General features: G+C 38.8%; 3 protein-coding genes across 11 annotated transcripts; 2 read left to right on the forward strand and 1 right to left on the reverse strand.

Moving 5' to 3' along the window:
* Window positions 1-5,171: 5,171 nt before the first annotated feature.
* mcts1 (MCTS1 re-initiation and release factor) lies at window positions 5,172-17,475 on the forward strand. The gene is made up of 6 exons (XM_052021059.1): window positions 5,172-5,317; window positions 6,446-6,598; window positions 8,511-8,608; window positions 10,632-10,765; window positions 13,067-13,134; window positions 16,685-17,475. The coding sequence occupies exons 1-6, from the start codon at window positions 5,307-5,309 to the stop codon at window positions 16,764-16,766; spliced, it is 546 nt and encodes a 181-aa protein (XP_051877019.1). The 5' UTR covers window positions 5,172-5,306; the 3' UTR covers window positions 16,767-17,475.
* Window positions 17,476-29,902: 12,427 nt separating this feature from the next.
* c1galt1c1 (C1GALT1-specific chaperone 1) lies at window positions 29,903-31,877 on the reverse strand. Of its 2 annotated transcripts, none has more exons than XM_052022401.1 (2): window positions 31,757-31,877; window positions 29,903-31,539 (listed from the first exon to the last, which is right to left on the reverse strand). In XM_052022401.1, the coding sequence occupies exons 1-2, from the start codon at window positions 31,859-31,861 to the stop codon at window positions 30,514-30,516; spliced, it is 1,131 nt and encodes a 376-aa protein (XP_051878361.1). In that variant the 5' UTR covers window positions 31,862-31,877; the 3' UTR covers window positions 29,903-30,513. The 2 variants fall into 2 exon arrangements, with proteins under 2 accessions (XP_051878361.1, XP_051878362.1); XM_052022402.1 differs by having other exon boundaries at window positions 29,903-31,535; window positions 31,757-31,819.
* Window positions 31,867-106,802, forward strand: LOC127573860 (non-POU domain-containing octamer-binding protein-like). 8 transcript variants are annotated; one of them, XR_007956819.1, is made up of 13 exons: window positions 40,781-41,243; window positions 41,454-41,808; window positions 50,125-50,426; window positions 54,118-54,213; window positions 55,875-56,071; window positions 58,991-59,075; window positions 60,905-61,013; window positions 64,838-64,892; window positions 66,082-66,168; window positions 69,232-69,270; window positions 69,563-69,690; window positions 105,377-105,492; window positions 106,105-106,735. XR_007956819.1 is itself a non-coding variant. In XM_052022396.1 (12 exons), exons 2-12 carry the CDS (start codon window positions 41,458-41,460, stop codon window positions 76,167-76,169), a joined length of 1,587 nt encoding a protein of 528 aa, XP_051878356.1. In that variant the 5' UTR covers window positions 31,867-31,944; window positions 41,454-41,457; the 3' UTR covers window positions 76,170-78,787. The 8 variants fall into 8 exon arrangements, 6 of the variants coding, with proteins under 6 accessions (XP_051878356.1, XP_051878360.1, XP_051878358.1 ...); XM_052022396.1 differs by lacking the exons at window positions 40,781-41,243; window positions 105,377-105,492; window positions 106,105-106,735 and adding exons at window positions 31,867-31,944; window positions 76,032-78,787; XR_007956820.1 differs by lacking the exon at window positions 66,082-66,168 and having other exon boundaries at window positions 40,789-41,243; window positions 106,105-106,802.
* Window positions 106,803-122,499: the final 15,697 nt, after the last annotated feature.

Genomic DNA, 122,499 nt, shown 5'->3' on the forward strand with positions numbered 1-122,499 from the left:
GATGTCTAGAACTGGGGTGACAACTTCCAAATAAGGGGTAGACCATTTCAGGACAGAAATGCAAAGATACTTCATCAGCCAGTGATAGTGAACCTTTGGAATTCACCATGTTCCTTATTTAACTGGACATAAATGGTTACATTTCATGGAAAAACATTGGAACTCTCGATGTCAACACAAATGAATTAATAGTATAAAAACATTTTTAAAATTCTTTATGGGCTCTTACTTTCTGAAAAATGACCATTTTGTTGTTTACGTAACAGCAATATTCTACACTTTAAAACAGTTAGCATTTGTGAGAAAATACAAAGGTATTCTTGTCAGAGCATTGCTTTCACTATGGCTGGAATGCCTAGAACCAAGGATCACAGTCACAGAAAGAGTAGTTAGTCATTCAGGATGGAGATTTCTTCACCTGAAGGTTAATAAATCTTTGAAATTGTTTGTTCAGGAATGCTGTGAGGCACAGATACTGAGCATATGCAAGGGAGTGATTAATAACTTTTTAGATATTATGTGAATCAACAGATATAGAGTTAGTGCAATTAGGTGGCAGTGATGTAATATAATCAGCCATGATCTTACTGAATGTTGGGGCAGGCAAGTGGGGACAAATGGCCTACTATTTCTATTTTATATCTTCTTATGTTTTTTCCTGCTCATACTCCTGCTGTAATCAATGCTCTAACAAACCACAATTGGGAATTCCTATAAGATTAAGAATTCCAGGTAGCAAGAGTACACACATGTAGCATTTACCTTATATTATGTCCTCCCACAGCACCATCATTGTAATTAAGTACAAGCCCTTGTAGCCAAGATTCATTGGGTCATTATTGCACAGAATCAGAGAGCAAGACAACTTAGAAGGAGCAAATTTGGCCCATCATGCCTATGCCAGCTCTTTGAAAAGCTGTCCAATTAGTTTAGCCTTTGTTCTTTCCTCTTAAGCCTGAAAAATGTTCCCATTCAAATGAAAGTTGTTGAATATATTTCCACTGCTCTTTCCAGCAGTGTAAATTGGTCAGTCTCTTTGGTTATTTTGTAAATTAATTCAGTGTTCTCTGGCTATTAACTCTTTCCACACTGTAAACTGTTTGTCCCCATTTACTCTGTCAAAATCCTTCAAAATGTTGAAAGGACCACAACTTCTTTACTTTCTTCACATAATGAACTCTCTCTTTATTGGTACTACTCTAGTAAATCTACTGCACCCTCTTCAGTGCCTTAAATTGTTTCCAAAGTGTGATGCCCAGTGCTGAACATAACTAAATACATAAAAGTTTAAGGATACCTTCCTTACATTTGCTTGATTGTCCTGTTTAAAGAACTAGGATTCCCTAACTTATTTGTATTATCCTTCTTAATTTGTTGTACCACCAGCAAACATTTTTGAATTGAATTGAATAGGTTTATTATTGTCACTTGTACTGAGGTACAGTGAAAAACTTGTCTTGCATAAGACTATAAGACACAGGAGCAGAATGAGGCCATTTGGCTCTTCAAGTATCTTCGCCATTCGATCATAGCTGATTTATTTTTCCCTCTCAAACCTGTTTTCCCGCCTTCTCCCCATAACCTTTGATGCCCTTACTAATCAAGAACATATCAACCTCCGCTTTAAATATACCCAATGACTTGGCCTCCACAGCCATCTGTGGCAATGTTCATACCGTTCAAACAGATCAATTCATTACATAGTGCATTGAGTAGTACAAGGTAAAACAATACAGAATGCAAAGCAGTGTCACAGCTACCGAGAAAGTGCACTGCAGGTAGACAATAAGGAGCAAGATCATAATGAGGTAGGCTTTGAGGTCAAGAGTCCATCTTATCGTACTAGGGAACTGTTCAATAGTCTTATAACAGTGGGATAGAAGCTGTCCTTGAGCCTGGTGGTACATGCTTTCAGGTTTTTGTATCTTCTGCCTGATGGGAGAGGGGAGAAGAGAGAATGTCTGGGGTGGGTGGGGTCTCTGATTATGTTGGCTGCTTCACTGAGGCAGAGTCCATGGAGGGGAGGCTGGTTTCCGTGATGCGCTGGGCTGTGTCCACAACTCTCCGCAGTTTCTTACGTCTCTGGGCAGAGCAGTTGCCGTACCAAGCTGTGTACATCCAGATAGGATGCTTTCTATAGTGCATCGATAAAAATTGGTGAGTGTCAAAGGGAACATGGCAAATTTCTTTCATGGAGATGAAAAACACTATCGTGCTGGAAGAACTCAGCAGGCCAGGAAGCTCCATGGATGCTTCCTGGCCTGCTGAGTTCCTTCAGCATCATAGTGTTTTTCATGTAGATTCCAGCATCTGCAGTCCTTTGTCTCTCCCAATTTTCTTTAGCCTCCTGAGGAAGTAGAGACGCAGGTGAGCTTTCTCTCTGTTCCTTCTTAATCTTTAAAATTGTATTATTTATTGTTTATTTTAGCAAGTGGAATGTTATGTCACATTTCTTCTGGTTAGAGTTCTAGAGTCATACATCACGGAAACAGGCCCTTTGGCCTAACTGGCCTATGCCAACCAAGAAGCCCCATCCAAGCTAGTCCCATTTGTCAGAATTTGGCCCATAACATTTGAAACCTTTTCAATCCATGTACCTGTCCAACTGTCTTTTAAAAGTTGTTATTGTACCTGCCTCAACCATTTCCTCTGGCAGCTCATTCCACATGGATACCACCCCTTGTGTAAAAAAGTTGCCCTTGTTCTCTTCAACCTTTCTTCTTAAGTCTTTCCCCTCTCACAAACCTTTTTTTATATCTCTTTATTAGTCACAGGTACAATGTACACAGTGAAATGCATCTTTTTTGCAAAGAGTGTTCTGGGGGCAGCCTGCAAGTGTCGCCACACTTCCGGCACCAACATAGCATGCCCATAACTTCCTAACCTGTACGTCTTTGGAATGTGGAAGGAAACCAGAGCACCTGGAGGGAACCCATGCAGAAACAGGGAGAATGTACAAACTCCTTACAGACAGTGGCCGGAATTGAACCTGGGTCACTGGCGCTGTAAAGCATTACGCTAACTGCTACACGACCGTGCCTGCTCTGCCCTCTAGTTCTTGATACCCTAACTCTGGGAAAAAGAGTGCATTAACCCTATCTATGCCCCTCTTGATTTTATACATCTCTATGAGATCACCTCTCAGTCTCGTAAGCTCTAAGAAATAAAGTCGTAGCCTGTCTAACCTCTTTCTATAACTCACTCCCTCAAGTCCTGCCAGCATCCTTGTAAATCTTTTCTGCACTCTTTCCAGTTTAATAACATCTTTCCTATTAGCAGGGCGACCAAAACTGAACACAATACTCCAAGTGCGGCCTCACCAGCGTCCTGTACAACCGCACCATGACCTCACAACTTTTATACTAAACGCCCTGACTTATGAAGGCCAGTGTGCCAAAAGCACTATCCTATCTGTGATTCCACTTTCAGTGAACCATGTACTGTACTTCAAGGTCCCCCTGTTCTACAACAATCCCCAGGGCCCTGCCGTTCACTGTGAAGGTCCTACCTGGATTTGACTTTCCAAAATGCAACACCTCATACTTATCCGAATTAAATTCCATTTCCTCAGCCCACTTACTCAGCTGATCAAGATCCCCCTGTAATTTTTGATAACCTTCGTCATTGTCCACTATACATCTATTTTAGTGTCATCTGCAAACTTACTCACTGTGCCTTGTACATTCTTATCCAAATCACTTATATAGATGACAAACAACAATGTAATGCACTGATCCCTGAGGCATACCACTAGTCACAGGCCTCCAGTCCAAGAAACAACCTTCTACCATCACCCTCAGTCAGGTTCATAAGACATGATCTCCCATGCACAAAGCTATGCTGACTACCCCTAATCAATCCCTGTCCTTTCAGATTGTCATTATCAAAATTCATCATTTCCCACTTAAATTTCATGAACCATGCTTCCACCGATTTTACTAGTATGTGTAGGCCCATTTTGTCAGGGTTAGTGTCAAATGCAAACTGAAATTTTGCATTTGACACGAATTTGACACTAATTTTAACTATACAGTTATAAAAAAAAGCAGCGGCCCTAACACCAAGCCCTAGGAACTCCACTCCAAACTTCCCTCAGTCATAATATCAACTATTCACCACTACTCTACAATCCTGGTCAAATTCATGTCACTCAAACATTTTTCATTGAATCCCATGCCCCCAAATTCGTTATCAAGTCTATTTTGAGGTACTTGGTCAAACACCTGTTAAAAGTTCAAATACACAACATCAACCATCCTCTCCATTACATTTTCAAAGATTTTTAGGACTGATTTACCTAGAACAAATTCATGATGGATTTTATATGACCTGAAATCTCCAACTAAACATTAGGAAGACAGAAACCATTGATTTTGGACCTTGTCCCAAATTCCATAAGGCACATATATCATTCCCTCTTCCTAACAACTATCTGAAACTGAACTAGACTCTTCTCAACCTGGTGTCATAATTAACCCCGAGTTGAGTTTTGGATTTACAACTGCTCGCTCAGACCAATGCCAAAACATCATCTACTCCACTTCTGCCTCAGCTTATCTATGACCAAAATCCTCATCTATTGTTTCTTGTGTAGCCTTCCACATTCAACTCTGTAAACTTGAGGTCATTCAAGAACTTACTGCACGGGAAAGGTAATGTGGGAATGGAAGTGGGTGCCAATGGAGGTGGAAGGGTGAACTCCACGACAATGCTGACTCACATTTCCGAAGACCTGGGTTCAGGAAGAACTACATTACTTCCTATGAAGGGAGTGGTCTCCTCTACTGCTATGTAGTTTTCTCCTTCAGTTTATGTTGATATAAGTGGAAACATTAGTTTACAAAAAAACGACGTCATTTGGTGGATACCCGCAAATAGGGAAATGTCAGAAGCATTAATGTAAAAAACACAAGATATGTCAGGTGCGACTTCACCCAGCAAAGATCTCCAGCGCGATCTTCCCTGATTTGTTGAACTTCGTAAAGCACAGCGCTCAAAACTAAATGGATGTTATGCAATTTAATCTCTAGACTTTTATAATCTCAAAAAGGGTGAGCAGTGAGTTAGCTCCGTCACAATAGTTTCCATCACTATACTTCGTTGTGATTACCCACCGGTTCTTCTGGAAAGAACGTACTTTGCAGGCGGTTGTGCTCTGCTCAACACTGCCCTCCAGCTCCATTCAACATACACAGGCGAATCCGTTTTACCGCAGCCGCTGCGATTTGTTATGTAGTTGCGACCTGCCGTAACACATTATATTTCCCGTTGGGCCTCGTGGAGTTGGCAGTTCCATCAGCTGCATAATGTTCAAGAAGTGAGTTTTCCCCCATTTCACCTCTTTTCTTCTGTTTTTGATCTGGGAAGTCATCCATTTTATCATGTCCGAGTTCCTAATGCTTGGGTTTTCGAACCTTTCCGTGTTTGAATAGAATTTGACAACATGGTAAATGTGACAGCATTCGCGATAAATGGGTTCGTTTCCTAAATGCAGAGAATTTGAATTAAAGTTTAGTATTTTCGGGCATCCTTCGCTCTCTTCTGACAGGTTGTGCAGGTTGTTATTTGCGATATTTTATACGCTCCACCTCCTTTTTTGGCGCGTTGCAACCGTATTTTCGTCTCGAATTCAAGAACGCTGAATTAATGACAAAGCTCTTCACGGGCTGTTGCCATCTCCATGTCGTATACTGAATAGCTAACTATCATCGGGAGTATTAGATTCATCTCTGTCAGTTTTCCATAGTTCTTTGGAAAAACAAGTCGTTGAGTTGACCGAGTGCGTTTGTTTGGGGGTGTACCTGAGTCGTAGAGATCTTGACCAGTTCCATCCCCGGTTGGCGGCGAGTGGCTAATCCCATTGGCATTGAGGGATATTATAATCTGTTGTTCAAGGGGAGTGGGGAGCACAGTGCAGTAGAATTGACAAGAGTTTTGCAGGTGGCACCTGACTGACCATAAGACATTGGAGCAGAATTAGGCCATTTGGCCCATCGAGTCTGCTCCGCCATTCCATCGTGGGTGAGTTTTTCCCTCTCAACCCCGTTCTCCTGTCTTCTCCCCATAACCTTTGACGCCTTTACTAATCAAGAACCTATCAACCTCCACTTTAAATATACCCAATGACTTGGCCTCCACGTTCTTGCTGCTTAGTTTTGTCTTGTGACCCAGCTGACCTGATGTATGTGGACAATGGATGAATACAGTATTGGGCTTGAGTTTGATGTCCTCAAAAGTTCCTCAATGTCTGGCTGATGCAACCGTTTAAGTGAAGCATTGGTGATTATGGAACATGAGAAAAGCTTAGCATCCAGGAAGGAGGATTAACTTTAAAATGTGGATGTCGTCTCCAAACAAGTGCATTTGCTTGGAGAAATGGATTATATCCATTATCTTTTATAAACACCAGAAGTGAGAATGATTCATTTGTTTTCTACCTTGACAGATTTGATGAAAAGGAAAATGTTTCAAACTGCATCCAGCTGAAAACATCTGTTATTAAAGGCATTAAGAATCAATTGGTGGATCAGTTCCCAACGATTGAGCCATGGTTGAACCAAATCATGCCAAAGAAGGACCCTGTAAAAATAGTAAAATGGTACAGTTTAGCTTTTTCGGATTCTAAATGTAAAGCAAAATTGTTTTGTTTTAATTATCATTCTCTCTGTGCCTTTTCTGCTTGAGTTGTTTGTGCACTTTATATTTACAGTCATTTAAGTGTATTGTTTTCTATTTTGCTTACAACATAGAAGATTACTTGATTCATTGAGTGTGCTGGCTCTTGGAGCAATCCTATTCTCCACCCTTTTCCCTGTAACCTATTCTCCCTCATGTGTCCATCCACTGCCCCCTGATTCTTGCAACATCCACTTGCACTAGGGGTGATATATAATAGCCAATTAATCTATCAGCCACCTGCCTTTGGGATGTGGGAGGAAACCTGAGTCCCAGGCGTTCACGGAGAGAACTGATAGCACCAGAGATCAGGATCAAACCTGGATCGCTGAAGCTTGAAGGCAGCAACACTAACTGCTGTGACATTGTACTAGCCCCTTTTCGTTGGAAATATTGGAAACATCTTGCAACGCCTACTGATGGCATCTGTTCTTGGTGCTCCTTTAGTAGTGCATTATTTGTGTGCCTCTATCTCCAGTTGCAACTTGGATTCGGTATTTAATGGAAGGATGCCCAAGAAGCTAAATTTGCTGATTTTTATATTGGAGGTGAAAAATTTTAAGTTTAGGTAAGTGGGTAGGATGTCATCTAGCATAACATTGTGCTGTGTGAAGAAGCTCCCATAATTTGACTCTGGAGTTGAATTGCTCTTGATCAAGGCAGATGTTCTGATGCTACAATCAATATCTATTTCTGGGTAGGAGAAAGGGAAAATCAGTTGATTGGAAAGTGTTCATTTGTAGAATTAGAGTGGAACAGAATTCTGAAGCCTTCTCTGTCCAAACACATTGTTCATGCTCTGTAGGAATATATGATGCTAGTGGAAAATGTTCTATTCCCAATGTGCTTTCACCTGATGAACAAAACATTTGTGAAATGTTAACTTTAAATAAAGCTTAGTAAATGTCACTGGTCTAATGCCTGAAAGCTGTCAATGGCCATGCAGCTATCCCAGTGAGAGGTGGTTCTGTAAGGAGAAGGGAAAAATTCATTCTCTATCATACTAACTTTTTAAAAGTTAAAGACTATGTTGAACATTATTTTTTCTCCACTGAGATGGAAATGAAGTGTTAGGACTAGTTCTGTTTGCAAAAGGGATCATCATCTGTATTTTTGCAGTCCTGTTGCAGGGTTATGACCTGAAATGTCAATGATTCCTTTACCCCCACAGGTGCTGCTTGACCCACTGTGTTCCTTCAGCAGGAGGTTTGTTGCTTATTGTGTATTGACAACGCTGAACTAAATTTTACAAGTAGGGACCTGTGGAAGTTTTTTGGTTGCGTCATGTGGATTTAATATGTAGTACTCTGTTCTGTAGGTCTATGGCTTGAGAATTTCTGTTATTATCTAGGCTGGTATTTTGTAATACAGTGATTTTGGAACATTAAATTTGGAAGATGCGAGATTTTGCAATAGCCTCATCTGGAGTTAGTTAATGATGATATCCATCGATGATCAGAAGGCTGTCCTTGTGCTCTGATCAACATTCTTTCTTCACACCAGTTTTAAAAAAAAGTTTAACTAGCTGTTGTCTCATTGTATTTGGTGTGTTGTTGATGTACATCATTTTGATGTAATTACTTTTTATGAAGTAATTATGTATTTTCTTTGAAGTACTTTCATGCAATGAGGAACCATGCAAATGCATTAAAACAGGAATAGAAGAATTATTTTATATCCTAAGCACCATAATTAGGTACATAAACATTTTTGGCTACTATTTTCCGAAGAAAAAAAAGGACTAAGATTACATTGCACTCCGCAGGACAATGTGAATGACCTAGGGATTTTTAAAAATATCTCGTACTTCATTTTCCCTCTTTCTCTGATTGAAGCCATGAACATATAGAGATCTTGACGGTTAATGGAGAATTACTGTTCTTTAGACAGAGGGAGGGACCATTCTACCCCACCTTGCGATTACTTCACAAATGTAAGTTGATTGTCATTAAGTGTTTTTTGGACTGATAAGATCAAAAATATTCACTGAGTGGATATTTTTCTGTTACTTTTTCTGGGTTATTTTTAAATGCTATATCTCAAGAGATATCATGGTAAATGGATGTCTTGTTATTTGTAGTTTTATTATTAAACCAACCCAGAGGTAAGAAGCTCTGATGTAGTGGATTAGTGAACCATTATTCATTTTTAAGACCCATGTTGTTTCTGATGGAGTCAGGCCATCAGTATGACTTCTGTGTGTAACCCTCGACTCTTTTTTAGAAGTACACAGATTGCTGGATAGTAAAGTGTGAAAGCAATTCATATAGTACACTCCGGGATTCCTAATGTTGCAAAAATTGTATTTTAAATAGCATTTGTTCCATCATTTATTAAAAGGAATTTGCTTGCCCATGTTCTTAAGATATAACGTTAAGGAATTTTAAAACAAATTTTGCTCCTTCAAAGGTTTAAGCCAGCTTTCTGTCCTGGCTACCAACACTGGCTGTTTCTATGTGCACTCTTCTGGAGATACCATCTCACTGCACATAGAGTCTCCAGACAAATGCTTGTTCCCTTACGGCAGCAGTGCATGACTCTTTGCAGGGAGAGCCAGATTTATGTGGATCCAAGGGCCACTCACGAGAAACGTGTTTTATGTTAATTGTTCAACCAGGTACCAGTGATTTTAGTCATGTTCGAAGGACCAAGTTCCATAGTTCTTGCTGCTCCACTCACTGCTCCGTTCACCGTCCCTTGCTGCCTCGCTTGTTACGTCTCTGGTGCGCCTTCCTATCTTATTAGTACTCTGCCCCGTTGTTGATAGATAGATTTTCAGTAAGTAAGGGAGTAATAAACATGCGGGTAGGCAGAAGTTGAGGTTGCAATCAGATTAGTCATCTGAATGGTAGAGCAGGCTAGTGGGGCTGCGTGGTTTACTACAGCTTGTTTATATGCTATATATATATATATGTTTATGGAGACAAACCAGTGCCTAGCAGTAAAGTACATGTGGGTTGAGCTGTAAATGGTCTTCTTTCAAGTCAAGATGATTTTACTAGATCTATGGGGAGAGTCTAACCCAGCAAAATTGGTTTCTTTATTTGAAAATGGGGATCATTTATTCTGATGAAAAGCTCAGTTAATTCTGGTTCGTTGGAAAATTTCTCACACTATGTCAACAACTTCTGCACCCTTTTGCATTATTTTAAGAGGCAGAAAAGATCTGAGTTTTGCATCTCATCTTATGGTTACAACAATTTGCAATTCAACACAACTCTCTGAACCACAGTAGAGGATCAGTCTAGTCTAAGTACTCGGGGTCTGTTTTGAGGTTTGCACACGTAACCTTCTGACCAAAGTTAGAGTTCTACTAACTGAAACAAGTTGCTCCAAGTGAAATAAGCTGTTCTTAACTCTGATTATGACTCCTTCAAAGGCCTAATGCATAAACATAGTACCTTATGTAGCATGGAGTATGGTTCTCACAAGATTTTGGCAAGGTAGCAGTACTAGCTTTTCTCATTCAACCATTTACAATTGTGCAAGTTGAACTGTCAAACAGACGGGAGGGAACGTCTGAAATCATGGAGGGGGAGAAAAGGAAATGGTTCAACAGCCAACCTTACTATGTTAAACATTAACACAGTTTCTGCTACTGGATGCTATCCAGCAAGTACGGATGAACTATACACCTTTAAATACTAAATAGGGACACAATAAGTCTGGACTATGTTGCCATCCTTGTTCCTGTATGACCTTGTGGAACATGGTGAATGTATGAGTCAAAATTATTAGGAGAGGATGGGACAGAATTGGAAAATAGTAATTTTAAGTTGGTTAGGGAAATTTTAATTTTTGCTGATTTCTTTCTGAATGAAGTTACTGAAGAACGTTAGCCTGGATCATTCTTTATGTTATGCACAAATGAGACTTGAAGCATGTACCTTGTGATAAACAGTAATGGGGCTATCATGAAACTGAATTTATTGATGATCTTCATTTCTTCATTATAGATCCTGTTATCTTGCCACATCAACAGGTTGATAAAGGAGCAATCAAGTTTGTGCTCAGTGGAGCCAATATCATGTGTCCTGGTTTAACATCCCCTGGAGCTAAGCTGTACCCAGCTGACACCGACACGATAGTTGTATCCTTCTGGTGACTCTCTAATTTACCAGAAACTAAATACAGATTCTATTTCATAAAATAAAAGAACTATTAGTGAAGTTGTAATATAAGGGAAAATGAGTTGCAAACTGAATTGTTTTGCAGATAATTTTCATAGCAATTTCAATATATTCTGTTTAAGCCCTTAAAGAAATGTGACTTTTAAGGAAGTCCTTGGTATAGAATAAGGTGTAGGAATTGGTAAACAATTGCAGTAGATTACTTTGTACATTATATTTTTTAAAATTCTGAATCAACCCCTACTGTAGTCCTTCTGAGGTCATTGACTTCTATAAGTATAGAGATCTAGGGCACTGGTAGCTCTCTTATATTTGACCTTAATGATATCTCTCAGAAATAAAAATTCTTTGGCCGGGTTGGCGGAATAAATGGTTGCTATGATTCAGGAATTAGGGAACAGAGTCTCTGAATAAGGACAGAGATGAGCAGCAATTCCTTTATTCAAATGGTTGTGAATTTTTGGAATTCTGTACAACTGAGAGCCAGGGATTCTCAGTTGAGTATATTGTGAGACAGTTGACAAAAATGGTATATAGTTGATAATGTAGGGAAATGTGACATTGTAACTAAGGGGCATAATCCACAGATGATTGAGTTTAAGGAGAGTTTCTTCTGAAGAGTTTTGAATTTTTGGAATTCTTTATCTCAGAAAACTTTGGACGTGAGTCATGAAATGTATTGAAAGCTGAGATGCATGTTTGGAAATTGGGAAATCAAAGGTTATGGGACTAGGCCAGGAAATTGTAGCTGTCAAAGATCAGCAGCCAAGGGCTGTATGGCTTAATGCTATTTTTATCTGATTCATGTGTCATCCTTGTTGGTGCATGTTGATCAGCTGTTCAACCTGAGTGACAGAATTGCTAGATTCTGACCTCACTTGATATTGATTCAAGTATTTTGCAGTGGTTCACTTTCATTTGAAGGGCCTCGACCTGAAATGTCGACCGTCCATTTCCCTCTATAGATGCTGCCTGACTCACTGAATTCCTCCATCAGGAGGAGGATAGGCACAGGCTACAGGATGATATTGAGGAGTTGGTAAGATGGGCAGAGCAATGGCAAATGAAATTTAATCCTGATACGTGAGAGGTGATGCACTGGGAGAACTAATAAGGGTGGAAGATGCACAATAAATGTAGGGCCCTAGTGAATATTGAGGAACAGAGGGATCTTGGTGTACAAGTCCAAGGATCCCTGAAGGTGGTGACACTGGTTGATAAAGTGATGAAAAAGGCATGCAGGATACTTGCCTTTTTTATCCAGGCCATAGAATATAAGAAGAGAGAGGTTATGGTACAATTTTTATAAAACATTGGTTAGACCACAGTGGTCCTACTATGTACAGTTCTGGTGACCACATGATGGAAAGGATTGGATTGCACTAGCAAGGTGCAGAGAGCATTCACCAGGATATTGCCAGGCTTGGAATGTTTTAATTATGACGAGAGACTGGATAGAGAGGGTTTGTCTTCCCTGGATTGGAAGAAGTTGAGAGTGATCTGATAGAGATGCACAAAATTATGAAGGGCATAGATAGTTGGAAACTTTTCCCGATGGCAGAGGTATCTAAAATCAGAAGGCATAGGATTTGGTTAATGGATGAGAAGTTTTGAGAGGATTTGAGGCAGAATTTTTTTCATCTAGAAGATGGTTAGAATCTGAAATGCACTGCCTGAGTGGGTAGTGGAGACTGGTGCTTCCATAGCATTTAATAAGTCCTGAGTCCTGATGCAGGGTCTCAACCCAAAACATCGACCATCCTGTTGCTTCCAAAGATGCTGCTTGGCCCACTGAGTTTTTCCAGCAGTTAGTTTTTCACTCCAGATTCCGGCATCTGCGGTCTCTCGTGTCTACGTTTATGAAGTATCTAGATGAGTACTTGAATCGCCAAGGCATAGAAGGCTATATAAACTGGTACTGGAAATGAAATTAGTACAAATAAGTACTTGATGGTTGACACGGACATGGTGGCCGAAAGCCCTGCTCTGTGTTGTATGACTTTGACTCTGTTAGATTTCACACAGTTTGAAAATGTATCCATTGGGAGAGTTCTTTCATAACTTTTAGCTCACTGTAGATTTAAATGCTATATAATTTAGGATACCATTACTGGAACGGGGGGAAAATTTTCATTCACAATGTTTTGTTTTTCTGTTTGTAAAAATTACATGTTCAGATCTTGTCTGTGATTATTTGTGGATAAACACCTTTGCTTTACTCTCTTAGTACCTGAACATTTTCTTAACTCAAAATTCTTAAGGCTATTATGGCAGAAGGCAAGCAACATGCCCTTTCTGTGGGAGTCATGAAGATGCCAGCAGATAAAATGTAAGTATACTTCGCTTTGGTGGTGGTTATGGTAAACTAGATAATGCTTTGGGTTATGCAATGACCTTTCATTCCTAGGATCCAGCTAAAGTTGATGAGAGGACAGCAAAATTAGCCTTTGTATTTTTTCATATTTTGTGGTCTGGGCCTTGCTGGCAAGGCCAGCATTTATTGAACATCCCTAATTTCCCTTGAGAAATTGGTGGTGATTCCTTCTTGAAATGTTGTAATCCTTCAAATGAAGGTTCTCATAGAGTGCTGTTGATAGGGAGTTCTAAGATTTAGACCCTGCAAAGATAAAGGATCAGTGTTGTTATTCCAACTCATCAGTCCAGTTGCCTACAATTGTGCTCACATTGACAATAGCACCTTGAGGCTTTAGGATGTCAACTTGGTGCACGGTGTACCCTCCAGTAACATGAATTGAGATGTACATTTGGGGGGTGAAAAAACCGGGTTCCTTTGCTCTGCAACTACACCCATGTGTTCTGCTAAATGCAGTTGTTCTGAAGCTGAAAATACAACATATTATCACAGAATCAAGGTCATTAATCTGTCAGTCCGCCTATGATCGTATGTGGAGGAAGGCACATATAGACAAGCCTTCAGTGGAGACTGGTCTCTTATGACCAGTGCCACATATCATATTTGACCTAAATGCTAGAGAGGCACTGGTCTTACGGCCTCCAGCAATGCAAGTATAACTTTCTTAAAGATTACTGCAAGCAGCAAATAGGCTAACTGCAAGCAAAGGTGAAGCGATACTCATATTTGAAACTAGGTTCAGATATGGGTGCCTGTGGGAGTTGTGAGATGCAGAGAGGCTTTGAGGGCATACAGGCAGGCTTAGTGAATGGATGAGGGCATGGCAGTTGGATATAGTGTGGGAAAAATATGAGATCATCAACTTTGGGGGGGAAAAATGGAAAAGCAGATTATTTTAAAATAGTGACAAATTTGGAAGGGATGTCCTTATTAGCAAATCACTAAGAATTAACACACAGGTATAGTGAACAATTAGAAAGGCAAATGGTATGTTGGCCTTTATTACAAGAGGATTTCAGTACAAAATTCCAGTCAAAATATCTTGATGGCATTGTATAGTTCCCTGGTGAAACTGCATCTGAGGGGAATATTGTGTATGGATCTTGTTTTCCTACCAGAGGAATGTGTTACTTGCGATAGAAGGGTGTTATAAAGGTTCACCAGACTAATTCCTGGGACAGTGAAGTTTGCTCTTTAAAGGAAGGTTAAGCAAATTCTGCCTCTATTCTTCAGAACTGAGAAGAATGAAAGATTATATTATTGAAATATGCACAGTTCTTGTTGGGAAGATGCAGGGGATGATTTTTTGTTTCTGGCAGGGAGTGTCTCGGACTAGGTGGTAGTCACCGAATAAGAAGTGGGCCATTCAGAACAGAGATGAGAAGAAACTTCTTCACATTGAAGGTTGTGAATCCTTGGAATTCTGTCTGAGAGGGTTGTGGAAGTTCTTCTGTCAGTGAATAATATTCAAGTCTGAAGTTGATTTTTGGGTTTTAAGGTAATCGGGAGACACAAAATTCTTCAGGAAAGTAGCAATGGAAAAAGATTAGCCACAATCTAATCGAATAACTGAGCAGGAGCAAGGGGCCAAATGCCCTGCTCATGTTTTTATTTATTTTATTGTAATGATGAGCCAGTGTCAGATTTTTACATTCCTATTTTTTTATATAAAAAAGAGACCTGCCTTTGTAACCTTTAGAAAAATGAGTGCTGTAAAAAGAAAATTGTCAATATTTTGCACTATTTAGGCAAAGAGAATGGCCATTGGTTGACAGCATTCAGTCAGCTGATGTGGCATCAGGCTTGGGTTTGATTTGGAATGTACAATAACAATTAAGAGCTGAAGAAATATGAGCAAGAGCAGCTATTCAGTCCCTCAAGCCTTCTCCAACTCTTTCCAGCATGACCCCCATATACCTCAATGCCCTTGATGTCCAGAAACCTATCGATCTTTGGAATGAAAACAACAACTGAGCCTCCATCACACAGAGACGTAGACAATTCCAAAGGTTTATCATCCTATCTCAGTCTACTTCCTCAGGATGCTAAAGAAATTCAGTTTGTTCCCTTTGACACTCACCAACTTTTATTGATGCACCATAGAAAGCATCCTATCTGGATGCATCATGGCTTGGTACGGCAACTGCTCTGCCCAGGACCGCAAGAAACTACAGAGAGTTGTGGACACAGCCCAGCGCATCACAGACACCAGCCTCCCTTCCTTGGACTCTCGTTGCCTTGGCGAAGCAGCCAACGTAATCAAAGACTCCACCCACCCGGGACATTCTCTCTTCTCTCCTCTTCCATCGGGTAGAAGATACAGGAGCCTGAGGGCACGTACCACCAGACTTAAGGGCAGCTTCTACCCCACTGTGATTAGACTATTAAACGGTTTCCTTATACAATGAGATGGACTATGACCTCACGATCTACCTTGTTGTGACCTTGCACCTTATTGCATTGCACTTTCTCTGTAGCTGTGACATTTTACTCTGTACTGTTATTATTTTTACCTGTACTACGTCAATGGACTCTGTACTAACTCAATGTAACTGCACTGTGTAATGAATTGACCTGTACAATCAGTATGCAAGACAAGTCTTTCACTGTACCTCGGTACAAGTGACAATAATAAACCAATACCAACACCAATATAGCCCACCCCTTATTCTGAAACTGTGGCCCCTGTTCATAGACTCCTCTGCCATGGAAAACATTTTCCCTGCATCCAGCCTGTCAAGCTCCTTTTCTTTGCTTCGATGTGATCTCTATCCATTGTTCTGAACTCCAGAGAACACAGTCCCAATCTACTCAATCTCACCTCATATGGCAAACCCACCAATCCTGGAACAAGTCCAATGAATCCCTGCTGAACTCCCTGTATGGCATGTACATCCTTTCTTCGGTAAGGTGACCAAATCTGCACACAATACTCCAGGTGTGTTCTCATGAAGGCTTTACACAATTGCAAAAAGACTTCTTTACTCCTGTAGTTGATCCAGTTTGTTTCCTTTTTTTGGTACTTTTTTTCTTTGAAGCTTCTCTTTGGCATGGAAAAACAAAGGATACTTGTCATACCTGGCTTGACCATCACCAGTTGACCTGTCTATACCGATTGTAGGGTTTTGGCTTGCCTTGGTTACTGCGCCTTAGGCAGTAGTTCATTGTGTAATGTTTTCAATCATTTTGATGTAAGAAAGTGCTCATGCATGTGGGTGATCTTGAGACACTTTGATATCACAGAGTTACTTCAGAAAACATTTCACTTTAACTTCCTGATTGACTTGGGTAGATGATAAACATATCTTTGAACTTTTTTGATCATAATCATGGTATTGTAATTTTTAATTCCACTAGTTTGTTGAGGTAGTTGAGGCTGTATGAGGTAGATGTGATGATTTTAAAATAGATTGAATAATTAACTTCCATTCATGTATAAATAGACAAATCCCTTTTGCACTTTATATCTATTTTTTATATTTTTACTTTATTTTTTTCTGTACAGTGAACAAGTGAACAAAGGTATTGGAATTGAAAACATGCATTACTTAAATGATGGTCTCTGGCACATGAAGACTTATAAATAACAACGGAATTCAAGATTAATCTCTGAAGGAGAAATGGACCGACAACTTCAAGACATTAAGATATTTTGAATATTGAATTTTAAAGATTGTATCTTTGTTTGTTTTCCATAAACCTGACATTACAGGAAAAAGGAAACAATTTTTGTGTACATCTGTTGGTATTTTCTCCTTGTACAAGTCTGTTCAAAATACAAAAGGAGTAGTAACCATTTCAAAGGATGGTGTAAAGCTATTTCCAACATATAAAATTTGACAACAACTTGACTTCCTTTGTGAAATCAAATCAATGCAGATTCCTTTAGCATGTACAATGGGTTTGTACAAACATGAATGCACAGTTGGAATTTCTGAATGTTTACTAAATTAATACCAAGATGATATGATGAACATTTTTTAAAAAGAAATTTCAGATCTTTGCATGTTGTAATTCCATCTTTGGAAGAGAAAGCTGTTTTTTGATTTCACTTAGGAATTCTCTTACCAATTTCACCCCATTCTAGGAAAAAATGGTGAATTCCTTCATCCATATGATATTTGATAGTATGGCATTACTTGGGAGTTGAAAAATTTGAGCCTTGTTAACATATTGAAGCCAGGTAGATACAAGTCTTCTGGTAATGATCTGGACTGGAGAATAGGTGAAAAGGCTTGGATTAGATTTGTGACATGAACTTTGATGTAGATTTATTAAAATACCAAATGGACAATATTGGCGAATGATCAGCAGCTTTATTTATTTTTATGAACTCTTAACCCTACTTGGATCCAAAAATAACAAACAATGATATAGTTTGCAATTGATAATAAGGCTGGAGATCATTTCATTTTACTCATCCAGCAATCTCCAGTTCCTGTACTAATGATTTCTCCCATATTTCCATTCTGCTTTTTGTTTTAAGAATTTCCCCTTCTCTTTTTTTAACTTCATTTGAGGAATGTGCATCTGAAACATTAATGCTTCTATTTGCTGCTCTGGTCTGTATTCACTTTATTTTTGTTTCATTAAATCTGGATTGCTATATTAACATCTTGTTCAAGTTATTGTGCAGCACCTAGCCCAGATAGCTATTTGTCAGTACTCACTTTGAAGTGACTAGTCATGAGTGTTTAAAAATTGCGACAGAATTCCTTTTTATCTCGCAGTCTGAGAGGAATTTAAATTGGCCTTTGGAGTGAATCAGCTGAAATATGCAAGAGTTGAGAATGAAGCCTGCTGACTCTTGGATTAAACCTGAGAAGGTCAAGCTGCCATTGTAGAACTCGCTGAGGATCTGCAGTTTATTAATTTAAATAAGTTGTCATACTTTTTCCTGAATGAAAGTTTGGATAAAGTTTCGTTTAGTCAGATAACATTTTTGATGTTGATCAGTGTCAATGCACTCTCCACCTGTATTGGAATTGGTTCATTATTGTCACATGTACCAAGATACAGTGAAAAGCTTTGTTTGCACGCCATCTGGGCAGATCATAGTCATACATAAATACATCAAGGTAGTAAAAAGAATGCAGAATATGGTGTTGCAGCTGTGGAGAAAGTGCATTGCAGGTAAACAAATAAAGTGCAAGGGCCACAATGAGGTAGACTGAGGATCAAGAATTCATCTTTAGTGTATGAGAGGTCTGTTCAAGAGTCTGATTGCTGCAGGATAGAAGCTGTCCTTGTATCTGGTGGTACATGCTTTCAAGCTTTTCTATCTTCTGCCCAACAAGAGAGGGGGAAGAGAGAATGACTGAAATGGGAGGGGTCCTTGATTACGTTGGCTGCTTTCCCAAGGCGGCAGGAAGTGTTGGTGGAGTCGATGGAGGGGAGGATGATTTGTGTGATGAACTGGGCTGCATTCACAACTCTCTGCAACTTCTTGTGATCTTAGGCAGATCAATTACCATACCAAGCTGTCATGCATCCAGATAGGATGCTTTCTATGGTGCATCTGTTAAAATTGGTAATATTGAAATTCCTTAGCCTTCTGATAAAGTAGAAGCACTGGTGTGTTTTTTTGGCTTGTACCCTTTCCCATCAGTGTGGCTGTTTATTCTGCAATGATAATGTGGGTCACAGGGAGGTCTGTAATGGAAAACCGCAAACATCAAAACATCAAACCCCGAAACATCAAAAGGATGGAGTGCTAACAATGTGGAGTTGCATATGAGACAGTGTTACAACTGATAGGCAGCTATCCTGTGCACACAGAATTACAGATAGAGGTTGAGTTTCTCAGACATGTCAAAATATTATCTGAGGAGGCTCTGGATATTATAGCCAGTGATATTTTTTTTTACAGCATTGTTTTCTGGATCTAGTGGACGTGCTCCACTAATAACTGAGAAGGTGACCACTTCCATTAACTTCAATGCCCTGAGATGTTTCCACAGCTTTGTGGAGATAGGGTAGGATCTCGGTACCGGACCCTCAAAGAAAGGCCTCAGGCACATGATGGATGCCTTATTTTCAATCACATCAGTTACTTCACAGAAAAGTCAAGACAATATGCAGTTGATCAGGTTTGTGTCAGTGACTGACGTCCAGGTTACAGAAGAATTGAAACAAGTGGTACTTAAGACAGAAGTATTCATTAATGTTCAAATGTTACGTGACAACAAAAATATCTTCAGATGTTTAGAAGATTTCTGAGCAGCTAACATTATTCATCCTTAATCAGTCCATCCTTGCTAATAGTCTTGGGCTACTGCTTAGGGGCAAAGGAAGTTTACTGAGGGCAAAGGAAGTTTACTGAAGACAAAGGCAATGACATTTGCAAGGAAGCAAATGGCCCAGGAGCCCAATAGCCAAGTACAATTGTCCACCTCTAATTTAGATTCATTTATTAATAGTCTGCCAATGGTGTCTCAGCAATTTTGTGGACATGGTTAACTTCTGTCTCCTTACCGCACCTCCAGTGATTTATTTTTGTGTGGAAGGTCCTGTTGTAGCATTAGACCTTGCTGCTGAAGAGCCTCTTAATGTGGAAGTAGAGTAATTGGTAAATTAGTCTGCAACAAACACAAGCAGCTAACCACTAACTGGAAAATCCACTTCATTTGACTGAGCCAAATCCTAAATGCACAGAAGAAAATTTCATGCCTTTTCTCCCTGGTGCAATTGCCACACCCGCTTACCTATGATATTTAGATATAGGTGTAGATATTAGTCCACACCCTTTGTTGTGTGTTAATGTTGTAAATTACCATATTGCTGTTTACAAAGCTGCATAAAGAGTGAGCACTTTAAATGTGAGATTCACAGAACAAAATCCCTCTATATCATCATATCCAAATGCCTTTTAAATGTTATAATTGCATTTGCCTCTATCAACTCCTCTGGTAGCTTGTTCCTGATAACTACCACTCTATGTGGAAAAACTTACCCCTGAAATTCCTTTAAATTTCTCCCCTTTCACCTTAAATCTGTGCCCTCTAGTTCTAGGCTTCCCTGTCCTTGGAAAAAGAGTCTATCTTTCCTATCTATGCCTGTCATAATTTTACAAACTTAATATGGTCACTGCTCAGTTTCCTGTGTTCCAGTGAGAATAAATCCAGCCTATCTAATCTCTCCTTATAACTACAGTCCTCCATTTCAGGCAACATCCTGGTGAATTTCTTCTGCACTCTCTATGCTACCACATCTTTCTAGTAGTGTGCTGATCAGAAATGCACACAATACTCCTCAGTAGTCTCCAACCCGATTGCAGGAAAGTCAATTACTCTAACTTCTGGTAGCCACTCAAATCTGTCCCCTTTTTTCCCCCTTATCCCACTGGCCCCATCACCCCTTTTTCCCCTCTTGATCTGCCCATCACCCACACATTCCTCTGTCCGGTTCCCCTCCTCACCTCCTTCCCTTTATTCCATAGTCCACTGTTCTCTCCTATGAGATTCCAGCTTCTTCAGCCCTTTGTCACTTCCACCTATCACCTCCCAGCTTCTTTCATCATTCCCAGTCTTTCCCTCCCTCAACCGCCTATCATCCTCCTCTCACCTGCATCCACCAGCTCTTGCTCCACCCCTTCCCTCACCCTTTTTATACTGACCATCTACCCTCTTTCTTTGCAATCCTAATGAAGAGTCTCAACCTGAAATGTTGACTGTCCATTTCCCTCTCTAGCGGCTGCCTGACCCACTGAGTTCCTCTAGCATTTTGTGTGTTGCTCCACAATACTCCAAGTACAATCTAACTAATGTTTTGTACAGCTGCAACATGATGTCTCAACTCTTGTACTCAATATCTCGGCTTATGAAGGCAAGTGTACCAAATGCCTTCTTCACTACCCTATTCACCTTTGTCACTATTTTCAGGGAGCTATAGACTTGCACCCCAAGGTCTCCCAGAGGTGAATCAAACTAATTTCCCACATGCTTGTGAATCTTTAGAATTCTCTTCCTCAAAAGGTGGTGGAAGCAGAGTCTGAATATTTTTAAAGCAATGGTTGATAGATATTTGATAAGCAAGGAATTGAATGGTTACCATGGATAGAAGGGAATGCTGAATTGATATTACAGTTAGATCAGATAGTTAGTAAGACCAGAGGGGCAGGCTTGAGGGGCTAAGTGGCCTAATCCTGTTACTAACTTGTACGTATGTATGTTCTTGTATCTCCCTGTCTCAACTTATTCACATATAAGAGGACTTGTAATCATCTCCAAGCATGCAAGGAAAATCTGTTACTGACAGGCATGATTTGAGCACAACATTAAGAATGTTGTTAAATTGAATATTATTCCAATAGTCATTAGTGGGTTTCAACAATAGAATGCATAGTTGATCATTTTGAACATGTCTATTAAATTAATATCCAAGAATATACAGTGTCTTTTTTAAATACTGGATTAGAGTCAGGATTTTGTGAACCAATCGTCAGAAGCTATTTTGCTTTTAGGCTTTCTCTAGATAATTTTTTTATGACATCACCCCACTCCTGACAAACTGGTCCAGTTACTTTACCTGGTAACTAATGAGTAGGAATTTAAATGTATTGTGTTTGTTCAGGTCAGGGGTGTTTTTCCAGTTTTTATGAGTAGTTAGGTATTTTAATTTTAGTTATTAAAAAAAATGAAGTCAAGAGATGCATCAACATTCAGACTCTTTTAGTCTCTATAAGATTGTTGAAGAACTTCTCCAAGCAATACTGCAGCAGGGAATGAATTGCATATGTAGAAAAGTTGTGCATTGATTTTTCATGTTCCTATAGTTTTCATTCATGTAACTAAGATAGTTACATCCATGTATTTTTTGACTTTATTCATGGGAAGTGTTTTTTTTTCATCGTTAAACTGCTCGCAATGCATCACAAGCCATTTTCAAAAACCTCTGGCAAATGTGCTGTAAAGCTGGGATGCATCTGGCAAAGTTAATAGCTCACCAATGGATCCATCAGTTTAATTCACTTTGATCCCCATTGCCTGAACAAATTCAAGACTGACTTCTTCCTCTTGCTTCCTTTTTATTTTAGTTACAGTTTCTATAAGTACCATTTCCACCCACACTTTCACTCCTCCGGCTTTTCTTCTCCATGTGGAAACAAATGAGATTGGTCAGCCTATAGCGGAGTGAAGGGAAGGGCTTTTAAAAGCAGAATATAAATTTGGTATGGTTGTTATTTATTGCAGGCAGAGTATTTTATCATTCCAGCATGAAGCTTTACTGAAAAAAATACTTTTCCATGTAAGCTTACTTAATCATTTTGTTATTGGTTTAAAGCAAAATGCTTAAGTGCTATTGTCCAGTGGTTGAAAAATAGACCCTTCTTCACAAACTGAATCTTACTGGTTACAGCAAGCACTCTAATGATGATGATCTAGACTTTGGAAAGCAGAAGAATATACCTGGAGTAAAGTATGGTTTAGACTATGGAAAGGATTAATTATGATATAGCAATTTTCATCAATTTTTAAAATCAAATTTGTAATTCATGCCCAACTTTGGACAAAATAATATTGAATTACATATAAAGGGAAAATAATTGAGTTTAGTGCCTTTCATCTGAATGATATTTTGTATCTTACCATTGCTTCATCCTGTGGAAGGGTGCTTCTATTTTTTTTGAATGAATAAGGATGAGAAGTATAGATGGTTAATTTCTGTACGAACAAAGATGGTGAAAGTATGTGCTCTCTGCCTTTAGTTAATTAGCAGTCAGTCTTTTGGAGAGGCTGTAGATAAACAAACTGACAAATAGAAATAGGGTAGAGTGCAATGTAAGTTCTCCCCTCAACCATGTGGGAAGTCTTTAGAGACTGTGGGATGCCACAGAACACAATAAAAAAACATGGAGTGTGATGGGAATTAGTCCCATGGCAGTGAGTAATCAGAATTGAAATTGTATAGAAGCCTGTGTTTACAACAAATGCAGCAGAGACCACGAAGTTCCCTTTGTAATGAACGCAGAAGTAGGAACAGTTTGTTTGCTCTTGGTACGGCATTCACTCGTGGCAGGACAACACTTTCTCATAGTATGGGCTTTGGTAGGCAGGGCCTATAAAGCGCAGGCAAATGATATAAATAATGACTGATTACAAGGTCACTTTTATTTGATTGGCTCAGTGCTGGAAGGAGACGACCTGTACCTTACTTCTGATTATGTATAAAAACATCTTACTCATTCAGGGAGAAAGTGTGAATTATCTTCTTCCAGTCACAAGATCGATTGAAAAAAGCACAGTTCTGTTTGACCTGAAGTATGGATGGTGTGAGTGATTCTTTTACCACAACAATCCCATATTTTTTTCCACTTCACCCTAGTTATGATTCTTTTAAAATAGAAAGGGGGAATCTCGTTGAAACCTACCAGATACTGGAAGGCCTAGATAGAGTGGACATAGAGAGCCTAGGATCCGGGGACACAGCTTCAGAATAAAGGGATGTCTCTTTAAGACTAAGATGAGGAATTTCTTCAGCCAGAGGGTGGTGAATCTGTGGAATTCGTTGCCACAGAGGGCTGTGGAGGCCAAGTCGGGTTTACTTAAGGCAGAGTTTGATAGGTTCTTGATTGGTAAGGGAGTTAAGGGTTATAGGGATAAGGTGGGAGAATGGGGTTGAAAAAAATCAGCCATGATTGAGTGGGAGAGCAGACTCGATGGGCCAAATAGCCTAATTCTGCTCTTATATCGTTATGGTCCTGGTCTAAAATGTATCTGTTTCCTTCACTGACCCGCTGCATGGTTATGACACTTCCTATATTTTTTGCTGTGAACTCTCCTGCTGAAGATGGTGATATCATTTATTTTATATGACAAGAAAGTACCTTGAAGTAAATATCCAAAGTCTGCAGGATAGTATTTTTTTAAACAAAATTGACACTAAACAACATAAGGAATTTTGGGACAAAGGGTTTTGTCACAGGTAGGCTATATGGAGCATGTTAAAGGCAGTGAAGGAGATGGAAAGTTTTAGGGAGGGTATTCAGTGCTTTAGATGGTTGAATGCATGGATGTGGAACAATTAAAATAGGCCAGTGGTAGAGAAGCCCAGTGGTTTTGACATGGAAGCTGGAAGAGGTTACAGCGATAGGGTAGGCCAAGACCATGGAGGGATTTGAATGCAAGGATGAAAATTTTGAAATCAAGGTATCGTGAGTCGAAGAGCTGGGGAGGGATAAAAGGAGTTCATTCATTCATGGGATGTGTATGTCACTGCCACGGTCAAGAATCATTCACAGCATCTATGCCCAACCCCTCTCCACCATCAAATGCACTGAGAAAGTGCTAGTGATCTCTGGAGCAAGCAATTTACAGCATTTTGACCTTGAGAACATGGAATGATATTACCCTGTTTCATTGTATGTACGGAGGGGAATTTCAAGGCAATGCTCCCGCTACCTTGTCTATCTAGGTTGAGGATTCAGGAGGTACTGTCAAAGAAGCCTGTTGAGTTGTCAGAATACTGTGCCGGTTGCGTGGGGCTGCCAGGCAAACAGGTTGTGTTGTCTTAGGTGATATTGAGATACCTGAGTATAACAGAGCTGCACTCTACCAGAAAAGTGGATTTTATCACACTTCAGATTTGTACCTCATAAAGGGAAGAAAGGCTTTGCAGAGGCAAGAAATCTTGAATCAGGCATGGACAAAAGGGTGAGATGAGCGTGACTATGTCACCCTTTTGTCTATGCTTGGATCAAGAGTATATTAAGTATGGGGCCAATTGATCTTGGTGGAAGTTAACCTGCCATCCTGCACAAAGGAAGATGATTGTTATTGCTGGAGGGCAACCTTCTAAGCCCCTCAAGTATCCAGTCAGTGCAGAGACTTCTCTTCAGTTCCCATTGATTTCAGATTTACTGGAGCTTTTCAATTCCGCAGTCAGTCAAATGTTGCCTTGATATTAAGGGTAGTCATTCTTATCTAATCCTTCTGACCTCATTTGGACCAAGGGTATAATAACATAAGAGCCAAATGATCCTCGTGGAAGTTAAATTAAGGATCAGTGAATGACGCTTGACAGCACTTATGATAAAAACCTGCCATTAATTTTTGTACTGATGGAAAATATACTGAAGGGGCAGTCGTTGGCCTGTTCTGCCCTGATTGTTGTTGATGATACAAATCTCTTCAAAATTTCATTGTGTCAGATGGACTTTCCAAATGTACAATCTCAACCAAGTACAGGGAACAAAGGCAATGGGCACATGGGAAATAACAGCTCAAGGTTTCCCTCCAAGTTTTTGTGTTGTGTCTTCATGAGGTGGCACCTAATTGGGCACACCTGGTAGTTCTCTTGGAGTGCTCTTACATATTTGTCATTGAAGAAAGGTTTGGTTCCTTGCCTGTTGGTAATGATGGAATGATGTTGTAATTGGTCATAGAATATAACTCTGTTGCTGCTGGTGACCAAACAACCTCAGATGCCCAGTTTTTAATTGCTGATACTGTTGTGTATCTATTCCATTTTGTAATGAGGTCATAGTGTCACATACAATGTCCACGTGTGAAGGTGGGAAATCCACAAAAATAGCACGCTGGTCATTTGTATCAAAACAATGATAGAATGTTGGGATTATTGCAAAGTGGATGGAATATTAAAGCAGAGAAATCTTAGTAGAACTACGCAGGTCTTTGGTGAAACCACATAGGGAATATTGCATACATTTTTGGCCTCTTTGTTAAGGAGGACATATTTGTATTTGGACACAGTTCAGAGAAGGTTCACTAAGTTGATTACTTGGATGAAGATCTTATGAGGAAGGATGAGCTGATTGAACATAAACTCTTAGGAACTTGGAAGAATGAGCAACGAACTTTTTGAAACATACAAGATTTTGAGGAAGGTAGATGCTGAGAAGCTATTTCCCCTCATGGAGGAATTTAGAACCAAGTGGCACAGTTTCAGAATAGGTGGTCACCTATTTAAGTCAGAGACAAACGGAGATTTCTTCACTCGGTGGAGACTGAATCATTGAATCAAGGCTAAGACATAGATTTTTGGTCTTTTGGTGAGTAAAAGCTTATATGAAACAGGCTAAGGCCAAGTGAAACTAAGACCAAGATGAGACTCGTCCTGGATGGCATAATAGGCTATTATGGCTTACTGCTGATCCTACTTCTGAAGTTCTTACAGTCTCAGGATCTGGCATCAGCTGTATAAGACCGAAATAAGGAGACATTTCTTCATGCAGAGAACCTTAAAGTTTTGTAATTAACTATCTTAGGGGACTCAGAAACCTCAGTATATCCAGGCCTAGATGGAAAGATTGAACATGAAGGTAATCAGAAGATTGGGCGGAAAATTGGACATGAGAAAAAGTGTCAGCCATGACTTTATTGAATTATGGAACAGGATTATGTGTCAATATGACCTATTCCTGCTTTTACTTCTTGTATTCCTTTGCAGGATAGCATGGAACATTGTAGGAAGCAGATGTCTTGATTCCAAAAGCTTTGTTTAGCCTCCAATTAGGAAGCTACATGGAAGATAAGTGACAATGCATTAATAAGCAAAATAGTAGCACAAAACCATTCTAGTAACATAAAAATATTTTTTTGGAAGTAATACCTATTTTTAATATTTTTTTGTGCCCACACTGGTAAATGTCCCCAAGCAAAGAAATTGTATAATTTCGGGGCAGATAAAGTATAAACATGAACAATGCTATTTCTCCTCCCACCCAACAGTTTCCCAAATCAGAAAAAAATCCTTAGCACATTTGTGCAGATGCATGCCTGCTGTCCCTCATGTAGTTACTCTCAACTTAGTAAGATTACCAATATGTTGGGAGGGGGAGGGGTGGGAGAGTGGCTGTGTCGAGGTGGACAGGAGAGGGCTTGAAGTGGAGAGGGGAAGCAAAGGAGTTATGAGTAAGGGGAGGAGTGGGATCGTGGAGTGAGAGTGGAGGGAGGAAGGGGAGAGGGCAGGGGTGAGAGAAGAGGGGGGAGGATATAAAGAAGGGGGGACTGTCTTTGTTGTGGACACACTCCTACTTTCTATTAAGAATTGCAGAATGCTCAAACTTGTGTCACATTGGACCTTTTCAATTAAGAGAAAAGGCTTCAGCTTCCCTGCTTGTGTGGATTCAGTTGTATTTTGGGACACTAAATTATAATGCGTTAATCCATTAGTCCAGTCATTATGCTCTTGCTGATCTCCCAATACGCTGTTCAAGAGTCATCTCGGATTGGAACACAATCACAAATAATATGTGCTCCGTTGGAACAGTGTTTAACCTAGCCTGTCCTTTTAAGTCTGCAGCTCAACTACTCCCTGTAAGAAATTGGTCCAAACAGGCACAAACAGCAATCAAGGTGCTGTTGTTGAGCAAGATTTTTGTAAAATACTCCTGTATTTTAAAAAGCACTATGTAAAGTTGTTGTTTAACTTTGGCACGTTGGAAAGGGAGGGTGAATAGAGGTCAGGGTCTGTATTGGTATGAATGGCATAGGTAGAAAAAGTGACATACTGCAAGCAGATTTTAAGGAGATAGAACAGAGGTAAAAAACCAGGATCTCCGGCGAATGTATATATCTGCCAGTGAATATAGAAATAGGATAGCACAGATGGTTGAAGAGATGGTGCAGAAGGGAGAGATTTAGATTCCTCATGCATTGGTCCAGTTCTAGGAGAGGTGGTAACTGGACAGATTACACCTCAACAGAGGTGGGATAAATGTTCTTGCAGGATGATCAGCAACTGCTGTGCAGGAGATTCAGATTAATTTGGGACAGGAAGATAACATTAAGAAGGAGATAAAAAAAGATGAAAAAGGATTAGTAGGAATAAATAGTACCACAAGTGATAGGTCTTTTTGTTAAACAAAGCCAGACTAAGAGTACTAGAAAGATCTACAAACAAAAGTGTTTCTCATGAAGTTACTTCTGTAGTAAGAGGTTCCAGGTGGTGGTAACACCATTGAATGTCAAAAAGGTGATTGGACTCCATCGTGTTGGAGAAGCCTGCCACTGAAGCGGCACAAATATTAGTTGTCACCTCTGATAGCAAAACTGAATGTCATCTAGATCCTGCTGCACAAAAGTATGGACTGCTTCATTTTCTGGGGTCAGTTTCATATCCAGGGCTTAATATCTAGGGCTTGTACATTTAAGATAGAAAAGGAGGAATTTCTTCTCGGGTCATGAATCTTTGAAATTCTCTACCCAAGAGTCAAGATACTGAATATATTCAGAGGGTGGTGGGTATGGGCAGGCACGATGGTGTAGTGGTTAGCATAATGCTATACAGCGCCAGCGACCCAGGTTCTATTCTGGCCACTGTCTGTAAGGAGTTTGTACGTTCTCCCCGTGTCTGCGTGGGTTTCCTCCCACATTCCAAAGACGTACAGGCTAAGAAGTTGTGGGCACTGGAATCGTGGCGACACTTGCGGGCTGCCCTCAGTTCATTCTACACAAAAAGATGTATTTCACTGTGTGTTTCGATGTACATGTGACTAATAAAGATATCTTGTATAGAACAAGCTGCCAGAGGAAGCTATAGAGGTGGGTACAGTTACAACATTTAAAAGGTATTTAGACAGATACATGGATAGGAAAGGTTTAGAGGGACCTGGGCCAAACATTGACAAATGGGAGTAGCTCAGGTTGACATGGTTGGCATGGACGAGTTGGGCCAAAGGCCTGTATAAGTCTATGACTCTAAAGCTAGACAATAGAAGTTGTGGGTTACAGAGAGAAAAAAAGCTGAGCCAAATCCAAAATCAAATCAGGCGTAATCTTAGTGAATGGGGGAGTCAGCTGAAGGACCTACTATTTCTGTATGTTTTAAATCTGCTCACTCCTTGAGCTGCTTCACTCACCACCTGCAGAGACCTGGTCCTTCAGAAGTTGGTCATCTGGTTATTGATAGTGTTTACCAACTCATTTTTGATAACCAACAGGATTCATTTTGTGCCCTTACTTCTTTCACTGCTTCTTCTTCATGTTGTTCAATATGGAGGAGCAATGATATGTCATGGTGGAAGATAATGAGAAAGATTTGACCTGATGCCAAGAGCTTTCATGGGATCTAGAGTCAATACTGGAGTCCCTATGTTTCAGGACAGTTTATGCCTCTACCTGCAGGGCCCGTCCTGTTGAAGCAAGAGAGATTTAGCAAGGGATTGTGATGCTACAGCCTGGAATACTGCCTGCAAGGTATGATTTTGTCATCTTTCTGCATATTGACTGGCTTGTGCCAAAGGTTTCCTGATTTAGATTCTTGTTCCTAAAAGTTTGTAAGGAGACTTGGCAAGATCAACTGGTTGGTTCTGACTTTACTGTGTCAGGTTTCATACTGATACATTTTATTGTTTGGAATTTTTTTTAAAACCTAGTAGTTTTGTGGTCATCAATACTGATAATAGAATTTGCCTCACTTTTCATTCTAGATTATTTCACTACATTTAAAATTCCACAGCTGCCATTGGTGGGAATTGTATTCAATGTTCTAGCTTGTGAATTGAGTAATTTAACTACAGCACCACCAATGCACACTATACTGTAAAGGCACTTGTTATTTTACGTAATTAGGAGCATGCAGACATTGTGTATGATTAGAGTGATGGGTTAATGAATCACACTTGATGGAAAATGCAACTGTATTCTTGAGCATTAGTCAAGTCCCAACAGCAAAATGTATTTTTTTAAATTGCAATAATTTCACCCAAAGAACAGGTCATTTCCAGTTAATAAGGCAAAAATGCAGATTAGGAGGCTTAGTGTTCTTGCAGTTTGATTTTTATGGGATTGACCAGATTCACATCAAATTAAAATGTTACATTATCCAACACCCAAGTTTCATAAAATTGCACAATATCCAAATAAGCAATACAATTTGAAATCCATACATTTGCAATGACTAAAAATTTCATAAGGTAAAAAGTTTAATGTTTTTTGTTCAAAATTCAACCCTTGTATCACCAGCATCAAGGTTGTAAACACCAGTACCTCATTAAGTTACCCAGCTTAAAATGGAACTCCCAGCAAAAGAATGTATTTCAGAGCAGTCTACAAAAATTTCCAATGCTCAGCAAAATGTTCTAGTCTCCCAGCAACACTGCCTTGTCTGATATTCATTAATTAATAGTTTCCATCTAACCACAATTGAAGGAAACTTTAAATTGAGAATAATCATAAAATATTTTACAACCAATTTGTTAGACAATTCATTTTTAAGCTGATTAACATTGAAGGCACATCTTTATTTAGAAACTTCTTTTGAGATTTTACAAAACTCAGAACACGTGAAATAGCAACAGGATTATCTTATTTTCTTTTTCAGTCTTCATACTTCACACCCTGGGATGTCTTTGCAGTGGAAGCAAGGAGGAATTTAATCATTGATTGAACCTGCAGGTGGCATGAAAATTAATGCATCATTAAAGGTATGGCCAAATGGCCGTAGCCTGTAAACCCCATACATCATGACATGCATATGGTTGGGAGAACTTCCATGAAAAGTAATAGCCAGATCAGAGCAACATCCTTCCACAACTTCATTTTGATTGTTAGACATTGCCTCCCCAATGAGGGTTTTTACATTTTTTGAGTTGAACAGTTCTTTTCCTTCATTATCTTCTGCATTTTCAGCAAATACTCCTGTGTATTTCAAACATACTGCAAGTTCCTTTTCTTCAGACATCTTCCACAGTAAACTCCCTTTTTCAGGGCATTTCACAGGATCACTCATAACCCAATACAGCCTTTCTAATGCTTCTACACTTAGGACCACACCCGAAGAAGTCTCTACATATTCCAAAGTACCCGATTTGACTGTATGACCAATGTAGAAAGGCTCTCCTGGATCTTTATTTAATAAAAAGAACTTAAGATTTTCAATAATTGCAAATGAAGTTGCCTGTACCAGAAAGAACCAGCTATAGTCATCCTTGTAGGTTTCATATGCATGCTCGAAGGCTTTTCTTGTCCCAATCCATTGGTCTTCTGTTCCGAGGCTGACTGATTGAAAGGGTTTTATGGTTTCAGAACTATAAAAGACAGCCCCGTCACAATGTTTGCTCCACGTTTCTATCACAGAGGCCCAATAACCAATTTCTTTCGGTTTAACCATGATCAAACACAAAACCCGGATACTTTGGCTGAGCTCCAATCGCTTTGCCTCTGAAAGTTTCAGTAGTTCGTCCTTGTTGGGGACTTTGAGGTGGTGATGTTCGTGACTCCGGGGTTGCATTTGGCCGCCCATCTTCGAGTTGTTAATGAGGGTGAGGAACAAACATAACACTCCGCCCAGAATTATACCCTTCAGGAAGGAACTGCCCTCTTTAATCATCTTTGCATCTGGCGACGAGGGAAGAAGGAGGTAGGTGGAAATGGAATGTTCTTCAGCAATCACCTCTGGCTTGGGGATTACAAAATAAAGTTGTGCATCAGATCGGCTCTCTGAAAGGCAGCGCTAAAGCGGAGTTGAGGCAAAGACATTTCGGCCCCGAGAAAAGGCGGCGCATAGTATCCGTCACCCGGGTAACCAATCCCGCCGGCAGCCCCCGGCCCGACCGCCGACCGCCGCCCACCCGCTCACGGCACAGCACGGCACGGTACGGTACCAGCCCCCTCACCTGCAGCCGTCCGCCGCCGCACCACTCCCGCTGGGAACTCGCCCAAAGCCGCCAACCGGCCACTTCCGAGTCACCCGGAAGTTCGACTCTGCCAGTATAAAGCATGGCCGCGCACGGCGACCATATTTTATACTGGCAGGGATTCAGCGAGCAGGAGTCTGCGGAGGCGCCAGGTACATCAGAGGCTGGTAGGAAATCAGACGATGTTTATCAAAGGCAGTATTTTAACATAGAATTTTTAACGACTGTATAGTTATTTCATTGGCCGTTTAATTAATGGCACTTGTTTTTTTTACATTTTCTCTTCAGTCTGTTTCTGGAGCCTCATGCATTTTAGTTTCCATGTTTTCTCAGGCAGCCTGTTTATGTTTCCTTTATTCAGTTTATGACTAACAACAATTATGTTAATATTTAAATAAAAATCTAGCTTTTCATATAAGGCTGTCACGATGTGAAATAAAAGGTAACTGAAAAATTGCGATAACAAAAACGTTTATCGACAGGAGGTTTGGTCGATGCAAAAAAACTTTTTAAAAAAAGGCCATGAAATGATGAAAAGGGTAGGTGAGGGCAGTAAGACTGATGAAAAAATGTCTGCATCTGAAAATGCCATTTAATAAAATACTGCATAATAGACACGCAAAGAAAATAGAAAGCAGATAATTAAAGAATCTCTGTCATTGTGAATACTCACTTGATTATGGAATCAAAAGTGGTGGCGAACGAGTTATTTTCAGACGGGGGTGGTGAATATTAAAAGTTGTAATCATTTAAACCTGGCTAGTTGGGCCCCTATTCTAGTTATCCTCGTTCGGAAAGATGTCAAGGTCTTGAAGAGAAAGATTGACCAGAATAGTACAAATGTTGTGGGACCTTCTGTTGTCTGTAGAGACGAGAAAATCTGACGTTGTTTTCTTTGGAATAGAAATGGTTAAGAGGAAGATTTGATACTACGATTCTAATAGATTAGATAACAAACAGCTAATTCTGGTTTTGACGGGCTTGAAGTATCAGTGGCTGCTATATTGTTTAATAGAAGTGATTGCTTGTCAATTTCCATAGCAACTCTCAAGTGACTTTCCATGGTGAAACTGGTAGCTTGTGTTCTTAAGAGACAATGGTGTCAGATTACTGTAAGGTACATGTAAACAGGTTTTTTCAAGACGGGTTCACATTTGAATTTAATAGTATTTATGAAAGCTTGTTCATATGTACAGGGTGTTTGTAATCCGTGGAGGGCCTGTAAATGAAATACAGGTGATTCTTGTGTTATTGGGGGGAATGTGTTCCTAGAAATTGGGCCATATCACAATTTTCCATTACACAAAGCTGTGCCTTATACACGTGTCAAGAAATGAGAGTTGAAAAAAATTGTTTATTTGCTTACTTATTTTCGCACAAATTCCACAAGAGCGAATTTTACACCATACCTCAAATTTTTGGGTAGTGAATTGTGTTAGCAAACATCAGTAACCTGAACGGCTGTAATGCGGTGGTCGCTTGTAACTGGCAGATGATACTAGGAGAATAGTTTTAAGCATCAAGGTTTAATATATCCATGTGTTGTTTGAAAGGATGAAGGATTTAGATTTAATAATGATTTACAAAAGGGGATTAAATAAATTGGAGGAGAAAATTTACATGGCTATGGTTTGGGATTGGAATCCCAAATAGCATTCTTCTGTTCTCCACAAATCTATGAACTCGTTTGTTTGTGTCGACTGGGAAACCTGTTTTCTCTTATTCATTTGAAAAAAGTATTATTTTGAAAGCATTCATTGTATTCGTGAATGAATAGAGACTAGCTGGTTAACTTTACAGATGGAAGTCCTTTATCAGAGCTTCACTGCTGAAATTATGTTAATGTAAACTAAATTATCAAATCCATGATTATCGTCCACCATTATCATGCACGTTAATAACATTTTGTCCAGGGTGTTCAAGGAATATTACAATAGTGACCCAACTTGTACATCCACTGTGGAAGCACAGTCTTTCCAAAATGGAGAGATGGGAAAACCAAACCATAAGATGAATGATAGGTGGTAGTATGAAATTATCACGTGAAGGGCTGAATGGTCCAGGGTAGGGAAGATGACAGAATTACAGCAGCACAGATAAAAATAAATATAATAGGAGTAATAAAAGTAAATTTTAATTTCGCAGCTTAGACAGGAAAGTGATCTGGTGAAGTGAATTACCTCTGCCTGTTTGGTTCTATGATTGGATGTGATCCATCATATTACAACAGAGGTGGAGATGGTGATTTCGAAACCTCCCCACAATCAGTTTGAGACATTTATGTTCCTGAACCTCTAATCAAGGTGTCCTGTTCAGCATCAACAGACTAAGTTTAAAAATATGGTGTCCACAATAGGCACTTAGTCAACAATGATCTGATCACCAGTGCACATTTTGGGTTCTGCCACTTCTGCATTACATCCTTAATCCAAATGTGAACAACTGAATTCCAGAGCTCAGGAGAGAATGATTATGCTTGATGTCAAGGCAAGGAGTCCCAATAAATTTTAAACTGCAAGTAATTGGGGAGCAAACTGAATTGGTCCAGATAATACCTTGCACAATGGAAGGTTATTGGAGATCTATTATCTCCCCTGTTGGACATTGCTGTGGGAATACCTCAGAACAGTGTCTGAGGCCCAATCAATTAGCCATCACAGTATCAGAAGTGGCACGTTCACTGGTACCTTACTTGTGTTTGCACAACGTTCAGTTGCATTCTTGGATATTGAACTAGTTTATATCCAGGCTGGAGATGATAACTAGCAAGTAACAGACACGCCTCATAAGTTTCAGGTCATGGCTATCTCTAACAAGATCAAGCTTAACTAACTCCCATTGACATGAAGTGTTAACCTCCTCATGTCATCACTGATCACAAGATTAACTTTGTTACATAAATACTGTGGGTATAATATAGATCAGTTACAGTTATGGGGGAGAAATGGCAGATGAAGTTTAATCTGGGCAAGTGTGAGATGTTGCACTTTGGGAGGTGAAATATAAGAGGAAAGTATATAGTTAATGGCAGGACCCTTAACAGCATTGATGTATGGGGGATCTTGGGGTCCAAGTCCATAGCTCCCTGAAAGTGGCAACACAAGTAGATAGAATGGTAAAGAAGGCGTAAGACATGCTAGGGCATAGAGTAAAAGAGTCAGGAAGTCATGTTGCAGTTGTATAAAACTTTGGTTAGGCTGCACTTGATGGAGTATTGCATGCAGTTCTAGTTGCCCCATTACAGGAAAGATGTGGAGATGGCTCAGAAGAGGTTTACCAGGATGCTGCCTGAATGAGAGGGCATGTGCTCTAAGGAGAAGTTGGACAAAACTGGGGTTGTTTTCTCTGGAGCGGTGGAGGCTGAGGGGAGACTTGATAGAAATTTATAAAATTATAAGAGGCGTAGATAGACAGCTGTCGAAATGTCTAATACTGGAGGGCCTACGTTTAAGGTGAGAGGGGTAAGTTCAAAGGAGATGTGTGGGGCAAGTTTTTGTTTTACACACAGAGTGGTGGGTGCCTGGAATGTGCTGCAAGGGGTGGTAGTGGAGGCAAATATAATAGAGGCATTTAAAAAGGCTCTTGGATATGCACGTGAGTGTATAGAGAATGGAGGGATATGGATTCAAGAAAATCCCCATTTTTGAGGTATGATAGTAACAATTATAGTGAGAAAGAGGATCTGTCTGAGAGGAGGCATTATTAATTGGATGATGAATGGGAAGTTGATGATTGAGACCTATGGAGATGTGATAATAAGCTCACTAAAACAAAATTGACAAATACAAAATAATAGGAAAAAGCTATAGGGAAAGCGGAAGAGTGGGACTAATTAGATAGTGCAGCTAAAGAGTCAGCACAGATAGGAGAGACTGGCCAGTATTGGAATAATTTAGTATCCAATATTTGAAGTAATATACTTAATAGTGACTATGTACAATGATGCAGTGAGGAGTTGGAGCATTATTTTGGGTAGTTGCGGTTTCAGTGGGATTGAGGTAGCAAGTGATCAAAGTGCACTGAGTGAAATCTGAAAAAACTGGATTACATTTCCTCACTATAAAATACCTATTGAAATTGGCCACACAATTGAGAATGCCATACGATGCCTTCAGTTTATTATGAAGTGGCAGTGTGCTGTTTACTTGGTGACACTGGAACCGGTTGTCATCGAATCTCTATAATGCTCCAGTAAAATTGATTTAATTATGCACGAATTAAAAGGGCATGACAGGATTGCAAAATAAAATAACCAAATAAAGTAGAAGGGAGTGTGGCCCATAAACAGGAGAGGTTGAATGTAGAAAAGGAGTATGATTGTAATGAAAATAGTTTCAAAATTGTTTCCTGGCAAAATAGAATGTCTACAACCATGAAGAAAAAAAGGTGTGGACCATTGGGTGGGCAACAGGGTCCTGCAACGCAGAGACACAAGAAATTCTGCAGATGCTGAATGTATCTGGAGCAATACACAAAAAGTGCTGGAGGAACTCAGCAGGTCAGGCAGCATCCGTGGTGGGAAATAAACAGTCAATTTTTCGGGCTGAGACCCTTGATCAGGACTGGAAAGGAAGAGGGCAGAAGCCAGAATAAGGTGGTGAGGAGAGGGGGAGGAGCACATGCAGGCAGGTGATAGGTGAGAGGGGGAAGCTAGTGGGTGGGAGAGGGGGAGAAGATGTAATAAACTGAGAGGTGATAGTTAGGAAGCCAAGGACTGAAGGAAGAGGAATCCAGTAGGAGAGGGCAGTGGACCATGGAATAAAGGATGGGAGGTGGAGGAGGAGGAGGAGAGGAGATGGGCAGGTCAGCAAGGTGGGGGAAGGGAGCCATGGGAATAAGGGAAGACAAGGGGGGGAGGGGAAAGGAAAAGAAGGGGTGGGGCCTGCAAATGGAGAGAAAGAGGATGGGGCCCAGAAGTGGTTTGGACCAAATGAAAAGGACTGAGAGGAGGACGGACAGCCTGGATGCCAGGCCTGAAAATAGCTTGAAGTAGGGTAGACAGATCGTGCGGCAGAAATTTGGATTGAACAACCGAGACCGTCATTTTAATTTGCATAAGAGAAAAGGATAAAAGTGGGGTGAAAACAATTTAAATGGGAGGCCAAATTTGGGTTTCTGAGTGATTGTACTGGAGTGGTCTTAGAGAAAGGGACATTGGAGTTGAAAAGCTGCAGCAAACTTTAAGACTGCTGGGAAATATCAATGACTAAAGAATATGATTTTGCTTTAATAACTGAATTTATGGCATTAAGTTTCAATGAATAGTTAGAGAAAAAAGTAACCTGTTTCTCAGAGAGAAGCTTGGCTAAAGACTCCTAAGTAATACCAGTAGACTTTGTTTTGTTTAGGCCATTGTAATTGTATTGGGCAATCCCAAATGTCGGTATCTTCCACAAATGCATCCAAGAAGCAAAGTGTCACTAAAACAAAATTGACAGTCCAACCAAATGTATGATTAAAATATAATTCACATCTTAAAAGACAGTGTACTGTGGTACTCAATTACAAAAGCTTCTCTTGAATTGGTATGCATCATATGATCTAGTTCTGAAATGAATATATAATGCTACTTCATGTGTAAAGATGTGAGTGGATACCTTGTGCACCACCTCTCACTTTACCCACCACTTGTGGCATTTATAATGATGTGTCAGCCCCTTTTCTGGAATACTCTCCTTTTGTCAACTTATCCTTTTTAACTCAATGTTATTATTTAGCTGCTGGTAACATTTTTGTAGTTGGATTGTCATCCACGTTTATCTGATTCTAGATGTGAAATGCTTTAAGCTTCTTTATATACTACTCAACAACACTGTATTTATATTATTCCTTTGGAATTCAAGCATGCACAAATTAATTGATGAAACAACAGGGCTGAAAGTTCAACTTGTGCAAAGAATTAAATAACATACAAAACAACAGGACAGGCCACTTACCAATCGTCCATATCAGTACTTCATGAACTCAACCCATCCTTTTCCTAAATCTTTTGTTATGAACCCAAGCTGCTTTCTTCCAGCCTCCACTAAAATGCATCCATACTATTCACCTCGCCTACTTCTTGGGGTAGTGAGTTCCTTTTGGGCAAGGAAGTTTCTTCTTAATTCCCCATGTGATTTCATGATTATGTTTTATTCATGGCCTCCAATTTTAACCAAATGTACAAGAGGAAACATTCTCTAGACTTTCAAAACCAGTTTTTCTTTTTTAAAAAAAATTGACTACAGGTCTTACCCCCCCGCCCACAGGTTACAGCAGGGTTCTGTTCCTGTGAACTGTTTGTAACCTGAACAGTTCTCAAGTAGGAAAGGTGGCCATGAACTGAGTTCCCACACGACAGAAGATACCTGCAGCAGCTGGCAAATCCATCCCACTGGTTTCCCAAACGCTCATTTGTATGATCGGGCTGTACATAAGTCGGCCATTCGTAAGCTGTGGAGGACCCATATTGGGCTAAATGGAGTGTAAACTTTTCTGCTCAAGCTGAAGTATACAGTACTCCCAAATATGGATTTTAAGTTCAGCATAACTTTTCTTTTGAATTCTCCTTTAAGAATTAAATTAAAGTTTATTTTGTCTTTGCAAAACTGGATCATCATATTTGTTTAAAAAAACAATTTGTATGGCACCTTCTAAATCTATTTCAGAACACCCAAATCACTTTAGTCAAGACCTTACCTATAGTCATTGTTACAATGTAGGAAACGTGGTTGCTAATTTGCATAAGTCAAGCTCTACAGTAAAAATGACCAGATAATCAAATATAGAAATGTTGATTATGGAATAAATATCAGTCAACATGCTGCTGGTAACTTTCCTGCTCTTCTTTTGTGACCTCCTGAGAGAACTGATACTGGAGCAGTCCTCGTGTACTACATTGGAGATTCAGCTTTATTTCTGAACATGCAGAGTTGGATGTAAAAGTTCTAATTCAGTCAAGGTGCAATCAGCTGGTCCATTGGTGATGCATTTTTATTGACATGTGCATTTATATTCCAATTGCCTTGCTCCACAGCACAGTTTGGATTCTTACATTTCAAATTATGCAATGATCTAATTTTGCAGAACTAACTTCACACTTATAAGGGAGTTTAGTCTTGAAATTTCATTGCAATTTTCCTCAGTATTGATTACAGTACTCTACTACTAACATTTGCATATTTAGAAAATGTGTTAATTTCATAGCTTATTGTTATTAATTGTGAGCAGTTATACTCCCAGCATAGAGCTCCAGTTCCCACCTCTTCTGGAAAAATCAACCCTTTACCCTTGCTTCACCCTCCCTTGCAGGCAGCTAACTGTCCATTTTGCTACTTGTGCACCTGACTACATGTTCTGAATTTGTTGATTAAATTGTTATGTTGTACCTTTTGCAAAAACATTTTGAAATCTGGATACCATATTTGGTCATGTCCCTCCCAATGTTACCTATACAAAGAATTAATTGGGATTCACCAAGCAAGATTGGAAAATTTGAAGTTCTTGCTGCCCATTTGTTTGGTTTTCTAGATTTTTCTCTGTATGAATTCCACTTTCTTACTCTGGTAGGTTCAACTTGAATGTACAAAATATATTTTGGGGAACAACAAAAGTCAAACAAATCATGTAATCTGTAAATTTAGAAAATGTGATTTTGATTTCAAAGTGTAAAATGTAGTATATTCAAATGCTTCATCAATTACCTTCCATCATGAAGATAAGACGTGGAGATCTCTGCTCAATATTCAAATTATTCACAACTAGTCAGCAAATAAAGCACCCCAAGTCTGCAGGCAGCAAGAGCTAGACAACATTAGGGCATGGGGTGATAAGTGAAAAGTAAAATTCATGCCACAAAAGTGCCAAACAAAGATCACTTCCTACAAAAGAAATTCTAACCACCTTCCCTTAACATCCAATGGCATTGCCATTGCTAAGTCCCCCACCATCAATATCCATTAATCAGAAACTCAATTTGATCAGCCACATAAATACTATGGCTACGAGGGCAAGTCAGAAGCTGGCTCTCCTACGGCGAGTGACTCATCTCCAGATGCCCCAAAGCCTTTCCATCATCTATAAGGCACAAATCAGGAGCAGGATATAATATTTTCACTTGCCTGGATGAATGCAGCTCCAACAACTCAAAAAATCATCTGAGACAAAGTAACCTGCTCGCTCTAGTCATTAATTCTGTCCATCATCAGTGTAAAGTGGCTTCAGTGTGTAACACCTACAAAATTACCCACCCAGGTCCTCCCAAAATTGTGACCTGTACCACCAAGAAGAATAAAGGCAGCAGGTACAATAGGAACACCACCTCCAGGTTCCCTTCCATGTTGCACTGTCACTGACTTGGAAATATATCCTTACTTCTTTATCACCGAGTTTGAATCCTGGAATTCCCTACCCAATACCACTATTGTAGCTTCACCAGGATTGCAGTAGTTCAAGAAGGTAACACCACTGCCTTCAAGATAATTGGGGATTAGCTATATATGCTGGCATTGCCAGTGACAATCATCCTTAAGAAAACAATAAAGTTATAAAATTATTATTAAAGTCATCAAAAGCAGACCCTGGCAGTAGGAACAATGTGGGGAAAATAGACTAGAAAGCAGAAAGGGCAAGAAAACCAAAGTAAAAATAGATTGGGGAGAAGATTATTTATTGTGTATCAACCATACTTTCCAGACACAGAATTTAAGGCTTAAAAAGTAAAAAAAATTCTTAAGTGTATTGTTGGCCTTTGTAACATTTGCTTGAGAAGCATGCATTCCACTAGATGATAGAGAATTAAAAAGTACGAGAACCATTTGCTCTATAGGAACATATTAATTAAATAACTGGGCTCAGCAATGCTTTTAGGAAAGCGGGAGAAATATCACATAAACATTTACTTATTTCAGTGAACGAATTGATTAAATAATTCAATTAATTTTTCAAAAAAAATTATTTACCGTCCTCGCATGAAAAAGTAGAAGTCGTGCAACTGCAAAACTAGTAATTTATTAGTATTTGGTTAAATCTCGATGTTCGAACCGTGTAAATCTCAACAATTTAAAATAATTCCAGAGGACCAATTTGTTTTGGTAATTTTTCTTTGTTTTTGCAATGTTTAGCTACATCTTCAACAGAATAAAAGTCGACGAATGACATTTTAAAATCTCCGCCCGCCTTCAGCATAACGCAGGAGCCAAGCACATGCCAACCTTCGCCTCAGACTAAAGTGATGGAGCCAGGCCTAAAGTCTGTGTGACAGCGGCCCTGACCAATAATATTCCAATCCACTGGCATTTTGCCTTTGTGACATCACAGATGTTCTTTTATAATCCAATAGAATTAACCAATCCTCAAGCGAGAGGCGGGAAAACATAAATCTCATTTTTAAAGTTAGGTTGAGGCGAATAATTTTTCCCAGTGTCCTCTGCTCGCGCTCTTCGCGGCTTTCGTTTGTTCGTCAGAAGCGCAGTGGCCTGTAATTGAGGTAAAAAATCAAATTACACGAAAAACACGCTCTCAGCTAAAATCTACACCGTTTCGTTAACTACCGGGTACGCAAAAATACTTAAAATCTGAAGCGAACTACTACAAAAATCGACGCCCAGAACAATTGAGCGGGTGGCGGGATTTTTTTTTGTTTCCGTTAAAATTTTCAGGCTCGGGTTTGTCTTTTTGTCCCTTCTTCAATCTCCAGAATCATGCAAGATCACATTCAGAAATCCGGCGGGAGGAACCGCTCCGACAATACCAGCCCCCGCAAGAGGGAATACCGTCAGGAGCAAGGCTCGGGGCCCGGCGCCGCCAACAACCACCATCACCAACAGGCCTCCAGACATGGCGAGCGGGCCGCCACCGGGCCCGGAATCACCGTCGACATGACCAATTTCCGCAAGCCCGGCGAGAAGACCTACACGCAGCGCTGCCGCCTCTTCGTCGGCAATTTGCCCAACGATGTGACCGACGAGGAGTTCAAGAAGATGTTTGAGAAGTACGGCGAGCCGTCCGAGATCTTCATCAACAAGGATAAAGGTTTCGGCTTCATCAGACTGGTGAGTGTGGCTCCCTCCGTCTTTGTTCTCGGCCCCTCCCCCCACGCACCATTTCATGCATTTAAAGCCTCTTTCCACCGGCCTTTGGTATATAAACGAACACGGGAATGCACGTTCAACGTAAATTTGAAACCTTGTGATATCTTTAAATATCACTTTTCCGCCCGTTAATTTGAAAACGCCGTATGCCATTACGTACAGGGAAACGTGGGTTTCGTGTTAAAATTCTGACAGGCATGATAATTCTGATCACGGGCGAAAAGCTTATTTGGCGTTATGATGGTCCAAACCAGTGTTTTTTTTCTTAGCAGATGCCGATAGTGACATGTATTTACTATTCCTTAACATTTTCTATTTTGTAACTAACAGATTTCTACCAATGGAATAAGAGACCTATTTGGACACATGCAGAGAGCAATATCATAATTCTTTAGTGGGGGTATTAAGATCAGATAAGATACCTTTATTAGATGCTTTGCTTCTTGTTGGAACAGTTTCTCAGAGTTTGGAGAGTATGCCATTTCAGTTTTTAATTTTTGCCTAACTTCATGTTTACAAATATAAACATTGTTGGCTAAGAATGTAAGAATTAGTAGTTGTTGGACCTATTCTGCCATTCGTCAGGATTGTGGCTGATCTACCCAAGTATCATTTTCCTACACAGTCCCTATATTCTGTGATTCCCTAAAGTTCCAGAACTCTCTGCTTTGAATGAACGATTTCTGAGCCTCCACAGATCTCTAGGGTAAAGCATTCATGACCTTCCAAGTAAAGAAATCTGGCCTCAGGTGAAACGTCTACCCTGTCAAGCCCAATGAGAATTTTATAACTGTCAGTAAGATCGCCTCTCATTCTTATGACTCTAGAGAGTACAGGCCTTGTCTGCTCAATCTCTCCTAATACTGCAAACCTGCTATCTCAGCAATCTTCGTTGCACTTCCTCCATGGCAAGTATAACTATCTTTAAATAATGAGAGCAGAATGGTATGCAGTACTCCAGGTGTGCTCTCACTGAGACTCTTTATATTTACAGAGAGGCACCTTTATTTTTGTACTTAATCCTCTTGTAATAAAGGTCAATGTAACTTTTGCATTCTAATTCTGCACTGCACTTGCATGTTAACATTGTGATTTTTGGCACAAACTGCTCAGTCCTTTTGAACATTTCCTCGTCTCTCCATCTAAAGTACTCAGCTTTTCTGTTTTGTGCAATGAAATGGATGACTTCATGTTTTTCCATGTTAGATTAAATCTGCTATGTTCTCACTTACCTGTATCCCCTTGAACCCTGTCCCTGCTCACAATCCCACTTGGCTTTGTAAGTTTAATGAATGTTATTGTTGATATGTATTGTGAGTAGCTGGGACACGAGCATTGATCCTGTGGTACCCATCCCTTTACAGCCAGCCAATCTGAGGAGGTGTATGTCTGCTCTTTGCTTTCTGTTGGTTAACCAGTTTTTAGTCCATATTATCTTACCCCCAATTCCATATGCTCTAATCTTGATATGTGGGAACTTAAAAAATGAAAACTTCCTGAAAATGCCATTGTACCACATCCTCTGGTTGTCCTTTATCATTTCTGCATGAAACATCCTTAAAGAATTACAATAGGTTGATTAAACACAATTTACCTTTCATAATCTGTGCTGACTCCTCCATCCTATTATTTGCTAGGTATTCCATTATTACAACATTTTACCCACAACTGATGTTGGGCAAACAAATTGGCAGTTCTCTGTTCACATGTATTTGTTTAACTTCTGTGCTGTTTCCCTGTTCCCCATTATAAATTCTCTTGCCTTTGTCTATAAGGGACCCACTTTGCCCTCTTTTCTTTTTTAACTACCTGTAGAAGCTCTTATCTTTTCACTTCTCATATTCTATCTTCCCTTTGTCAATTTCTTCTGCCTTCTTTGCTTATTATAAAATGTTTCCAGAACCTCAGATCTCACTATTTCTAGCAAATTTAGAAACCTCTTTCTTTTGATTTTAATACTGTCTTCAAAGCTTAGTGTTAACTAGTCAAGTGTGTAAAGTTGGATTTGCTGAAGATTTTCCATGTAAGCTTGTTTGAATGAAGCCCCACACCTATTCTCTGGTGTCTACTCTGAGGAAGCTTATTGTTTAGATCAACATTTGTCCTTTTTAAGGCTACTTCATTAAGCACTTCCTTTTCTGTCATTTTTTTTGTACAGGTCACTTGTCATTTGTATGTGAAATCTGTTGGGATGTTTGTAGTTCCCTAACTTGTCTTAAGGCTATAGAATTTTGAATTAAAATAACATGAACATTACATCTCTTAATTTATCTTGTACCACTTGCAAGTGCAGGCACTGTTCCTTGAACAGTTTGTTTTAATGAACAAAATCAGTTCATTTGTTCTAAAATGGGAGGATGTCAAGAGATTTGTTATATAATCCAGCCTTACTTCATGTAAACTAGACATCCTGATGTGAGTGTTTTATGTCATGACAATGACATTATTTGTCTTTCCATTGCTCTAAATAAATTGCAATTGCTGGTTATCACACTGTATGTGAAATATTTATTTTACATTATTTTTGTCTCCTTTTAGTTCTACAGGATTCTATATGATTGGCCAGATGTCCATTGAGGCGGTGATATTTGACATTTGTCTTCCAAAAATTTGAAGGCCTTAATCAATTATTACTGTAACTCACTGAGTTGATGAATTGTGAAGACCAGATCTGTTCTGTAATCTGATTTTTGGGCATGTCAACAAGGAGAATACACAAGCATTGGTGTTAAATTCCCTAAACTAGGAAGTGGTAGTGAGGGAATACTCTATTAATTACCATTTAACTTAAGTGGCCACTACTAATGTAAAATTGTGGCCATGTCAGATTTATGTACAGTTTTACATTGTAGGGAATTAAAATGCAGCCCAATTCTGTCATTACACTGCATATTTTCCACGTGATTCTTCACGGTGATTAGGCAAGCATGGGTATGTTACCCTTCAATTACCTACTACCCCCTTTCAAAAAAGAATTGAAGTTTTTTTCCTCTCCCTGTGGTTTAGATTAACTAAAAATTTCCACTACAGGCCACCCCTGCGTTACAGGGTGGGGGCTTGTGTTTGCTGAAAACTGTATTGTGATTTTTCTGAAATGCATCAAGAAATGCAAGTTGAAAAAAGTTATGGAATTTATGTGAAAAAAGTAAATAAATATAAGTGAATTTTATTGCTCATCATATTTGCAGGTCATAACTTGTGAATTTTGTAAGGGTGAATTCCTGATATTTGAATGGCTGTGATGCGGAGGTCATCTATATAGATAGTTTGTGATTTTTTTTGTGTGAATGCAACCAATGAGGATCATGAGTTAAAAATAAAATAAAAACTGCGGATGCTGGAAGTCTTGACCTGAAACGTTAGCTATGTTTCTTTTCCCACAGATGCAGCCTAACCTGCTGAGTATTCCTAGCATTTTCTGTTTTTAAGGATCACCATTTGGCCCACGGCAATTCAACAAGAGCATATTGACACAGGTGGTGAAGAAGGCGTGTGGCACACTTGCCTGCATCGGACAGGGCATTGAGTACAAGAGTTGGGGGCATCATGTTTCAGCTGTTTAGGCTGCACCTGGAATATTGTGTGCAGTTCTCATCGCCATACAATAGGAAGGATGTGATTAAGCCAGAGAGAGAGTGCAGAAGAGATTCATAAGGATGCTGCTGGGACTGGAGGGCTTGAGTTAGAAGGAGAGACTGGATAGGCTGGAGTAACGGAGGCTGAGGGGTGACCTTGTAGAAGTTTATAAAATGATAAGGGGCATAGATGAAATGGATTGTCAAAGACTTTTTTTCCCCCCAGGGTATTGGAGTAGAAAACTAGAAGGTATAGGTTTAATGTGAGGGGGATAAGATTTAAAGGGGACCTGAGAGGCAAGTTCTTCCACATAGGCTGGTGGGTCTAAGGAATGAGCTGCCAATGGAGGTGGTAGAGGAAGGTACAATTATAACATTTAAAAGACGTTTGGGCAGGTACATGGATAGGAAAGGTTTAGAGTGATTTGGACCAAATTCAGGCAAATAGGACTATCTTGGCATGGATGAGTTGAGCTGAAGGGCCTGCTTCCGTGCGATATGACTCTGACTCCAGATTTTCATGTGACGAGATGTTCTCTCCTCACCTACCCCGTCAATTGGAATCGTGTCTGTTTCAATTAAATCTGCTTTCTTTTAAATTTGAGTGAATACAAGGCTAGCCTGTCCGCCTTCTCCTTAAAGGCAACCTGCTCATTCCAGATTTCAATCCAATAGCCTTTGTGGTACGTTGTCAATGTCTTATGGCTTGTAGGTTCTTGTTTTATGTCCCCTTTCTGAATAAATGGATTCCATTTGTTCTTTTCTAATCTGATAGAAACTTTCCCTGAATCTGGAATTGTGGAAAATTAAAATCAATGCAAGAACTATCTCACTCACCACTTTTTATTTTAAGACTTTGGGGTGAAATCCTTGAGGCCATGTCAGCTTGCAGCTCCCACAACTTGCTCAGTACCACTTGATGAAAGGTCTCGACCTGAAATTTTGACTGTCCATTTCCCTCTATAGATGCTACCTGACCTGCTGAGTTCCTCCAGCATTTTGTGTATTGCTCTCTGATGACTGTTATTTTCCCGATTTTCATCTGTCCCTTGCATTCTGGGTTGTTGTTTGTATCTTCTGTAGTGAAGATGTGCAAATACTTGTTTGATTCTTCTGCCATTTTCTTGACTTCCATTGATTCCCCGGACTCAATTTCTGTAAGGGCCAGTGCTCACTTTGCTAACTCTTTTCAAGATATGTATTAAGACTCTTACTTCCTGTTTTTTTTTTTAGCTAGCTTTGCTTTGTGCTTTAATGATTGCTTTGGTTTTTTTTTTGTTATTTATATTTGTCCAATCTACCACTCTGATACTTTTTTGAGCAATTATATATTAAAATTTTAAGATTTCATGGCACTAGTTTTTCCCCCAGTTAAAATCCACACACTGAAAATACTGCTTAATACAGCTGTTTTTATTTCTGTTTGAACTTCAGAAATTTAACTTGCCACCTTCATCTATGTGATGACTCCAGGTGCAAAAAATTATTCTTAATTCTAAATTTGGATGTTTAGGCTACTAGAACAAGGTATGGGTTGCATTTTAAGTATTGTAACAGTAGATTGCCATGTGTTATTATTAATTGGTGAAAGACTGGATTTTTTATTACTTCATGTATAGCCATTGCTAGTTTGGTTTGTACCAGAGCCACTGCTCCAAAGCTCATTGCAGCCTTGGTCCAGGCATTGATAGAAATAATTAGGTGAGAGTGAGTGTCTCAGCATAGCATTTAATTGAGTATGGCAAGATGGAGACTAATGAAGTTGAAGTCAAAGTGAATAGAGGATTGTGGGAGTAGCGGGGAGATGCTTTTTTTAAAATTCCTATTCCCATTTCGGTTGACTGCTTATTGGTGGTCAGTCAGTGCACCACCAGGATGTCATTGCAGGAGTTCTTCAGGCCAGTGTGAAATTAACCATCTCAGTTACTTCCCTCCATCATAAGGTTTAAAAATAGGCTATTTGTTGATATAGTTAGACATCACCATTCCTTCATTGTCAATAGGTTTTGGTGCTCCTGGAACTCAACACCCAAGAATGCTGTGATTGCTTTCATCACATGTGCTATAGCTTTTTAAGATAGCTGACCATGACCTTCATAAGGATAATTCATGATGGACAGTAAATGCTGGCCTTGTCAGTAAGACCCACATCCCATGAATTATTAAAACAGTTGCCTTTTTATAATGTGTTCATTGTTTTGGTTTTGACATTTTAACTTTGTGCCTATTGCTTGATGTAAATTAAGTAGAGTCCTTGATTGAAGAGTCCTGAAGAGGTGAGGGAGAAAAAGTAATGTAGTTTGTTGCCACTCTACCTGGTGTGGTCTTAAGGGGCTGGGTTCTGTGGTGTGAATCATCTCCTATAAGTTCACATCTCCTCTCTGATGATCAGGAATTTGTATGTCAATGTGACATTGGGAGGTTGTGCAACTGAAACCTTGGGTACTGTTTTAAAAAAAAATTGTGTGGTAAATTGATGAGAATGATTCTGAAGACTATTTGAGGTGCATCCTAATCATCAATTTGTCAACAAACCTCTAAAGATGTTAGGGTATTGGCTAAAGAGCTAAATTTTAGGGAACAGCTTAAAGGGGATCAGGCTATGTGTCAGAATTTGAGTTGCAGAAGGTACTACTTCCTGTGACCGATGGTGTTCCTCCACTTCATCAATCTCAGAGAATGATAATCTGGTGATAGGGTGGGATAAAACCATTGAGATGAAAACGAAGGATTTTTTTGTGCTGGGGGTGGCATTGTTTGGTGAGCAATAGGTGAGGTGGTGGTGGTGGTTGGGTATGGATTTAATGGATCAGAAGCTCTGCTCTGGTTCAACCAGAGTCACTGTTGTGAGTGGTGAAGCAATTTTAAACTATCAGCAAGGGGAGGCATGGAGTCTGGCTGCATGTTGGAGTTAAGATAAAAGATACCTTTATGGGTTGCTCAACTGATGGTTCTAGTTTTCCTAACTACAAGTTGCAGATGTACATCTATCACTGGATGTTGGGAATAGAAGTGACTGAACTTGAGGATGTGGAATGGTTGAGAGGTACTGGTGAGCTAGAGCTGAATATCATCAGTGTTACTATAGAATCTGTTGTTTTCAGTTGAAAACATCCTGGTAATATCGATAGCTATACTATTATGAATGGATGCATCTTGGAAAGTATGTTTTCACTTGTCAGTTAATTCAAACCCAAACCCTGTGCCATTAGCAAGAAACTGATAGATGCAAAGGGCAATTAAGTTTCTTTTTATCTGTCACCATTATCTTTTACATAACATGTCATGTGGCTATGCAGACATGTTGCATCCTTCTCTGCTCACCTTTCCACCCAAGTTGTATCATTAGAGAACAATGATCTGTTGTGCACTGCTTTTTCATCACAAACCACATCTTCGGCAGATTTTCACTGCATCAGGTATTCTGCGATTACGTGTACATCTAGTAGGATATTGCCCACGTCTTAACAGGATAGCATTTACAACCTGGTGCCCTTTCCAAGTCCTGTAGTTTTTCAGCCATGAATTAGAGATAGCTTCGTTTCGAAATTCTTTGATACCAACACCTTGATAACTTCATTGTCCATTTATTAAATTCCACCAGTCGCCAATCAATATTAAATTTTGGGGGTCTAGTCTACCACAGCCAATTTATGCCTTATACCTTTGTAGTTTTCACTGTTTAGATTTAAGACCCTGGTTTCAGATTGGATTAAATCACTCAATCTTTATATAAATCTCTATCATATTATGATCACTGTTCCCCAAAGGCTCTTTGACCATAGTGGATGACAATATAATTCTGATTCCTTTCATGCCTTGCTGGTAACAGCTTCCCAAGCTGAAAATTATTTGTGTTTTATTTTTTTACTTCTTTTGATCTTTATCCTTGAAAATAATCTTTGGTGTATGTTAATATATTACAGCAATTGTGTCTATCTTCATTTTATGAATAACCTTTTATCTGTGGTGTGGATGCTCAAAGAAACATTTGAAGTATTACAGCCACCACTTCTCTTCTCAGCTATATTTGAATGATTGGATCTTCAGAAACTCTTACTAGGTTTATCATGAACATTTCCCTTAATCATAAACTGTTGTGACAGTTCTTGCCATTGCAGTTTTTCTTTATCCTCTTTTACCTTGCCCTTAACAATGGGTTTGGATATTTTGGTGATAACTCTGATCCATGTTCACTGGTCTGTATGTCCCCTCTCTTATAAAGTAAGTAGTGTTATATTTGCAACTATCTATTTTACAGCAGTTGTTGCAGAATCATAAGGAATTTCCTAATCTCTATACACACAGACATTTATCTTGAGTGCAGATCCAGAATTGATAAGGCTTGATGCTACCAAGACATAATTTCCTCCCTTTAATATTCGAGAAGATTTACATTTTTTTTCATAGTTACTATAATAATCTATGTGGGACAAGCTTTGTACAAGATCAAAGAACTGGGTAACTTCATGATCTGGGGTAAAAAGAGAACTGGTTTTTATCTGAACAGATGTTGGGCCAGGTGTCAACTAGTTCAATGTATTTTATTTTAACTTCCCATTCCTTCCCAACTCCTTTTAAGTTTTCTGCATTCTTCTGCTTGAGGTGTAACAAAGTCCATCAGTATGGCGGTTTGATTGGTTCTTTGTTCAGAATGACATTTTTATTGCTGAAAATTAAATCCTGCTTTTTTTGATGACAGGAAACCAGAACCCTGGCAGAAATTGCCAAGGCAGAACTTGATGATACTACACTGAGAGGGAGGCAGATAAGGATTCGATTTGCAACACATGGTGCTGCTCTCACAGTGAAGAATCTTCCTCAGTTTGTATCAAATGAGTTATTGGATGAGGCATTTTCTATCTTTGGACCAGTGGAAAGAGCAGTGGTGATCGTAGATGACCGTGGGAAACCAACTGGAAAAGGCATTGTAGAATTTGCTGCAAAACCTGCTGCACGCAAAGCTTTGGACAGATGCACAGATGGTGCATTCTTGCTGACTGCGTAAGTAATGAATATCAAGCTTTGTTATGTCGGGGATGAGTTTTAAGCAGGAATTCTGTAATTAACTTTTAATGTAATTTTGTCAATTCCACCTCCATGATTTGAGAAGTCCATTGATGTATCTTTTAATGTGCAAGTGTTTAAAATTTCACCTGCTCTGGTGTGGAATCGATGCCCATTTACACTAATTGCTTTGTTAGCTAATCTCAATTAGTGTTGTAAACAGGTTTGAACGTTTGTTGGTTTGGGAGAGGAAAATGAGTTTGAGACCTTGTGTATGGATGATCTATTTAAAATTAGCTGCAAACAAAATGATAATAGGTAGACTAGATGAACATGTATTTTAATTCTACCAGAGCTGTTTGCAGCAGATCAGCTGCCATGCTTGATTAATTTATCTCTGACTGCCTTAAAAGTTGTCAAAAATTAACTTTTGTCTGCAGTATGTATATCAGTCGAGGTTGTCTTTTATTAGTATTATCTTGATGGTATCAAACAAATTTCCACTTAATTTCAAAGATAAAGAAAGAGTGAAATTTCGTTTTGCCTATTCGAGTGTCCATGTAAAGTGGTATGGTTTATTTCTGAAGAGTTTTACTGAAAAGTTTGGGGTCCTTTTAAACCTGGGTAAGACCACACAGCACAGCGAATGGTCTTCATTTCGTCAAAAGGGTATAGAGGCAGTGGAGAAAATGCAGAGAAGATTTACAAGGGTGCTACTGAAGTTGTGAGGATATACATATGTGGACAGGATGAACAAACTTTTTTTCTCATGAAAAGAAAATTTGTAGTGATGATAAAGGCATTTAAAATTATGCAAGGTCTTGATCAAAGATCACTTGCGGAGAAGGCTACATCTGGAGGCCACTGGTATAAAGTAGTTGTCAAAAGAAATCCAATATGGAATTGGAGGAAATCTCTACTCGAGAATTGAGGTGCATCTCACTACCATAGAGTGAAGCACTTAGTATATATGCATGAGGAGCAGCAGCTGCACAAGGACCTGAGGGAAAAGGGAATAGAGTGTTACACTAATAGGTACGGCTGAGAAAAGAAGGGGGGAAGCCAGAATATAGCATAATTGCTAGCGTGAACTGGTTGTGCTCAATGTACTGTTTCTTCCATGTGTCCTTTGTAGTCCTAAATAGATTTCATGGGATATGTGGAACAGAAACTGGACATACAGCACAATAGTGATATAACCCAGGTTAGGTTGGATTGGCAGGGATTTGTCACTGCCTGTCCTCATCTAGAGGTTCCCAAACATTTCTTGGCTTTCTTCTTGAAAACAGATGTCCCATATATTCCCCATTTCCTCCACTATTTTAAAAGTGGTATTTTTTTTGGGGGGTGGGGTGGGGGGGGAAAGAATATGTTTTTTATTCATGGCTAGCATAATGGGCTGATCATGCTGACTTCTGGGTTGACCTGAGTTCCTCCAGTATTTTGTTGTTGTTTCATGCTGGCTTTTATTCAGACTTTGAAAGTCTTGGATTTTTGTTTATGTGCCATGGAACATAGAAATGGGGAACTTGCTAATAGATTTGTCAGTTTAGTCCACTACTGGAGTTCATATAGAACTTGGAGCAGAATCCAGTCTTGCTGGGAGTCCCCTGCGTTGACTTCATTGGATATTGTTGGACAAAGATTTTGGAGGAGGGGAAGGTGTTATATTTAATTGTTTAAGTATTTAATTGTAAAGCTTTTAAATGCCAATGTTAGATTACATTTTTCAAAAATTAAGCCAGGCACAGGTCATTGCTGATTGTCAGGTGGATTTCATGGATGGGTCCTGTTTACAGCAGCTCAGCCTCCAAATTAAGCTCCTGGTCTTGAATGTAGAGTTTCTTTTCCAGCCTGGATTCATGGGTAGCTGGACAAGGGACAGCTAAAGCAGTTTTACTTAACTTTCGTTCCAATTCTATACCAAAAAAAACTTCCTCCAAAAGTTCTACTCGGGTAGAGTTGTTAGAGCACAGAAGTTTTGTTTATTTGTCACAAGCTGAGAGTCTGCTGATATTAGTCGCTTGTTCCAATAATAAACATTTATTTCTTCTTGGAGAGGTAATGTCCATACAATTGAGGTAGATTGGCTATGGAAATAGTATTATTCTCACAAATGGATAGACCTTTCATATGGGATTCTTCAAGGAAAAGTACAAATGAAAATACTAGGTTGTGTTTTTGTACATTATTACAAGATGATTTTTAACTTCCTCTTCTTTCCATTTTTTTAGAATCTTGCCACCTAAAGATTGAGAGGTGCAAAATATAACTCCTGTGCGTTTCTTTCTTCATATTTTGCATTTCCTTTGAGCATATGCAAATTGTCTTTCCAGTAGTAACCTATCCAGAAGTTGAACAATCGATTCAAATTTCCTGGAATGCTCCTGCTGAGCTGAGTCACAGGTTCACCTTGTATTGCTGCTCCTTTGAACTTGCATTCTATGGACCACACTAGCTGCTGTAACTGTGGGTGGCACAGGTGCTTTCAATATGCCACCAGCAACTTTTGGATCTGTCTTGCCATTGCATGCAAAGCATTTGCAAAAGTCTGAATTAAAATCAAACCATAGGAGCAAAGATTAAGCAAACAGTTCTGAATATTTTGCATCCATAATGAGGGTGGCAAGGGAGGGGGTAAAATGTTTCTAACTTAACAACTTTCATAAGCCAGGGAGCCAATTCCAACTGTGTTCCAAATTGCACTATGTTAGTAGCTGCCATTTGGTGAATATATGCCTTGTACTTCAGGACAACAGTTACTTTGTGCTTGATTTTGATTTGTGGGAATACTAACTAAAAATCTGCAATTGATAAGTTGAAAATTATCTTAATTTCCCATTCCCAAAGTTGCATGAATGCTTTCCATATCAGAAATTTAGATATATGTTTATAAAGTGGATAAATAAAAGGTAGTCTATGGTTACATATTCCATGTGGAAAATGCAAGACTGTGTGACTTTACTGAAGAGTGCACAGAATTTTCCTCCTTCCTTGCAGGAGGTCCTCAGGTTATATAATGGTTGCATTCCTGAGAATTGTTCATTAACTGAATTTTCTGTAAGTCAGAAACAATTTCCCCTAAAATCGTAACGTCACATCTTTGGCCTTGGCAGCCCTTGGGAACTGATTTGTAAACAGTAGATTGGGGAAGGTCAGCGTTGGTAGTAGGAGTTGTTACCAGATGGTGAACTGTGACAATTGTTTGTTGTGTGGAGTGATAGGGGTGGGGAGAACTGATTCACTAATCAGTGAGAAATTATTGGCAGTTTAATAAAAGAAAGTGTCTGCGAATGAGAGATGGCTGGGGTTTCTTAAACGTTTGATCTTGCCTGAAGGAGTTTAGAGAAGGCATTGGCTTTTTCTATGGGTGATCTCTGCATTGTTTCATTGTGAAGAGATTGGAGTACTGCACCTGAGAGGGTCTGGGAGAGTTTGCATAAAGTCAGATTTTTGTAAGTCAGATCCTCCATACCTGGGGACTACCATACTTCGTTTTCAATAGGTTCAACAGAAATAATCTGATTGAAACGACAAGTTAGAATGGAATTGGGTGAAAAAGTATTTGATTGGGACAGTTATAAATTCAGAAATCAGTTCAATAGGATTATGTTTCTCAGCTTGATGTTTATTATTTATAACAAAACTAGCATCTTCAAGATTTGCTATCTTTATTCTCTTTTCCTAGGTTTCCAAGACCTGTGACTGTTGAACCGTTTGATCAGTGTGATGATGAAGATGGCCTTCAAGAGAAACTGGTTCAGAAAAACCAACATTATCACAAGTAAGCATTGAATGTAAATTGCTACCTCCCCATTTAAAATTCCTGTGTCTTAAAATTTTTAACTAGGACTTTTCTTAAGCAGTGTGTTTAAGGGCCTCTCTTGTCTTGGGCCTGCTTTTACAAAGCACACAGTTTGGTTTTAATAAATTTTGCTTGGTTGAGTAACTTGGTGTGTAAAATAAGTTAGCACATTTATTTTCTCATGAACTACTTGGGATTTCTGCATGCTCCAGTCCAGCCAGGTAAACACTAAATGGAATTGTGCTTCATTACCCTTGGATTACATTTGTAGAAGTCTAGTTGAATGGTTATGAGCTGGCACAAAAGGGGTAGAAAGAGAAAGTAGTTGAGGCAGGTACAATAACAACATTTAAAAAGACATTTGGATAAGTATATGGATTGGAAACTTTTAGAGTGATATTGGCAAAACACAGGCAAATGGGACTAGGTCAGCATGTGGGCACCTTGGTTGACATGGACAAGTTTGGCCTGTTTCTTTGCTGTATTACTCTATGACTCTAAAGTGCTCTACAAAGCATTACCTCAACTGAAGTAGCTCCTGGTTGAATAAGTTATGCAGTGTGTAGTGGCTTACCTGTTATTCTTGTACTCCATTCCACAGAATTTGTCATGCATAAATAGAAGCTGAAGAACTTGAATGTAGAATTAGCAGGGCCATTCTTTTCCTCCCATGTGTTGGTAATTGATTGGGAGAGCAAGTTTTGAGCTTCTGGGCTGTTGACTACTCAAAAAATGGATCAAAATGAAAATGCTTTTAATGTCAAGTACAGTCTAAGTTTATATAATTTTTCTCTGCTGTAAATTCTATATTAATTTGCACATTTCATTTGATTTGCCAATTCCTGTGCATTGGTAAATTGGTTTATGATTGTCACATGAACTGAGGTACAGTGGAAAAACATACAGATCATTTCATCACATTAGTGTATTGAGGTAGTACAAGAGAAAACAATAACAGAATGGAAAATAAAGTGTTACAGTTACAGAGTGCACTGCAGGCAGACAGTAAGGTGCAAGGCCATAACGAGGTAGATTGTGCGGTCAAGAGTCCATTCTTATCATACTAGGGGACCGTTCAATAGTCTTACAACAGCGGGATCGAAGCTGTCCTTTAGCCTGGTGGTACGTGCTTTCAGGCTTTTGTATCTTCTGCCCAATGGGAGGGGGAGAAGAGAGAATGTCCGGGGTGGCTGGGGTCTTTAATTACGTTGGCTGCTTTACCGAGGCAGCAAAGTATAGACAGAGTCCATGGAGGGGAGGCTGGTTTCTATGGTATGCTGACCTTTGTCCACAACTCTGCAGTTTCTGTGGTGCCAGGCAGAGCAGCTGCTATACCAAACCATGATGCATCTGGATAGGATGCTTTCGATGGTGCATCTATAAAAATTAGTGAGGGTCAAAGGGGACGTCAAATTTCTTTAGCCTCCTGAGGAAGTAGGGGAGTCTGATTTTTCTTTTTCTCGTAGCTACCTGTTAAACTAGCAAAATAAATAGGGGGAGAGGAGTACAGATTTTTGGATTGATAATCCATGCTGTGCATATAAGTTTGTAAATGCATAAGGAGTGCAGTGATGTTTACTTTTAGTTCCTGTCTCCTAGTATACTATATTGTAAGTTTTTCATACTTGATAATTTTTAAGGGAACGAGAGCAGCCACCAAGATTTGCCCAGCATGGGACATTTGAGTATGAATATGCCATGAGATGGAAAGCGCTGCTTGAAATGGAGAAACAACAACAAGAGCAAGTGGACAGAAATGTGAAAGAAGCACGAGAAAAACTGGAAGTAGAATTGGAAGCTGCACGTCATGAGCACCAAGTCATGCTGATGAGGCAAGGTATGTTGAGAAGTGACCCATACACTTTTCTCTGTCTCCTTCTAAAGCTATTGACTTCTGGTAAACAGGTTTGGAATATAGAACATAGAGCAGTACAGCACAGGAACTGGCCCCTTTGGCCCACGATGTTATGCTAAACTAATTAAATGCCTCCCTTCTGCGTACACAATGCTTATATTCCTCCATTCTCTGCATATTCGTGTCAATCTAAGAGCCTCTTAAACACTTCTGTTGTATTTGCCTCCACTACTACTCCTGCCAGGCACCCACCACTCTATTTATAAAAGAAATACTTGCCCGTACATCTCCTTTGAACTTGCCCCCTATTGGCTTAAATGCATGCCCTCTAGTGTTAGGCATTTCGACCCTGGGGGGAAAAATAACGGCTGTCTGCTCAAGGCCTCTCATACTCTTAAGCTCCTATCATATGAACAATGGATCAGTTTTGTTATCCATTAATTCTATTCTCCTGTCATCTCTTCCAACTCTCCCTTATAACTTTCTTTAATGTGTCTGGCTACCCATTGTTGTGACTGAACTAAACTGAGCCATGTGGAAGCTGTAACTGGGAGATATAGAAGTCTTCATTCACATTCAAGAAGTCTTGATGACCTGCCCATCTCCTCTCCCCTCCTCCATCCTTTATTCAATGGTCCACTGCCCTCTTACCAGAATCATCCTTCTTCAGCCCTTTACCACTTCTACCTATCAGCTCTCAGCCTATTAAATCTCCCCCACCCCCACCCACCTACCATCCCTCTCTCACCTGGACTTGCCTATCACTTGAACTCAGCTATCACCTGCCTGTGATCCCCTTCCCCCTCCTTATTCTGGCTTCTGCCCTCTTCCTTTCCAGTTTGATGAAGGGTCTTGGCCCAAAATGTCGACAGTTCATTTCCTTCCATGGATGCTGCCTGACCTGCTGAGTTCCTCCAGTACTTTTTGTGAATTGCTCCATATTCCAGCATCTGCAGAAGTTTTTTTGTGACACCCAAAATATACCTCTTGTCACTGTGTTGAGGGATGGCCCTATGATTTTCCAACTAGCCAGAATATTAAGTGACAAAACAGACCTGTCCTGAACTGTGTTTTAAGTGGTAGGGATATGCCTTTAACGATGTGTTGATACAGGAGGTGGCCACTTAATGCCCTCCCTGATCTCATCCTGAAGTTTTCCGTGTCTTCCCCTTTGTCATTTCAAGGAGATAGAATCAGTATGGCCCACACCCAATGATTGGATTCAGTGACCCCAAAGCATCAGTTAAAGTTAAGTTGTGAATGGATTTTGTTTCCTGAAGACTGGTTCTCACTTTAATTAATATCTGCTATCCATACTTTAATAACTCCGGAATAATCCCTAACACCCATCCCACTCAGTCTATGAACAGTGAAAGCTTTTGTAGTTCCTGAGTTTTGGTTTGTGTTGCTGACTAGTTTTTTCAGCTGCTCCATTGAGTAAGTCTTTGAAGCTTTGAGATATCTTGAACAAGCTTACTCCAGAGAAGTTTGACAAGCTATGCCTTGAGCTCCTCATGTGGGTGTAGACTCAAAACTGGTCATAAAAGTGATCATTTTACTGATAGGGATTTTTTTTATTATCAAGCTCAGTACACTGCTTCTCCACAAACTCTTTTGAAAGAAATTTCAACCTGGAAACATTGACAACTCCCCACCCTACCACCCCACCCCTGATGCTGCTTAGCCCAGAGAGTTCCTCCAATAGATTGTTGCTGTTATGTAATGTATAGGGAATTTTCATAAGTTTTCTTTCGGACATTATTTTAAATCTGTATCCTCTATCATTGAACCTTGTGCCACTGTTTATCTGAAACCTTCATGATTTTTGAACACCGCTGTTTAATGTCCCCATAACCTTCTCTGCTCAATCCCAGGTTTTCTAACTTCCTGTGCTTAACTGGAGGTTATCATCTCCTGCAACAGTTGATAATTTGTGCACTTTTTCAGGTCTTGGCTTTTTTCCTGAAGTATGATGCTCATAATTGACTCTAACTTTCTTTGGTGCTCTGCCCTGTTTATTAACTCAAGCTCCAAAATGGTTGACGTGCAGAACTCTGCTTTATGTTCTCAGGATGTCCCATTTAAAAATGTAACATGTGTAAAACACATAATGTACAAAGTGTGCCCAATAACCCCTTTTAACATAAAACAGCCCTTCTGTAGTCCATCTGGGTTTACCAGCAAACCAAGCACTGAATCTCTGGCCTCAGGACAGTTGAGCATTCATCCTGGTACCCCTGGCATACATAAGACCAATACTGATATTCATTCTGTGTTCTCCCCCATGCTCATGAAGGTTCTTCCCTCCTCTTGCTCCATGGATACAGAAGCAGAGCCCATGGTAGAATGATGGTCTGAAATGGGGGCTTCCTGGAAAAGTGGACCACATCCCATGGTGTCATTATTTGTACGGATTGAGCGGAGATTAGAAGTGATGTTAAAGGATGAAGAGAGTCAGAAACTAAAGTGTAAAAAAAAATGTTGGAAACAGATTTTGAGCTTTATGCTCTTTTTAAGGTTAAGACAATCTGTCAATATGTTCTTCTCTACTTTCATTTTCTGTATATACTTCATTTAAAGTTTTGCCATTTAATTTGTATTCTTAAAGGTTCGTGCTTTCTTGTGGGAAATAAGACAGGCTGTTATCATCCTTGTGCACCAATGAATATACCATAAATCTAAGTCCAGGCTGTTGAATTTATGGTCTAATGGGCAGGTGTACAAGAATGGATTGTGAATGATTTTTTTAGAATTTCTTCAGAAAATGTAATCAAAGTTTCATTCACTTGAAGGTAAATCTGCATCTTTCAGAAGATACTGTATCTAGGGCAAGTATAAAAATGAAATTGCTCTTGGAAATTATAATTTAAGCATGTTAATTGACCAAGATTTTGTCAACAGATTTAATGAGACGTCAAGAAGAGCTGAGGCGCATGGAAGAACTACATAATCAGGAACTGCAGAAAAGAAAGCAGTTAGAACTGAGGTAAAGATCCTTTTATTGCATTGAATTCTTGAAAATGAATGTCTAAGATATTTCTGGAAGAGTTATTTTCTGACAGGTAACAGTTAATTTATTAAGCATAACACAAACACTTCGAAGTTTTGTTTGGTAGATGTCTCTTTTCCTAGGGATGTAGGACATGGTGGTCAGTGGAAGAGAGGAGTATCGTAATGAGCAATTATGCTGCTGATCTTGGTACCAGATTCCAAATTTGAATTCACAGAAGTGAACATACTAATTTATTATTACGTGTTATGTAACATAATTTGTAAAATGCCATTTTCCTCTTAAACAAATGTGGTCTGGTGGTGTAGAATTTACAGAGGTCATTGGGGAACCATGTTTTATTTTTGTAACTATTGAAAAGTTGTAGAGTTAAGGAGCACAGAAACAGGCCCTTCAGTTCACCCAACTCACCAACCATCGAGCATCCATTTGCACAAATTCTACACTAATTCAATTTTTATTCTGCTCCAGATTCTACCACTCACCTGTATGCTAGGGGCAATCTACAGTTTTCAAGTAAACTAGCAGAGCCCCCACTTCTTTGGATGTGGGAGGAAACCAGAGCACCCTGAGGAAACCCACGGGGTCATAAGGAAAAATTCAAATTCCACGTGGACAGCCCCAGAGATCGCAATTGAACCTGGGTGGCTGGAGCTGTGAGGCACTAGCTTTGCTAGCTGCATCATTGTGCTGTCCTTTCTGAATAATTTGAAACTTGTTTTTGTTCTATGCAATAGTAAAAGATCCTTTGTGGCACACAAACTTAATTGGCAAGGCTGCTTGTGTCGGGATCGTAGCTTCATCTGTTACTGATTGTGATTGTAGCATCCATTTTTATTGCTTCATTACCTGTACTCCCTGTAACACCAATAGCATCTAAAGTGAGAATCCATTTCTTATCAGCCAGCAATCTGATTATCTAAAGACTGCTAAGGCTAGACAATGTTTTCAAAATTAGTCTGCCATTAGTTGTAGCAGCAGATTTTTGTCTGTTCAATGCTTCTGTTTGCCTGTGATATGTCTGAACACCATGATGCCTGAATTAAGTGGCTTGGCTTCACCAACATGCAGTAAAATAGTACATTGGTATCATTCTTGACTTGTTTTGCAGTGTGTTTCTTAATAGATTGTGTGAGCATTCATTGGTTGGCCAGCTATGCTTGATACAGATTCATTTATACTTCTGTATTTAGGTGTAGGCATTAGATATTCACAGAATTGATAATTATCAGTGACATTTTGGCCTTGGAATTTCACTTGTTAGTCATAGTAATGCACTTCTGGAAAAAGAATACCAGCCAACTTAATCTTTTAAGTTAAAAGCAGAATGACTAGAAGGCAAAGTGCCTTTAAATATTACGAAGAAAAAAGTTTAAACTATTTTTAAGTTGAATTCTGCTTCAAGATTGTTTTCACAGCTTGGGAAATAATGTAATGAAAGGGAATGGGCTAAATTTTATTGTCATAAGGGGAAGCTTTTTCAAAAACCATAGGATATGACAGTTGTTAAGGAAATGGATAAGGATTATAGGAAAATGTTGAAAATGGTATTGAACTTGAATTGAAGTAGCAAAGCTAGTAAATGAGTTTGGCTTTCTTTTCAGTTGTTAATTCTCTCTTTTAAAAAAAATTCAAGTTTGCACCAATTGTCCATAGCCTTGGCAAATTACTTCTGAAAAATCTTTTACTCACCCATTTTTTTTGCGGAAAAATAGGTTTGTTTTGTCTTTTTTTTTGTAGGTGAAGTGTTGAATATTTAATTTGAAAAGAGTAATTTTGTAATTTCTCATTGTTATTTACTTCAGGCAAGAAGAAGAACGCAGAAGACGTGAAGAAGAAATATTGCTGCGTCAGCGTGAGAAAGAAGAAATGATGCGAAGACAACAGGAGGGCTTTCGAGGAAACTTTGAAAATGTAAGAGTTCTGAGATACTCATTCACTTTAGCTCAGTGAAGTAAGTTAGTGATGTTATTAATACACTGGAGGGAAAAGGTGACATTTAAAACAATATCAGAAAGAAAGTTAATCACGTTTCACACCACTTTACCAATTGTTCTTTGGTGGTGCAAGCTGCACAGTATGTTGCTTGATTAGGCAATTAAACATTCATTGTGGTGGAGAATGGAAAGATGAGGATTTTTTTTTATATAGCTCTGATTCTTATATCTAGTCATTGACCGGTTTATGTACAGTTGACATGATTATAAACATAACTGCCTGATCTCACACATACCAGTGCAATGACATCATTTTTGCCATCTGGATTAACATCATTAGAAAAGACCTTGCAGGTAAATGTACATGTTATGTTTATTTCCTCACAAGCATTTAATTCCATTTATAATCATTTTTTTCCATCGAGGTTTGCAATACTGGTATGAACTTCATCTCTGAATTTCAGTGTCTTTTACAAGTGTTACACAGTATTTTAGCACTTGAGCAGTAACCAAGGGAACTGCACATCAAAAAGTGAGACTGCTTTCTGTTTTACTTTCAGCAAAAACAAAGGTTGAAGTCTCCATGATTTTTTCCAAATGGTTTGCGATTGCATGCTGAATGTCAGTGCCCAATATTCTTTGTAATATCTTAATACTTAATTAGCCAATTGTGGTTGGTTACTAATATATTGGACAATGTACTACTTTACCTGTTACTAAGCAAAACAGTTTGTTTTGAAGGACAAGCTATCAACAGTTTTGCTTTGTATTGCTCTCAATCTAAATAAGGCCACAAATAATTGCAACTAAAGCCAACCCTCACCAGCCAATTTCATTTCTGATATATGTTCACTTAAGATGATTACTATTCAAGAATATGGAACTATTAGAATTTGTTGAGTCTTGACGTGCATTGCCTAGAGTTGTTGAAGCCAAATGGTTCAGTAATGTTCTTCAGGAGAAGAAATTAGACATGCTTGCTTGGTTTGGCCTATAAGTGACTCCATACCTTAAGAGTGGTAAATTCTTAAATGTCCTTTGAAGTGGCTAGATTCTCTCATTACTGTTGCATTCAAACAGAGTTGGAGTAAAGTGGATGGACCACCTGGTGTTGATATGGCACATTGTCTGTAATATATAATTCTGTGAGTTCAAACATCTGGGGATTGGTGTCTAAATTGGGAGAACTGTCCCACAGCCAGGCAATAGCATGACGTGGTCATACCCACAGAATTGTACATACAGATGACGTGGGAGACTCTTCTGTGACAATACTTATCCCTGGATAGACCCACCAGAGGTAGTAGTATGGTGGTGTGCAGGCAATAGGGAGAGTCTTTGAAATCTTGGAACACTGACTTCAGATCCCATCAAGTCTCATGGCAAACATGAGAATCACCATTTCATTACCATTGAACAACACTTGGAAGAAACACTGAAAGGAGCAAGGGCACAAATTGTTCTTTGGGTGGAAGACCAGGTGGCTCGTAACACCATCACAGATTAAACTGGCTCATTCCTGAAGGACATAGCTTCCAGATTATGTCTGTGGCAGGTAGTGAGTGAACCAACACAACGGATAAACCTATTTGATGTCATCCTTGCCTACCTTCCGATGGCAGATGAATGGTTAGAAGTTGGCTTTGTTAGAAGTGATCATTCCACAGTCTGATCTTCACACTGAGCATACCCTCTGTGTTCCACTAAAATTATGCAAATGGTATAGATACAAATTTAGCAGCTCAAAATTGGGCATCAGTGCAGTGCTTTGGACCATCAGCAGCAAAAGAATTTAACTTTGTGGCTTGGCATATTCCTCATTTTAATTATTACTGTCAAGCCTAGTTCAACGAGGAGTGTAGGAAGGCATGACTGGTCCAGCACCATGCATAATTAGAAATGCCAGCCTGGGGTAGTTGTAATATGGGACTAAGTGCCTGCTATGGTCCCATATTAGATAGTTATGCAATCTCGCAATTAGTGGATCAGATCGAACCTCTGTTGGACAATAGAAGGACGAGGCTAAAAGATATTGCCATTCTCATCAGGGACCAGTATGTGAGTACTAAAGAGAAGGCTGATACATTTCCAACCTTGTTAAGCCAAAAAGTGCATAACTGATCCACTTCATCTTCCTTCTGAGATCCCCACCATCACAAGCCAGTCTCCAGCCAATTTGATTCAGTCCACTATATCAAAAAGTGGCTGAATGCACTATACTTGACAAAGGGTATGGGACTAGACAGCATCCCACTGTAATTGTGAAGACCTGCTTTGCAGAACTAGCTGTGCCTCTAGCTAAACTGTTACAGCATAGTTCCAACAGTGGCATTGACCTGTTGATGAAAAATTGCCCAGGTGTGTCCTGTTTACAGAAACCAAAGACAAATCCTCTGTAGCCAATCTCCACCCAGGTACTCTGACATCAAGGAAGCATTTGACTGAGTGGCATCAAAGCACCCTGGTTTAAAAATTAAATCAATGGGCATCAAAAGGATTGTGGTTCTCAGAGGTCAATCTCCCCATTCCCAGGATATCAAGTTCTTTAGGGAAGTATTCTAGGCGCAACCTTTCGTCATGTCATTTATGACCTTTCTTTCATCATGAGATCAGAAAGTGCAGCCATCAGTGAACATCCCCAATGTTCAATTCCATTTGCAAATCCTCAGTAAATGAAGCAGTTAGTTAGCATTCATGCCACAATAGTTTCCAATAAGAGAGTCTAATCACCTACCTGTGATTTTTTTAAAATGGTATTACAAATGCAGTGTCTCCTATCAACCAAATGCCATTAACTGGAAACTCAACAGGACCAGCCATGTAAATATCATGGCCATAAAAGCAGGTCAAAGACTGACTTGCTTCCTGTCACCATATACAGGGCACAAGTCAGAAATATACATGATGAGTGCAGCACTAACATTGCTTGGGAAGCTTGACACTGTTTAGCATAAAGCAACCTGCTTGATCAACACCCTGTCCACTCTAAAATGCACTGCAGTTATTCAGTCAGGATACAACAACAATACTTCCAGACCAATGGCCTCCACTACAGAACAACAGTGATAACAGGTACATGGGAACACCATCACCTGCAGGTTTACTTTAAAGTAAAACATTGTTCTGACTTGGAAATAAATCATTAGTATTTCATTGTTGCTGGGTGTTGTCTAACAGCACTATGGAAGAACAATGACTGAAACTGCAGCTGTAGAAGAAGGTGGCTTACCATCAACTTCGGGGCATTAGTAGCAGTCATAAAATTCTGGACTTAGCATTGCCATCCTGAATAAAAAGTCATTTCTACCTTTTGAAGAAGTTACTTGTGAAGACCTGGAATTGAATCTGACACCCTTCAGCTCTGTAGTTTATTTTCCCACACTAGTTTGTCCATTGCCTTTTTTGAGTGAGGGGATGTGGTGAGCATACAAGTGATGTGGTCTGAATTGAATTAAAGTGTAGCATTCTTTGATCTATAATTTTCTTTAAGATCCCCTTTGGGAGACTCTGCATTGATATTAGCTGTACAACTGTAATAGCACCTTCTATGGCATCTTCACAGGAAAAGCAGCATTTCTTCTTGCTGGAAGTGCATGATTGGCTGAGTTGGATTCTTTGTCACCTTTTTCCAGATGAATTTTTTTTAATACATAACATCAAGGCCCTGATTTTTCTTCGCTGCTTTGGGATTTTGGACAATAATTGGATGCCCTGAATGTGCAATCTAGGCAAAGTGTAAATGTTTTCAGGAGCGAAGAGCATGGCAGAAGACTTCATTGTGCATATGTTTTTTTTTAAAAGAGAGAGAATATGAGGATGGAAGAAATGGCTCAACGTACTGGAATGGCCATGCCAGGTGAGATTTAAAAATCACTTTAGATTGGTAATGAAAGCAATATTTTCTTGGTGGAGCATATATTGATTTGATGTTTTGTATATAGGAGTTACTTAGTTTCAATTAAGAATAGTAATAAAATATTGTTTTGTTTCAACTGTGTGAAAATGTTTTGTTTTTCTTCAAAAATAATGTTTGTAGATAAAATAAAGAAACTTCCAGACGCAGTGAAATAATACCATAGATTTGGGGGTCATTGGTATTGGAATGGTGCTTGTTGACTGGAGATCTTGGGTCACTTTCTGTAGTGTCTTTTCCAGTGTTGATTTCTGTTTCGGCATCAGTTCTAGGGATCCTTTGAATAAAATTGGTGTAGCTATAAGCTGGCTGAGCAGTCTGTCAATTGAAGAATTGGTCACAGCTGTAGAGATATAGCATGGAAATGGCCCCACTGAGTCTGCATCGACCATCAGTCACCCATTTACACTAAGCCCTTCCGTTATTCTTCCTACATTCTTATCAACTTGCCCACCACCGCACCCCACCCCCCTTTTCACTGCCCCCAATTCTGTAACTGCTCCTGAAGTCAGGATTGAACCTGGATCTCTGGCACTGAGGCAGCAGCTCTACTAGCTGTGCCACTGTGCTACCCATTCTCGCATGAAGCAAAACAAAAATCTTCCAAATTTTAATTGGAACTAAAGGTGGAAACTAACATGTTGAATAATTTCTAATATTTATCTGAGTGAATTGCCATCAGCACAAGTTAGGTATTAAGCTCTAGAAAGGGTGATTACTAAAAAGGTAAATATGATGCAGCATGCCATTTACAACCTTGCTTTCATCTTGTGCAACAAAATTTTCTGAGTACATTCGTAATTATCTGAAATTGTCATTTGTCACTTTCTAAGATTATACTGGAGGAAGTTACAATTGACAACTTTTCCAGATTTTTTCATATAACCATGCATGTGTGTATTCTGGAAGTTGCTGTCATTACAACTGCAATATCCAAATGATTTATTTTTATATCTATACTTATTAGATTGGATTCAGTGATGTTTTAGTTTCATTCTTGCACACAAAGTTGAGATCTCATGGTTTTAAATCTATTTTGGTAGACCATTTTAAAAAGAAAGCAAGTTTTCTTGGACTGGCTAGTAGTAGTACTGCAGTTCTTAACTGTGAGTTTGCTGTCTATACTATTGAGGCATTCCAGGACTAGCTGCGCCTCCCGTCAAGCTGTTCCAGAACAGTAAGAACGCTGGCACTGATCCGACAATGGAAAATTGCCCAGGTATGTCACACCCACAGAAGACAAATCCAATTCTGGCTAATTACTGCTCAATGAGTCTGTTTTTAGTTATCAGCAATATAATTGATGATCTTGTTGACAGTTATTTGCTCACTATTGCTCAGTTTGGGTTTGGCAGGACCACTTGGGTGCAGACCTCAACAGCCTTGGTCCAAAGATAAAGGCAACATTTTGTGAGCATGCCATAAAAGCATCCTAGTAAACTTGTAGATAATGAGCTAATGGGGAAAGCACTCCATTGGTTGGAGTTGTAACACATACAAAGGAAGATTTTGGTAATTGATGGTGGTCAATCATGAGAATCCCAAGACCTCATCTTGGGAGTTCCTCAGGATAGTGTCCTTCGCTCAGCAATCATCAGCTGGTTCTTTCATGACCTCCTTTCTATTTTATAGCCAGAAGTGGGGATATTTGCTAATGATTGAAGAGTGTTTTATTCCATTTACAACTCCAGAAAATGAAACAGTTGATGCTTATGTGTAGCATGACGGAAACATTCATTTATTCACTTTTCGTTATCTGAGTATCATTGGTAAGCATGTGTTTATTGCCCATCCCTAACTGGGTTTAAGGTGGTAATGAACAGCCTTCATGAACAGCTGTAGACCTTCTGGTGAATATACTTGCACCGTATTGTTGGAAGCTGGTTCAGGATTTCAAATGAGATGAAGGAACAGTGATATATTTCCAAGTTGGTTAGTGCACAGTTTGGAAGGGAAATAGCAGGTGATTTCCATGTACCAGAAGTTTTTGTCTTCCTTGTTGGTAGAGGTTGCAGGTTTCTGAGATGCTGTCGGAGTAGTCTGGGCGAGTCACTGTAGTCCATTCTTTTTATATGGTAAAATTGCAACCACTGTGCAATGCTAGTGATGGATGTGAATGTTCAGGGTCACAGATGGAGAGCCAGTCACACAGATTGCGTAGTCCTCGATGTCAAGAAGCTCGAGAGTTGCTTTGATTATTTGATTGAAAGGAGGTAACTGAAGAAACAACGAAACGTGGTTGGGCCTTGGATCTTGCCCTAAGGAACTCGCACAGTGGGGCTGGCACAGTTGATATCCAACAAACGACAACCATTTTCTTTTGTGTGAGCTAAGGCTCCAACCACTGAAGTCCTTTCCCTTTGGTGCCCATTGACTTCAGTTTTACCGATGGAAGCTGCACTCGATCAAATGATGCCAAATTAATGACATTCTTTTTCACCTCTGGAGTTCAGCTCTTCAGTCCACATTTGAATCGAGGGTTGGATGATGTATGAAGCCAAGTGGTCCTGTCTGGGACTCAAACTGGGCATCTGTGAGCAGGTAATTGGTGGGCAAGTGCCAATTAATAGCACTGCCATTTGATGCTTTCCATCGCTTTGCTGCTGATTGGGTGGTTGCTGGCCAGATAGGATTAGATCTACTTTTTCTGAACAGCACATACCAAGACAATTTTGCAGGTGCCTCCTGCCTCTGCTGCTCTTGGACTTAACTTTGACCAGGCATTCAACTGGCTTCAAGACCAGGACAGTGGTGTGGTGTTCAGAATTGAGTAACTTCCTTCCTGACAGGACAAAGCCTTTCTTCAATTTACAGGGCTTAAACTGGGGAATATGCTGCAATGTTCTTCACTCGTCTGGATGTGTACAACCCCAGTGACTCGAGCTCAACACAAAGCAGCTTGGTAACAGCCCCTTAATTGCCCTAAATAACTCGGGCTTTAGTGTACCATAGGTTTAGTGAGTTTCACCTACAATTGCACACTTGGGCTTCTAAGGCAGCATCCTGTAAATCTGCAACTTCTGTCACCAAAAAGATGGGAGCAGCAGGCAACCTGTTGCACAAAAACTTCGGTTTTCTTTCAGGTCTGATTATCATATTAACTTTATTACAGGGTCTAAGTCCAAGAATTTCATATCCAACGTTACTGGTCATACCTTCACCAGAGGGATTATGGCAGTTCAAGAAGGAGTTTTGCCACCAGTTCAAAATGGTCAAGGAAAATGGTTAATTGATAGGAAGCATTCCTGTGGTGACCAAGTTTTTGTAAAATGATCCACATCCCTATTTTGATTCTTTCAAGTTTTCAGAACCTAGTGCAGGGAAATGCATATGGTCCAACCATTTCTACACACATGTATGTTTGTTAATGTGACTATATGGTGAAAATATAGTTCTTTAAAATAAAGGTAGAATGTATGAATTAAAAGTAGGATTCCATCTGTTTTTGTATGATCATGAAAGCTAAGTTTGAACTTGACCTCGTTTAATGAGAGGTCAATCATCTTGAACCTATCACGTGTTCTTTTGTGTGAATGGTGTTCATTTTGAGGTTAAACCTGGGCCCTTGTTGAAGGTTCTAAATGGGCTATTTCTCATGAAATAATGAATTAAAATTGTCTAAATCATGCAGTTAAATCTTTTGTATTATATTTATTTAACTGTAAAATGTTGCAGTGCTGTGTGCTTTCTGAATCTTAGTTATTGTTCTTGTCTATGTCTGCTGTTTATTTGTGACCTTGCTCTGAGTTGAGGTAATGGTCTTATTGAATGGTTTGAGGATCTGTGTGGCCTCCTATATCTTATGCTGTTGACTGAGTTGGGAAAATTTTGATAGTTTAGGAATCTTAATTTTAGAGTGCTTTAGAAATACTGTTTTTTTTGTTTTAGAATTGCAGGATAATATCTTATCCTTTATTTTGAATTACGTTACCTACATTGAAACTAATAGCTATGCTGCTACATCCACAAAATTTGCCTAATATGTCGATTGGTCATAAGCTTAGAATTGATTTAAGTGAGAAGATGAATTTTGGTAACATTCAAAATTTTACTATTAGACTATTGCTTGCAGGGTTCTCTCCAGTGTTGAATCACGATAATGGTTCAGAAATATGATGGTCTATGTATGTATTTTCCTGTGCACTTTTATCTTTTACATTTTGAATTTTAGTTGTCTTATTCCATATTCCAATTTGTGGAATTCATTGAAATTGTTCAATATTCATGTAGAATGGCAATTCTTTGAATTTTTTAAAATTTTGTTCTCTATCTTTTATTTTAGTGGGACTAACTGCAGCTGATTTTACAAATCTGAAAGCAGGTATGGAATTTTAAACTTTGCATAATTTGCACCTCATTATTTAGTGAAAGGATCCTAAAATGCATTTGTTGCATGGAGAAAATAAGAAAAGATTGCATTCTCAAGGCAATATAAATGACTATGCCTAATGCAGAACAAAATAATGTAAACTTTACAAGTAAAGAGTTGGAACTTGGCTTTAATTATCAGAGTTGATGCTGCAGTGATCTGCATTTTGTGCAACTACTTGACTAGATGAATGCCAAATGTGATTTTTTCAGTCAATATTTTACTGAAATACTGTACTTATCAGCTTCTGCAAACCAAGTTCCTCAGCCACTTATGGGAATGAACAGACCCACCGTGAATACTAATGCACCACCACCTCAAGGTCCTCCTGGAAGCCTGGGAAACCAAATGCCAGAAAACAACATTGGATTGGTAATGTATTAAACATAGTGCAAAATAAAAACAATACATTATAAAGAGTAAACTAAAGTTGTGAATATAAGAAGAAAAATAAATGAATTTGAAGTTTTAAGAATTTTTAAAAATTCTTCATGTGCTACAGTGGGGGGGTGGTGGGAAGGATGTAAATGAAATCAAACTGTACACACTTGAGTTGAATGGTGTGGGTTTGGTGAATTTCTAACAGTATTTGCAAGGCGCAGAGCACTTTGTTTGGATATCCTTGCTAAAAGAAATATTCTGAGTTTTACTTAGCCGATGTCTAATGTCAGTCATACTTTCTCCTGTTTTTAGGAGAGAATTTCTTTTCCCTCTCTAGATTGTCAGCCGTGTCCTTAATGAAAATTCTTAAAATATTGCCTTAATTTTGTCTTTAAACCGTGCAGTGACAGATTATCTGTCTTTGTTATCCCATAGTTTTGCAATATTCCAAAATTATATGCTATTTTTGATAAACTAGATTTTGTATTAATTTTCAGTTTTTCTCATTTGTGTGTATTGCACAGTAACTGCATTATTCTGGGTTAGTCCAATGTTTGGAAGTGCAATTATGCAAAGAGAATTAGAACCGCAAGAGGTTAAATATGGTATAGCATCTAAGATGTCAAGGCTTTCTAAATTCTAAGTTCTCACAGGAAACTTGCATATCTGAGCTCCATTGTGCTAGGTTTGCATTGTAATGGTTTTTGGCCATTAGGTTATAGTAATAAATACATTGAATGCTGAGAATGATTTTTCTTTAGTGAATTTAGTAATACATCATTGTTTCAAGGTAGTGTGTGAAATGCACAAATTTCTGACTTCCTGGTTACTTTATAAATGGCAAATTGCCATTTAGGAATGCATATTCTTTCCAAGGCCTATGATTTGAATGTTCGTTCATTCTTCAGTAGCAGCTTTTTTCTGTTTTAATATTCATTAACATTTTTGATCAGATTATCAGACTCCTAATTGATTTCTTAATTTACCTCTTTACCTCCATTTGCTTTCTGGAGTAGATCAGGATGAATTATGACGAGTTCCCTACTGGACCAACGTCTGCATAACTATTAACACAATGTTCAGTAAAAGAATGAACTGGGTTTACATACGGTGGCCAAAATGAGATACAGGAATGGATAGAAAAGTAGAAGAAAACCTAAAGGGGAAAGTTTGAATGCAGACTTCTGGAAATACTGAGGAAAAGGCTTAAGTTTAAATGAGTGAAGGTCAACTTCTCAGAATAAAATATTTCCGGGGAACCATTCTTAAATTGAATTTTGTATTCCATTTATCTAATTTTGTGTAGACTTAACTGTTTAAGGCTCTGTAGTTATATTGAGAACAAGTTATTTCTTATGTGATCTTTTAACATGGAATTTGTTCCACTAACATTAGATACTACTGCCTGGTCTGTAATTGTCACCTATTGCATATATTACTTAATACAGTTAAAACACTTTCTCTGTGCACTCTGTCAACTCTTTACATTTTATTTCTGTATCCATATTTGTAAAGCTGGCTTTTCAAAACTTGTAGGTTAAAATTACATGGCCCCCCCCACCAGTGGAGGTGTTATAGCTCCACCATTGGAAAGAGAATGTAATTATATTTGTGTTAAGCTTGTTTAGGGAGTTTCCATTTTAAATGGAAATAGGAATTTATAATGGATAAAGGTATGGGCAGAATATATGACTTCTGAAAAATGTGGCTAAGTTACCTTAATACACTAATTATCCCATCTTCACCTGTAAATTGCACTTGGTCTTTCTGCTGCAGTGTCACAGGAGGTTGACTGTATGATAGATACATAATTGGCAAGCAGGTATTAAACCTCAAGTCATACATTCCGAAAGCAGTACCACTTAGGATGTGCCAAACTATTTACTTATGTACATAGTGAATAAAGATAAAGATTCTGTACTGAAATAAAAGGCACTGATGGAACATGGATACCTGTATCACTTTGGTGCTGTTGTCATTACAAAGCATTTGTGTCAATACACTACTGTCAACAACTGCAAATAAATTTTAGAAGCTTAAAGCTCATATGGCCCAACAGTCAAAATTTTTTTTTAAAGAAACTCCAGCCAACCTGCCTTATTACCAAATCATTCAATCCATTCTCTATCCAGAAATTTATTAGACATCTTTAAGCCCATTTGTACAATATTAAGATTATACAGTGACCTGTGTAGTTTATTGGTAGCTTATTGTCAGTTAGGACGAGTGTTGTCGAGTTTTGTTTCCCAGAGTTGTTTTACTAAAACAGGAATTTTCAAAACTTGTAGACTTAAAGACTACATTGTGTGTTTTAAAAACAATCATGGGTATATAGTTGCACCTTGCACAGTAGCTTTTCTTGGGTTTTTTCTGGAAATCATTTTCCTGTTTTTGAATAGAAACATTTCTGAAGCTAATATATGATAAGAGTGCTGTTCATAATGAATATATTGATGCTGGTAAAAAGTTAAACCCTTAATTTATGGAAGAATTTTAACGTAGAATTATTTGGTATCCTTTAAAATGGGTTAGTTGGTGCAAGTTATTGTTACTTTAGGACAATTATGTTTTTTAGCTGAGATGTCATCATTTAGTAATCTTTAAATTTAGTAATCTTTAAATCTAGTAATCTTTAAATTGTGACCAGGACAATTAATGGATTTACAAATTTTGGTACATATGGGGTAGTGGGTGGAGAGTTTATTTTTAAGCATTATTCAGAGGATACAAGAAATGTGAAACATTTTTGTAAAATTAAATACCTTAGAAAATAACCTTACTATTTGTATGAAAAAGATTCTTTAGTGAATGAGCTACTGTGATGGCACTTTGATCATTGGTCTTGCATACAGATTCTTCTTGTAGTTAGTTACCAGATCAATCCATTTACCAGCAACTGTATTGCTTTTACTAATATTGGTTTGAGTTTCTAAATTATATAACTAAAGGTGGCTTGAATTCCATTAGTTTTAGAAAGGTTCAATTATTGGGTGGATCACTGGAAAAAGTCAGTCTGAATATTTATTTTGCACCTCCAATGTCAAAGGCATGATCCTTTGTATTTCAGAACATTAGTATATTGGATACACAGTTATGTTTTCCAGTAATTTTATGTGCAATCTCATTTCTCACTGGTTGCAGCCATAATTATTGAAATCCACAGCACAAAATAGGCCAGTGACAGCTTGAGGAAAATTTCATTTAACTGTATTTTGGCAAAGTTGTTATAAGTAATAGTCTGTTCATTTTTTAAAAAAAAATCAGAGAACCTGTAGCACTGAAGTGATGACGTTGTGAAAGCATTGATTATTATTTGTATTACTGTGGAGAATTTTTGTGGCAGTTATGACTATGAATTTCTCAGCAGTTTGATTATGACTACTGAAGCACCCCAGTGGCTGCTCATTTATTCAGTCTATTGTGTGGTGACCCAGGAGGACAATGTATTCATTATGAAGGTATTCTTAATGCAACAATTTAATACTACTGAATGCATGTGCTGATGGTACTGAAGAAGTTTGTGTGCACAGGTAATGATTAGTGCTTTTCTGCAGACCCATTGTTAGTCCTTCTGACAGCTGTTTCTACATGGATGTATCCATGACTCAACTTATTGACATAGTTATATTTTCAGTCTTGTGGTGAGCCAGGTGAATGATATTTACAGGTCTTAATAACTTTAAAAGATCAAACATCTAATCATTTCTAGCTTGCATAGAGTTGAAGTAATTTTCAGAGATTTTGCAGTTTGAATCTGACTATAGGCTAGATAGGAGAATTTTGAAATTTCTCTGGCTACTCCTGGAAAATAAACTATTAAGCTATTGCTTAATATGTAAGCTCTCAGTGAGGTGGTATAATGAACTAAAAAGGGAAAGAAAATGAATTGTTCAATAGTGCAATGGTTGTTTAATAATCTTTTGTATGTTTTGAATGTTAGTAAATATTTTTGCCCACAAAGTTTGTTGGGTCATGAAAGTAAGAATGCCAAATACAGAATGGGATATAATAAGTGGATTTTATTGCTCCCCTCCAACTGTCAAATTGATTTTGTTTTTGTTGTCCATTACTACTGATGAAATATCTTTCTTTAATCATGTACTTAATTCCAAACATAAACTTAATGGTGCATATGTACCACTCGGTAAGTTATTTGCTATGTTTTTGTTTGTTTAAAATCTTTTGTAGTTTTATCTTTTTCTGGTTCTGAAGTTATTGAGATGATAGCTCCTTGAATGAAATGCTTGTTGGTATATTGCACGAGGAGGCATGGGGAAAATGTCTGTGAGAGTTTGATCCAGATTTTGCATATCGCTACCTGCACTTTTGACTGGGATTGATAACTAGATTATGGATTTTTAAACATTTTTTGGCATTGTCCTTTATCCAGGTCTTTACTAGTCAATTAGAATGGTACCTACAAAACACACAGTCGGGAATAAACACTCTGTCTTCTTCCACCACAACCCCCCCCCCCAAACTTATCTCTGCACTCCATCACAAAATTAGACTTGAAAATAATTGGCAACATCATACAAAGAATAACATTTTTAACTCCCCATTAACTGTTTTGAACATGGGAATGTACTGGTATTCACTGACTGTAGACTTTTAAAATTGTAGCCTACAGCATGTTTTTCCCTAAAATAATCTTTAATACCTGTGAAACTGGTTTCAAAGATCAGGTTGCAGTATGTAGACCAATGTATTACTGAAAAATAACATTTCATTTAGGAGATGATGTACAAGAGATCAAAAGAGGACAAAGTATTCCATTTTAAAACTTGTTTGTATTGGGGGTTTAAACTTTTTGAAACCATTGTTTACTTTTTAGGCAGAGTTGTAATTTCAAGTTCCACTTTTACCTGAGCAGGCAACTTTTTTTTTCTCCCCTGCTCCCCACTTTGCTTGTCCAGAAGGACTGTGGCGACTAGGATTCAAGCTTTTGCAGTGACAGTTTTATATTTTTGTATAGTTGTCTCTTCCCAATCCTTGCTAACATGCCCATTACTTTGTGTTTTGGATAATGAAGATGAAAAAAAGCATTACATAATGCAGGCATTGTATCTCATGCTGACATAAATCATTTTTTTATTGATGTCTATTTTTAGGGGCTGATTGCTCCCCATTCTCCCACTCTTCCCTATACTAGAGGCACTAGACCTGAACTTTCTGTGAGCAAGATCTTTATTTTTGAGATAAATTATCATAAATTTTGTGTTGGAACAAATAATAGCCCCTGTTGTTGCTATTACAGTGAAACTTTAGAAAACGAAAGATTTTACAGAAGGTGAAATCATTGTTAAGTCAAGAGTGGGAGGGATAACGATACACTTGATGTGATTAAGTATAGACATTTTGGAATACACGATGTGACAGTTAATGGGAGGCATACACAATCTATTTTCTACTGGCGCAATCAGTAAATATTATGAAAGGGAAGGATAAAGCGATTATATAGCCGTCTTGCCTGTTTGCATGTGGAAAATAGAAAATCTGCTTTAATTGTGCTTCAGTGAGAATTTTCCAGTTCGGAGGCTTAAGCATCTTTGAACTAACTTGTACTACTGTATTTCATATTTATTATGTTCCAATTTATCTTGCCTATTGAATAGTTCACTTTGATAATTTGCTTTGAGCACCAATTTAGTGTTTTGCTGTCACCAATTTTTCCCTTCTGCTAAGATACTGATTCTCAACTTTGTCACGGTAGTCATGAGCCTCTCCTGGCTCTTAGTATTTTTTGAGAACAGAGGCTTTCTGGCCAAGCCCAGATCTTTTGAGCATGCTTGTAAAGAGGGTGATTTACTTACAAATTATGTGATCTGTTAACTGCACAAATCAGAAGTAGAATTTGGAACATATTAGTGTGTAGACACTTACTTAAAAGATAAATTGCTCAAGCTTTTGTGTACACACCAGTATATTATCAGAGTACTTCAAGAACATGTAGCATTCTATATAAATAACTTCAGACTATTTAGGGGGTGTATGTGTTTTTGTGTAGGCTCTCAATCGTTCATGTATCTGAAAAAGTAATTGGCTTTTCTTTTGTTTTCCTGTTTTTTTCCATTTTGCACATCTATATTTCGTCAGTTTAGTAAGTGCTGTGTACAGACAGCAAGTGGAAGGTGCTGAAATGTTTCCCAAAGTTTGTTATTATCTTGTAAGTCTAATGTGATTACCCCTTTCCCTTTTTTTATCGGTACTTCTGGACCCTGCTGACTTTCATCGTTCCATTGGGGGATTCTCAACCTGCCTAATGTTAAATCTACGTTGGACTTGCAATGAACACTAATGTCCAATCCTACGTATTTTATCTAAATTAATAGCCTAATGATCGATTTGTTCCTGGAAATATGGATGGTCAAGCAAATAACATGGGCGGACCGATGGTTGGCAGCCCTGCTGGGTTTCCCCGTGGAAATCAAGTTGGAGAGTTTGGTGCAAACAAACGCCGTAGATACTAAATACAGACCTGAAAAAAAAATACAGTAGCCTTTAGCCATTCCACTTAATTGCCTCAAGTATTTTTGCAGATTGTATCAGTTGTAATGAGCTTTAGTACATAAGGTCTTTTTGGTATTTTACTGTTTCAAATATTCTTTTAACTTCCTGTTGGATGTATTTAGTGAATGTGCATGATATGTTTCAGTAATCTAAAATGTACATAATGTAATGCACAAGTTGCAGAGAATTTGGACAAAAAGTCTCACTGAGATGTTACTATTTTGATATTTGTTTAGCTACTCTAGCACCACCTTCAATGAAACAGTCTTCTGGAACAATTTTGACTTTTGTGATTTTTGTTTTTTTTAAAAAGTGATTTCAGACAGTAAAATTGGAATCTCAAATGGCTTATGTGTTTTTATTTTGTATTGCTGAAGGCTTTATGTTGATGTGTTTAGTATTTTAAATATAGTAGATGGGGGTTGGGGTGAGAAATGTAGGCAATAGGTGGGTTTGCATTTGAGTTTGTTGGAATGTGGAATGGGCTTAAGCTTTTTAACATGAAATAGACAGAATTGAGGTTCATTGACCATACTATGCTGTGTTGACTTTTTAAGGATATGGTGTCTTCTGTTTCTGGTAGTTCTAAAGCTCAATATTTCTAACTACTGACCATATCTAACAGGAATGACTTGTATTTGTGGGACGGGACATTTAGAATTAAAATTCACCTGATCCCTGGAAAATATGCCTGGCTTGCAGGAAAATAAATCAAATATAAACCCACCTTTTTGAACTTGATACCCTCTAGTTTGTTCACGGTTGCTTGGTATACGTTGCAATACACGCTTTAAGATGCAAATAAAGTTCTCGGCAATCTTTCCTGTATTGTAATGTATTCATTTACAGCCCTGATTTGTTTTTTTGTTAATACTTAATGTAATACTGTTGCTCATTTCTGAGCAGCATTTTTATTCAGTCTTTTGAGAAGTTTGTTATCTTTGTTCATCTGAAAATGAATCATTAAAATCACAGAGTTGGTAGGAATATATTAAGTTTATTTTATTTCTAGGTGAAACCAGACTTTCTGTCTTGGAAGTTATCGCATAAAGGAAGAAAACTAAGCAATAGTTTTATTCAGAAAATGCCTGTGATTTTGTAGATGGTCAGAATTTTTTTTTCTGTATCCCAAGCTTAAATACCACTGAGCAGAGGCAGCTGGCAGGTTGGTCTATCCAAAACTAAATTGTTTAATTTGCAATATAGTTCTCTGGTTAAAGATGTGAATTTTAATAGCAAATGTTTTATGTAGTTAACAAAAATATACTTAAGTCATTTTATTTCTGTTGCTCATCGCCCATTTTATGATATCTTATAAACCTATTGCATCTTACCTGTAGCACAGTTCTTTGTGAGAGCCTAGATGGAACGTATTTAAGTTTAGTGGATATAGTTTGATGCAGGTGGGCTACCAAAGCCATATATAGTGGTGAAAAATAATCGTAGGATCGGAGATGAGAATTTTTAATGTAAATTTTTAAACTGCCAAATGGGATTTTATTTAAAATAAAAAAAAGTCATCATTGCAGTAAGATTGAAAACTGGTCGTGTAATAATAGACCCAGTGCAAGAACGTCTGTGCTTTCAGAAATGGGTTAACTCCATATGTGGTCTGAATGTCTTGACTCTAGTTTTTGCCATGCTTTCCTTTTTGGAATGAATTATTCCAAAGGAAAGGAAAGTTGCTTTCCTTTTCACAACTTATATAATGGAAATTATGGGAGCAGAAAGTAATTCTTTTCCATTTTTAAACTATTACTGATCCAACTCTTTCTCCCACCCCCCCCCCCCCTCCATTAGTTTATAATCTGATTTTAAGGTGATCTGTCTACAGTCCTGTCAGCAAGTCTTTCCCAAGGAGTTTGCATTGTGGATTGTTCCCATAAGCAGTCCTTTCATTACATATTATTTCAAAGACACTTCTTTCCCTACTTTTTTTATTCATTACTTGAAGGTTTGGAGAACTCGTAGACAACTGTTCTCTACGTCTTTTTTCCCCAGTGCCTCTGTGCTTTTCCCAGTGCTTCCACTGCAGTTCTAAATTAGCTTAATGAATTATTCCAAGTTTGTATGGGATGTGGAATGTCAAATCAAACTAGCCTATATAAAACATTTTTCACAGCCTTGAAGTCACATGTTTAGGAGCTAGTAAAGTACTTTAAAAGTGTTGTCACCATCCCATCTTGTTGCTTATTTTAAAGTGCACTGACCAGGTGCTTTTTATGGTTTGAATAATTAATTGCTCATTTTTATTTGTCCCGATAGTGAAGGCTCTTTCATGTTCTATATGTGTGACTTTATATGCATCTATCTAGTCATGTTACAATAATCTACCATATTCTTGTCCACTTACACAATTGATGGAAATCATTCAGAAGATCCTGTATTCTTCTTTTAAGCACTGGCTACCCATTCAAGCTTGTGCCATCAGCATATGTAATGGTATTGAAGATGCCTGATTTTATAATTTCAAATATGTAATCTAAAGATGGTTGTTGTCCCAGATGGATCAATATTGGTCTGCACATGCTGATACTCTGTGAAACCAAATCATTAATAAAATTGTACTATAAGATTATGCACATTGTCTACAAAGCTGATGAGAAACTTTATTGATTTTTTTGGGGGGAAATCCAACTAAACTGGTGGCTATCCATGGTCACTAGCTTTATTCTTGGATTCCAGTAACTTTTCTAGACTTGATTTTAAGAAAAAACACAGCTCGTATTGTGACGTTTGCATTCATTCATGGTATCCTGTGAACACCAAGTATGTGCCTCCAATATTCGTTGACTCAGTTATTTGCTACATGCAGATTTTTTTTTACTGGATATAGGAACTACATTTACCTATTGCTACTTCATCAAGAATGTTACTGATTTTTTTTTTCACTCCTTGACAATTTTGTGAAATAATCCAGTTTAGTGGATGTGTTTATCTTTCATTAATGAATTTGTGTTACGGATTGCAGCATATTTACTGTTACAGGAGTTGGCAGTCGTGTGTGCCAGTTGATGTGAAGAAACAATTATGTATCTCCAGCAACTTGTGTCTTTTTTTTTGACTAACCCAAGCTTTCCTGGGTTAAAGGTAATGTATATGTTCAAGTGGGGGATGCATCTGTGACTATTGCTTTGATCAGTTTTTTAACCTATTGACAAAAGAAGTATTGCTTTAGTTCCAAAAAGTGAAGTGGTACAAATAATATTTTGGGGGAAAATTGTGAAATAATGTCCACAGTGCAATTGCTCTGCAAAGAGTAAGCAACAATTGGCCTGTAAACAAAAATGTTAAGTTCAATGAGAAATAGGATCTGGACAAATAATGGCAACATTGGAACTTGATGAGAAGTAAGAAGTGTTGAAATGTGACAGATTGTGTACAGAGCAACAATCTTCACTATGAAAGTTTTATCAGAATAATTGGAGATTAAAGCTGGAATTTAAAGGCCAAGTTGTAAAATGGGTTAAACATGTGGAAAAGAGGAGGGAAGTGTAAAGGGAAATTAAAGTACTAAATGAAAACCAAAGCTACACAAAAGTAATAGGGAGTTTTTAATAGTTTTAAAAAGACAGCTGGAAATAATCAAGTTGTCTGTATATAGCATAATGGAGATATTACATTTTGCACCAGGTTTGGAAATGATAGTGAAGGTGGGAATACTGGATAAGCAGAAACAATACCTGAAAGAGGTTGCTTTAGAAATGCTTTTTAACTTGGTGGGAGATGTATTTTTTTTAAAAAAGCGCAAAGGCAGGGTGGAACATCTTGGGCAAGTAGAAGAATTAAAGAGCATACTAGATGTGACTAAAATTTCCTTTTGCTGGTTTCAAAGATGGATTTGAGTTTGATATCTGGTGAGGAATGTGCAAGGTGGCTTCATCTATAACTTCTAAATAGGCTAGCTACCAAGGGTAACATGTTGGCAGTAATGCAGTTGGCCACCATCTTTGGGATGCTGCCTTGTTGCTTTTGCTAAATGAACGATCTTGAAATCTAGTCCAGAGTGTATTTTGTTGATTTAGCATTTTGAATTGCCATAGAATAGTTGGCATAGAAATCATAATCTGAATGAACTCTGCAATGAACTTTAAGTTCTATGCAATAGTCTGACATTATACCCTTAAATAAATATGTTGGTTTCTTAACATTACTGGTGTCAACATGATTGTAAACATTTTTATTTTTCTCTACCCTGATTTAGATATTGGCTACTTCCAGTCAACTTATGAATTTGTTCATTTTGCTTGTTTTCACTTGTCTCTTAGATTATCTGCTCATTAATTTGATAATCTTTTCTTGAGTATGTACCAGTGCTTCATTTTTTTTTGCTGTAGTTTTGACAAAGATAAAAGTTTTAACAACAATAAATTGCAAAATCTCAGCTGATCACCAATCTAGGGTAAATGAACAAATGGAAAATGACAGTTAAGACTGATTTGAAATGAAAGCAATTCATTGAGGTGATCAGAGCTATTTTTTCAGATAGGCTGCCAGTTATTGGAACTGATAATGGATTACAGGTTTGCATTCCACTGGACCTAAATATATTGTAATTGTTTTTCAGATACTACTTCCACACCACCTCCAACCCTTTAACTGCTCATCTAGTGGTCTATAGCAAGTACAAAATTTTCTGAGTCTTTACATTTGTTTTAGCCCAGTTTTCCATTTACTACAACCTTTTTAAACGTCCGAATTAATTATCAATAAAATAACAACCATGTCTTTTTACATCATTGTGTAATGTTTTATATCTATTTAGTGCGTGCTGTCTGCGGTTAACCACTTTGAGATGCAAGTATTTCATTTCTCAAGCTATGATTTAAAGTTTTAAGAGTTTGCCTTTTGTGATTATTGTGCCACCAAAGGGAATTTGTTACCCTTAATCACTGTTCTTGGCCAACCAATAAAAAGATCGGAGATGGGTGTTGGGGAGGGAGTGTGGGCAGGGTGGGTAGGTATGGTGGTGGTAGGTGTAATGGAGGACATTCAAAAGGGAAATCACAAAAAGCCAGAATTAGGGAAATAGTGCAGATGTAGTGCTGAAAGAGTTTACAGAGAGGAGGGATGAAATTATATCAAAATTGGAAGTTCTAGTTACATGCCAGGAGGGCCAAGAGTGATGTGTAATGGACAGCAGAATATTGGGCAAGCTGAACTTTAAGCAAGTGAACTTGATGGATGTGGGGATGAGAGATTTTGTCTGAAAGAGCCCAAGCAGGTGATTAAAAAGGTGTAAATTGGAAGTTTAAATCCTAACCTTATTTTATTTTCTGCATATCTCTATTCCATCTGCACTAGCCTTGTGCATAATTCCTGCATGTCTTGAATTAAAGACTTGAATTCAGTCTTTCTGAAAGATCTTGTATACATTCAAGCTATCTCCTCTGTTCTTACCTTTTTTCAGACATTTTTTGTTTGTTCAGCATATTGTTTCTTCATTGGGAGTCTACGTTGATGGAATTAGGCCTGGTATCACATAATCATCGTATAGTAAAAGTCTGATAATCTGTTCTCCAGTTGTTTGGGAATCCTGAACCTGGCATCCTGCACTTATTCTAATGCACCAGGACCCCAATTCTCACACTTCCTACCAACTTGCTGGGTTCACTAGAAAATTGATCATATTACTATATGGCGAATTAAGTGTGTGGTTGTTAGTCCAATTAATACTCTCATTAGTGTGGAAAGTCTGTCAGTCCAGCACCACCCAAGCCCTGAGCATGCAAGATTAACAGTGTTAATTTAGTATAATTTCTTGCAGGTTCCACCATACTGTGGTGTTTCCTGAAATCGTGGTTATGATAAGAGATGTACTGCCAATTTACCAGACAAAGCAGGCCAACAGATAATACCTTTTCTGGTTTCCCATTTGGATGATGATCTGAATTTGTTTCTTCCCCCACATGGGCACACACCATGCACGCTGTCACATACTTGACCATTGCATTCAGCCATGTCAATTTCTAGAATTTGTCATCATCCTGTGTCATGGACATAAGTAGATCCTTGACTTCCAATGCTGCATTGTTGTTAAGATATAATTGTCTGGGATTCCATGTCGGTGTATTCTGTTTGAATATCAAAAAAAAATCTGTATAATGTAAAATTAAGTTCGTAATATAATTGTTATACTCCTAACCATATTGCTACTCTCAAAATAAATAAGAATGATTTTTGACTTTTACCCTAATGTTTCTTGGCTTGAGTGTTTTTCTTCTACACTTGTTTCATTCAAAGTAAATTTGTTTGTCTCAGTGGTTTGATCAGGGTAAAGAAGGAAGCATATGTCAGGTATAGGAAGTTGGTATTGAACGAGTCACTTGAGGTTTAGAGGGGATAAAGGAGAAAACTTGAGAAAGAAATTCAGAGGGCAAAATGTGGTCCATGAATTGACTTCAGCAAGTACTATTAATGGGATTCCCTAAAATCTTTTAAGCATATTAGAAGTAAGAGGGTAGCTAAGCAAGGAATAGCTCCTGTTGGGGATCAGAGGGGTAATGTATGCATGGAGTCACGGAATCTGAGTGAGATCCTAAATGAATACTTATCACATAAAGGCTGAAGAGTTAAGGGAGGGGAATGCTGATATTCTGGAGCATATCTCAGGAATGAGGAAGTGCTAGAATTATTGGGGCACATTAGGGTGGATAAATCTCCAGGGCTTCATGGATTTATCCCAGGATGTTATGGGAAGCAGTGGAAGAGATTGCTGGGGCTCTGGAGATTTGTGCATCTTCGATAGCCGTGGGTGAGTACCAGAAGACTTGATAGCTAATGTTATCCCCTTGTTCAAAAAGGGCAGTAGGGATAAGTCTTGAAAATACAGGTTGGTGAGCTTTGCATCAGTGGTAGGGAAGTTGTTGGAGAAGATTCTGAGAGGCAGGATTTGTGTTCACTTGGAAAGGCAGAGAATGATTAGGAGTTAGCATGGTTTTGTGCAGGGGAGATCATGTCTCAAATCTGAGTTTCTTGAGGAGGTAATGAAGAAAATCAATGAAGACACTGGCAGACGTGGTTTACATGGACTTTAGTAAGGCTTTTGACAAAGTCTTGCATGGTAGGCTGGTCCAGAAAGTTAGGCACAAAATCAGGTGTGTTGGCAAACTAAATCCAAAATTGGCTTGGTGATAGGAGACAGAGGGTAGCGGAGGGTTGTTTTTCTGACTGGAAATCTGTAACAAGTGGTATATCGCAGGGATCAGTGCTGAGAGTTTTGTGATGCATGCACATGACTCTGGTATAAATGTAGGTGGTCTGATTAGTAAGTTTGCAGGTAACACAAATTAGTAGAGTTGTAGATAGGCAGATCAGCTGTAAGATTGGGTGGAGTGATGGCAGATGGAACTTAACCCAAACAAATGTGAGGTAATGCACGTTTGGAATTTTGGTAGGACATATAATGTAAATGGCAGGAACCTTGGGGAGCATTGATGTATAGAGACCCTGGCTGCATGTCTGCTTCCTGAAAGTGGCGACCAAGGTGACGAGGTAAGAAAAAGGGCATTTGGTATGCTTGCCTTCATAGGCCAAGGCATTGAATGTAAGAGTTGGGATATGTTGCAGTTGCACAAAACCACTGGTTAGACTGCACTTGGAGTAATGTATACAGTAACTACAGGGAGGATGTGGTAGGAATAGAGAGCGTGCAGAAGAAATTCACTAACATGTTGCCAGGAATGGAAGGCTGCAGTTATAAAGAGAGATTGGATAGGCTGGGTTTATCCTCACTGGAACGTAGGAGGATGCAGGGTAGCTTTATAGAGGTTTTTAAAATTATGAAGAGCGTAGTATGTATGGTCAGAATCTTTTTTTCCCCTAAGGCAGGAAAGTCTAGAATTATAGGGCACAGGTTTAAGGTGAGAGGGGAGACATTTAAAGGAGAACTGAGGAGAAGGCCTTCCACACAGAGTGGTGAATATTTGGACTGAGCTGCCAGAGGAGGTAGTAGAGGCAAATGCAATTATGTTTGAAAGGTATTTAGATAATTATTTTTCTACGATCCTTTGAAAATTGGTTCAACTTTTCACTTGCCTTTTTCTGCAGTTCTGCTACTCACTTGCCTTTGCAGTTTGTAAAACCACTGGTTAATGAATTTTGTGGAGGAGCAGTTTCTTCACTTTCTGATTTCCTATTTTAGATTCCAGAGCGCTGTTCACCCCAATGGTCGTGATGCTTTTGACTTTGGAAGATTCATAATTGGTATAACCTGAACTCTGCTTCTGTGAAAGTTGTTGCAGTTTTAAAGTATTTAGGATGTGTTTTTACCAGAAGATTTCAGTTTGACTGAAGAAAACTAATGTGGATTCAGGGAAATGGTGGTTCTGTGAAAATTCAGCAAAAGAAGCTTGTGGATATTTCGTTGTTTTCATTCAAAATATGGTACATCTATTCTGGTGGATAATAAGATATTTTTTGGAGCAAAGATGTGGGAAAATGTTTAGGAAAAAACTGGATTTTGTTTGTGTGGCTAAGTATGATTTTTCTTTATTTGTAATTTTCTGTTGTTTCCAGTTTACCATGTATGCAAAACTAAATTTGGGGGATCTGACTGAATTACTTGTCTGTTTCCATATGTTGGATAAATTAAAACCACTGCAGATGGTGGAAAACTATCCCTATCTTTAAAACCCTAGGAAAGTCCTGGCTGAAAGGAGTTTGAGCTCAAATGCTCATCCTTTTAAACAGTGCAAAATTGTACCTAAACATTTGAATTAGCATTCAAATTGTCCTGGTGTTTATGTTGTTGTTGATTTAATCAAACATCTCCCAGCTTTAGAAGAAAATGTGTACAGCTGTTCTACCCACTTGTATGCAGACCACTGCCTGCTTATAGTTGTGGGTTTTCCCAGACAATTTTCATGTGGGATTATTTAAAGTGAACAATTTCCAAAAGCAAATATTCTTAGTTTTGCCAGTTTCACCACTTCATTATTTGGGAGATATGACTGGTGGGCACATTTTCAGAAAAGACAACTACCAGAAAGGAATGGAGTTCTTGCGCTTACTCTTTATAGTATGTAGGTTACAAAGAGGCATTGCCAAACAGTTTGTGAATTTCTAATATTGAGGCATCTGTGTCTTTGCACTGAATAAAAAAACATTTATTCCGAGATGTCCATCAAGATTTCAGAAGGATTACGTTTGTAAATAGTGTATTCAAAGATAGCCAGCACACAGTGCATGTAAAATAGACAGCTATGTGCTTGCTTGTCATGTGAAACTTCATAGTTTTATCATTTTCTCTTTAATTTGTATTTCATTTAGTCTTTTCATTATAGTTGCACTTTTTCTCTTTTGTCAACTCTTGGGAATCAATTGTAGCTGAGTAGTGTTGCCTCTGTTCAAGGGATGTTTGTTCAAGACCCATTCTGGACACTTGAGCATAAACCTAGACAAATACTCCAGTGCAACACTATCATTATACTGCATTGTTAAAGCTTTAATGTTGTACTGCACTGCTAAAAGTGCCATCTTTTGGATGAGATGTTAATTGGGCAGTTACTGTATTTGGGTGGCTATCAGAAAGTAAATGGCAACTTTTTTTCAGGAGAGTTTTTCCTTTAGTCCTGGCCTATGTTTATCCTGGTCAAAATCACCAAACCAGTTTATACTATGTTAATGAGATGTTCCTTTGTTCAAATTAGCTGTTGCATTTCTTAAAGAACATTGAGTACACATCAGAAGTACTTAATTAACTATCAAATGCTCTGGGATCTTCGGAGAACACGAAAGATGCTACCGGCTGTCCCTGAGTTATGAATGGACACGGTTTTTACAGACGCTTCTAAGTTGATTGTGTCCATTTGTCATCATCACTTGATATGGTAACCATACCACCACAGTATTGTAATGCATGGTGTTGATGAGTGCCAGTTATCATGAACATTTATTTATCATCTTCCCCTACCTTGTTACAATGATATAGAATCAGGATGTCACATGCTGGTTTTGATGGGCTTCAGTGGATATTTAGAGTATCGTTGCACAAGTATCAATAGAAGCAATTGCTTGTCAATTTCCAAAGCAACTTTTAAGTGTCGTCCCATGGTAAAACTGGCAACCTGTGTTCTCGAGACAGTCGTTTCTGATTTACTGCCTGGAGGTTGCATGTGAACAGGTTTTTTCAACATTTCACATTTGAATTTATTAATTATGAGAGCTCGCTGATAAGTATGGATATCCATAAGTCGGGTATTCGTAACCTGGGGAGGGCCATTTATGTAAATAAGTCCCCTATTATACTTGAGTTTCTACCTAAATTATGTGGTATTTCCTTCTGTTTCCATGTTTTCTTTTTAGAGACGGTCATACAGCATGGAACGAGGGACCTTCGGCCCATAAATCTGCACTGACCATCAAGCACCCATTTACACTAATCACAATTTTTATTTCCCTCACATTCCCCTTGATTACCCTATTTTTCTAACTCTCACTTGCACACAAGGGGCAACTTAAAGTAGTCAATTAATCTATCAACTGGTATGTCTTTGGGATGTGGGAAGAAACCAGAGCACCCAAAGGACACCCATGTGGTCACATGAAAAACTTGTAGATTCCGCACAGCACTGGAGATCAGAATTGAAGCTGTGAGGCAGTGGCTTTACTAGCTGCCCCATTGTGTCACTTTGTGTTCCTGCTGATTTTCTATCATGTGCATATTTGTGATAATTGGTTTCATAAACGCCAGGATCTTGTTATTTTACACACATGTCCAGCAGGGATCTGGATATTCAGTAATTTCTCTACTTCTCACTGTTGCCCTTTGTGGTTCATCACTGAAGGGTTTGCAAGTTGTGAATAATAAAGTAAGAAAACAATACTGCCATTTTTTTTCTGTCCTTTTTATAATTGCGTTGGTTTTTGAGCCACAAGTTGGATATATCAAAAGATTAATTTTCCATCAAGCAATGCAGTAATGGTATTCAACAATATGAAACATAATCATAAAACTGGTTTTACAGTCACTAGATTTTTTTAGATGGATTTGCCTTTTGTTTAGAGCTTAAGGACTGCATTATTATTAGGTTTATGGTGGTAAGCATGTTCTGCCAGTTCATAACCTGTAATTGTAATGCTATTTTGCATGTATTAGTTAAAACTTTCATTTAGAGAAGAAAATTTTGGTATTGCATTAAGCTGTGTGCATTACATTTTATTAGAATCTGGAATCGTGCACAAAATTTATTGTAAAATGGGTGAAAAAGAAATTGTCAAAATACTCAGTGGATTAGATAGCATATGGGGGGAAAAAAGAAACAAATCTAACACTTTGGAATGATTAATAAGGCAAGTGCTGCTCAGAGGCAATCAGTATGAAATGTTGATCACTTCTTTCTCCACAGATACTGTCTGGCTTTATCTACATTTCTATTCTTTAAATTTAAAACAAAATATTGTGATTGTTGTAAGTTTTGGAGTACTTGGGAAGTATCTAATTTGTTATTGAGGACTAGTTTTGTGCCTAAACTGAAGTGCACAAAGTCCGGAGTTAATTTTCATAGTCGGTAGACTTTGTGTATCTTCAACATTACTTTCAACAATGAATATGAATCAAACTCTACTGTGTATTACTGAGATCATCATAATTCATATAATGTAACCAAAAAACAGTCTTATTAATAAGACAGGATGGAGCACCACTATTATGAATGCATCCAAATGGCAATTCTAACATCGAATCTATTTGCCACGTGTGTTGTGTAACTTTGTGGGAGGATACTTGTCTGGTTCACAAGGTGCAGGGTTCTAATGGTGCTCCAGCTAGTCTTTGCCCACCTCTTAATTTTGTGGTGTTTATTCAGCTGGGTACTTGCATCCAATGGTGTGGATTGTTGAGCACATGAAACCCTCCAAGTGTATGGGACTAACTGGTGGTTAATGTAAAAATACTATATCAAAGATGAAATGCAAGATTGTTAACGTAAAATCATTTTGCTGTTTCATACTTTTCCAAGGAAAAGTGATCCTTAAACAATGCTCTTACAACAAAATATATTTTGTGTTCTTCATTATGCTGCTGCCATTATTTTTGCTTTAAAGAAAGCATTATCCAACAGTATGGAGATGTGTTTTGTGAATACAGGTTATGGAAAAGCATGTTGTGAAAGACAAAACTTGAATGATATCTTGTACAGAATATATTGATAAGTTAATTTCCTGGCTGCTGGGGGGGGCTAGAGGTAAACCAGAGTGTATGCCTCTAAAGAAAGTGAGAACATTTTCTGTGTTTATGTTGATTCCAGTGTCTATCACGGCAAATAAAGATTTATAACAAATACTAAAAAGTGTTTTAATGTACTGAACATACCAATTAATTCATAAACTTCCATATTTCAACTCTGCAATGCAAATTTTCTTCTTCTGTAAACATTCACTCTCTGGAGAATATCAGCTTGCAATTATCTTTCATTGTCTTTTGGAAAATGCATTAAACTGCGGTCCTGACTGCTCTCTCAAATAGTTAATAAGTTTCCATAGCATTACTCAAAGAAAATCGAACAAATTTAATTTGTTCTCAAAAATTGGTTGTTTTATTTCACTAAATGTATCTTGGATTGAAGCACAGTTCTGAACTTGCAGAAGGTGCCCGCTATGTAGATGGAAACCCGTCTTCCTTCTTCTGTAGATTCACTTCTTTTGGAGTTGGGGGTTATTTTGCCTCCATGCATGCAGAGCATGATTGACTTTTACCAACTTCAGTCTTAATTATGTATCTATTGCATATTGCTCACCTCTTTGACTTCTATATGCTGTTATAGAGGCTTGTGAAGGTTTTTACCTTGCACATTGCATTTTCCAATCCAGGGTAGAGCTGTAAAGTAAATATTTTCTGTCCTGTTTATTACACTTGACCTCTGCCTGTAGATAACCAATGAATACTCTTTCTGCATTTCTTTCCAGAATATTAGCGCACACTTATAAATTCACTTCACCATTCTTTTCAATTGACCCAGGCTGTTTACAGCATTACTATGCCATTTGATTCTGCACTAAGTAACTGATGTGCAATCTTGTTTGATCTTTTGTGAAGCTAATCCATAGTTCCCTGTAGACTTCATTGCTCTTATTTCCTCCCCCCCCCCCCCCCAACTCCCTCTCTTCCATTTAGACCCTCCGAAGAAAAATTTGAAGCTTTTGACCATCTAACTTTGTCTCATTCTTTGGAGTCTATTTAATTTAGCAAATTATTTGTCAGTGGAGTATTTTTACTTCCATATAAACTTTGAAATGTGAGCAAATTCTTAATACCTGCTATTTCTTTTAATCATCTGCCTACAGTTTTCTTAAGTCCTTTCATTTTTTTCCTCATCTCTATTAGTTTATTTTCTGGATATTTTAATGTTTTCAGCTACAAGAAGAGAAGCTTATTCCTTACTGAAGCTGGCAGCAGGTGGAATTTGTAATGGTTGGCGATTAAGGGTAGGTACAGAATGCATTAATTTCAAGATTCTTTTGAAAAAATGAGTTTATATTGCAACTATTGATCATATTGTGATACTCCACTATTTCAATGGTGTTCTTGGAATTGATTTTTCTCTCACTATTTAATAATCGTACTATAACTGATTTAACTTCAATCTGTCTTCAAATGTGCCTTGGCCCAAATCTCACTTCATACCACACAACATAGTATTTTTGTATCTCCATTTACTCAACCTAAACATTTGCTAGTTTAGTACTGAGATGGTATAGATTCATGGATGGATAGTAAAGCTATTGAAATTAAAATACTATGGAACAAGCAAACAAAACACATCCACTTTCCAGGAAGATTTTTGTTTTTGCATTTGAACTTTATTATTTCAGGCCTCAAGTGGGAAACAAGGTGCAAGAACCAAGGAAAATGAAGGGAGCAAGCCAAATGTATACACAGTTCCTATGTAGAGTAAAGCATTGCAAAGATTAGGGGATGTTCTGCATTAACAACTCTTGCACTTCTTGGGGGGGAAAAAAAACAATATTCCTGAAATTTATTTTGATAAATTCTCCACTCTGCAACAACTATTTAAACAGAAAAAGCTTTTTTTTGTAAATTTTTTGATTTGTATTTGTTTCATCTTTCATCATAACACTAAATCATTGGACTGGCAATAGAAGCTGCAAAATTTTCTTGCAAGAGTTTCATTATATATTTAAAATATTGCAAGAGTACTTGTATTCAAACCAGTGATTTGGTGGCTTCAAAACTAAAATGAACTTTTACGTTACTGTGTTGATGTCCCCTAGTTGTCGGATTTTGGGACATCCAAAGCCAGACCAAAAGAGAAATTGACTTCGTTTGTTCATGGGCTGATGTGGCCAGCGCTTGTCTGTTTCTTAATTGGTCTTGGAACTGAGTGGCTTGCTGAGTTATCTGCCTCTGAAATGAGACAATTGCATTGGTTGTACCCAAAGTCACAAGCCAGACAAGGTGAGGAAGACAAATTTCCTTCCCTTGAATACATTGGCCAACCAGATTAGTATTAACAAAAAAAAACTTCACTAGCCACCAATATGATATTCTCTATTTATTTCAGATTTACTGACATTTTCCCATAGTAGGACTCAAACACACATTTGTGAATCATTAATGTAGTTATCTGCCAATCAGATCTTTGAAAACAATGTTTCAATCAGAAAGATGATGGTAGTTATGAATGGTAATATATTTAGGAAGTGACAAAGTGGGATGGAATTCTTGTAGAAAAGGTTTACATGGCAATGTTAAACCTTTTCTACAAGAATTGCATCCTATTTGTTACATGGCCTTCACTTTTAAATTCATTCTAGATGAGTAATATTTTGACTATAGCCAATAAGACCTTTACAATAAGAAAATAATGGGGATTTACTCACACTTAAAATGAATGATTCATAAAGGTGCAGCTTATTTCTACACACTTCTGTAAAATTTAATATTTGAAATTGCTTCTTTTCTATTGAACTTTACATTGCATCTTTAAACAGCAAAGATTGGTATTTTTGTTGCAGTTGATGACATTTCTGCATAAAAATTACATCCTGATACAAACTTTTTTGTCCTTTTCTCTTTTGGATCCATTCTTGTCATGTACATTCCTGATCAAGAACTCCTGCTTCCCTTGTTCTGATATTTAAAAACGGTTACATTAAGGTGTTCAAAATAGAGATTTCTGGTGTGTAGACATAATGTGCATTAATCCTTATTTAGAGCACTTTCTATTTTATCATTAAGAATTTTCATTCAAATAGCCACCAATTGGTAAAGTCCTTTTGTTCTTAATGGAATGATTGTGTATTGCATAATTTTTCCTAAAATCAAGGTTATTTTAGTAAAGAAATGAAACTACTCTCAGGATGTAAGAAATCAGTCATGGAAATGTCAGATTTTGACGTTGGGCATTTCTGATCATCATTTCCATTTTTTTTGTTTTACCCCCACATTTTGATATTTTGCTTTGTTTTCTTAAATAAACCTCGTTTATCCATTAAGAATGGATCAGTTATTTGAATTTTTTTTCATAGAGGAGTACACGCAACTTGTTCTGATGAAGGATAACTGTAAAGGATCTCAATCACTTGAATTGACATTGAATCAAATTTGCATATTTATTTCAGAAAATGTCTATTGACACAAGTTGGTGTGAGAAAAAATGTTATCCTTCATTATTGTGCTTGAATCATTGTTGTACTTTAAGTGGAGAGTAAGGAATTTAGCAACTGAGGAATTTTTTCCTCTGGTTATAGTCTTCCCCAAATGACTTTCTTGGCATTGTATTATGGTAACACATGATTTCCTTGTGATACTTTTCCCTTTCCCCATGGTTCCTCTCCAACCCCTCCATTTTAAGTGATCATGTGTTTGGAATCCTCATTCCTTTGCCACTTTCGTTCTTATGAAAGCAGATTTGGTAGCCTAATTGTTCACTGATTATAGTCCACAACATCCTAGTCAATATGGATAAGTAAATCTGTCATTGACACAAATTGTCTGTAAATCTGTCAATATATTTGATGTCTAACCTCCTGAAATTTTACTGCTATCAATCTTGAGCAGTTCTAACAACTTCTGGATCCCATTTGTTGCACATCATCCTGTCAAAGTATGAAAGGCCAAGCCAGTCTCAATGGTTTATGAAACATCTATCCTTTCATTCCCAATCTTTGAATTTTCACTATCACATTGATAATATTATTGTTTATCTGTATCTGAACTGGCAGTTCTATTAAGTGCTACCTGCAGTGCTGAAGCTCCCTTTTCTGTCATCTGGCACCAAGTAATGAGGAGGAGCTGCAAAGTACATCATACTAGTGCCTGAGAAATAACTGCTATTCTGCTACTGTGGACAGGCGCATCCGAGGCAAATAGCAAGCCAACCTGTTATATCTGTTGTTGGGAAGTTAGAGGATCATATAAACACCTTCCTGCAAGAATACTTGTATCAGGTATCACTACAAAGCTGTGAATCTGAAAATGCAGATAAAGTTGTACCAATTAGATAAAATGCTCTGCAGTTTTGGGTGCCCTAAATTTCTGAAGATTGTTCTTCTGGGCCTTGCATTACTGGTTTTAAAGTGCTTCAATGAGGATTAAAGTCAGTACCTACATAGGTTTGTACTCTATGCACACCCATTTTAAAAAGCAATCCAGCACATGGTGCACCATGTTTTTGGTATGATTTGATAGGTCTTTTGTACAAGTAAAATGCAAGATTCCTTGTAACAATTTTGTTTTTTTCCTATCATACTTCTGCATCTTGTATATAGATGTATACAATTGTATATAGGTTGTACATTGTTGACCGAAAACAATGGAGCAAGTCAAAAATGATTACATCAGAAGCATACAAACCTAAGAAAGGGAAGAGCTTGGAATATAACTAAGTCATGAAGACGAGTCAGGAGAATATACAGAAAGTTACTAGTTTTTTTTTGATTCTCTTCAATATAAAGATTACCAAAATAAAAGCAGACTTAAATGATTAAATTTACTTGGCTTGCTTTAATGTCTTCCCTTGTATCAAGGTAGATGCATTTCAAAAGCAAGGACTTGTCTAATTTTTCAAGATTTTAGTCATTTGTTTGATTACTTTCCAAATGTTAATATTGCCTTCATTCTTTGACATTGGCCCAAATTTTCCTGTCAGTAACAATGAGACTAATTGTCATTTTATTTGAACGTGAAAATGGTTCACCAACTTCAGGTAAGGGGCAGGTGCACACTTAGGCAACAGTGGTCTGCCATGTTTACTGTTGAAACAACTGGAATGGTGTTCGCTTATAGGATTTGTGTGCTAGATACAAACTAAATCTGACATAAACTGAGTTTGGGCCAGGCATTCTGCTTCTGCTTCTAACAAAATTGTAATTGGTCATTGCTGTAATCTCTCTGAAACTGAAAACAGGTTTTAAAGTTTCACAATTTCATTGTTGGAGATTTAAAACAATGCCTTCAAGTGTTCTTTGCTTTTTATCTACCTCATTTGATAATGAGTTAATCCATTGTAATTTATGCTTAGTTCTTGGGATATTAATTTTCCTTAACTGATTACTGTATCTTAAACAATAATTGCATTGCTAAATTATGGGCTTTATGCTTAATTTTTGCAAATTAACTACTCTATGCAGCAAAATTGGGCCCAATGATTTCTTTTCTGGAATTGTGAATATTTGAATACTATTATTTATAAAGCTAGGATAATTCAGCTTTAGTGCAGTATTAAGCACGTGCTTCACTGTCAGAGGTTCTATCTTTTGGATTAGATACTAAAAGAAAGTAGTATGTCTCAGTTGGATATTAAAAAGCCCTCCATATGCTGGCCAATACTTATCCTTCAGATGTGATTCCCTAAATATCTTAACTTCTCTCATTGTTCGCTGAACCATATTTGAATACCATCTTTCTCGTCTTCTAACACTGATTACAAAGTACTTAAATGCCTTTTAAAGCCTTTTGGACATTTTGATGTTGTGAAAGAATCTAAATGAATGCAAGTTCTTTCTTTGAAAGGGGGCACGGTTCAAGCACTGCTAAAGAGATGCATGGATACACAGAAAGGAAAGAGCTTTGGATAAATAAAGAACATTTATTTGTGTGTTGTTTTTCCTCTTGGGTAGGACTTAAAAAAAAGAAAACCAGTTACTTCATTTGTTGATTCAAATTGTAAACATTAGTTACAGCAACATTACAGAAGAATTATCAACTGCAGTGTCAGAATTTCGTGTTTAACACTGACTTCAGGGTGAGTTAATGTGAGAATGACTTGTGTACTCTGCCTCCCTATATCACTAACCCCTACTGTGCCACCCCTTTTGCAATACTAATTGCTTCCAGATACTGATACTTTTCTCTCAGAACTGTTGTAATGTGGAATGTCCTTTATAAATCCAATATAAATCTCCTTTCTATTGCAACATATCACAGATGACATAGTGAAGTAAACCTAAATTTGATTCTGCAGTGTTACCAAGCTATGGTCTTGTTTGCTTTCGCTACCATCCCCCCCAAGCCATCCACTATAATTGGCAAAGCATTATAATCCAATTAATTACTAAGCCAGTTGCAGTTTTGCTGTATCCTACCCTTTTTTAAAAAAAATCAAAATTAGATAGTGGATTAGGTAATGACCAGCACCAGCCATTTGTGAAATGCTTCCTTTTGCTTATTTAAGGTGTTAAATTGATGGAAGTGCCCATTATTTGTAAAAGATCAGTGATACAGCCAAAAGGAAACTTTCTCCCCAGTATTTTGGCCAATATTTGTTGCTTGTCTCAAAACAGATTAATTGCTTAATTATTATATTTGCTCATCTTGCCACATTGCTGTGTCCAAATTATCTACTGTCTTATTTAACATACAATAACTGTAAAAATAATAAAGCTGGTAAATGCGCTGGGCAGTTCTGACGTATGAAAGGCATTCCAATAAAGGCATTACTTTGGTGTTGGTTATTTCATGATCCTTTTAATTTTGATCTTTAAGAAAGCCAGGATAAAATGGAGATTGGTAAATGTGAAATAAATGCTAAGTAGAGTGCAGAATTAAACTTGAACTATTAAAATACCATGTAATAAAACAATTTAATTTCCCGTACTGTGTTACTGTATGGTATATTAAATAACACCTATAGAACAGCATATTCTTGAGTTGTGTTTAATTATATTTGTTTATTGGGGCAGATTTTTTTGGTACTGATTTCCTGTATGCACATTTAACTCTTAACAAATATTTTAAAATTGTGAAGAATATAGGGCAAGTGAAATCTGCAGAGTAACTTCTTCCTTCAAATTAAAAATCTTATCAAGAAGCCAAAGGCCCTTGGTGGCAACCTGTGTGCAGGGTGAGGTTTGGGACTCAATAGCTTGACTGATTTTCTTTGATCAGCTGATGTAATTAATGTTGACTGGGTTAAAACTGCCAGGAATTGATAGTTTCCGATAGGAATGCATGTGTGTCCTGCTTCAGGATTTAGTGTTAGTAGCATTTTAAATTACTGGCCAATTCAGAACAATTAAGGGAATGAAATCACAGGCAGCGTGCAACAGTGCTGTGCCATGAAAGAAATTTTATTTGCTTACAAGTTGAAGATTCTTCTGCAAAAGTTGAGGCAAAGAAGGATGGTCTGTATGTTGAGCAAAAGCTGAAGATTCATGATTACAGCATAAAGGAAATGGAGGGTGGTAACTAGCATTGAATCATGTTGGATGACTTATCTAACACTACCTAACAATGTTGTGAACTTGAAAGAATGCAGCTCAATATAGTGACAATAAACACTGCACATTACTGTTGTAAATTTGATGATGGTATTTTTTATCAGCGACAATGTTATGGTAAACTTTCTGAGACATGAAGGATACCATACTTACTATAATTCCTGTTTCCATTACATTTCCTATGTTGCAATTTGTATTGATTGATTTTTTTTATTAAACAGGTAAATTGTAATTTAAAATTCTTTCCAACAGTAGAGGTTCTGAATTTCCTGAGTGGGGTTGTCTGCACTTTCTGCCTTTGTTGCACCAAATTTAAATGCTCTGGATCTGCATGGCCCATCACACTGACAGACCATCCCAGAGCTAAATAGTGAGGCCCTGAGTGCTTCTGATAATCACCACTATCCCCTGGTGCTTCTGATGGGTGATGATGGATGGGTGAGACCAAGCCTGACTATAAAACTCCAATGAAAACATTCAACTGACAAAGCCCTTCCCAGCTTTGCTATTTGTCAAACATATATATAAATTGTAACCTGCCTTATTCTTTCATCCCTGCTTAGATGAATGGAGACCAGTTCTAACTAAGAATGGATTTCTCATTGTAAATACTGTGGAATCTTTGGAAGTTCCTGCTCCTCCACTGGACTTCATGGGTAGTGCATTGACAGACTACAACCAGGACATTGGTAGCAGAGCTTGGCCAGTAAGGTTGCAGCTTGCACATATCCATCTGCAACCCAAAATTTACCAGCACTTGCATGTAAAGAACTGCTAGCAAAATCTGCACCAATGACGTTCATTTGAGATGTATAGGGAAACTTCCACCATCAACAGAAAATATGTTCCTAGAGTAGAAAAATGGAGGATGAATTTTAATATATAGTTTTTCAGGGCTTTGCAACCATTTCATGGAATTTTCACAGTTGTTTGATTTAAGCTTGTGAGCATCTGTGAAGTTGAATTAGGAACTTGAGTTCATTGTATGGGAAAGGTTTATGCCCTCAAATGTTGACATTGAATTGTGAAAAGATGAAAAATGATGACACTCGGAGTAGGACGTGCCATCTCAATTCTCACAAATAGATGTTACATTATGGTGCATTTTAGTGAAAATGTAACAATTCCATGAAATGGTACCCTGTATTCATACCAACAAGCAAGGATATCTTTTGTATACTTGCTAATGGCCTTGCATACTGCAAGGCGGTTATATTGGAAAGTATGTGCTACTGCTTTTGCTTTAAATAACATAGCTGTGCTGCCTGATGTAATTGAAATAAGTAACTAATACATGTGTTGGCAACAGATTGGCTAGAATTGGATTCTATCAACATTAGCCAATCAGTAACGTGCAATGTTAAGAGGAGTTTTTTTTCCCCAATAGGGTATCAAATTGGCAGTGGATTGGTGGTCAGTCATTTAGTGATTGAAGTTCAAGATGTTTCTTGAAAGAATTTTGGGGTCTGGCCCTGTGGAATCCTGGAGGAAATGGAATCAGCATTGACTATACATGTTTGTCAATTTTAGCACAAAAATTGCAAGCTGTTGGAAGTGCAGAACACCAATTTACATAATAAGTATCAAATATTGCCAGTTTTAAATGGAAGTGATGGGTTCCTTAATCACATTCTCACTTACTGGTTGCTTGTACAAGTAAAACCTGATGGTTTGTGGTTAAAAATGCACTAGTGCCCTCATTGGTCGGTCTTGTCACTGCTAGTCTGTCATGATATGAATTGGCTGCAAGTGTCAAAATGAAAGTGATTCCAAGCAGCTTTCAGAGACAACAGATATTCCTGAGTAGATTTTTTTTTGTTAGCTTTAAGGTAAGCATGATTGAGATATGGCTTGGGAGTCATGGTCTGTTGGATCCCTGCAAATTTTTGTTGTCATTTACTCCCAGATTGGTGCTCCAACTACTTGACCTGGACTCATTATTTTCACTGGACAATCCTTATTTCAGCTGTATTCAAAACTTTTCAAGCTTGTTACCTCATTGGTTCTGATCATATTTGTCTTGAAAAATTAGTTCTTGAAATTTTTACTCTCTGCAAAACTTAACTCTTTTGGCTAGTGGCTCAGTGTTCTCAATTGCTGATTGTTTTTGTGATCTAAGTCATAAAGTTGCTACTATTTCTACAAAGCTGCATCTTTACTATTTATCTCAATTATACTACATTGGTACTTTCCACATTCTCAATCCATGTTGGGTATCAATGATTATTCTGAATCCCTTTTTGGATTTATTAATCTCTTGATATACTTATGGCCCTTACATATTGGTAGCCCCAAATTAAATGGATGTACCTTCCCTATACTCCATCAAATGCATTCATAATTTAAAAAATTCTACTGGGTTGTCCATTGTCTTTTTAGGCAGGACAATTTCTTCAGAGATGTAGCACCAGATGTTGCTGCTTGTAACTAAGTGGCCATCTACAGACACCAATGAATGAAGAAGCTTTGCATGTGGATGGGATGGGGGAGTGGTTTAAATGGGGAATATTTGAGTTGAAAACTTCCGCTTTACTGAGGCATAAGAGATGGGCAAATGACTTCTATGAGGGGTGTGCATCTTAAATGAGATGGGATCTCTTTGATTTGACCTGATTTGCAAGCTTTCCTAACCTTAAGGAATCCAAGTAGCTGAAACAAGGTGAGAGCAGCTCTGGGAAGGTCTCATATGAATGCAATACTTACAGCATTGGTAATGATTCAGGAGAACTTGGAGGGCTCCCCTTACCCTCTCCATTTGTCCAATTCCTTAGATTTTCCCACCGCAAACCCATAAGAATTGGATAAACCTTATTGGTTCTGGAGTGAGTGTTTCTAGCATTCTCCGTTCTCTTCCCTCACAGGACTCCAGACTTGCACACATCCTGGTCCTGTATCCATGGCTGGTTTCAGGCTTTGGTGGATAGAGTGGTTTCTGGGGCTCTGAGCATTGTGGGCAGGGAGACACTGCCTGACTGGAAGCCAAGTCTATCACTGACAAAAGCTGAATACTACATTAAATCAACAAGTGGATATTCCCTGACTTCTCAGTATCCATTTAAAACTTGCCAAGCTTTTGTCTACGCAACTCATTTCAGTAAATCATTCAAAACCTGATCTCATTCAAAACCTGATCTGTATATTCTTTAAACATTTATTAGATAGCTGTGTTCACCATTCACTATTCAAGTACAGCAAACTAAATAGTTTTCTTCCTTGTAGCTTATTAACATGCCATCTTTTCACTGACCTTCCATTTATTACTACATGACATCAAGAGTTTCATCTTGTTTCTGATGACTGTCAGAATGAGCAAACACTTGGGTTTGTGGCTCTGGCTAGCCTTCCACTGCAGCAAGGCAAGCCTGAGGCACCCTTTGGTTACCCGGCAGTGTTCATCAGCTCCAGGAATTAGCTGTACAATGATGGTGTGCAAATCTGAAGTTGCTAAAGGATTAAATGACTGGCAAAGTTCTCGAGCAGCTTCCCTGATGCCCTTTTCTTGTGGTAGACCACCTTCTCTGATCTTTTTCTACCTTGAATCCAGTAAACTAGTTGGCTGCCTGGACAACTCTTAAAATGTGGTGATGAAACCTATGCAAAACTCCCATTTGGTGAACTGAGAAGTACAATGAAAGCCTTTATGCAACTAAATTTCTGCTTGTTAATGCTCCATGGTGCAACCCCCTGTGACTTCACCAGAGACAGATTGCGTTCTTCCCTGCTCTGACTGTTGAGATGATATTAATTGACATCCTCTGAATTTTAAATCTCGTCATAGACTGCTGCATCTTTATCTAAAATTGGGTTTGGTTCTTATTTATGCATGTTTAATATTAATGTAGAAAGCAGGGCAATGGATGAGAAGTGATTGCTATGGGCAGAAACCCAACCCACCCCCATTTTCTTCTTGCCATTAGCCCACTCATGGTCCTCTACTTTCCTGCTACCTTTTGGACTGGTGTGCATTTTTCTGTAGATCTGAGTTGATGTATATCCATACCAAGGGGGCATTGATGGTGTGAAAGGCCTTGGTCTGCATGTATTTTTTTTTCGGAATCCATGTTTGATATATTCAGATTGTCATATTTGTTTCATTGAAAGGTCATCATAGTAAACGTAGAAGCACATAAGTTGGAATCGGAGTAGGACATTTAGCCCCCTGTTCCTGCATTCTCCCCATATCTCTTGATCCCTTTAGCCCAAGAACAATATCTCACTCCTCAAACATATTTAATAATTTGTCTTCAACTACTTTCTATGGTAGCAAATTCTAGAGTCTTGCCACTGTGAAGATGGTTTTTTTTTTCCCTCACCTCAGCCTTGTATGGCTTATACCTTGTGCTTTGACTATAACCCCTGGTCCTGGACTCCCCAGCCATCTGGAACAGCCTTCCTGCATCTTCAAGTCCTGGTAGAATTTTGTAGGTTTCTATGATGTCCCCTTCCGTTTTTCTAAAGTTTAATAGATATCAGCCTAATTGACCCACTCTCTCTTCATGTGTCAGTCCTGCCATCCCAGAATCAGTCTGGTGTACCTTCAAGGCCTGCATTGCAAGAACATCCTTGGATAAGGAGACCAAAACCACACACAGCAGTCAAGGTGTGATTTCATCAAGGCTTTGTAAAATTTCAGCAAGACATTCCTGGTCCATTACTTGAATCTGCTTGCTATGAAGGCCAACGTACCATTTGCTGCTTTAAGTGGCTGTGCATGCTTACTTTCATTGACTGGTGCACAAGGATGCCCAGGTCTCATTACACTTCACCCTTTCCTGATGCATTGCTGTTCAGATAATAATTTTCCTTCCTGTTAATGCCTCAACCTGTCCAAATCACACTGTAGCTTCTCTGCATCCCATTCCCCCATCCCTTTTGTGTTGTCTACAAACTTCCCTCATTCTGAGTCATTTATTGTTGTGAATAGCTCGAGTCCCAGCACTTATTCCACTAGCCACGGTCTGCCAATCCAGAAAAACCTGTTTATTCTTACTCTTCACCTCCTGATGACCAACCAGTTTCCTGTCTATATACTTACTGGCCAATTCCATGTGCTTTAATTTTGCATGTCAATCTTATAATAACAAAAGCCATCTGGAAGTACACCAGATTTACTGGTTCTCATAAATTTTTCTGCTACTTACATCCTCATTAAATACCAGTAGGATTGTCAAGTATGACTTCCCTTTCATTATTCAATGTTGACTTTGCCTGATCCTGTCACACTTCTCCAAGTGTCCTGCTAATACATTTTTTATAATGCACTCTAGCATTTTCCCTCTACTGCTCTCTGGGCTAACCTATCTCTAATTCCCCATTTTCTTTCTACCTCTTAAATAGTCTGGTTCCATTAGCTGTTTTCCAATCCAGTGGAATCAGTTTATAGGATGTTGGAAAATAACCACCAATGCCTCTGCTATTTCTAGGGCAACTTCCTGAAGTGCTGTAATAGCATGCTACTTATGCTTGATGGTTTCCCCTGGTCTCTCCAAGTATGCACTGTGTGGCTGAGAAGTCGGTCAGTACATCACACTTTTAGAAGTATCCTGTTCATTGATGATCGACGAGATGTAGTGTCAGCATCTAGTTGATTCTCATAGCAGTACTCCTGACTCTGTCTTCTTCATGTGGTATTGCTTGCTTGTGATGTGTGAGTCACCTGTGCCAACCAACTTTCTTAGCAATCTCATTGGAGTGTGGGTATCTGAACTGGTGCCTGGTCCGTGTAAGGCTAGTGACTGTAGATTCTCAGAATGAGTGACTTCTGAGGAGTCTTCAACGTTCTTCTGCTGCATCTTTGGTGTATAAAGACATGAATTAGGACTATCAAGGTAAGAATAATTTAGATTATCATTATGCTGTTTGATTTTTGATGACTTTGAGGCTACATTATGACTTGCATGCAATGTGGGTAGATGGCACTCTGGTTTTCAGTGTATTTTTAATGCCTCTGGCTATTCAAATGTAAGTAGCAATGGTTTGAGGGCTGCCTCCAGGTCTCTTCCTCTGCCTGCTGATCTGTGCAGTCATTTGTGGGGAAGGATTGAGAATAATAAGAACTTATTTGTTAAGTGTGCCTGAGGAAGACATTGCATAAAGATTCTTGGTGGCTGTACAGATGTGAATGTGCAAAAGGGCATTTTAGAAAGGGATGATTGTATCTGCAAGGTGAGTTGTAAGCTGTAGCTGTACTAGATCAGGGTTAAGAGGGCACAGTAAACGGGTAATTCAGTTGTTCCTCCAGCCTTCATTACTTGTACTCTACTCGCTAATCTATTTTTGGCACATCCAGGAGCATGACTCCAGCATATTTCTGCCATCTTCTGTGCTAATATCTCGTCAGCTCTTTGTGATACCACTGCAAGCTTATTCCCTCTCCCACCCTGTTAACAGAAGTTTACCTTCTTGCCTATTCTTAAAACAAATCATCAGGAAGCCAAAGGGTTTCCTTTGATCAAGTACACCCCACATCCCCACTTTCCTGTGCTCTGCTCGCAACTCCTAAGACCACTAAACGTATTTGCTTTGTACCTTTTAAATATCATGCCTTCTCAACTTAATTGGGTGGGAAACCTGTAAATAATAAGTTAATACAGTGGCTAGGTTTAAAAATCTATCAACAAACACCCTGTGCCTGGCTTACCCATCTATTAGGTAGAACTTGAAAAACGTAATTTTTTGAAGCAAAATCCATATCATTTTGAAATATTTATCCCAAGGGAATCATTGCACATACGTGAATTAACTAGCAAACTTGTACAATTATGAATGGCTTAATATAGCATTAAAATCTCGTAGAAAGGTGGCAGAGCAAAAGATTTTTGGGCTATTTTGCATGGTTCAGACACAGCTTAAAATCATGTCAGTGTAACTGATTCCGCTTAATTCCATTGGAGAAGGTCACAGCTGGGGCAGGAAAGTTAGTGACTGAGAGCAACTTTGGAACTTCCACCTTCAGCTACACAAGAGAGGAAATCCCAAAGTTTTTGTCAGCATCACAATAAAATGATGGTAGGTGTCAATAATGTGCCATATCCACACCATGCTGAACAAAATTGAGTTGTGGAGATAAAACTTGATTAGATGAACAGGGAAATTGAAATTAAAATGAGATTTACAAAAGAGGCACGTTATACTTAAACCCTCAAAATACCAAGAACATCAAGTAGGTGTTGTGTACTTGACTTTTGGTTAGCCAGAATCATGAAAATGTTTGGGGTTTAGAGGAATTGATGTGTAGAATGTGAGACAAAAATGCTGGAAACACTTGGCAGATAATGTTTCACATACAGGACCCTTCATCAAAACTGGTAAGGAGAGGAAACTTTTGGGAGCAGGGAAGGTTGGGGCGGGGGAGTGGGGGGGAATGGGTTGAACCAAGGGAGTATCTCTGGTTAAGACCAAATGAATAAATATGTCAGCCAAGTAACAGTTAGGAATGGATTAAGATTTGGCTGTAATGTCTTCCTGATAGTAAGGCTGTGAGTCAGCCCCACCAGTGCAGACTATGCATATGGCAAAAGAAAAATTGAGCCAAAATTGTGAGAAGACAAAAAGAGCGAGTTACCTAAAGTTGGAGAATTCAATAGCGATTCCTGCAGGCTGCTGCATGTCTGTGCAGAAGAGATGTTCTCAGAGCTTGCATTGGGCCTCGCTTTACGTTGCAGGAAGCCCTAGAAAGAAAGATCAGGGTAGGAGTGAAATGAATTAAAGTGGCAACTGGAAGCTCAGGGGCTCTCTACAGACTGAACACATGTTCTGCAATGTAGTCACCCAATCTGCATTCCCTAATGTAGATGAGACCACATTGTGTACACTGAATGCAATACAAGTGATGTATTACAAGTGAATTTGCTGCTTCACCTGGAAAGATAGTGTAGGTCACTGAAATTTGTTAAGGGGCAAAAGGATCAGTGTTACATTTCCTGTGATTGTGTGGGAAAGTGCCTTAAGACGGAGACTGGTGAGTAGAGGTGGAAGAGCAGACCTGGGTGTTATGAAGGGAGCAATCCCTTAAATGCTGAAAGGGAGGGAAATGTGTCTGGTGGTGGAATCTTGTTGGGGCTGGCAGAAGAGGCTGTTGGGGTGGAAGGTAAGGACCAGGGAGCTCTGTTCTCCTGACCAGGAGGAGAGGAAGCGAGCACAGAGGTGTGGGAAATAGAGATGTGATTGAGAATTCTGCCCAGTTTGGTAGAGGAGAAGACACTGTTTGGGAAGAAGATATTTCACAGGCACCTGTGCAGGATGTCTCATCATTGGGGCAAATGCATCGGAGACAGAAATGGGAGAATGGAATGGAGTCCTTACAAGAGGCAGGATGGGAGGAAGTATAATCAAGGTAGCTGTGGGAGTCGGACTTGTAATGGATGCTTGTGGCTAGCCTGTAGAATGATGTTTTACTTGCCACTGATGGAATCCTGCTATCTGGCAGAACTCTAGAAACCAGCATATAGATCTTGAGTGAATTGTTCATAATTTCCAAAAAAAAATCATTGCCAAAATGTTAAGCAAATGTTTCTCTTTGATATACACCCAAAAACTGCCACTGGGACTCTAAGTGGCAGGAACCCAAACTCGCTTGGCAGGCCTGTGGTGTACAGGTCTTGGGCACCAGAGATGCAAATAAAGCATGTGAGCCCCACAGTGGGAAGGAGCAGGTTGAGAGCTGAAATAGGCTGGGGTAGACAGATGATGTTGACTAGGACATTGGCAGGCTGAAGGCAATGCGTCGAGTTATACAGCATGGATACTGGCCCTTCAGCCCAATTCGTCCATGCCAACCAAGATGTCTATCCAATCTAGTCCCATTTGCCTGCATTTGATCCATATCCCCATAAACCTTTTGTATCCATGTACCTGTCCAAATATCTTTTTAAATGTTTCATTTGTACCTGTGTCTACCGCTTCCTATGGCTGCTCGTTCCACATATCCACCACGCTCTGAAGAAAAAGCTGGTGCTCAGGTCCCCTCTCTCCGTAAATCGATGCCCTCTAGTTTTAAACTCCCCTGCTCTGGGAAAAAATACTGTGACCATCCACCTTGTCTATGCCCCACATTATCTTACATACCTCCGTAATGCCACCCTCAGCCTCCTACACTCCAGGGGAGAAAAAAAGCCCCAGTCTATCCAGTCTCACCTTATAACTCAATCCCTCCAGCCCCAGTAAACGTCATCATGAATCTTTTCTACACCCTTTCCAGTGTAATGACATCCTTCCTATAGCTAGACAATCAGAACTGCACACAATACGCCAAGTATGGTCTCACCAATATCTTGTACAGTTGTAACATGACATCCCAACTCTTGTACTCCTTGACCAATGAAGGCAAGCGTGAGAATGGAATTGGTAAACTTGATTTGTGTGGGAGAAGGCCAGGGGAGGTTAAGTGCAGCAGGAGCAGGCCATGATTTCTAGGGTCCTGGTGATGTAAATGAGGTGACCAAATAACATTTAAAGATTAAATCTTATTTTTCTTTAAACTTCTAAGGTCTGATGCTGGTTTCCTTACTGCAAATCCAGACTGGAGAAGGACCTGGGAAATCTCAAGAATATATAAAAACAGTACCAGCTACTTTATAGATCTAGTAATGCAGGACTCAAGAGGTATGTAAAATCAGTAGAAAATCATGAAACAAATTTGAGTCTATAAAGGGGACAGTGGTGGTGCAGAGGCCAGGATTATCAGAGTTCAAATCCCACCAATGTGGCTGAGCCAATTCATTTCCGCTCCAAAATTTTAGCAACTGAAACAGCTGTTGCTGATGGTGAGTAGGGTGGCACGATAGTGCAGCAATTAATGCTGCTGCTCTTGGCTTCAGGGACCCATGTTTCATCTTGCCCTCTGGTACTCTCTGTGTGGAGTTTGCATGTTCTCTCTGTGACCTCATGGGGTTCTGGGTGCTCTGGTTTCCTCCCACAACCCAAAGATGTGCTAGTAGATTAATTGGCTACTGTAAATTATTTCTTAGTGTTGGTTAATGGCTCAGACAATCAAAGGAGAGTTGATAGGCATGAGTGAGAGAGAATAAGTTGCCAGGGTATAAGGAGAAGGTGAAGAGGGGAATGGGACTAATGGGTTTGCTTGCCTGGGCTTAATAGATCAAATGGTCTCTCTGTTTTGTTATGACTTACAGAAGCATTACAGTTGAAGTATAAGATACTACACTGTAAATGTGTGCAAGCAAAAAAAAAAACCCAATATATTTTCTTCACCAGCTCCTGCCAAGCCTGTGACCTGTACCATCTGGAAGATCGAGGGCAGCAGGAGCATGGAGTTTTTCATCTGCAAATTCCACTTGGAATCTCACCTTTTATTCATCATTACTGGGTCAAGATCCTGGAATTCCCTAATTTGCATCACCACAGGAATTGCAGCGATGTGGAAAGAGTTTACCACCTCATAAAAGGCAGTTGGGGATTGGCAATACACTTTCATCTTCCTGACGAGGCACACACTTTTTTTAATAAAAAATTCTCTCAAGGTACTATAGATCCATTGCCCATGGGTACGTGATCGATATACTCAAACAGGAGGAATAAATGAAATAAAATAGGTATTAACAGGTGTATAGTGAGTATGTGCATGCCTATTTCCAATATATAATTCCAATATATTTTCTTCAAGAGCACCTTCACTTGTGACATTATTTGAGATTTGGGGAGAATAATGATTTTAATCAAAAATAAGTCATATGATAATATATAGAAAGGGATGAGGGTGAATTTTTAAAAAACCTTATGAAATTGTATTTGTAATGTTTATGTAATTGTAGTTCTGTGCAACAAATTGTACAAAATGACATACTAATTGAATGTAACATATCTGTGTGGGGTATCTATTTATCTATGTAGTTGATGTGAAGTATTTTGTATGTAGCAAACAAATAATAAAAATGGTATTTTTTATAATGTATCATTTTGCATGCTGTGGAAACTGGTGTTTCAGCAAGAATGTATTATGAAAAAGACCAACAGTGGGAGAGGGGTTTCAACAACACAGGAACTAAATGGGGCAAGGCTGGAGTAGGTAAAAAAAACTACTCTTGCAGGCATGGCCAGAATCCAAGATGACTTGGAAGGGAAAGAGAGCAACTGAAGTAGCTGGAACTTCAATTAAACATTGAATAGAAGTGTACACTGGAATGTTTGTATAGACCAAGAGACCAAGATTCTTCCAAACTATAATGGAGATAGTGCTCTGGAATATTTATCAAAAAATATGTGACACTTTGTACAAGTGTATGATAATCACCAACAAAATAGAATTTAGCAAATTCAAGAAACTAGACTGAAGAGTCTCCTGATGGAATTCACATAGATTACTGTTTACCTCAGTGCTGCATTCTCATCAACCCACAGTAAGCTAGCACCCCCAAGTAACTCGCTCTTGCCTTAAAATTAGAATGTCCTTCCATCACCCTATGAGGAAGAAATTTCTAGAGTCCCACAACCCTTGGAGAAGAAATATGTCTTGTCTGCCTTGTATGGGCAGTCCTGTAATTTTAAACAGTGACTTCTAGTTCTAGATTCTTACTATAGGAAATCTGTTATCCACTTCATCCTCAGAATCTTATTAATCAAGTTACCTATCACTCTTCAAAACTTGATGGATACAAGCCTGGCCCATCTAGCTTTTCCTCACAAAACAACCTGGCCATTCCAGGTATTTTTTTTTCATTCCAGGAATTGGTCTAGTAAGTCTTCTCTGAACTGCTTCCAATGTGTTAATATCTTTTTTAAGGAGAATGTTATTATACACTATAAATATGGTCTCACCAATAGCTTGTATAATTAAAGCACACCCTCCAACTTCAATTCCCATATCAATAAATAACATTAGCTTTCCTAGTTAGTTGTACTTGCACATTAGCCTTTTGTAAATCATGCACTTGGACCATCAGACCTCTGCAATCTCTCAACATTTTTGTTTTAAAATTTACTACCAGCTACCCTATTTATTCCCCTTGTAATTTTGTATACCTCTATCAGGTCCCCCATATTTACATAAATTCAAAAATGTTGAGGTGCTAGCACCAATCCTTGTGGCACAACACCTTGCAACCAGAAAAAAAATATATTAGTCACATGGACATCAAAATACACAGTGAAATGTACCTTTAGTGTAGAGAGTTCTGGGGGCAGCCTGCAAGTGTCGCCAACATAGCATGCCCATGACTTCCTAACCTGTATGTCTTTGGAATGTGGGAGGAAACCAGAGCACCCGAAGGAAACCCACGCAGACATGGGGAGAATGTACAAGCTCCTTGTAGACAGTGGCCGGAATTGAACCTGGGTTGCTGGTGCTGTAATAGTGTTATGGGAACCACTACACTACCATGCCTATTACCTATATTCTGTTTCCTGTTAGCCAGCTAAACTTCTATTCACACCACTATGTTGCTTCCTACACCAGGACCTTTATTTTCTGCAAAAATCTTTGATATAACACCTTATCAAATGCCTTTTGAAAATCTAAATGTAGTACATCCACTAGTTTCTATTTATCTAAAGCATATGTTACTCCTTGCAAGACCCCCCCCTCCCCCCTACCCTTTCTGATAAATTGGTCAAACATGATCACCATTTGCCAAAATCATGTTAACTTTGCTCTGCTATATTGTCTTTAATTATAGCTTCAAACATTTCCTCTGTGATAGTTAAGCTGGCAGGCCTGCTTTTTGTCTCCATTTTTTGCATGAAGGACTTATATTTGCTATTTTCAATCTACTGGAACCTTTCCCAATACAGGAAATTTATCTCAAAATCTAATTTTTCTAATCTTTGTCATTTTTTGCTTTTTTATATCCTGATCAATCTTTTATCCTGCCACCCATCTTAATGCAATTCAAAATCGAACACCGAAAGAACTCAGCTGGTCAAACAGCATCCGTGGAGGTAAAAGGCACAAGTTGCTCTTTTGGGTCAAGACCTTGCATTAGGACTGAAATGGAAGGAAGCAAGATTGCCAGTGTACAGCAGTTGGTAGGGTGGTGGGTGGGGGAGGAGGAGGAGGTGGAGTGAAGGTATTGGTTTATTATTGTCACTTGTACCAAGGTACGGTGAAAAACTTGTCTTGCGTACCGATTGTACAGGTCAATTCATTACACAGTGCAGTTACATTGGGTTAGTACAGGTGAAAACAACAACAGTACAGAGAAAAGTGTCACAGCTACAGAGAAAGTACAGTGCAATAAGGTACAAGATCGCAACAAGGTAGACCGTGAGGTCATAGTCCATCTCATCATATAAGGGAACCGTTCAATAGTTTTATCACAGTGGGACAGTAGAAGCTGTCCTGAAGTCTGGTGGTACGTATCTTCTACGCGATGGAAGAGGAGAGAAGAGAGAATGACCCAGGTGGGTGGGGTCTTTGATTATGCTGGCTTGGCTGCTTCACCAAGACAGTGAGAGGTAAAGACAGAGTCCAGGGAAGGGAGGCTGGTGTCCATGATGCGCTGGGGTGTGTCCACAACTCTCTGCAGTTTCTTGCGGTCCTGCGCAGAGCAGTTGCCGTACCAAGCCATGATACATCTAGATAGGATGCTTTCTATGGTGCATCGATAAAAGTTGGTGAGTGTCAAAGGGGACAAACCAAATTTCTTTAGCCTCCTGAGCAAGTAGAGGCGCTGGTGAGCTTTCTTGGCTGTGGCATCTATGTGATTTGACCAGGACAGGCTGTTGGTGATGTTCACTCCCAGGAACTTGAAGCTTTCGACCTCAGCACCATTGATGTAGACAGGTGCATGTACACCGCCCCCTTTCCTGAAGTCAATGACCAGCTCTTTTGTTGACATTGAGGGAAAGGTTGTTGTCATGACACTATTCCACTAAGCTCTCTATCTCCTTCCTGTACCCCGACTTATTGCTGTTTCAGATACGGCCTACAACAGTGGTATCATCTGCAAATTTGTAGATGGAGTTAGAGCAGAGTCTGGCTATGCAGTCATGAGTGTATAGGGAGTAGAGGGCTGAGGATGCAGGTTTGTGGGGCACCAGTGTTGAGAATAATGGAGGCTGGTAGGTTATAGGTAGAATGAGATGAGAGGGAATGATAGACAGATGGGACCAGGTGGGGAGAGGGATTGGGAAAGCTGAACAAAGGGAGAAGAAAACTAAGTGGATGTGTGTGGGAGAACACCAGAGTGTAGGGTACCTGAAATTGGAAAACTCAATGTTAATACCACAATGTCCCCTCCCACACACTCATCTGTCAACCTAGTTTTCTTCTTTGTTCACCTTTCCTATCCCCTCCCTCCACCTGGTTCCACCTACCAACCAGCCCCTCCCATTCCGGTTCAGTCTCTGTCCCACCTGCCCCCCTCACATTGCTGTATAATGACAATCTTTCCTCTTCCCCCTCAGTCCTGAGGCAGGGTCTCGACCCAAAATGCTGACTTGTATCTTTTGCCTCCACAGATGCTGCTTGACCCACTGAGTTCTTCCAACGTTCAGTATTTTGTTCTAGCATCTGCAGTCTCTTTGGTCTTAAAGCAATTAAATGGCTTTTCTTTAACTTTGATACAATCTTTACGTTTTTTAGTATGTTCTCCCCTTGGAATATTCGTTCTTGTTGGATTGCATCTATACTGCGTGTTTTAAAAGATCCCCTTAAATGCCACCACATTTCAAATGACCAATCCCTTAATCTAGTTCACCAATTCATTTTGGCTAGTTCTGTTTTCATGACCTAATAATTTTCTCTACAAATGACTGCTGAACATGCTTTCTGAAGAAAAATTGTCTGGAGTGAGATATTACTGGTTTCTGTGACAATGGTTATTAAGCAGTAAGGTGTTTTAATGATCTCCCTACACCAGCAAAGGAAAAATATGGCTTGCAGCTTTGCACCTTCAGTGCTGTAGACAGTGGAATCACACCTTCCAGGACTTGTAGTCTGTAAAGTGGAGCCATGGATGTTGTACTCTCTAAGGTGGAAGTACTTTTTAATGATCTGCCTAATGTGAAAGTTATTGATCTCATTTATAACTTCTGTACCTGGAAGCAACAATTGTCATATTATGCAAACTGCAGTAGCTCCTAAACCAGAATTGGCTATATTTCAGAGATTAGGCTCATGCATGGCATCAGAAATGGAATACAAGAATTTGAATGGGCTGTTCCATGATAATTTTGATAGAATCCAAGAGTACCAACTTTATCTCTGAACTCCTAATATAAGTGTGAAGTGATGGCCCCTAAACTGTATTTACATTTACTTTCATGACATTGTTTACACTGGATCTTGAGCTGCTGCCATCTTGGTAGGTGGTCAGACCACCTGTTTGTTTCAGATGGTTGGTCACTTGTAACATATTAGGATGCTAGGTCATGCAGAAGCTTATCAATTGCAATTTTTATGTAGAACCAGATAAATTGCATCATATGTATTCTGTCTATTTGTACAAACCTTGGGATGCCTAATTAAATTAGAAAGTAGTGAAAATACTCAGCGGATCAGGCAATGTTCTATGAAGTGAGAAAACAAGAGTCAATATTACAGGTCAATAACCCTTCATTAGATTTCTTAGTTTTGATTTTTATTAATATATTTTATTAAGTGGTATAAATTTTAACCTATCATTGATGGTAGTGAATCTGCTGCCCTATACACTTCACTGGTCTTGCAGGTTTCTTAAGGAATGTGCTAAACCATTTAATCTTTTATTTCTGTGGAGCCAGGAGAGGCAACAGTATTCCTCCAGATCCACCAAATATTTTGCCCCTTTGCTGGCCCATGTGCAGCATCTCTGGGATTACTTATCCATTACCAGTCACATGTCTAGACTGCAGCTAGCTCCATGTGGGACAGATGATTTTATGTCTTGTCTCACCATCAGTCTCCATCATTGTGCAGATTTGAGTGTGTAGTTTTTCAGGTCTATGCAAATGAGGCTGGTGCCTCAAAATGGCTTAGGCCTTGCAGCAAGTAACAACACGTGAGAGGCAAGTGTACAATAGTTGGGTTGACAAGCCATTAGTGTCAAGTATTCAAATCAGATCCAGGATCTCACTGAAGGTTATTTTGGCCTCCTTGGATTCCAAAGAGGTATCAGCTATGGCAGGTAGCTTTGGTCTCCTACTATGCTGCCACACTGATGTGGCTGAGCATTGCATGTATTCTGAGATGCCTGAGAATTAATGAAACCCAGGATACTATTGTAGTTGATGGAAAGAAAAATGCTGTGAAGTGTGTAGGCAGCAGATGTAGTACCATCAATGATACAAGTTAAAACTTATCCCACTTAAAATATTTATTAGTTTATTCCTTTAGTTGAACTTCCTTCACATGCTTTACACCGGTTTGTTATTACCAAAACATTGTTTTTGTTGCCAGCAATATGGATGATGCTAATTTTCAAAAGCTCGTTCCCAGGGTCTCTTGCTGCAGGAACCTTCAGATGACTGTGTTTTTGAAGGACCACTTATTCTTAGAACAGATACTCTTATAATATTTTGTGACATTTTTCATTCTATAGAGTTGTACAGCATAGAAACAGTCCCTTTGGCCCACTGTGTCTAAGCCAGCCATCATGCCTATTTATAATAATTCCGTGTCTGCATTAATTCCCTATCATCATTCAATTACCCATCAAGATGTCTCTTAAATGTTGTTACTGTTCCTGCCTCCACCAATTCCTCTGGCAGCTCATTCAAGACACCAACTACTCTTTGTGTGAAAAATCAACCATTCCGATCTCCTTTAAACCTCTTCCCTCTCACAAACCTATATCCTCTAGTTGTAGACACTGCCACCATGGGAAACAGACACTGGCTATCAACCCTATCTATGCCCCTAACATGCCACCTCTCAGCCTCCTTCGCTTCAGGAAAAACAGACCTAGCCTATCCACACTCTCTGGATAACTCAAGCCCTCTAATCCAGGTAATATCCTTTTCTGCACCCTCTCTAGCTTAATCATGTCCTTCCTATAGTTTGGTGACCAGAAGTGCACACAATACTCAATACACAATATATGGAGTTACTCAGAATCATCTGATTTGCAACAGTTGTGTAACTTGATTTCCTATTGCAAGAGAGGATGTAGGCTAATACTGAAATAGCTAGGAGACAAATGTTTACAGCTGTGTTTGAAGATAATTCTTTACATGCCTAATATCCACGGTGCACATTTCTGATAGGTAGGAGAGTGGCCGCTATGTAACAAATGGAGCAGGAACCCTAATTTGTTTAATGTTTCCAGCCCAAAAGTACTAAAGTAAACAATTTTGGATGAAATCAGCCAACTCAGCAAAAATTGAACTTGACTATATGACATGATGCATATGGCTCATTGTCATATGATTCAATTCTATGTAAGAAGAGGGATGATTAGAATGAAAGGAAACATTTTTTTGCTGTTTAATCAGAAATGCTTACTCTGGTGTAAAAATAGTAACAACCAAAGCATTATGCTGTATGATGTCTTTCCTCAACTGCATAGTTACAAGGTTTTTTAAATTTCATAAGGAATGCAATTAGTTGATCCATAACAGTTATTAGGTTTAAAACCTTACTCGCTCAAGTAGAGATAATCTGTGTGGTTACATGTCAAGCAGAAGCTGGAGTGTGGTCTCGATCTTCACTTTGTTTCCCATTTATCATCATCCTTATTGGCTTGATGACATGCATAAAATTTAACTCTTGATACTATTGCTTTGCATTCTCATCACCTTCCCCTTTGGGCCACACTCTCCATTGCTGTGGAAGATCTGTAGGAAAGAGGAGTACAAGAAAGTACGAGTGCATTACTCCCTGCAGCATGGGAGGGATACGGAAATGGATGCAAGCTTGTAGGTGAGTACTGATTTCCAAGGATGACATGGTGACTGTCCACCTGTTCTGCCACTAACCTGGCATTGTGCCTTTGTTACTGCCATGATCTGTGGTGATTTAGGGAGAAAATAAAATAAAGGATATCTAAAGAGATTATAAAATTAATGTCTACACTTTAACTATTATGTTCATGCAGAAGGTAAAGGCTACTGAGATTTTGAAAAAAATGAAGAAAAACTTGAATGTCAGATCTTAGGTCTTACTGTTGTGAAGCTGGAAAACTGCAAGCTGAGAGGTAAGTGATTAAGATTTTTATATTAATAGATTAATTATAGTTTGATTCCAGATTATTTGAAATACTTTGGAATGGTGGATCTGGAGGCCACATCTTTAAAAATCTACATGCAAGTGAGTCATTGTCTTTTGGAAGAAGACAAGGTGACCAGACAATACTGGAATTGTTCGGATATTAAGTCCTTCCAGCAAGCACATGATCAAACTATTGTAGGGAAATCATTTGACTTGACTTTTCACAGTTGCTGTCCAGTCACTTTAAGTGACCAGATTACTGTAGAAAGGAGTTGTGTTCAGTGTTAAAATGAAGCTCCATCAATTTATACTTTAACTAGTTCCTAATTAATGTCTGAAGAGGGAGAAATTCTGAACAAGAAGTTTAAAAGAAGTATGCTGATTGTGGAAAGATTGGAAAAATCAGCGCACAGGTAGAGGAATAATTCCAGCAGAGAATAGTGCTCAGAGTCATATCTTAAAGTTCTGGCTAGTATAGCAGAAGCCTCGAGGGAAAGAGTGTAAGCTGGGGGAGGGAAAGATCCACTTGGCTTGGCCAGGCCCCCTCCCTGCTTTAATGACACCATCATTCCATCCTCCTCACTGCTGCTCCTTCCTTTGGTACCAGCCATGATATTGCTCTAATTGGGAGCTCAAATTCCACGGGATTGCAGATCTCCGTAGCCTGCTGACTCAGTAAGTTTACTCAATGACAGTAATGATCTCCACCAAATGAATTGTGAGGGTCTATATTTAAATATACTGAACTTATTAATGAGGAAGTACCAAAAGAGCCTCAGGCATTGCACAATGGAACCAGGAGTAGACGTGATCAAGGCGGTATTTACAGAATTGAGTTTCAGTGTAGATTATACTGAACTCCAAATTCCAGTAATGAAGCTTTTATAGGTTATGATAAGGTCATGGTGGTAATGTGAGTATTATCCTATTACTGCTGGAAAAATAATTTTAATCAATGAACGTCAGTCCTGCAATAAATCTGCTATGGCCATTTGCAGCATAGCCTCATGTTTATGGAGCATTCATACTATACAGACATTGAAGACTGAAGTTTCAATGAATTTTATTTGGGCTCACACAAAAACACCACTTCCTTAGTACTCCCCACACCGTTATTCACAGGACCAGCTCCAGATGTTGGGCAACAAGCCTCTGTGCAAGAAGTTGTTCTGCATACAGCTAGGGAGAGAGTGAGTGATCACAACATCATAGAATCAGAGAAAATCTACAACACAGAATGAGGCCATTCTGCTCATTGTGCTCCTGCTACTCAAAAAAAGAGTTACACTGCATCTTAAATCTTAATATTGCTCCCTTCTCTCAGCACTAAGTTGTTGGCCTTACAGTTGTTGGACTTTCCTCATATTTTAATCCTACTAACAGTTGCATATTATCATATAAGGGAACCATTCAATAGTCATATAACAGTGGGATAGAAGCTGTCCTTGAGCCTGGTGGCATGTGCCCTCAGGCTCCTGTATTTTCTGCCTGATGGGAGAGGGGAGAATAGAGAATGTCCCAGGTGGGTGGGGTCTTTGATTATGCTGGCCACTTCACCAAGGCAGTGAAAGGTATAGACAGAGTCTGTGGAGGGGAGGCTGGTTTCTGTGATATGCTGGGCTGTGTCCACAACTCTCTGGAGTTTCTTGCGGTCTCGGACTGAGCAGTTGCCATCTCAAGCCGTGATGCATCCAGGTAGGATGCTTTCTGTGGTGGATCAATAAAAGTTGGTGAGTGTCAAAGGGGACATGCCAAATTTCGTTAGCCTCCTGAGGAAGTAGAGATGCTGGTGAGCTTTCTTGGCCATGGAGTTCATGTGGTTGAACCAGGACAGGCTATTGGTGACGTTCACTCCTAGGAACTTGAAGCTCTCAACCCTCTTGACCTCAGCACCATTGATGTAGACAGGTGCATGTACACCGCCCCCTTTCCTGAAGTCAGTGACCAGTTCTTTTGTTCTACAGACATTGAGGGAAAGGTTGTTGTCATGACACCATGTCACTAAGCTCTCTATCTCCTTCCTGTACTCCGACTCATCTTTATTTGAGATATGGCCCACTACGGTGATATCATTTGCAAACATATAGATGGAATTAGTGCAGAATCTGGCTACACAGTCTTGATTATATAGGCAGTAGAGTAGGGGGCTGGGGATTCAGCCTTGTGGGGCACCAGTGTCGAGAATAATTGTGCTGGAGGTGTTGCTGCCTATCCTCACTGATTGCGGTCTGTTTCTTAGAAAGTCAAGGATCCAGTTGCAGAGGGAGATGTTCAGTCCCAGATCTCAGAGTTTGGTGATGAGTTTGCTTGACTACAGTTTGGAGCTGTAGTCAATAAACAATAATCTAACGTAGGTCTTTACTGTCCAGATGCTCCAGAGATGAGTGTAGGGCAGGGAGATGGCATCCACTGTAGACTTGTTTCAGCAGTAGGCAAATTGCAGAGGGTCGAGGTTTTCCGGGATGCTGGAGTTAATGTGTGCCATGACCAGCCTTTCATGATGGTGGATGTCAGAGCCACCAGGCAGTAGTCATTAAGGCATAATACCTTGTTTTTCTTAGGTACCGGGATGATAATGGTCTTCTTAAAACAGGTGGGAACCTCAGATTGAAGCAGGGAGAGGTTAAATATGTCTGCAAATACCCATGCTAGCTGATCAGTACAATATCTGAGGACGCAGCCAGGGACACCATCAGGGCCAGATGCTTTCTGCAGGTTCACTGTCCGGAAGACTGATCTTATGTCCTCAATGTTGACCACGGGTTCAGGTGCACTGCAGGCTGTCGGGGTGGGTGGTGACAAACCAACATGGTGACCAACTGTGGCCTAACTAGTCTTGCCTATGGTTCCAATGCATTCATTCTGTGCCTTCATTATTAAAGCAAAGCACCCTTTACACCACAAGGTCACTCTGCTCCTCAGACTTCTTTTTATCCTCCTGTTTATTGCGTATTGTATATTCCCTTGCCTTGTTGCATCTCCCCAAGTGCATTACCTCACATTTCTCATTTGCCACTTCTTAGCCCAGTTCACCCGACATTGAAAATCAAAAAGAACCTGCAGATGCTGGAAATCTGAAATAGAAACAGAAATTGTTGGACAAGTTTCTTGTCAAACATTTCTACACAGATTATTCCGAAGAAGGGTCTTTGACTGGAAAGGTTAACTTTGTTTCTCTTTCCACAGATACTGCCTGCCCTGCTGAGTGTTCCCAGCAATTTCTGTTTTAGGACCAAACCATTGATATCCTCTGCATTTTAAAACTTTTCTTCTCACTTACAACCACGCAGTTATCATTGGTATCATCCTTAAACTTCTTTACCATGTCCATTTCAGTTTAAGCCATTAACGTACACTATGAACAGCAAGGGACTGTGTACTGAGCCCTGTGGAATCGCACCAGTGCACACCCGTGCAACCTTTCAACCATTATCCTGTGCTTCCCGGCACTGAACCAACTTTGAATTCAATTTCCGTCTCTCTCTTGGATCCTATGGAGCTTTTACTTTATTGATCAGCCTGTCATGTGGGACCTTGTCAACTGCATTGCTGAAAATCCACGTAGACTCATGTAACGTCAATGGCAGCAGGAAAATCAAATGTGCTGCGGAAGTTCATCCTCATTGTTATTTCCTCAAAAAGTTCAATTAACTTGATCACACATGACCTTCCCTTAAAATCATGCTGACTATCCTTGATTAAAATGCATCTTCCTGAATGAGGGTTGATACTGTACATCAGAATTGATTCCAATAATTTGTCCACCACTGAATTTAGAATAACTGGCCTGCAATTACTCAACTTATCACTTCATTAACAATGTACAATTTTAGCATTCATTCAGTCCTTAGAGGTTATTCCCGTAGTCTGGGAGAACTGGCAAATAGCAGTTAGAACTTTCAAAATTTCCTCCCATACTTCATGTAACAGCCTGCTGATACATCTACTTTCAGTGATGCTATGTTTCCTTGATGCTTCCTCTTTTGCTATATTTATCCTATCCAATGTTTCACACATCCAATGTTTCACACTCTTCCATCGGGTAGAAGATACAGGTGCCTGAGGGCACATACCACCAGACTTAAGGACAGCTTCTACCCCATTGTGATAAGACTATTGAACAGTTCCCTTATACAATGAGATGGACTATGACCTATGACCTCATGACCTCACGATCTACCTTGTTGTGACCTTGCACCTTATTGCACTGCACTTTCTCTGAGCTGTGACACTTTACTCTGTACTGTTATTTTTTTTTACCTGTACTACATCAATGCACTCTGTACTAACTTGATGTAACTGCAATGTGTAATGAATTGACCTGTAAGATCGGTTTGTAAGACAAGTTTTTCACTGTACCTCGGTACAAGTGACAATAATAAACCAATACCAATACCAATACCAACTTCCTCCTTACCTACATCAGCACTGTTCTACCCATTCCTCCCACACCTTTTCAGCTTCTGAAAACACTAACATTTTTTCTTTCTTTCCCAGTTCTGACAAAGGATCCCAGACCCGAAACATTAACTCTGTTTCTCTTTCTGCAGATGCTGTCTGACCCACTGAATATTTCCAGCATTTTCTGTTTTATTTCAGATTTCCAGCCTCTGCAGTTTTTTAAAATTTTTATCAGCTTTGTCCACTGCATTTTTGAAGAAAGCCAAAAAATATTCATTAAGAACCTTAGCCACATCTCCACCTTCTTAAGTTGGGTATTTTTTTTGGTTCCTTATGGTGTCTGCTTTTTCCTTAGTTATCTCCTTCCTCTTTGGGTAATTATAAAACAGCTCAGGTTTTTTGTTAAAATATACCTGCCAGTACTTTTCCATTGCCTTCTCTCTGCTTTCCTAATTCCTCTTTTAATTTTAACCCTATATTTTATGCTCTTCTAGGCTTTCTGCCATATTACTCTCTCAGTGTCTGACATGTTTTCTTTTTTTGCCTTATATAATCCTCTATTCATTCAATGACATCTAGATTTGTCAGTCCCTCCCCGCTTTCTCTTTGTGGGAGCATATTTATCCCAATCCCCTCAAATCTCCTTGAATACTTTCCAATGCACCAACTGCTGTTTTCAGTCACTTTTGCTAAATCACTTCTTAGCTTAGTAAAATTTGCCTTTACCCAGTTTGGAACCTTCACTCCTATTTTATCTTGGTCTTTTTCCATACCTACGCTAAATCTAATGAACTATAATCACTCGTACAAAACTGGACTCCCAGAGATACCCCTTATGCCTATCCAGCTTGATACTAAAACTAAATCCAGAATTTCCCAACCCTCCCCCCCCCCCCCCCCCCAACCTTGGAGACACAAGAGACTGGAATCTGGAGCAAAAAATAAACTGCTGGAGGAACTCGGCAGGTCAGGCAGCCTCTGTGGAGGCAGAAGGATGGTTGACATTTCAGGTCGAGACCCTGCATCAGGACTCTGCCCACCTTATATACTGAATGCAAGTTATGAATTCTGTGCCTCATACCTTTTACACTGAGTATATCCCAATTGATATGAGGGTGATTGAAATTTCCACTATTATTGAAAATCCAAAAGAAAATTCTGCAGTTACTGGAAAAACAACCTAGGCAGCATCTGTTGAAAAAGAAACAGTCGACCCTTCCAGTCTGTGATCCTTCAACAGATCTGGGATCCTGCTGGACTTGCTGAGTTTTTCCAGCATTTCCTGGGTTTGTCTCACTATTATTGTTTGTTTTGTCCCTGTCAGAAATTTGGCTTACAAATTTGTACATCTAGGTGCATCAAATTATTTGAAGATCTAGTGTATACCCACAGAAGTTTGGTAGGTTCTTTCTTGATCTCTTGTTCAATCCATGAAACCTCATTTGATGAACCTAATATATAATCCCTCCTCTCTAATTCTTTTCTATAATCAATATTTCCACATCTTACTCCTTTTAGTATTCCCTCTCTACTTCATTTGAAAAACCTCTAACGGGGAACATCAAACTGCCATTCCTGGCCTTCCTAAGTCATGTTTCAACAATAACTAAGATATTCTGCTTCCATATATCTATGCCCTTGGCTCACCTGTCTTATACACTACACTCCTTGCATTTAGATATACTGTATACCATTACACAGACAGACCTTTTTATGTCTATTTTCCAACCTATGTTTTCTTTCCAAATTCCTTCACTAATTTTCTGTCTTCATTTCCAACTCTGCTTTTCATCCTTCTGAGTCTATGTTCAGCTTCTTATTTCCACTGTCAAGATATTTAAAGTCTCCCCATCAGCACTTGCAAATCCTCCTACTGGATAGTGATTTTGGTCCTATTAAGCTGTAACCTGTCTGCCCTGGGATAACAATTTTATTTCAGAATAACAAATGATGAATGCAGTTATCTGTTAAATATCAACAATAAGTTGACCTTGTTCCTTCCATTGTTCAGGATGAAATACTTTGAGTGAATACAGGACTTTTGATGATCAACTATACATAACAATCTTTATTCATATACAGCATAGCTGGTAGTTCTAACTGTTTTCGGAGAGCAATTATAGTTTCCATTTGAGATGTCCAAAGAATTCCAGATAACCACGTTCTTTTATTTACTTAATTTTACTTAAATGAATTCTTTGAAAATAATTTGGAAAACAGAACATAAAATACTCATAGCTGTTGAATTCAAAGGTACTTCTCTAAACAGGATTTCCCATATTAACTTGTTGAATCCTTTGATACGTAGTCTTGTTAGCAGGTTAACTTTTCTTCACTATATTAATGGATTCCTCTTCCTATGTTAGGTACTCTATTTGTTGAGGTTGCATCACAATCAAGGCTACATCAGAATTTCAAACAATCTCTCCAGCCCCTTTGTTGATGGGCTGAATGGCCTATTTATCTGTTGTAAGGAGACATGATACAACATGACATATGTGAGTGTGGCAACGTCTTCTGATGTAACTGCTGGATAGAGAACACCAAAGTTAATGCTCTGCTGTCACACAAATTCACAATGCAGAAATCCAAGACCAGCATCAAAATCTTCCAAGAAATTTCTGTTTTCTCCCACTGAAGGACAACTTTCAGCAAAATTGTTGTAAAAATGTTGCAAAGATCACCAAGCATGATGCAGGTTTAGACATTAGCAAAGCTAACTGAAGTAAACTCCACAAATTTAGGTGCAGAAGGAAACAGTCAAGCACATAAAGATTTTCCCCAAGGCTTGAACAGCACTCAAAGAATTTCTTCTTTTAGAGAGCAGAAGGAGAAAATTATGACTTCACTGTGGTAAATTGAATTAAATTGATGCTTATAATTAATATTCATTCATGGATTTCAGAAAATTGTTTATAGCAAAGATAACCTTCAAATGCACCACTCAAGCTACTGGCTGATTTCAATGAGATGTACTGTCTGAAAGGTATTTCTATTTGCATTGTTGAACCAACCCTGTATTTTATGAATTTTGGTCAAAGAGTAATATTTCCACCTTTGTCAGTGCTTTATGAATGGTGTGCAGAAGATATACCCTTAATTGGTAATTGGTTTATTATTGTCACATGTACTGTGATACAGTGAAAAATTTTTGTTTGCATGCCATTCCATACATAAGTACATCAAGATAGTACAAAAGGAAAAAATATGCAAAACATAAGTTTACAGTTACAAAGAAAGTACAGTGCAAGTCGACAAATATAGTGCAAGGGCCATGATGAGGTAGATTGAGAGATCAAGGGTTCACCATTATTGTACATGAAGTCCATTCAAGAGTCTTATCACTGCAGAGTGGAAGCTGTCCTTGAACCTGGCGGTACTGTTGGCCTGAAGAAATTAAATATCCGTGGAACAGCTAGCTGGAACAAGTCAAGGACAGTGGATGAGTAGACCAAACAAATGTCTTAATTTTCGCCAGGTGTGGAAGAAGTGGAGGCTGTCGTTTCCTGAATTAACTCTTGCTGGATTGGAGTAATCGAAAGTGGACATAATAGAGACCCTACTGATAATCTGCTGATCAAAGATCGTTTACAAATAAGAAGTTATTCGTGGGATGCTCTTTGCTCAAGAAGAAGAATCAACGCAGGCTTATAAGAAGAATCATCTGTGTTTGTGAACTGAGCTAACCTGAGCCCAGTGTCCGACTTGAACTGGCTACAACTGGTGTGAAATGGCCTGATTCAGCAAAAAGCAAAGGAATGACATCAGAGGCATATCCTTATTTAGGAGCAGTGCAATGAGGTAATGCCTTGGGCCAGAGCTAATGAAAGGTGGACACAGGATAGCTCGATAAGTCAGAACCAACAAAACTGATGCAGAACTGATAGGGAAAAAGAAAAATAATGAATGTTTTTGGAGGTAGAGCAGTGATAACCCCAGGGAGACCAACTATAGCAAGGAAGACCCCCATGCCTGGGGCAGGGAGAAGAAGGATCAATAATTTAGCCAATGGGAGATCCCCTGTTTGTACGTGGGAGAAGTAGTTTGGGTGAGCTCCACCCGCTTCCTGAAGTCAAAGACCAGTTCTTTTGTTTTGCTGATATTGAAGGAAAGGACGTTGTCTTGAC

The sequence above is a fragment of the Pristis pectinata genome, chromosome 8 (assembly GCF_009764475.1).
Source record: "Pristis pectinata isolate sPriPec2 chromosome 8, sPriPec2.1.pri, whole genome shotgun sequence".
Classification (NCBI taxonomy): Eukaryota; Metazoa; Chordata; class Chondrichthyes; order Rhinopristiformes; family Pristidae; genus Pristis; species Pristis pectinata.

Coding starts and splice junctions, on each gene's coding strand:
- LOC127573860 (XM_052022396.1), top strand. CDS start 41,458: ATGCAAGATCACATTCAGAAATCCGGCGGGAGGAACCGCTCCGACAAT. Junction 56,072..58,990: donor AGTCATGCTGATGAGGCAAG/GTATGTTGAGAA, acceptor TTTTGTCAACAG/ATTTAATGAGACGTCAAGAA. Junction 61,014..64,837: donor TTCGAGGAAACTTTGAAAAT/GTAAGAGTTCTG, acceptor TTTTTTTAAAAG/AGAGAGAATATGAGGATGGA.
- mcts1 (XM_052021059.1), top strand. Junction 6,599..8,510: donor CCTGTAAAAATAGTAAAATG/GTACAGTTTAGC, acceptor CTCTGATTGAAG/CCATGAACATATAGAGATCT. Junction 8,609..10,631: donor CTTGCGATTACTTCACAAAT/GTAAGTTGATTG, acceptor TCTTCATTATAG/ATCCTGTTATCTTGCCACAT.
- c1galt1c1 (XM_052022401.1), bottom strand. CDS start 31,861: ATGCTTTATACTGGCAGAGTCGAACTTCCGGGTGACTCGGAAGTGGCC. Junction 31,540..31,756: donor GCGGCGGCGGACGGCTGCAG/GTGAGGGGGCTG, acceptor GTAATCCCCAAG/CCAGAGGTGATTGCTGAAGA.